The following is a 144,179-nucleotide window of genomic DNA, read 5'->3' on the forward strand; positions in this document are numbered from 1 at the left end:
TATTTAACTTATTGTAATGCATTGTGAAATCAGCAAAAAAATGTAAATCATTCAACCACGTACTTTCGCTTAACTCTGGATATTTTTGATTTTTTTCAGCTAAAAAAAGTTGTAGGCTACTTCTTCCAACAATTCAACAAATCGCTGTAAAACAAGCCATTAAATTTACTGTCACACGCGTTCAATAAATTTGCAAACTGGCGTTTATTAAGATCGTGAGATGCAATATAGTTGACTATTTTTGTTACCACACTTACAACTTTTTGAAGAGATTTGATTGATTTGGCGCAAAGGGCTTCCTGATGTATTATGCAGCGAAATTCAACAAAGCTGCGCTTTAACTCCTGTTTTAGTAATTAAATAAGCACCCAGTAACTTGCCGTGATGCTGATAACGCACTACTACGGCTTTAGTTGTGTCAGATTGCTATATGGCAATTCGGTACGGTACTAGATTAAAATAGGGTGGGGCCTTATTACAAATATTTAGTGAAACATTTATTCTTTGCTGAAATATTTGTTTAAATTTCATTATTTAAAAGAAGACAAGTGGGTCACTGAAAATCTGTGATGGGTCACTTCGTGACTCGCGGGTCAGTGGTTCGCCATCCCTGGCATATGCGGACGACATTTGTCTCGTTTCTTCCGATCGTGAGCAGATGATCTCCCTCTTATCTACTACTGATCCCTTCTCTTCCTGGTCCGGGCTACGGTTCAACCCACGCAAGTGTGGCACCTTATCCTATAGGAAAGCGTCGGCATCCCGTCTGCGGGTCGACCCGGAACCTTTCTCCCTAGCCGGGGAGGAAATCCGAGTCATCCCCAAAGGCGAAACGTACAAATATCTTGGCGCTCGAACCGGTTACGCCTCGGATGTGTCCCTTACCCAACCTTTCATCTCCACCCTTTCCTCTTTAATGAAATCTTTCCTCACTCCAAGCCAGAAACTTCTGGCACTTACCTCTATCATTCTTCCGTCCGCGTCATACCATCTGCGAGTGCGGCGCTTCAGACAGTATGAGCTTCTGAAGCTCGATCGACCGGTATTGCAGTGTTTGAAGGTGGCGTGGCGTCTTCCCAGGTGGGCGTGCAGCGCTTTCTTTTACTGTAAGCCTGCATTGGGGGGCTTTGGTGTGTTAAATCTGTGTCGCGAAAGCGACACGCTTTCGATAGCCCAGGCCTTCAAGATGCTGACGTTTCCTGACGACCGTGTCTCTGCCATCGCTTTCGGGCAGCTTAGGCGTTGTGCCAGTCTGAGGTTCGGCACTCCAGATCCTACCCCGTGCCAGCTAGCCAGTTACTTGAATAAGGACTCCCCCCTGAAGGTGCCCGTTCTCGACCGTGCCCAACAGGCGAAATTAAGCTTGTGGGGCCGCGTCCCGGCGGCTACCCGTCGTCTAAATGTACGTTGGTCCGCACGCCCGGATGACGGTCTCGAGTTGACCGCGGGGAGCTCCAAAATCACCCCTCCCCTACGAAAAAAAGTGGTTCCGACCCTCCACCAACACAATGACTTGTGGTGGAGGAGGCAGTGGGAATCCAAACCTGACCAAGGCAAGACGGTCAGTACCCACTGTCTGTCCAGATTTTCGAATTCTTGGACTCGGCGACCGGAGCTTCTGGATCACGCAAACCGTGCATTTGCTTATAAAGACGTCTAAACCTACTTCCCTTGAAATCAAAACCAAGCCATGGCCGCCCTTATAATCCTGCCATATGTCGCGCGTGTGAGAAAGCGGAAGAGACTCTTCCTCATATATTGAACCACTGCCCTACCGTGATGCCTGTTGTCACGGAACGACACAATTCAGTATTGTGGGAGATCGTGAAGCATGTACCTGCCGAATGGCAACCCTTGCTTACCATAGATAGTACGGTTCCACAACACGTGGAAGCGGACGGTGCTGATCTGCGCCCTGACATTGTCCTGCAACGCCCTGACGGTGTCACGGTTGTATGTGACGTCACTTGCCCGTTCGACTACGGCGCGGATTCCCTTCGAAAAGCCGCCGACAGGAAACACGACAAGTACGGCGAGTTATGTGTAAGCTAAACATATTGGAAGACAGGAAGCGCCCTTGCAGGGACGTCCTGTCACTTCTGTTCGTCGTAGGCTCCCTCGGGAGCTATGCTCCGTTGAGCTCTCGGGCTTTGGCGGCCTTGGGTGTTCCTGCTCGTGGGGTAGCAGAGGTGGCTAGAAAAGTGGCCTCCCTCTCAATCAAAGGTTCCCTCCGTGACTGGAAAGCTTGGAACGCCGGTCTCACTCGTGGAGGGGCTACGGCATAGAAAAGACGATTCCAGCGATCAGAAGCTCAATTCCCCAACAGCAGAAGCTCTGCAGTAAGCATCCGAGCGCGCAAGACAGCAAACCACCTCAAAACCCGCCAGTAATTGTGTGACGTCATAGTATGTTAAATCCATTGTTTCATTATCAATTATCTGTAAACAATTGTCGTTTCATCAGCATGCTGCAGCTCAATGAAGAATACAATCATCATCAATACAATAAAATAGCAATATATGAATTAAGTATATATTGCATATCGTGAATGGACTCATATCATCTATCAATGACGTAATATCATTAACAACACTGGATCTGTATTTTCATATTTCAATATTTTAGAATATCACACACTACCTTCTCCCGATATGCTGCTCTTTCCCGCTCGGATCAACCTCGCGTTGCTTTTAACTCATCGATAAACATGATTTCCCGATCAACTTGATGCAACCTCCAAAGTTTCATCCCACTATTCTATATTTTTCCTGGTAACGTAGCCTAATCATATCTACGCTTCGATCGCTAGTCTCCCCGACCCATCTGGGCGAACCTGCCTCAACGTCTGGCCAGTGCACATCCGTGCTCGTTGGTTCAACGTCAACACTTTTCCAGTAAGTAAAGCATACAATATATTCCCACATACCTTCTTTTTTTTACAGTTACACCAATTAATTGAGCCTTTGCTCCAGATTTTATATAATTTTCGTCTTCCACGAGTATTCAAATCGTCCTTGTAGCTAAGCTTCTCTTTCTCGTGGGAGACCCCAAAGTTTATCCGGTCTGCCTACGGGCAGACCGGGTATAGGAGTCAAACGTACCTCTGTTACGGTCACGTGTTGGAGACGTGGGCGCTGCCTGGCTTTATAAAACTTCTGTCGCCCGGCCCGTCGTGAGCTGACCTTTTTGCGTTTGCAGAAAGCTAAGCTCGTCTCCCTGGCCCGTTCCGCCATTCTAACTTTTGCGGACGAGTCGCACAAAATTCTCGATCCACACTTTCCTTCCACAGGTACCTAGACTCTCCAGCCTGGCCCCCGCGACCTAAGCTGGTGGACTTCCCTTCCGGGTGCATCGCCACCCCATAATCACGCCGCTCCCCGCCTCCACGGGGCGTGGCAGGCCGGTTCTTTAAAGTCTCTGACCTGGCTATGTTTATTGTGTTCTTCTCGCCGTGTCAATTATTTTGTACTCGTGCGTCGTTGATCAAAATAAAACAGTGCATCATCTAGGTAGGCCCAAAGGCGTAGCAGTCAAAGTTAATCAAACTTCTGGGGGGCTTCGCCCCCATAACATTGCTGCATACCTAATACTTCCAATCGTTTATACATTGTGTTTTCATGATTGCCTTTTGTGCCAATCAGCGATAAATTTCCGTTTTTGGGCCCGATTTGGCCAAACAAATTACAAAATTGTTAAATTGCTCTACAGCGCTGTACAAAATATGGCGATTTACACACAAATAAAAAAAAGCAAAAATACACACACAGTTAAAATACCAACCTGGGAGAAATCATCTGCACCATTATACAGTAGGCCTACATGCAATCGTGCATGCACTGCATAATATGTAATGATATCATTGTTTTAACATTAGAGAGCAGTTAGATTGATTTATAGATTACTCCACTAATCACACGCAAGCACGCCCACACGTGCTGCCCATCAATAGTGGGCTCAACAAAAAAGTTTGAAGATTAGATTTCATCATTGAGCTATCAAAGATAACACAGGTAAACAACATTTTTTCTTAAAAAGGCATGGCATGTGAGAGTCCGTTTTGGGTATTTCGAGGCCCCTGATTCCGAAAATGCACTTGTTTTTTCGAATTGGCTCTAGTTTTTGAGATAGCTTAGCCTACAGCAAAAACATTTTTTTTACAATTTTGCAAGGGCGCGGGAAGTAGGAGTGCTCAAGGGGCTGCAGCCCCCCCTAGAGCTAATTCAGCCCCCCCTGGAATTTTCGATAATTGCTTCAGCTCCCCCTAGAAAATTCTGACAATTTAAGGTACATAACGTTGTAAAGGAGGTGAGGCTTGTTGCCGATGCCCACTTCGTTTAAACAGTTGCAGTTGTAATTCGTGAATCGTCTAAACGTAAATATTTATTCATGTCGCTTTTTGGTTCCGATAAAGTTGCCTGCAATTTGCTGGGTTTGTGTCCTACTCGTTGGTGCGTTCGTGCTTCTGCCCTCGCTCGTGTTGTTGAGCGCTACCCTCCCCTGTTGCAATGTCTGACAGACATGACAGAAGATAGTGCAATGAGAGGAGACGCACGTACAAAAATATTCGGCTTGGTAAAACAAGCACGCACGATGCTACCTTATTTTGCGATTACCTGCAGGGGTAAAGTTTTTCAGCCTGCAGAAGCCGTCGCAAGATAGCTCCAAAACAAGAAGATCTCTGCTTCTACAGCTTTAGAATCCATCACCATTCTCCACAAACGGATCAAAAATCTCAGAAAATATGAATCCATTTACAAGCCTATGGAAGCAGCGAACGTCTGTACGTCTGCTAATAACCTAAAGACGCCAAAAGATCCCGGAGTGAGCAAAACTCCAGTAAGATTTCGAAACACAGAGGAATCGGATGCTTAGTCGTCTGCGAGAGAAGGAGCGTGGAAACGGCAATACACTAAAGCCCTTAATTTGGTTCAAGCTGAGCTTGATCGAAGATTCAATCAGGCGGATCTGCTTACAGCAGCCAACAGAGAGAAGGCCCTTCTGAGCTGTGCAAACGGTGAAGAAAGGTCTGATACTGAGATCAGCTTACCCGATGCCATCAGAATAATCTCCTAAAAACGCAACTTACCTTGCTCAGCGATGTTGTAAGTGGAAAAATCGCAAACTCCGTTAAAAAGGTTGCTGAGATACTATCGCAACTAAACCTCCAAGCACTAGATCTTTTCAAACAAACGCGGAAATTCGTGGAGCTCTGTCTTTGCCTCCCGATTTCAGCTGCATCATCAGAACGTTCTTTTTCTGCTCTAAACGCCTGAAAACATGCTTGAGAAGCTCAATGACACAAAAAAGACTTACTCATCTTGCGTTGATGCATGTCCGGCTGCGTAGTCGTCGGCGTTCGTCGGCTGCGTAGCCGAGTGGTGAGAACGTCTGCGCGACGTTCGAAAGGACGTGGGTTCGGCACCGCTCCAGAGCACGCGGCTGTGTCTCGGCGAAAGACACTTAAAGGCAAGCCAAAATAAGGGGAGCAGCTAACTCGAAAACTATATGTCACTTCGCTGCTTCCTGTCGTATCGCATCTGTGATCGCAGTACTGTATGTTATCGCAATGGGCGCAAATAAAAACATGATTATGTCCACCAAAACACTGTCGATGTCAAAGAACTCATGACACAGTTTATAGAAAAAACACTTGAGCGAAAAGCACTCTTCGGAAGCGTATTTCATATTGATTTCCTGAACAGCTGCTTTGTTGTTACCGTTCTTCATTTGTTACAATAACAAAGTGTGTGATTTGGCGTCGTTTTTTGCACAGGAGTGGACCGAATTCTTACAACCCGCTCTTAAAGTTCACCTGCATAAGGGGGGTCTGGGGGGCGAAGCCCCTCAGAAGCTAACAACACTACGGAAGCTTCAGCCCCCCCTAGAGAAAAATAGTTCCCGCGCCACTGATTTTGAGCCCCTATAGATTTAACGTCGTGTCGTTTATTACATAGACAAAACTGAAAGTAATTCCAGGCACATTTCTGAATTGTAAAAACGCTATTTGGAACCAATCACGTTGATTACAACCCAAACGAACGGCTATTTAACGTTTAGCCTACTGGCCTAGTAACAATCAAAATACGACGTGAAGCAAGCCTTAGGATACAAGATGTAGAATATAAACAACTTATGCTTTGCCTTAATAGGCTATATTTGTTGACTTCAACAATATCAGACTTACTAACTAAGCTACTAAGTACAAACAAAATACATACATTGTTTTGCTTAACAAACTAGACGAATAAGCAAAACAAAGCCATCGATGAACAAAGGCAATTCTTTATTATGGTAGGCTTACTATACTGAGCAACACCCATCAAGGTACGAAGGTCCTTTATGTAATTACAGAATACAAAGTTATGTTCTTCAGTAAAGTAGCTGCTTGAAATTTCATCTTTGTTACGGAAGAACGTAATCTTGGTTCAAAATTCAAAAAAACTAAGTGCATTCTTGGAATCAGGGGCCCTGAAATACTCTAAAATGACTCTCACCTTTTGTCCCAAAATTTTTTGTTGGCCTGTGTAATCAAACTAAGGTGTATGGAATGATTGAAGAGTTTTTTTTTGGGAACTCTTTCTCTAATTTGCCGTTTTCGCTACCTTTTCAAAGAAATTTGGCTTTCAAAAGTGGGTGGGCAAGACCCACCCAGAAAATAAAGTAGGTGGGCTCAGGCCCACGTGGTTCCTCCATCTCTGGCCATACCAACCAGTGTACCTACTGCACTGAGTGGACTAGAAGGCCGAAACGGTGTGCACTGTTTGCATTCGCTCTGGTTTTTTGCTTGGCATTGAGCACTTTTTATAGTAGGCTATTAATAAGCTATCGATATGTGCCGGAGAGCTTTGTTATGGGCTTCAGTTACAGTGTCGCTACGTAGCTAAAGAGCACACAGCAACGGTTTCAACAGGATACATTGCGCAATCAACTTACCAACCCAGAGGTTAATTGGCATCAGCTACTTTGAAAGTTATTATGCCAAAAAGTGGCGCTTCTGCTACAAAATCTGTTTGTTTGTTTGTTTGTTTATCTTTATCCTGCATTGCGGGAAAGCGGACTTGAGCGCTATGCATCGGTGTACGCCTTCCGACGTACACCTGACCCACGCTGCAGCCGACGACAATGTCTGTTTCCGGTTGTCTACTCTGCTTATGACTTAAATTTGGAACTACCCATTACTCGAAATCGATCACTGGGTAGAGGCAATTGTCGTAAAGTTTCTTGCCCAGAGAAACAACAGCAGGTGCGGGTGGCTGGAGTCGAACACGCAGGCTCTCGACTGTGAGCCCAACGCGCTAACCACTCGGCCACTGCTGCCGAGTGTTGCCAGTGCTGCCAATCGATGAAAAGTGATGCGCTCTAGGACCAAAATTGCGCGTGCTACTTTTGTCACTGACACTGAAGAGCTCTATTCAAGTAGGCCTACATAGTGAAGCCAAACTCACCTTGAAATCAAATGCTATCATCATTCAGCTCCACATTCGTTTACACTGCCATTTTAACGCCGTTGCGGAAAATACGTGGAAGGTGAAATTTTATTCTTATGTAATAAAGCACGGCCAACTTGAACATGGCCAAATAACCTATATTGCTATTTGGGAAAATTTCTGAGAGTTTTAATTGTTACAATCATAGCCATGACAAACCTGTCATTTTCCTATTTACAGAAGTACCGTTTTATGTAAAATGAGCAATATTTGCATCTAGACATATTTTTGGCAGATTGTAACAATTCAGACTCTTAAAACTTACCTCAAATAGCAACATATTTGCGCGTATTCTAGTAGGTCATGCACCAAGTGTTTCCATCAAAAATCTCTAAAAACGATTCATTTTTTTCACTTTATATTAGAAAGTAGCGGGTTGCGGAAGTACCACTGAAACAAATGTAGCGCCTATTGGCAAATGCTATCTTGCGTTGGCATAAAGGAGCGTCGCTACTGCAACAAAAAAGTAACGCCGCTTCTGCAATCGCTACTAAAAAAGTAGCGTCCTAGAAGCAGCGCTACTGCCCACTTCTGGTTATACCTTTAACCTACATTAATATTCTCCTATTGCAAAGAAAAATGGTCTCTATAAATTGCAAATAGCACAATAAACTGGATAATTTCGCAATATGTCAGGAAAATTATCAAGATGAAGACTAGAGGCTATGCTTATATCTATAACTAGGCGAGCCAGATGTTCAACAGTCATCTGGTAACACCACATTTTATATTGCACCAAATATTTTTCTAACTTAATTAAAATCGCAGATCTAATGAGCCAAAACTACAGCTACGAGCTATACGAAAAACTTTCTTGCAATACTACAAAACCAACTCTTCAAATCAAACGTTGTACTGTATAAAGGCAAGTAAAAATATTATCACATGTAGCCTATTGCTAGTGAATATCCATTTGTTTGCTATTCCAGGTTCGATTGCCCAGAAACTCGAGTATTCGAATCTAAAATAAAAACATTTTTTTATTAAAGTAGCCTATGTAACCTACTTTTAAATCCAATCTTGGAAAAGTAGCTAGGCAAATTCTGATTGGTTAATTCAACGAGTTAGACCAAAATCACAGAAATTCGATTGGCACAAAAATGTCTGGCTGAGAAGCTCTGGGTGCTTCTTTTTTCATTTAACTGTAGTTATAGACGGATATGAAGTTACTTTACGTTTCAAAAGTTCATCCGTCCTTGGCAAGGTCTTTGGTGCGCTAGAGCCGGACTTACGTTTCGGTACCATCTCGTGTGGGAACGACACCCAATCTTTTTAACTGATAAATTGACTGTTTACCATTTAGAAATACCAACAATTCTAGCCACACTAATTACAGAATGCCTTTTCTAACAAGGTTAAGAAACAAGATTGTTCTTCCGTTTGCATCCTCTTTCTACCGATTTTGGTCTTTGATAAAAATATTTTAAGTTCTCAAACTCAGGAAAATGAACATAATATTTTCGACCTACTTATCCGCTTTCTCCGACCTACTTATTCACCATCATGCGACACAACATGAGGCAGTCTGAGCAACGGCTTTGAGTTGAAGGCAAGCCAGACAGTCTATTGTAATGTAACTAAGGCTATAAGCATTTTTGCGACGTGACAGTTATGGGTGAAAGAGTAAGTAAAACACACGGATTATTCATGTTAAGATATTTTTTTCCAAGTAAATGTAAAGATTTTTTGCCCACACTGTAAACTACCACATTTATGTTGTTATTGTTAAAAAGTAAGCAATGTGGCATTTGTATTTTCTTACGTTCTGGGGACGCATGGGGACCAGGAGAATGATCAGGTGGGTGAGGTTGAATATTTCCAGAGGAAGATGGGCGAATGTTAGTTGAGTATGTTTGCGAGCTTATGCGGGCGGAATTCGGACGGGGAGTGGTGCCTGACTGATCCGGCCCATAAGTCGATTCGGCTCCGGCTGGAGGTGGTCGACTCTGCAAGAGCAATTTTATTTTACATGTTTGCTCAAATTGGTCCTAATGTTTATTTATAATTGATGATGTGATGACGTGCATAAAATTGAATTAGGCAATTGTTTGCACAAACCAGCAGACTTTTAAACAATAATCCTTGCTTTGAATTTTACTCATCACCTGAAACTTGCAAAAACTTTTCCATTCTACAGATAGCTTACAACGCAAGAAAAATCTCATATAGAAATATAGGCTACTACTTCATACAGTATAGCCTTGAGTTGTATGCTATAATGGCCAAAAGTTTCCTGATTGTGGGAAAAGTATAATGGAGTTAGGGAATCATAAACTTGGTCAAAAGTTTTGAGCAATCTAGAAGAGCTGGCATTTGCTACATTCAATGTATCAAACAATGTTGTTTGAAGCATCATAAATGTATTGTCAGGCATACTGTTTTTCTTTCATTTGTGTAAGCCATAAGCCTAAAATATCATGCTGTGTAGGCTACTTAGCTTTCTTTTATTTTGTGCTATACACAGGCATATATGTTTGATTCTAAGGGTACAAATACATTTCGGTAAGGCATTGACTGTCACAATAATCACTCCATCAGTTGATTCTTCTGGCTCGAATTAATCAGCTGCTTATTTTCAACTTCATGAAATACCAAAGCATACATTTTACTGTATGTTATTTTTATTTTCAAAATGTCCACTAAATGTGTAATAATATCCTACTGTACTAGTAACCGCAATAAATGTGTAAAAAATGTATTTCCAAGAACTGAAAACATGCCTATGTGTATTTTAGCCTACTTAAAAAGGAAGCATATTCAAAGCCTTGATTTTTAAATAAAAAATTGTGAGAGAAATTTACAATAAAGCCAGAGTTATCACCAGCAGCGTTGCAAGGTGGATTCCAGGGGATTCTTCTAAACCCAGGCCGTGTTTGATTTTAGGGGCCCGTCAAGGGGAGCGAAAACTGGAAAAAGTTATCGCTTATTCTTTGGATATGGTGTATTTTTTCTAGAAGTATCTTAATTTGGGGCCTGAGAATCTTATTGGTACCGGGCCGAAATTATCCTCTCAACCGCTTGGTTATCCCACTATATTGGCTGTTATTGCTAGCTTACCAGTAGGTTAGCTCTACGAGCGGCAATAAATCTTCAAACATTCTTTCCTATATCAATATGGGAAATCAAGATGCAGTTTTACTTTTATGCATGTTTTTATGATGTGTTGTTTTTGATGTGTGTGTTGTTGAGCTACGTTGTTTAACATACTAAGCGAACTTGCACTATCATTCTTTCCTAAACGTTAGCACCAGTTTCTAGAGCATATTGTCTTGATGCCTTGTCAGAGACGTAAAGAATGATGTGCAATAAAAAATCAGAACATCTAGTTGTTTATTTTTACGCTAAAATACTGTATGTTGTTTTATCCATATACCTTGGCTAAAATAAGTCAACGAATATGAACTACTGACCTCAATGTAACAAGCCAAGCTTACACTTAAAAAAGCATCTTGACCACGATGGATCTGTTGGTATTTTAATTTAAGTTGATTCAGCTCAAAACTAGGGCAAGTAAATCTTATGTGTTTAGAAAGTTAAAGAAACTGACGCTTTATCGTTTGAAGCTACTCTAAGTTACGTAAGTTCATTTTGCCAAGATTTCTCTACCTCTTCTTCAGTAGGCTGTGTGTTATACAATAAAGCCCTTTTCAACTAAAACGATTAAACGGATCCAAATCACGTTTATCTATCGAAAAAAAATTGAATTTTTTACTACCTGATGCAGTACTGGAACGGTAGCTAATCTTCCTCTGTATATTTGCCCGTTGTGTCCTTGGAGTTCTACTTCCTCTTTAGTGACATCCATCATAGCTTCTTCCTCTTGCCAGAGTTCACTGAAATAAGTTTAAATAAGCAAAAATTTCCAATTTTCAGTAATTATTATACTGCTAAGCAACGCACAATAAGTACAAAAACGAAGTAGGCTACGGCTAAATACGGTGAGACAAATCCTTTCTATGCCATAAGCAAATAGGCTAAAGCAAAATATAAGATTTAACCATAATAAAACATTTCCAGTGACGCTTACCTGAGATGGGTGAGCCTGGTGTAGCGCCTATGAGGATATGTCAAAGTGTAGTTTCCTCCACACGGCCTTCCTGAAGGCATCACAGTGTCTGTTAACTCACTTTCCTCTCTGAACATAAGAAGCAAAGATATTAACCGAGCAGTTATTCAACGGTTTATTAACCAATATCAATAGTTATTCAGGCAAGAACAATATTTTTAAATTGTACGAACAGCAATTTTTAAAACAAAACAAAGGTGATTATTGAGTATGTTTTAAGTACCGGTATGTTATGTATGTTATATAACCTAGTTGAAGTATATATGTAACCTAGTTGAAGTATGTTATATAACCTACCCCGAGATAACAGGCATATGATGTTGAATCACCTCCTCAGGAGGAGGATAGGTTCCCTGTGGGGGAAAATGCGTTCTAAATGCAAGCTCTTCCAACTTCCGTAATCTTGCCACTTCTCTTTCTTCCAGAGCAGCTTTAAAGTTGGCTGCGTTTTTACCAGGAATTGCTCTATATTTACAAGACAATAGAATGATAGCATTATTAGGCTAACTATAAGCTAGTATAATATCATCAATGTTTGCATTTGCTGTAGCACATTATATTATGTGTTGTTGATAGATCTGCATCAAGCAGAGAGTTTTATCAAGTGGATGCTTCAAAATAACAAGCTTATGCAAGTTTGTAAATTTCAAATAAGCAGTTATAATTTCTTGAAATATCCAAACTCAATGACAAAAAATTCAGTCTGTTTTATGGTAAGCGATGCAAATATAATTATGTGATTAATTTGTACCCGAAACGATACGTTACGAATACGAAAGTAGAATTGCATTTTACAGAATCACTCCATAATTTGTAGAAAAAATCTAAATACATTACACAAAGTATCCCACCCTTTAGTTTGGTGTCGAATTTGATCCAACTCAAATGACGTATAAGGCCGAACCGACTTGGTGTAAGGCAGTGAAGCGTTGGCTGGTATAGAAGGCACTGGTCTGTGGAGAATATGCTGCTCAAAGTTGTTTCCAAATAGGTCAACAATACCTTTAATCAAACAATTAAAACTACCAAACTAAAAGTATACTTATATAGAACATTTGAAATAAACAACTGTAGCCTAACATCTCATATTACACAGATAAGCAAAGGCCATCCATTTATCACACATTCTGCATCATGCTTTCAGAATTTTAATAAGAAGTCCTGAAAGAAGACCTACAGGAAAGGTAGGAAAAATAGTGTTAATAAATTTGACACAGCACACCCAAGCAAAAACATCTACTGCAAATAAACACACGAAATCGTTAAAACAATGCATGTTCCTTCCTTCTCATTAGGCTGTGGAAACTAGAGATAATTATGATAACGCTGTAAAACGTAACTTTTTTGTAAAAGGAAAATAAATATACGTTGTCAAAAGTTAATGAAAAATAATGATACAGTTGTAGCAATGAATTTGTTGGTAAAGGTTTTGATTTTTACCCTAATATTGCTTAGTTATATAGTAAGCTCTGCATTGAAAAAAATAACGAGCATCAGTAAACTTACCCAGCTGGTGCCATGTCCACTGGCCTATCACATGAGATGCAGTTGTACGATTGAATAAGTTGTTTTCGGAATCCAGCAGCGTCATCCTCAGCGAACCCTTCTTTTGATGGACGTTGCTCCAACAACTTTTTGAACGCTTTCAACCTGTAAATTCACAATGTAGTAATAATAACAATCATGTTTTATTTGCACCCAATGAAACAACATACAGTAGGCTACAATGTGATCACAGATGCAGCACAACAAACAACTTGAAAGATCGTAGGAACATGATGCTCCCATTATTTGGGCATGGAATTAAATGTCTTGCTGTGAGATAGCCACGTGTTATGGAAAGGTGTCGAATCAACGGATTCAACGTCCTTTTCGAATGTTGCGCAGGCGTTCTCGGCCACGTAATCGACAATCAGGCAAATGTCTACGTCGAACAGCACAAAAGTGAGATCATTTACTGAAAACTATGGCGCAACAAAGAGCTGTGGATCAAACCGCAATCAATCCAGAAATTAAAAGGATTCAATGTGAACAGCAATCAATTTTTACGCATGACGTATGAATTGCCCCGACAGCTCAGTTGGTTTGCGTGTGACTTCGTGAACGAAGAAGCTTCTAGATCAGGGGTTCCCAAACTGGGGTACATGTACCCCCAGGGGTACATTTCGACTTTTCAAGGAGTAGGCTACATTAGATTAAGTATAAGAATATTCTTTCAATAACTTCTAATCAGCCTTAAAATATTGCGAAGTTGCATATCTTAGGAATCCTTTCACCGCGAACGCTCAGACACTGCAGGCTAGGACAGGGATGCAAGAGGAACTGATTGAACTCCAACATGATGGCTTTGCATGCGATGTGTACTCTGAGAGAAATTTAAGTGACTTTTGGTTTACGATGTGCAAGTCGTACAAAAAGATTGCAGAACCTGCTATTCATGCATTGTTGTTGTTTCCATCAACATGGTTGTGTGAGTCAACATTTTCAGTGCTGCTTGGAATCAAATCAAAAAACAGATCACAGCTCAAAATACCTGAACATGATCTTCGTTGTGCTGTTGCTAATGTTTCACCTCGTATTAATGAGCTTGTTGCTAAAAAGCAGGCGCATCCATCACATTAGCTAGGATTGCTAGGCTTATTCAGCCGATATATGGTTTGTTTGATTGATTGTAGTGTTTGTTTAACCTTGGATTACATTGTTATGAATAACTTTGTGTGCTTTGATTGGTACAAAATATCATGTATGCAGTCTTCTAATGCAGCTCTACTGTTAATTTGTTGCAATATCTAAACTTTCTAAAGCCAAAAATATAAGAAAATTTTGGGGGTACACGAGCAAATCTATAAATTGACCAAAGGGTACCGATGAACAGAAAGGTTGGGAACCCCTGTTCTAGATCAAGCGGCGCTGGTTTGAGTCTCGGGGTATGCGCTTGAGCAACGCATTCCTAGGATTGCTCACATTACACCGGTACCTAATGAATGGAGCAATTCCCCAGCAACAACACTTCAACCATCTGAAAACTTCACTCTGCCAATCTCGGTAACTGACCCTACATAAAAAGTCTTTACAAGTATGCTAAACTACCAGGAATAACCTATCAAGTGTTTGTCAGTCCAAAGATAAAAATTCAAAACCAAACCAACCATTAGATCTATACCTAATAATTATTCAGTTGACATCTCCGCTTGAAGTAGACTGCGCATACATACAGGTCATCTGCCTCATAAGTCAAGATTTTGTACTAGCTCGCCCAGTGTCGCCAAATTGACTTCGGTCCATGCCTCGATGTTGTCATGCCATCGTCTTGGTGGTCTGCCTTGTTTTTTGTTCGTTAACCTTACCTTCCATGCAAATTTTTTATACTCCGTGTTTTGATTTTTTAGTATGGCCGGCAGTTTTAGAACTTTTGAATTAATTGTTGCTTCAAATGGTTGCAGCTTCGTTATTGCCAGTGGGTCTTCTATTTTTATGTGATCAACTAGACTTTTGTTGGTCATGCTTTTCATGATGTGATTTTAGACAGTGTTGAGTTTTTTCATTGTTTTAGACGTCCAATTTAGGCATTCTAGACAGTATAGCACGACTGGTACACCTTAGGGAAGGGCGGGCGAGTTGATACTGATACACTCCCCTTCCTGGGAAAAAGAAAACTTTTCGGAAAATACTATTGCCAGCTAGCGATAATTCAGGTTAAACAAACCACCGTAAAAACATAATTAAATGAATTTGCCCGAGAGAATATGGTGTAATTTGAAAAAAAAACGAAATGTTGTAATTTTTTTTAAATATTTTCTATCGTCGTCTTGCAAAAACCAGAACACATTTCGGATAAAATGCGATAGCGTTGTAACTTAATCAGAATAGAGGTTTAAAGGTAAACTATTTTTTATTTGCTTACGGTACTTGTATAGGTAAGCTACAAAAATGGACATTTTATTAATATTTATAGATAGGGGTCATCGGGTCAGTTGGTAGGCTACTGGTGTACAACTGACATGACGATAGCTTGACAATAGTAAAATGAAAAGAGCGAAAGTAAAGAAGAGCTGTTTGACAAGTTTGTAAATTTATTCGTGTTCTTTGGTATTACTGCTAACAATTCACTAAGTTCGTAATTCACGTAATAATTTAATGCTCACTGAAAAAAAAAAAAATTATGGCGCTCTGGACACGCACCGAATTTTTCAAAATATCCCTAACATACAGTCGCGCACAAAACTTTAAAACCACCTAAATCAAGTAATTAATTAAGTAAAGTAAGCTAAATAAAGTAAGTGACGTGAGTATTACTTGCTTGAATCCAGCCCTACACACAGCAAACCTAAATGAAGATGGTGTCTTCATTATATAGTTGTGTTCATTTTGCTATGTTTTCATTATGCTTGTTTTTATTATATAATTATCCTCAAGGCACATCCTAGTACCGTCTCACAGCACAGCAGCTGCAAGCAAACTGTAGCCTAGAAAAACAAAACTGCAAAGTTTTCGTTGAAACTGACCTGTGATCGAATTGGTTCTTCAAATTCTCCAATTCGATTCTGTCTAACTTGGTTTCTATTTCTGCTGAGAGATGCTTGTTAGAAGCTTGCCAGTCATTTTCCTTTAAAAAGATAATATTAAAAAATTGATTTTCTAAAGAACAAATTTTATTTGATGTGTAATTTGACGCCAACTTAAGATGTTTCAGTTAAAAAGTAAAATATTTCTAATAAGCAAAAAAATTAAGTTAATTCGACAATTTATTGAATTATATCATACTATAGCTACAACGTAAGTTATTGCATAAAACTGCAAGTACTTTTGTTTTCGATTGGGAGTTGTCGACTAAAAAGATTTCTTTGATTTTTTGTTTCCTTTTCATTGAAGATTTTTTACGAAAACCACAAAAGCACTCATTGGTCTAAAAAAGCAATTATACGCCAACAGTTCAACAGCCATAAGCAACCAGAAAATCATAATTATCTCTAGTGAAACTCCATTAAAAACTAAAATTAAAATCTATTTAAAAAAAGACTGTTTTTAAAATCGTGATATTTCTTAAGCAAGATTTCTTCCAGACTTACCATCGTAAGCAATCTAGCTGTTATGTCATCCAAGCTCTTTGTCATCGCATAGACTGTGGAATCAAAGTCGGTGCGATTGACTTTGGTAGCCAGGGCTTTTTTGTCTGCTTTCTGTAACAGGAAGTACACAATGGTCTCATTTTTTTTCTTCTTGCAAATAGTGTTGTAGTCTTGTGACCAAGGGCGTGGGAAGTAGGGGTGCTCAAGGGGCTTCAGCCCCCCCTAGAAAATTCTGATAATTTAAGGTACATAACATATTTTCAGAAAATTATTCGAGCAATAATTGCTACGATGAATCGATCGAGTTCCTATTACGTGTAATCGCGCTCATCATTCGAAATAAAGAGTCGTCAATCACAGGGAACTATACCTCGCAGTAGCGGTTCCAGCCACCCTCCCTACTAACACGGCGTTCCATCGTTTATTGGACATCATTCTGCAATATTCACTTTACACTTACAGCATAGAACAGCAAGAGATCTGGTTGTTATAACGGAGTGCGGGCCAAACTTAAAGCATTATGCCTTGGATCGTTATACATTCACTGCAGTAATCATGCTCTCGATTTGATTTTGCAAGACGTTGTAAAGGAGGTGAGGCTTATTGCCGATGCCTTAAACTTCGTTCAAGGCAGTTGTAATTGGTGAATCGTCTAAACGTAAATCTTTATTCATGTCGTTTTTGGGTTCCGATGAAGTTGCCTGCAATTTTCTGGGTTTGTGTCCTACTCGTTGGTGCGTTCGTGCTTCTGCCCTCGTTCGTGCTGTTAAGTGCTACCCTCCCCTGTTGCAATGTCTAACCGACATGACAGAAGATAGTGCAATGGAAGGAGACGCACGTGCAAAGATAGCCTATTCAGCTTGGTGAAATAAGCACACACGATGCGGCTTTATTTTGCGATTACCTGCAGAGGTGAAGTTTTTCAGCCTGCAGAAGCCGTCGCTAGACAGCTCCAAAACAAGAAGATCTCCGCTTCTTCAGCTTTGGATCCATCACCAGTTTCCGCAAACGGATCAAAAATCTCAGAAAAGATGAATCCGTTTCCAAGCTTGTGGAAGCAGCGAACGTCCCAGCGTCTGCCAATAACCTAAAGACGCTAAAAGATCTCCGAGTGAGCAAAACTTCAGCAAAATTTTGAAACACAGAGGAATCGGATGCTTTGTCGTCTGCGGGAGAAGGAGCGTGGAAACGGCAATACATCAAAGCCCTTGAGTTGTTCAAGCTGGGCTTGATCGAAGATTCGACCAGGTGGATCTGCTTACTGCAGCCACCAGAGAAAAGGCCCTTCTGAGCTGTGCAAACGGCGAGGAAGGATCTGATACTGAGATCAGCTTACCGGATGCCATCAGAAAAGATCGCCTAAAACGGAACTTACCTTGCTCAGCGATGCTGTATAAGTGGAAAAACCGCAAACTCCGTTCAAAAGGTTGCTGAGATACTATCGCAACCAAACCCTCCAACACTGATCTTTTCAAAGAAACGTGAAAATTCGTGGAGCTCTGCCTTTGCCTCCCGGTTTCAGCTGCATCATCAGAAAGTTCTTTTTCTGCTCTAAGACGCCTGAAAACGTGGTTGAGAAGCTCAATGACACAATACAGACTTACCGTACTCATCGTGCGTTGATGTATGTCCACCCAAACATTTTGAACACTGTCGATGTCAAAAAGCTCATGACACAGTTCATATAAGTTAGAGAAAAACCTGAGCAAAAAGCAATCTTCGAAAGAGTGTGAGAACTCATTTCCACAAACTGTCGTTTTCACATCACTTTCTAATTTGTTCGTTTACTTTTTAATTTCCTGAACAGCTGCTTTGTTGTTGCCGTTCTTCGTTTCTTACAACTTACAATGTGTGTGATTTGGCGTCGTTTTACACACAGGAGGGACCTATAAAAGTTGCTACCAGTTTTAAACGTTCTCCTACACAAGGGGGTCTGGGGGGCGAAGCCCCCCAGAAGCTCACAACACTAATGGCAGCTTCAACCCCCCCTAGAGAAAAGTAGTTCCCGCGCCACTGCTTGTGACTGAATGTAGACTGTAGCACACTACTATGTCAAAGTCCACGGATTGGGTATCATAGGTGAAACCCCACTTTTGGAGATTTTATTACCCAATGCTTCGAAATGTTCAGTTTTAGGTTGTATGCAGTGGCCTATATAAACTCTTAGTCTAGTAGTTTTGTGATCTACAGTCTTGTGTTCCTGACTACATCTTTGTTACATCTAATTAGTATGGACTTTTATGCATCCGAACCGTATAGTCTGGTGATTAGTGTCGTAGACATTGCAATCCACCGCAAAATCTGTCGATACAGATTTCACGTGTTCAAGTATAGTTTCGAACTAGGATAATTCGAGTCTACAAAATATAAGTAGGCCTATAGAGTTTAAAGTCTGGCTTCGGCAACAACAAACATTTAAAAAGACAGCAACTATTATTAATAAATCGACGCAACTTTATTGACGAAATTGGGGACACCGTTTCGGTTCTTTAAAGTTTGAAACAAGCTAATAATCGCGAGTTAGTCTGCAAGTAGGTGAAGATATTATGCACTTGATTTACATTAAATATAGATACTATTCTCTAAAACCTCTACAGCCTGTTTCACCCTGAAAAGGGGATCATCAGAGAGTCCTTATTCAAATAGAATCTATTAAAATATGTAAATAGATTCTATTTGAATAAGGACCTTCTGATGATCCCCTTTTTAGGGTGAAACAAGATGTAGAGGTTTTAGAGAATAGTAACTATATTTGATGTAATTCGCTCTGCTTGGCTTTTTGCTTGACATAATAGTATTTATTGTTTAATGCATTTGGTTTAAGTGCTGAAGCGTAATCTAAGTTAAACCACTGAACTCACCAAGTCCATTTCTTTTTTAACAGCTTCCTTGTCAGCCTTTAAATCCTCTAACTTTTCCACATATCCATACAACGCCTAAGAAATAGTTATTAAATTGAAAGCATTTCGACAACTGATAAGAAAATATTTCTAGTTTGTTTTTCACAAATTAACCTGTGAGATTAGACAGTAAAAAAGTCAAGTCACACTTGGAACAGTTCAGTGATTTTGCATTATAAATCAACCTCATATTCCAACAGTTGCAACTTTAACTAGTAAACTGAATTATATCGAATCTTGTTTAAAAGCTTTGCTATCACTCCAAAGCGCTTTATCTTTTGATGTATTATTCAGCTTCAGGAATTGAGCGATTCCTTCAACGCATGGACTCCTGTTTTTCTCTATGACTCCAAAGAATAAAAAGAAAAACTAACATCGATGTGCTTTTGCTTGACTTCATGTTCATCCATGGCTGCAATAACCATCTTGGTCAATTTTTCCAACTCAGCTTCAAGATTAAGGAGGGAATTTTGCATGTTCGTTATTTGTTCAGCATCCTGAAACAACAAAAACATGCAATTTCCTTACAACTCATATTACGTAACACAAACTGACCTTGCTTGAAAATGTGCAGTCCAGCAAGCTACCTTCTTCATACGAAACCAACTATTACAAGGCAGCCAACAGCCTTAACAGTAAAACTCGTTATTTTTACATTGGTTTAGCGTCTGCAGACGATCTCCAGTCTGCAGACGTTAAACCAATGTAAATTTGACGGATTTTGCTGTCAGGGACTGTTTATTTCAATGCCTGGTGACAATTTTGCTAACTTGATGTTAAGCTTATTTTTCTGCTCTTACTTTGTCTAGTTTGTGCAATCCGCCATAAAAACTGCAAATATGCAGAAAGTTAAAGTTAACAACACCTATCTTTTATACCAGGGGTGGCCAACTTCTTATCGATGCGATCGACCAGTCACTAATCAACTTTTTTCCCTATAACACCGTTACTGTAAATAGATTTATATTTATCACACATTTACCATTGTCAACTCTAATCAGTGTATTCAAGTTTCAGTTGATTTACCCCTTGCCCATCGACTGAAATCAAGACACAATTTCCTGCCAGCCGCTCAACTTTTGCTGAAAGAAGCAAAACATCTCTGTGGCTAATTGGGCAGACCTTAAATAAAAAGCTGAATGGAAGTCAAGTACCGCCAGATTCCATTTGTTAATCCCTGACGCCGACACCCGTCCCGGCGGCCTGACGCTACCAAGATAGACGTGGATGTGCCTTGAATGTCTTCGCACAGGCTTCGAGCTTTTCCGCTTAACCGATTAACCATGCACCATGGCCACCTAAAGATACGGCCCGATTTGTCACATTTTGCAGAAATTTCCAAGTTTTTCTAACTTTGGGCAAACGTTTAAATAAATTTTTCTAAAAATTAGATTTTTACGCTTTCTTTATTCTTTTCCCCAGATGACACAATAGGTTTTAACATCCTCACATGTTGAAAAACGAAGAAAATTTGATTTTGTAGATTTTAGTCAGACTGTTAATTTTCAATAACAGTCTGATTTTGCGTTTTTCAACTTACTTTTTCTCATTTGCTGCTGCTTTCCCAAGGCAATAAAAAAGTTTTTGGTCATTAGGAAACTGCAAAAAGTAAAAACATCTCAAAAAATGTCAGTCAAGCACTAAGCAGTAACTGTAATCAAAATCTTCAAAATGTGACAAATCAGGCCGCATCTCCAGGTGGCCATGCATGCACCAATGGGGAATGGCCTCTTCCTCTTCTTGCGAATGTGCTGCTGAGGAACAGACTGCAGACCACATCATCAACGACTGTACCAGCTTCAAGTCACCTAACGGAGTGGAAGATCTGCGCGTCTTGGATGATGCAATCCAAGGCTGGCTACTCTCCAGTAAGCTTCCAATGTAGTTCGGGAACACCGTAAAAACTTTGGAAGTAAAGAGATACATCATCGGTTCCAGAAGTTCACACAAAAAAGAAGTTAGTTTAGTAGTAAGTTATAAATTAGGTTAGGCTAGGAATAGACTGCAATAAACGCACGTAACAACCGAGGTAATTAACGAGCCTCCTCTTTTAACGCAAGCAACAGTCAAACTGAACAGTTAGTGTCATTTCTTTTGCCAAGACACCTACTTTTCGGACAACTTCGATTTTTCAACTTGGATGTTTGTAGCCTACTTGTTACGTAATAAGATGGTTCTATAGACGTGTAAGAAGGGTATTCTGTCTTTATACCTACTAAAAGCGGGATTGGATTTATCCAACCAAGTAACTTGTCTGGGTTGGTCTACAGTTTTTTCTCAGGAATATTGATTGGAAAACGCACTTTTCAGGAATTTTGTCAAATCAAAACAAAATCCGACGCGATCGACCAGTTGAGACTTTGCGGTCTACCGATCGCTATCGACGTGTTGGCCACCTCTGTTTTAGACTATTTCAATTTGGTTAATGCAAGACAATTTAATGCATGAGGAGTGAGACAATTTAATGCACGGTCTCCTCTTCAAACCTAAACAGCACACATAGGTGCATAACAAGTAAACTAATGTGAATACTGAAAAGTTTGGGTGGTCATCAGGACAATTATCGTTTCTAGCACTAGTTGCAACGTTCATCTGATGAAATTGAAAGTAAAATTAACAATAAACAAGATGGTTTATTGCTTCACTGACGTTTTGCGCACCATGACAATGCGCATCTTCAGAGCGAATAACATACAAAATAAAATTTCACCAGATTACTGCAGTATAAAACCTGGTGAAATTTTATTTTGTATGTTATTCGCTCTGAGGATGCGCATTGTCATGGTGCGCGAAACGTCAGTAAAGCAATAAACCATCTTGTTTGTTCTTAATTATTTTACTTTCAATTTCATCAGATGAACGTTGCAACTAGTGCTAGAAACAGTAAACTAATGGTTGCATAGTTTCAAGATGATTAAATTGCCTATAGCAATATAAAGTCAGCGTTTTGTCGCTTCTACCCTTTTCCAGATCACTGGTAAGTTCTGGCATATAGCTTATTGTTTTTCGTTGTGACTTGTGATAGTCAGAAATAAAAACAAACTGAATATCTAAATTTACCTGGAGCTTGTGCATTTTCCTCATAGGAGGCCGCAGAACCGTTGAACCGTCTATTCCATCGCTGCTGGATGGAGGAGATGGTGGGGGATCGGGGGCTTTTGAGACACTAATTAAATCCAAGCTGTCTTTAGGAGTCAATTTCAAGCTTTCATCCGAATATTTGTTTCTTTCCATTTGGGCACTAAGCGATTTTTGTCTGTCCTTCAACATTTGAATCGTGATTCGCATCTCTTTAATCTGCTTGTATATATCTTCGATGGCTCGTTGCAGTTCTTTATTTTCATTACCAAGTTCAGTATCTGCTTCCTGGAGATGTCTGCAATAATAATAATAATGCATTATTTTGCGTACCTTGCGACAATATACAGTAGAATAGATAGAACACAACAAACAACTGGAAGAAGCATCGAAGAGACGTGTAGTTATTACGTCAGCTGCTCTCATTATTTTGAAATTGTATTAAGTATCTTATCAAAATACAGTCACGTCATCTGGAGCGATGTCGAGCCGACAGCCTTTCGAGCGTTGAGCATCAGACGCTTTAACTGCTTCATCACGCGGCCGACAAAGACAGTGAATTACGTCGTTAGCAATCAACACAGTATATCACTTGCCCAGACAGCAAAATCTGTCATTTGGTTGTCTGGGTAAGCGGTCTCAAGGTAGTAGTTGGAAAGCGGTAAAGCATGCGATAATTTGACCTGCAAGTTGAGAGTTCCAGACAAAAACTTCTGAATTCTGCAAATGCAGTTAATTTGCTGCTTTTGTTTGTTTCCCGCTTACTTTATATCGTTTGAAAACTTTTGGCCCATTCGTTGTATGGCAAGTTCAAGCTTTCTTATGTCAACCGTCGATACAGCGCCTGGACCTCCTGCAGATTCGTAGCCGGAGCTTTCTCCACCGTATGTCTGCTTAGGCATTGACAAAAGGGCATCTATGCTTTCTTGCTGTAACTTGACCTGTTCTTCTAGCTGTGATAAAGGAATCTAAGTGATGATTGTGTTCGTGTTTCTCTTGCTGAGTTATGAGTTATGACAGAGGTATTCATTTTTCTAATTCAACATTCAGCTGATTGTGAGCTGAATGTTGAAAAGAATAGAAAATCTGTATCCTTTGCCTCAAACCAGTATACCTCGGGGTGATATTAAACAAATCTCTCTCGTAACGCCACCTCTCTCGTAACGCCACCACTGTTCAAGAAACTGACATCGCGCTGCACTACTCAAGCGCCTGGCAGGCTCCAGCTGGAGAGCAAGGGCTGACACTTTGCATATAGCAGCTCTTGCTCTTTAGCTTATGTCTACTTTTCAGAAGAGTACCGTGCACTTGTTTGGTGCCGCAGTGCTCACTCCCACAAGATCGACACTACCACAAGATCGACACTGCTACCATCAGCAACCTACGCACAGTGACAGGATGCCTGCGTCCCACACAATTGGACAATTTCCCCATTGTTGCTGGCTTGCTATCTGCTGAGCTTCGTTGCGAAGATGCCACTCTGTTTCTTTGTCGACGGGCATAGGAACCCAACCACCTTCTTCACGTCAAACGAGCATCCCCGTCGACCCAAATCAAGACACCCATTCGTGCCAGACACTCAACTTCTGTTTAACGAAACTGACAAGCAAAATATCTCTGAATGATAAAACCAAAGACTGGCTGTTCTCTAGTAGCCTTCCAGTGTAGTTCGGGAACATCGTGAATCTGTGGTGGTAAAAGAATACACCCTTCGCTCCAGAAGCTTACTCGAAGAAGAACATTTTTACAAATCAGGAAATGAAGCAGAGTACAGAAGACATTAAATTAATAGCTACATTATTCATGAAGTTACATTGATTTCGTTAGAGTCAACGTTTAACTACCATAAGCTAGGTTTTTAACACAAAGCAATACTTGTTGGTTTATAACATACTCTATCCTTTTCCTTTTCCAAAATACAAATAGCTCTTTTAAGTTTTTCCAACTGTTCAATTAAATCTTCCGGCAGGCCTTCTGTCTTGGACACTGCATAGACAAAATGGCATTGTGATGGTTTCTACAAGTCTCTTGATAAAAACAATAACTGCCCAGACAGCAAAATCCGTCATTTTTTTTATTGATTCAACGTTTGCAGTTGTTGAATCAATGTAAAAACGATTGATTTGCTGTCTGGCATGTTACCTGTCATGTCGAGAGACCATATGCGAGACAGGCATAGTGGCGCAAGTTTGATAAATTAGAAGATATTGTCTACCTGTTTTAATTTCAATGTATTTCATACTTTATCAAGAACTCAGCTGCAAATCTGACCGTGAAAAGGCAGGAATTAATTATCTTTTATTTAATGCAATACAAGACAAACATTTTGTAATATCCTCTTGTTCAAAATTGTATCTTTATTCGGTGCATGATCCTCAGTGGCTAAAGTTGGCTGGCTTTTTATAATATAACGCAAGTGGTATTAGGCGCAATAATTCTGATACTTTGCATTGAAATTATTGCGATTTTGTTATCTTCAACCAAGTATTATCTCGCGAGTAGGTGTTTTAAAAACAGCTATCGCGCTAATGGTTCAATTGGTCGGTTGGTTGGCTACTGCCAGGGCCTACGAGAGGGGGGTACGGCGTACCCTTGAGGGCCCAGGCCTGTGATTGTGGGGGGCCCGAAATTGTGATTTTATACTTTACGCGCAAAAATGTTGATTTAAAACCATCCTAAACTAGTAAATTCAAGCATAAAAGTTGTTATTCTTTAGTCCTGGGGGGCTCGTAATGTAGCAAAAGGGCTCGGAAAAATAATTGAGTGCATTGCACGCAAATTAGGGGCCCAAAGTGGTTATCTAATGCTTTACGTGCAAAAATGTTCTGTTGAAAACACCCTAAATTAAATGATAGCCTAAAAGTTGATTATTTTTCTGTTCGGGGGGGCATAGGGTAGTAAAAGCAGGGTTCAGAAAAACCCGGGCTTTTTTGAAAAATCCCGGGTGTTTTTGGGCTTTTTTGTGTTTTTTAAAAATTATTTAAAAAGAGTAGTTTCACGCTTATTTCACTTCAAAATGAATTTCAGAGTTGGAGCCGGAGTAAATACTTTCGGAGCAGGAGCGGAGCCGGAGTAAAAAAAAGTGACTTCGCTCACCTCTGCTAGGCATGTGGTGAATGCAAAAGTTAATGAAGAAAGGTTATTGGTCAGATGATTAATTTGATTATGTTTTAACAAGATGTTATGTTTGAGCCTTGGTATAGAGAGCTTGACTTGTTGTTCCAGATACATAGGCTATGCCAAAACCACTCAGTAACGTTAGCGGATTTAAGATTTTTTATTAAACACACACAAAAAAAAACAAGAAAAAACTATTAAATCCAACGTTTTCGACACAACATAGTGTCCTCATTAGGAATAATTATAGGCTACATCTAAGGGAAATAAATAAATGAATTTGGAAATTTTACATTAAAGCTGTACAAGCGACACGTCTCAACAGCACCATCAACAACTGACACACGAATTCAATGCAGGATGGCCTACACAAATTGGCGAGGGACAGATCACATGATATGCACAACACAAAACACTAAATAATGGTTTTATTGCAGCCTAATGCTATTATTGCGCACAGATGTTCAATTCTGCAGTAAAATTTTGTAGGGTGTGCAACACGCCTAAGTAAATATTAGGCGTTTTGCCAAAGACAAAGGGGGCCCGGAGTGAGAGGGGGGCCCGAAATGACTCTTCGTACCCCTAGTGAAAATTTCTCTCAGAGGCCCTGGCTACTGCTGCACTATACTTTGCGCTCCATAGACGTCTTAACAGAACCCCTACTTGTACCTCAATTTTCTCATTGGCTACATATCTAAATTTGGTAAAATCATGGTTTGAAAAAGGAATTCAAAAGCATCAGGATAAAAATAGACTACAGATGAAAATTTTAATGTTTTGAAAAGGAATGTTTGACACCTTGAAAAATATAGATACTAGTATTAGCAGGGCCTCCAAGAGCCCTGCCGGGCCCCGGTGCAGATGTTGCTGCCGGGCCCCCCAGCGCGACATGTCGCGTGATATCTCACAAATCACAAGCAAAATTTGCGGTGCGTGTTAATCCACAAGGCCAATGCATACATGGTGTTCCGCACAGTGTTTTTATTTTAAAACCAGACCTGTTTAAAAAATAATACAAAGAGTACATTAGGTTAAAGTATTAACACTCCACTATTTCACAAAGAATGCAGTATTGTAGTGGTGTTTATGACTTTAAATTCACAGATACACACTAGTTATACACAAAGATAAAAGGCTGTGGCTATAGTTACACTATGTAGTGTAAATATAACCTCAATAGCGTTGCCAGATAAGGAATTCTGCTCTAATTTGAGGAAAAGTTTATAGCTGTTGAAAACAAAAACTTGTATTTTGGAATTTTTTTTTAGTCATTTGCAAAGATCAAAACCCTAACCTTATTCCTAACTCTAACCCTTACCTTACCCCTTCCTAACTTTAATCCTAACTCTGGCAACACCTGATTGTAACAATGGCAAAAAGTGGGTAAAAATAGCCACTTTGAAGATAAAAATGGCAACACTATCCGGCATGGCTGACATACATATGTGTGCAACTGTGCATACTGCATACAGCTTTACATTAACATACCCTACAATATCATTTCTGACCTTAAAATCAGCAGAGACTAGGAGACTAAACTTGCATGAATGCATTGCTATTGTTCATGACATTAAGAAAAACCAACTTTATTTCAGGATCAATAGGCAGCTTCTTATTTTTACTCCTTTGGTTTTCTTTGCTTGTTTGAGTGAAACTGCATTCACGCACGATTGAGGGTCACTTTCTCTTCATTTCTACAGCAAGTGGTCAGTAGAAACCAAAGTTGAATATATTTATATTTTCAAGTCCTATCAATGTAAATGCACCTACCTACATCTATCACTATACTATGTATCGATACCTTTACAAATACCCTGCATAACGACAGAATGGCTGTTTTGAGCCAATATTTACACTGTTCCTGAAATTCAAGAGTAAGATTGGATTGGCCTGGCTGGAGAAGACTGCTAAAAAATAAATAGTGAAAACAAACGCAAACGAAAACTTCAACAAAACAAATATTTGTTTATATACTAAGCATATTTTTGAAAATCAACACCTTTCTGCAGTGCTGAAAAAGGAAGTTGCATTGCAATTAGGACACTTCTGATTCTGTCTGTAGTTCAGTAGTTCTCAAACTGTGCGTCGCGACGCCCTGGTGCGTCGTTTCAATTTTCCAAGGGCGTCGCAGAAGAGTTTTGTTTCGTAGCTGAATTCAGTTTATTTTATAAAGATGAGGTTAATCCTTTGATCAGCAGTTTCAGTTGTCATCAAAGTTGTTAACTTCATTAAAACACGCCCACTGAAGTCAAGAGTTTTCAAAAAACTTTGTGGAGAAATGAATGCAGCGCATCGGAGTGTGCTCTTTTAATTTTCATCCAAGTGGCTTTCGCTTAGAAAATTCTTTGAACGCTTCTACGAATTGGTGGATGAACTTCAGGCTTTTTTGCAGCAGGAAAATAATCCACTTGCAGATTGTTTAGCTCAGAACAATTTCTTATTGAAATTGGCTTACTTTACTTGTGTAATATCTTCGCCAAACTGAACATTTCTATGCAAGGGCCGAATAAAAATGACATTTCAGATAAAATTGCAGCATTCGTTAAAAAGCTGCTATTGTGGAAGGAAGATATATAGCAAACCTGTTTGGAAGCTCTCGATACTTCACTTTTTTGTCCAATTTGCTTGAAAAGAAAAGTATGACGCTGCCTTCAAATTTGTAAAGCATATTTGGGCAACATTTGTCCAAGCTCAAGTCGAAATTTGCAAAATACTTCCCGAAAAATTTATCAAACTACGAATGGATTCGTGATCCTTTCGTCCAACCTACTCCACTGTCTTTTACTGCACAAGAAAAAGAAGCCTACATTCACCTTTCTGGTGACAATTCCCTGAAAAGGATGTTTAATTCAGGAAATCCGGCAAATTTCTGGATTTCAATGAATGGCGATTATCCAGCTTTGGTGAAGAAAGCACTACGAATTATTATCCCATATGTCACGTCATATTTAATTTATGTGAAGCAGGATTTTCTGCCTTGGCGGTGATAAAAAGCAAATTTCGATCACCAATAAACACTGAAAGAAAAATGCGGGTGGCAATTTCAAAAATTCTCCCAAGATTCAATGAACTTTGTAAAAACAAACAAGCCCACACGTCACATTAAATAATATGCATTGCTTTTTGTTGTTGTATCAACAAACAAAACTTTAATAATAAGTTTCCTCATTAACTTTTATTTGCTGGTGCGTCGCAAGTCCAGAAAACTTTTCCAGAGGCGTCGCAACAAAAACAAGTTTGAGAACAACTGCTGTAGTTGAAAGAAACTGTACTTCAACAGAAGTAAAGATCTATGATTTTTACTCAAAAAATCACACTTTCACTAATCTTTTAACTTTTTTTCGAATTTTGTCAGACTGTTATGACATTTGGCCCTGCTACAAGGACAAAATTATTTTCCAGCACTGCTTCCACGAAACTTGCTTGCATTCCAATACAGCAAAATCATTCAACAAGTCCTAAAAACTCAAAAATACTGTAACTGTCTCAGGCTATGTTAGAGAAGTCCCATGATTTCAGTACATGTAATTACTAATTAGTATCATATCCAAAACAAAAAACACTTGAGCATTTTTGTACTGAAAAAGTGACAATAATGACTTCTTGCTAAGCAATTCTAACAATATTTCAATACTTTTTACTATTTTCTGAACTCTTAAAATATCACACTAAACAAGATTAAACCTATACAACTAAAATTGTACCAGTTCAACATGATTACACATAACTGTCACTGCTTGCTTGTGTCATAAATTGACAAGATGTCAGAAAAATGCATGAAATACCTTCTGTGTAATGACTGTAACCTAACCTGATCAATCAATTGTTTATTAAAACATACCGTACACACCCAAATAATCACATTAAAACACCCAGACTAACACTGAAATTAAAACATTGAAATAAACTGAAATATTCATTCACACTGCAATATGTGTTTTCTGTAGTTTTTTAAAAAAGAATGCCCATGGTGGGCCCAATTGAAATACGAAACTAACATAAAAAATAATATTTCATGCAAAATCGACCTTAGCACGCAAATTTAAACATTTTGTCAGGCCCCCCTGAAAGTAAAAAATTGAAAATTCTGTAGTCATAAAAAAGAGCATACCCATGAGGGGGATCAATCAAAATACGAAACTAATATAATGTAGGCCTATATACAGTAAAAACAATAGCCTATATTATCGACCTAAGCACGCAAAATTTAACATTTTGTCGGGCCCCTTGAACTAAAAAAATTGAAAATTCTGTAGTTTTGAAAATGGGCATACCCATGAGGGGGCCCAAAGTCCAATCGAAATATGAAACTACCGGTAATATAAAAAACAATATATTATGCAAAATCGACCTAAGCATGCAAATTTAAACATTTTGTCGAGCCCTTTAAACTAAAAAAATTGAAAATTTTGTAGATTTGAAAAAGGGCATACCCATGAGGGGCCCAATTGAAATATGAAACTACCGGTAATATAAAAAACAATATTTTATGCAAAATCGACCTGAGCACGCAAATTTAAACATTTTGTCGGGCCCTCTGAACTAAGAAAATTGAAAATTCTGTAGTTTTGAAAATGGGCATACCCATGAGGGGGGCCCAATTAAAATATGAAACTACAACCGGTAATATAAAAAACAATAATTTATGCAAAATTGACCTGAGCACGCAAATTTAAACATTTTGTCGGGCCCTGTGAACTCAAAAAAATTGAAAATTCTGTAGTTTTGAAAAAGGGCATACCCATGAGGGGCCCAAACGAAACACAAAACTAATATAAAAAAAACATTATTTTATGCAAAATCGACCTGAGCATGCAAATTTAAACATTTTATCGGGCCCCATGAACTCAAAAAATTGAAAATTTTGTAGTTTTGAAAAAGGACATATGCTACCCATGAGGGGGGCCCAATCGAAATACAAAACTAACATAAAAAACAATCTTTTATGCAAAATCAACCTGAGCATGCAAATTTAAACATTTTATCGGGCCCCTTGAACTAAAAAAATTGAAAATTTTGTAGTTTTGAAAAAGGACATATGCTACCCATGAGGGGGGCCCAATCGAAATACGAAACTAACATAAAAAACAAATATATTATGCAAAATCAACCTGAGCCTGCAAATTTTAACATTTTGTCGGGCCCCCTGAACTCAAAACATTAAGAATTCTGTAGTTTTAAAAAAGGACATACCCATGAGGGGCCCAATCAACATACGGAACTAATATAAAAACAATATTTAATGCAAAATCGTTCAAATCAACTTTAACGCGTGAATTTAGACATTTTGTCGGGCCCCTTTGAACTCACCGGGCCCCGGTGCAATGCACCGGTTGTCCCCCCCTCTTGTGGGCCCTGAGTATTAGTAAGGGTAAGGGATCAGTAAAAAAAAATTAAAGCAGAAACCTTTTTGCCTGTTGGATCATTTTATCGATAAAAAGAACCCAGTTATGGTTAAGCACAAAAAAGAAACACTCACTTCCTTTCATGAAGTCGTCCATATCAATTCTGTCTTGTTTCTTTGGCAATATATCCTAAGAAAAATTAATAGAAAAAACACGTGCAACAATAGGCTCATCATGGAATCATTACTCATGCTGCTTTGACAAGAACATTTCACAGATAAAGCAATAAAACTAGTTAAAATTGTTGGAATTCTGCAGCATAAACACAATAATAGTAACACTGGAAATGAAAGTAGGCTACTGTAGTTTTCGAAACTCTTGCTGTACAAGAGAATTTATTTTTTTGGAATATGAGCTCTATACTTTTCAGTAAAACACTGATTGATTTAGTACATTCATTAAAGATCGAAAAACAATCTAATGGCTTTAGGTACCACCACATTTTTCTTTGTGTTTATCCAATGCTTATTGCTGTTATAAAGCGAAGAAATGGATGTCAAAAATGTATGATCTGACAGGGAGGTGCATACAGTACTTTGGCCCGCGAACACTTTCTATATGCTGGGTTTTCCAGTGCAAAATGCACGTATGTTAAAATAAAATTCCGTTTTACATAAATGCATTGCATTAGCCACAGCCCTAAATAAGGCCCATATCATCAAAGTACAGGTCAAAATGCAACTACTATGGGGTAACAATTTCATACTGTATGTGACGACACAGATTTGCGTTTATTTTTGCTTTTTGTTGCGATGACACAGACTCTCGAATTCAGTTGTAAGCTAACTGCTAACTTATCTGTCTAGTTAGGTGAAAAGAATAAGTTTCTATTTGAATAAGCTTAACTGAAGATGATTAACATGATAAAATCTAGACTAGCTGATCGAAATCGATTTTAGCTGTTTATGATTTAACTGACTCGTGTGAAAATAAATTCGTTTGTAATACAAAGACATGCAACCGAGTCGTTCATATCAAGCATTGTTGTCGGTTTGAAACCTGTCAGAAGATATTTCATTTTCTCGATTCCTATAGAGATGATTACGACACATACTCTTTATCTTTGAACAGAAAATATAATTTTCAGGAAGGAAATAAATGAATAGGATTTTCTTACTACGTATGGTTTTCAGATAGTAATAAATTAGGTGGGCATAGTTGCTGAAGAAAAGGTGGCCGTGAGAAAAGAACTGGCCACCCTACTCTTGTTAGTACCAAAGAGATGTTATAATGAAATCCTTATTTTCTAATTATGGAACGCTTGAATCAAGTTTGGACCACTTTTACTTTTATTGTTTTTAGAAAATTTCTACTGTTATCTACTATCTGACTTACTACACAATGAGCAGATGTAAATATAGGGTGTTTTAACATCCTAATAAATGCAGTAAAATATCAACGGGAGATTTTAAACGAAAAATATTTAATTTTTTGTCAGTTTTGTGACTTTGTGAAAAGAATATAAGCAAGGCTGTACCTCCAAACTGCAGACACGGTGATCCAACTCTGAATGCTTGTCATTGAGAGCTCCAATTTTTTCAAGCATGTCTGTGGCCTGTAAAGAAATGGCCAGTGATCGAATTATTACCAACACGCTTTTAAAAACATTTATGTCAAAAGGAATTTCAATAAAGGAAGACTTTCGTCACAGAAAACACCTGTCAATCGAATTAGCGCGGTACTGACAAAGCCCTCTGAGCATAAAAGGCCAACTGCTGGGTGTTTCTTTGCTCAGTCAACTGTTGATATAGCCTAAGCTACACTACAAAACATTCATTACAAGACAGTGAAGTTAAAATTTTTACTTATAGGTTATATTCCGAAACGCAAAAAAGCCTATCTTCGTGTCCACCTTAAAATATTTCCTGTCTTAAAAGGCGTGTTCTTTTAATGGGTATCAAGCACCTCTTTTTCCTAGCATTATGTGAGCTCTCCTATCTCTGAGTCACGTAGCCGCCGTTAGTTCATATAAGCTATATACAAAGAGATTATTGTACTGAACCTTTCCGGTGATAGGTTACCTGTGGAAACCTCATTTTGGCAGAGTTTAACTTGTCAGAATTCATTTTATCTGAACTCTGTGGTCTGGATGAGTCAGGACTCGATGGAGCATAGGCATCGGATTCAGTTGATCCAGGACCTCCAACATCGGGCAAAGTGTCCGTAGTGAGGCTAGGCCTCATCTGAGTCAAATCAAGTTGATTATTTTAGCGGTTTAATGCAATTATGGGCAAGGGAATTGACGTATAACTATCAAAATTTGGCATGTATTAAAAGTTTTTCTAAAAACTATGTAAGGCCTATAGTGTGGCTTAGTGGTTAGTGCGTCCACTTCTGAATCGGTAGGCATGGGTTCGATACCAAAGATTACGTACTGAAGTTAAGTGGTACTGAATCTAAGTGGTACTAATAAAAGTGGTACTGAATCTAATTCCAGCTTGGCACTGAGCAACGTAATGGATTCGGGTAATAATTTGCTCAGTTGTGCCTCTATACGGCTGTATTAACACTGTTTGCTTTGTATGTTAAAGCGCCGAGGAGCAACGCATTCTGCGATCATAGACTTTGCTGCGATGGATACAGCGCTATATGAAAACAAGCATTATAATTATTAAGTTTAACATTTCTTTCTTTAACATTTATCTTGTAACAATTTGTCAATTGAATCATTTTCTCACACACAATTTCTCATGCAGAAAATCTTGTCTCTTGCTAAGGCAAAATTATAACAGTTCAAGGCAACATGTGCAGATTAAATGAATTCAATACGTCATATATACAATACGTCATATATACAATACGTCATATATACAATACGTCATAATGCGGCTTTTCGAACAAAAAATAAAACAAACCGATGCAATCTGCTTTTGTAGATCTCCCATTTTGACCATGTGTTGACTCAAGGCCTCCTGCAGAACTTGCCAGGTTATAAAGTTCTCAAACTCGCTTGGGTCTGGATATTGCTTCAATTTATCCGCCAATTCGTCCTAATTAACACATGTCGTTTTACTGTTTGATTCTGTACACTATATTTTAACCACAAAAGTAACAGCATATAGGACTATAAATATTTCTTTAAAAGTTGATAAAGTTTATTTGATAGCATTTCAACCGTGTCTATAAATTGTTATGGCTGCAACCTTGGTGAAAAAAACAAACGATGAATGAGCATTGTATTTGATCATCAGTCTGAAACTACCAAAAAAAAAGTTAAGTCAAAATTTCAACAGGCGAATGTATTTTGATTTTATTAATGAGGGTGATCTCAAAATTCTTCTCAGCAAAGTTGACGAGCAATAAATTAATGAAGGAAATAAAATTGCCGAATGGACTGGATTCTTTAGTTCATCAAAGTAATCCTGACAGTTTCGCATTCTTTAGTCTGCGACCTTAAGCCACTGGCGTAAACCAAAATTGACAAAAGGAAGTTTTAAGTATTAGGCTACTGTAGAAATGTTCCCTGTAAACGTTTTAATCGCGTTGAAAGAAAAGCTGTCCGGGAATGTTCGGCTCAAATGCAAACTGCTTTCGACAACAGACTGTCATACAGTAGACGCATAAACAGCAAAAACTTACTTTCTACAGATTTGTCGCTATTTTGAAGATTATGATGAATGTATTTGCATCTAAGAAAAACGTAATTTGTGCTCCGCTCACCTCATTGGTGTAGCTTACAGTTAAAAGTTTGAGAGAGTAATGAGATAATTAACATCAGGATCAGGATATACACAACCAGCTTTAAATAAAATCATACATCTGGTTGATATTTGTAATAACGAGTGGTGAAAAGATATGCCTGAACGTTTGGAACACGATCGTATTTGCCATTTTTCCTTTTCCTATGGAAAATTTAAAGCGAGCACAATAACCTATATAAGTTCAAATTTAATTTATTTTGCGACGATCAGGTTTTAACTCACTGACCAAGTCTGTTCGCAAATCATCAATTTTTTCTTCGAACGTTTCCACGTGTTCTAAACGGCTGCATATGTCATCAAGGTCGGCTGCCTAAAAACACAAAAATTCCATTATATTTTTATCTCAGTTTTAAAACATTAAGAAGTTAAAAATTTTTGATATAGCTATCCCATTAGCAAAAGTTACAAAACGACGTTGAAACGATGCATAAACGGAAAACAGCAAGTTGAAGGGATAAAATTGCATATAAATTAGTGCTCTTGTTTTCGATGCTGGGAGGTTGGATTCTTACTAGCATCAATCACTGTTCCAGATGCTTAGGAGTTGACCGTTTGGCTAAATTTAGAAGAAAAAAAACAAAACAAGCAGTCCCAAGAGTCCGACTAGGAAACAGTCGATGTTTTTAATGGTGGCACACATATTAATACGGCTACTGCTATTGATACGGCTATATTTGTACATGCCGTATGTTAGATAATAACAATGTAGGCTACTTTTCCAGGCAGCTTTTTTATCAGACAAACCTCCTGTGTTCTTGTATTTTCACTTCTCGCCTATCGTCAATTCGTTTCCTAACTTGAACGCATGGCATCAGCTTTTATACTACAGTGTATTGGCCCATACCTTAATGCAGTGGTTCCCAACCGGGGTGCCCTGTAGAATACTCTAGGGAGCCGTGAGCTATTTTTCATAATCACTTTTTATCTGTTTCCAAATGGTTAGCCAGATTCATTGATGCTGCTGAAATTTTCATACACAATTAGGTATATTTTTGTTTCATCAAAAAGCAAAGGCAATTTTTGTTATACTGTGGGCTACTGCAGCCTAAATGTTATTTCGTGTTACACATTACACCATGTAACAAAAAATTAGTTGTGTCAAGTTTTTAGTATTTTTTGAAAAATATTGCTGATTAAAACATGTTTCCAGCAATTTTTTTCCACAAGTGTCGTTTAAAAAATATTTATTTAAGGTTATTGAACTTTTAGTACCCTGTTTCTCAAGCTCTTATTCTAAATTTCTTATAAAGTCGGTAAAGTGTGACGTCATAATGGCTATCATTTTAGCTTCATAATTATAGCTTGTATCATAACAATGATGTATGTTTGTTTGGTCATAGTCGCGGAATAGAGCAAGTATAGAAATTTCAATTTGTTTTTGTTTACTATCAATGTAATCAGAAAATATAGAACTCAAAATGTTTCGATCATTCATTGTTTCTTACCGTGTTCTGTAGAAAGCTCTAGCCTAAATTGCAGATTAGTTGGGGATTGGATCATTACGTGAATGCAAACTTTCTACTGATTGCAAAAATAATGAAAAAGGCAATATAACGCAAGAGAACAACTGCACGCCCAGCAAGCTGATGCAAGAGAGAGGCCCAATTACGGATCCATAGGATGCACTGCCAAATAATTATAAATTCAAGACAAATGTACGACTAGTCCAATTGATGTCAAGTTATCTTGTTGTGTATCGCAATTTCGAATAATAAATTCTCTTCAGCACAACTTTATAACAGGCATAGTAAAATCTTCAGTAGGTCAGTTTAAGAATGCAGCAGTTAAGTTTAGAAAGAAATCAACAATAGTGTTTTTCGGTTGCTAAGAAACAAATAAATTTAGTCTGCGAGCAGTAGTGACAATATTATGTAAATTATGAAGGGAATTAAGTCATACATTAGTAAAACGGAGTGACAACGCCAGGGAGGGATTGTCACTCCTGGTGTTGTCACTCCGTTTTACTAATGTATGACTTAATTCCCTTCATAATTTACATAATATTGTCACTACTGCTCGCAGACTAAATTTATTTGTTTCTTAGCAACCGAAAAACACTATTGTTGATTTCTTTCTAAACTTAACTGCTGCATTCTTAAACTGACCTACTGAAGATTTTACTATGCCTGTTATAAAGTTGTGCTGAAGAGAATTTATTATTCGAAATCGCGATACACAACAAGATAACTTGACATCAATTGGACTAGTCGTACATTTGTCTTGAATTTCTACTGATTGTTTTGAAACTTTTTGCTATGTCTGTGGTCTATCTATCAGTAACCATATCAGACTAACAAGCGAAATGTGCAGTGAAACAAAGCTAGAAGCAAAGCTTTTATACTTATGAAATGTATTTTGGTATGGAAATTACTGACCAAATTGACCAAGTTAAAAGCTGTGCACTAGGGTGGCTCATTTTCCTTGATGTTCTTTAAAATTTTTGTCAGTTTGGAATAATGTTCCATTTTGCTCACTGATATTTGCAAACCAAAAATTTTTGTTGGGTTTTGACCTTTGACCCTGGTTCACCCAAGGAGAAATTCTGAATTTTTCTGAAAAATTAATAAATTTCGAAGTGGTTTAGCAGTATCTGAAGAGGGGATTTCTCAAAATTTGACCACGTGATTTTGACGTCACTTCCTCTGTTAACTTCCACGTGGAACATCTTCACCCTACTCCAAGTCTGAGAGTCACTAATAGTGCATGCTTTTAGTGTCATTTTATTTGATTTTACAGCCTTTTCGCAGTCAGTGAATCTATAACATATAATAGACCAACAAAAATTTTTGGCACAAAAGATGAGAGTCATTTTAGAGTATTTCAGGGCCCCTGATTCCGAAAATGCACTTAGTTTTTTCGAATTAGCTCTAGTTTTCGAGATATTCGACAATGAACATATTTTTGAAATCGTTACTCAAAAGCTTTCAATTAGCAAATTACTTATTTTCAGCCCTGTTTACCATTATGAAGTCATAATTGCACTTGTCTAGTTCAATTGGTTCATATTGCACGAAAGTTCAAAACGCAAGCAAAGGTTGAAATGAACTGTGTTTAACGCAAGGGAGACATAAATATTCAATGAAAACAGTTGTGAATCAGTAGGCCTACATCAGAAGAAAAATATCCCGAAAGTCATGTGTTTATGAATGCAGCTTTATATTGAAAAGGTAGGCCTACTGAAATGGATACTGTACAAATGAAATTTTATTCTAAGCCTTTGCTAAGGCCAAGTCTTTGCTGCAAGAAGTTTTTTTCTGGTCTATAGGCTAAATTAATGGCATACCTATAGGCTAATAAAATACGCCTTTGACAAGTAGGATGCTGTACAAACAACCCAAATATATTTTGCTGCATGAGGCAACGCATTCTGCGATAGATACAGCGTTATATAAAAACAAGCATTATTATTATTATTACTTTGACATGAAGCTGGATGATCAAGATAAGTCCTGGGTTCCTCCTAAAGTATGCAAACATTGCACTGAAACCCGTTTCTGGGCTCAAGGCTAAGAAGTTCAGAGTGCCATGGCATAAAGAGAGCCGTGGAATCACCATGAAAATTGATACTTCTGTTCTGTACGGTGAGCATGTTCGAAGGAAGTTGCAACATCATGTTTACATGGAATGGGCAAGGCAGTCATTGCGTGGACGTTGCTATTTCTGTTTTTTGTTTGCCCTCTCTTGTTTCAAGTGGTGATTTGCTTGAAACAATAGGAAAACGGGCATGACTGAGAGTAACCTCAATACCTTCAGTAATGTTTTGGAGCAAGGTCAAGCTTTTTTCGCAAAACCATTTCTACCACCTACTGTAGTAGTTAAAGATTTAGTTATCAAAAGTGGTAGCTGGAATCTTGGCTAACTCAAAAACTAGAGCCAATTCGATAAAACTTAGTGCATTTTCAGAATCAGGAGCCTCGAAATACCTTAAAATGACTCTCACATGTCCTGCCTTTATAAAAAAATATTTTGTTGGCCTGTGAAAATTGATAAACATCGTCAAATGATTTAAGAAACTGAAAGCAGTAGGTATTTACTACAGTGAACGGTGCACAAAGAAAATCATGTCTGAAATGTGGTAGAATTCGACATTTTGAAAGTAATACACGTGTTAGTGTTCATGGAGTTGCTAATTAAACCACTTTGCTTGCTACAAGTTTGTGTTACTGCCTCTTATTGTGTCCATTAAGATGCTAGAGTGCATTGGAAGATAGCGAGTAAGCAATTTCAGGGATAAGCGAAACTTCGATATTTTGAAAAAATTCAAACCAGGTGAACCAGGGTCAAACGTTAATATTTTTTTGTGAAATTTGGTATAGGAGATACATTTACCAAAAGGAACAATATTACAAACTGACGAAAAATTTAACCCTTTGACGCACATAAGGAATTGGATATAAATTTTTAGTGAACCATTGTATTGTCTGTATTGTCTAAACCATTGACATGTCTGAAGAAATTAGTTCAGAGTTTCCAACTACTAGTTTCAAATTAAATTTTGATGTATAGAGAGGTTGCAGCACAAAAATTATATCAAAATATTACGATTTTGAAATATAAAATCATAAATTATTTTGTGGCACACATGCGTGCCACTGTACTTTTTTTTTCGAGATTTTGCGCCAGCCTACTGTGCACCTTATGTGATCTGTAGAGCACATCGGTCCAATTTAGATGGCTGACTAAGGGAAAACGACGTTTGATCAGTATTTGCTACTTCAAGAGTTTGGAGAGAACCCCGAAACCATACAGAAGACCGTTGTTTCATATATGGTTGACAGTTCACGGTTTAGTAAAAACAAAAAAACCGACATGACATTGCATATTCTTCCGTATTATGTTCCATTGCACCTGTTTCGCATAGCACTCAGTAGCTGAGTTGCCACTTCTCAAACCCTCGAGCAAAAAAGCTGCATAAGACACGGTATAGTGTCTCAAGATATAAGTCTCTAACGACGAATTAAAGATAAAGTAAAAAGACGATATAAAGTCTCTCACGACGAATTCAACATACCTAATACAGACATAAATTCAAAATTTTGGTAATAGGTTAAACGAAGCAATAATTATCAAGTTTTGAAAACAATGTGATGAAAAAATATGAAAAATGGTGTGTTTCATGTCCATAAAAATGCATTTCCTGCACTCCCATCTTGATTGTGTTGATCCCTGTATGAGTGATGGGTGGAAGTGGAAAAGATGGTGAAAGGTTTCATGTTATATGAAAAGAAAATATCAAGGGCTGTGGATTTGCAACATGAAAGGGGGGGGGGGGGGGGCACGTAGGCTATGGTTTGTAATACGAGAAGATTTCTCAGTTTCTGGACACAAGTCACACAAATGTGATCACTTTTGAAGTGTTTTCATCTTTGCATAATGCATATATGGCTTATATTTGCATATTATTTATTTGTGTTTGCATGCTTACACGTTTAATAGAAAATTATGCTGGTTAATACAGAAAATCTTTGAGTAAAACTAACAATCAGAAAAAGTGTTATTTTATCAAAAGTAAGGACACTTCAGATTTTTTTTGCTATTTTGGTGATTAGTTTGAAGTAACTGAACACAATACATAAAAAAATTTCTGCAACTAAAAATTTTGCAAAATTGTGTTACATGGTGATGGGTAAAAGACCCATTTTTATAACCGGACTCTCATCTTGTTTTGAACTTTAGAAGAAGAACTAATAAACATGCGTAAAGACGAAAATATGTAGTATAGGTTATAGCTATTGCACAGAAAGGTGCTTTGAATAAAAATTTAAAATAAATATCCTTGCACTGGAGAAAAGATACTTGTAACTTTACTACAGTTTTCAGCATCTTACATATGCGAGATTTTGACCAACATCAAAACAAAAAAAGGAGAGGCGACTTTTTGTCGAGGAAGAAGTGATGGTAATTTATCGAATGTGCACCCAGATGTAAAGGAGATTTGCACAGAAAACCAAGCACAAATGCCACACTGACTTCGAAATAAGTCAAATTTCTTGTTTATTTGTAGAATTTTATTTCGAAGTTGCTTTCAGTTTCCAAGTAAAATTGCTGTGTTACCATTATTACGTTGATTTTTGAGGGTGTTATTATTATTTTTCTTTCCAAATGGCACTACATGCAAACTTCTCTACTTTTCTCTACACTGCATAAGAGCTGAAAGTCAAGTAAAGAAGCTACACTATATGAACAACATTTTTGAAGTTTTTGGTATAAAACGGTTAAGGTTTGTTCCAACAACCGGTTGTGTCCTGTGTTCGAAGTGAATGTTCGTTGGTCCGCCACGAGGTGCAACAAAATATTTTTCTCTTGGAAAAGGTGCCAAGTTTCTCTTAAAAAGAGAAGCCTGAAAAGGTTGGGAACCGCTGCATTAATGTGTTTAATTGAATCATTGCGTAGGCCTTTTAGCCTATACACACACCCATATTTTACAATATTCCATAATGAAGAATAACAAATTTATATTTTATATAAAGTGCTTAAAATCCGAATTATATTGGAAATGAAGAAACACGATCTTGTTTTATGTAACTTCTAACTTGTTATATGTAGACTACTCACATTTTCACTCTTTTCCTTCAGTTGATCAATCTCCGCTTGCATATCATTATTCTTGTCTTTCATGGCGTTCATTAGTTTCATTAGCTCGTCAAGCAAGGACAGAGCCTGGAAAACAAAGTTTGAAGTGAAATACAATTTAAAAGAGAGGCTCAAATGAGTGAAAGATAAAAAAAACAAAGCAATACAAAATACGTAACAATAACCAAAACATAAATACGACTGAGTTTTAGCGCCTAACCTCGCAATAAAACAAAATTTTGTTTCGTTTATGGCACTTTTCACTTTGTCCATGCTGAAATTTACACTTGTTTCGGTTTTGTTTCGACAGTATACAAAAATAAAATGGTTCGGTTTTGAAAAGAAACCAAGACAAAAATATTATACGTCAGAACACAACAGACGTTAACTTTAAATGGAAAACTATTCAAAATAGTTTTGTTTTGAAACCTCTACATTGTCAAAGATACCTCTTTAAACTGTTTGTCTGCTAAAGAGCAATCCAAAATGTAGGTGAATGAAAATTACGTAAGAGATCACATATTATCCTCTTGAGTGTGAAATCTTGGATATCGATGGAAAAAGCCAATAACATGCTTGGTGATAGCAGGATGATTTTCACTCTTTCACAGAGTGATGTCGAAGACTGTACAAAATTTTTTGACCTATTTTTGTTAAAGATGTCCATCACTTTATCACTAACTTCTGCTTAGTCACTATCTTATCTCATGATCTCATGACAAATGTCGTACAGCTAAAGATAACGCATAAGTTCTTGACCGAAATTTAAAAAAAAAAATTATACCCCATTGGAACTAAGCAGTTAAAGCGTTATCGATTGCATGCATCTATAAAATTGTCAAGCATTGCCTCTTACTCGTGAAACTCCGCTTTCGTTCGTTGCCACTTTTCTTTGCAATTGAAGGTGCTGCCACACGTCTGTAGCGGGGTGCATTGACGAAGTAGACCTGCCACATAAAGTACGCAAAGTGAAATAAAATAAAACATTGAACTTATCCATCCACAAAGGTGATTTCAAAAATATCTGAAGAAAGCCCCACAAAGTAACAATCAATTGTGTCACTTATTCAAACATAAAATCTCATCTGAACCAATGCAGCAATGCAATTTGCAAATGTCCTTGTGTTTAAAGGAACGACTGCTACATGAGATTTCTTCTTAAGCATAATTTAGATTTGAAAATAATTTGAGGTTTGCAAACAACTGTAAACAAATAAACTCACCGAGATTGTGAGATAATATCTTTGGTAGTAGGCATGGTGTTTAGTACCTCCAGCTGATTTTCCATGTTGGAAACTTTGCGTTTCAAATCTTGCACGTTGCTATCAATGCCTGGACGTTCTCCCAACTCAGACTTAAGATATTTTAACTTTTCCTCCATATCTGAAACTTTTTTGTTTAACTTCTCTACTGATGGACTGAACCTCATTTGTGTTGATGGACGAGAGTCGGCCACACTTTGGCCATGATCGGAGTATTCTGAACCACGACCTGCAACAACAGGCACTCAACAAAACCACAATCCCATATCATCAACTTACAATGTCTGTACCGCTTTCCATCCCTGCTTTCTATTCACAAAAATAATAACAAACGTGAAAAAATAGATTCAAAAAAAGAGAAGAGATTGCCAGCTGTAGGCTACCTGAAACGAATTTTATTTTGGTAAAAAAGACATTTGTTAACCGACTTCGTTCCCGAGACGCTCGAAAAGCACAGGATGGGATTAAAAGCCCGCATTGATTAATGGCCAATAACTCAACTGCTGAATAGTGCACATTTGCGAAAACTGACTCGCACATGATCGAATGCAGTACTTACGTTTTTGTAATCTTGTATTTTCAAAACAAATGCGCAGTTTTTGTATTGAATTCTAGTTAAATACGTTACAAAAAAAACAAAAAAAAAACTATAAAAACACAAATTTTGTTAAGATGTGGTCATTTTATGATCGATATTTTTCAATATCTCTGGAAATTTTTTTCTAAAAAATAGTTTTTTAACACTCTAAAACCCAGGCCTTCCCTATCACAAATGCATTGCGTGCACAAACCAACAAATGTGTGGAAGATCTGTATCTCGGCCGGCTAACACTAACTTCATCTGCTATTGTGACAACAATGTCTGTGTCCATGTAAAGCTGGCGTGGGCAACCTTTTTCGCATTACAGACCGGTTTGAGGCTGGTATTATTTTGCAGACCGGCCATCAATAAAACACACATGTTTGGTGCATGCACATTGCACAATTGCACATAGTGTACTGTATATTAAAACTCATTCAGTCACCGCACCGCTGAATGCCCTGCGCTTGTTTTGTTAAATTTCAGTATCACGTTTATGATTGAACTGACTATAGTGTGAAAATAAATTCCTTTGTACTCATGAAAAATAAGCTTTTTATCAAAATTCTTTCTGTGTAGTATTTCAAAACTGGAGTAGGGCGGGCTTTTTTGTCCCGTCCAGTGGCAGATACAGCAGTCAAATCTTTAATTATAAAAAAAAAAACATGGTAAAAGCGCACGGAATTGAAATTTTCTACACTTTCTGTGTTTAAAGAGTATGCTTTGGATCGTGATAGTGCAGCTGTCAAGTTATTTACACAGATGGATGAACGCAGACCACATATGATTGCTATCAGTGGCAGATCCAGAGAACAATTGGGTCAACCGTCCCCTTAAAACAATTAGAAAATTAACAGACAAAAATCCACAGAAAATTAACTTTATTCACAGACTATTGGCAAGGTTGGATTAATGCTTGTTGAAAATGCCCCTTCCAGTCTCCACCTTGTTGCTTGTTGCATCTGCGCCTGGTTGCTATCCTTGACCATTAGTGATCAAGCTTTGGAAAAGAGGATGAAAACGATTGCTTATTGGATTCAATTTGAGAAAAACGGAAAAATTCTTTTTTTTTTTGCATTTTTGCATCGTGGAAAAGAATCAACTTGTGGTTTACTACGCATGTCATTGGCCTTGAGCCAATAAACGTATCAGGTATTTTCAAAGATATCACCAAAACACAATAAACACCTTTCCTACTTGGCATTCAATAGTGAACAAAGAAGTTGAAAAAAAAAGAGTAAAAAAGCTATGGAAAATGATGGTATGACCTTTTCGTGATACCCTTGAAGTTATTCAGTTCTAAACAATAACTTTGGAAACAAAGGTGGCCCACTTTTGGCTGAAGTGCTCCTTCCTTCCTGATCTTTTTCTTCGTCAAAATCTTGAGACGTCCCAATGATCACATTTGAAGGCAGATGATCTAATTTGAAAAAGTAAAATCAAACATTAGAACTCTTTATTTTTTTCAAATACAGTACTGTATATTCACTTTTGCTAAAAAGGGCGGTTTACGTTTGAAACGAAGGGTCAGAGAAGTTATCTTAAGCAAGGGTTGAGGCTTGAGAACAACCCACAAGCAGGTTTAAAATATTGTTAACAAACAGGTATATGACGATACATAGTTTATTTTATACTTGCAACTAGAAGCAATATGTATGATCAAGCAAATATGTCTCTTATTTCCTAAAAACCCTACTAATCTATTTCATCCATGGAGGCCTGGAGGGTCTTTTCAAACTTTTGAATCAAATAGAATAAATAAATTGAATCCGTGAGAATAAATTGAAGCTTACTTGTGTCACAAAACATGTACCGTAGGCTATTAAATTGTAACTGAGCATAGTGGTGGGTTGACGGATATTTGAACATAGCCTATTTTTTTTTTCTTGATTATAGGTACTAATATATATGTTGCAAACCACAGTAAGGCAAATTTAAGTTAATCTGTTGGTGTCAAATCTACAAGCAACCATTCTTGGTTCAGTTTGATGGTCAAAATTCACACTAAATAAAGCAAAGTTTATATAAATGTAACTATTTTTTTCTAAACTTCTATGAACATGTCAAGCTTGCACGTTAAACCTTTCGAATGGATGTTTTGTAGGCTATATAGACTAATTAATTACCTGTTAGAACTTCTGTCGTAGTATTCTGCAATTGCAGCTGCTGCAGCATAGCATGGAGTAACGTGTAGAGTGTGTTGAAGTTTACAGCTCCAACCTACAAATTCAAAAGCAGTGAGTCTGCACCAGGGGTGCATTCCTAAAATTTTTTTTGGGGGGGCTCTAACACTTAGCTGTGTTGTTATAGACAAAGTATGTATAAGTAATCGGTGTAGGTTAGCCAACAATGTTTACCTTTTTTAAAAGGAAACACTGTTCAGTATGTTTTTACTTCTGAACATCATGTCGAAAAACAACCCATGCTAAAACATAGCTTGAAGTACAGAAAAAGGTAGAAGCAACAAAATGTGAAAGCGTGGTTGAATCCGATATAAAATTATAAGTTTGAAATTTGGCTTGGTTGCTACACTGCAATCTCCTTTGCTTTTTTTTACTGAGTAGGCCTACACTTGAAACTCGATTTGCATGAGCTAATTCCAATCTCTTAACTCAATTGTAAACTTATTTGTATGAGCCAATCCTAAGCACACTTGCAAAAACATTGACTGCAATAGGAAAGTAAGGAAATGCAATTCTTGAAATGAGCGCTTGTGGTTGCAGATTTGCTATATAAGAACCAATAAGCTGCCAATGTGACAGTTACACTAAAATCTCATTTAGTTATTAACAAACAGTTTAAAAAACTCCAACTACAGCAAAAGCATATTCCAAGTTGGTGCAAACGAGATTACACAAAACAAACAGCCTGTCTGCCAGGTCTTTGGTTTTATGGGCTAAGTTTAAAGCACCACGACAGTCCTTGATTTTAGCCAGCAAACAGTTTTTGCGAAGATCTGAGTTCATTCAATGGCAGCTTAGAATGCTTAACTTGAACATCCACAGCCGACCGATGAGTCTGCAACCACTTCTGAGTTGCCGCAGTGCCATTCCATAAATGAGGAGGTGGTCCATTGATGCTGATGAACAACAATGCTGAAACAAGTGATATGGTCAGCCGTGATCGTAGCTGTGTGATGACCAAGTTCATTTGTGAAAATCCACGTTCGGCTTCAGCAGAACTTATAGCAATCATGTTTAGTACTATACGTTCTTGAGCAACTTTATCGTATCTGGTATATGACAAGGATTGTCAACATACAATCGAAAATCGGAAATAGGAGTGATGACATGAAATCTCTCCTCTATTTTTCGTAATTTCTGCTCCCCTTCTTGCCATGGAACTTCGACTGCAGCAGGCCATAACTCTGGTACAATAATTCCCAAGCTCTTCACAGAATTTTCATTGTTGGTGTCCACCATCCTGCTTCCAATGTTCTCAACCAAAGCTTGAATAAACTGATTACGATCAAAAGAAGGGTAGGCTAGTCTCTACGTCGAGCTTTGAACTGGTCCAATGTTGTGCCTTTAAAGGAGTAAGTTAGTTTTTTGTACTTCCGGGACTCAAGTTAACAACTTCATCAAACGAATACTTTCCTTCTTGAATAGCTTTTTTTATTTGAAGTAGAGAATTAACAGTCCATTGACATGACGATTAGCTACTACGAAGTTGATATTCCCAGTCTGGAGAGTTTCTGACAAAAGTGATAATTGGCGATTGCTATCAACTTATGTTCGTGTTTTTTTGCAGTTCTGTTGTGAGAAAGCTGTTAAAGTGTTACTTGTTCAGTCGAGAAGTTGTTGTTCAGCCAGAAAAGCTGAAAAATGGAAGCTTGAACGAGCCTCCCCTGAGCCCCCCCTACATCAAGCCTTTTCGTTTTTCGGGGGGCTGGGCCCCCCCGAGCCCCCCCAGGAATGCAACCCTGGTCTGCACTCTGCAACGATACAAAACTTTGCATTTGCAAAAACATTACATTTAATGTATATTGGCAAATTCAATCCACAACACTTTTCATTAGGCTGTCATTCATTACTACACGTGTACTTCTCTGTGTTTTTGTTTTATTTTTTGCTATTTGTTTTTGGGTTTTGTGGCCGTGCTAACTACTGATATATAGCCTACTACATAATTTTTCATTCAGGCACGTTTTAAACCTTTCAAGGTTTTGCCACCTTTTTCCGTTCGTTAACGTGCTGGTAGGTTTATATCGATTTTTGTAGTTAGTATCTGGTCACAGCGGTAAACCATAATTTCTTCGTGGGAAAATTGTAACTTAAAGTTCCCGGATCCTTTCGTCTGCATATAATGACCGAAGAAACACACACTTGAACTTCTTTTCAAACAGTGTATTTCTGTAAAAATTAGCCCACGGCTACCAAAAACGAGGGGGTGCAACGCGTACACCACTGAAAACTGTCACTACAGAACAGATTACTTGGATAAAAGACGGAACCTTTGTCCAGCTAGCAAGCACTAAGCCAACAGTTAAAAGTGCGGCCAACTTTCAAACAATCATTTTACGAATGACCAGAATAGATAGCAATATCTCAAATTCACGTATGCAGTACTGTGACGCAATAATGAAAGACAATTATGAAGTCATTCCAACAGGTGTTTAAAGCTGATGTAATATTTCCTGTTTAAACAGGCCCAAACAAGTCCAAACAAGTTTGACACAAGTCTATGAACGATGGTGCAATTTTGGCACATTTTCTAGCAACTTCCATGACGTAATATTCAGTAGACTTGAACGGTTTTATATGACGTTTGATTTGTACAGAGATTGGCCGTAACATAGCGGCCCCTAGTTATGACAGTCTAACATGGCATAACTAAAAAAGAATTGAAGGACAATCGTGAGCCAATGAATAAAACACACGATACACAAATTTTTTGAATCACTCACGTTTAAGTTAATACGCAAATACAAAGGGCATGCAAAGAATGAACAGCAATAAGAATAAACACGACGATACATGAAATTGGTACCATAGGTACACGCTAAATGACGCTATATACAATAGTTGCGATAATAACCGACTGTTCCGGGCTCAGACAAGTATCGGCCACCGCAGACAAAACCAGGCTCAAACCCTAACACTTAGGTGTTCTTTACGGGGGCGAGGCACGAAATATCCCTCAACACGTAGTCTACTTTCACTTTCCCCGTACTCTCATCATAGTTGCAGACGGCAACTTTGGCTCTACGAACCACAGGCTTCCCTTTCCTAATTTGTGGAACTACCTCATGCACCCTCCCAAGTTGATACTTCCCACGTTTACCAATGTCTTGGAGAGAACCTACCACTACGAGTTGACCAGGCTCCAAATTCTCGGCCATTTTTAGCCATTTTTTCCGGCCCTGAAGACCTGGCAAGTAAAAATCGATCCATTTATTCCAAAACTGCTGAGAAAGTGACAAATTGAACCGATAATCCCTTCTTAATTGGTCACGATCATGTGGTTGCCCAACAGCACAGTATGGGTCTAAGTATGGGGTCAAAAGTGAGGCAGGGGTGATGACAGTAAAATCCCTAGGGTCGTCACTCAAAGGTACCAAAGGGCGTTCGTTCACGATCCGAACGGCACTGCCTGTGTACGTAAGCAGTTCAATAAAATTGGGCTTACGAATTGAAGAGTCCAAAATGTGAAAAAAGTACTTGGTCATATCGGCCACGAGACCAAATCCACCAAGCCGAAATCTTGCCAAGACATCTACAAGAGGGTTTAACAAGTCAGGACCCGAAAACATTACATCATTAACACAAGTTCCTCGAAATTCAGACTTGCCATCGTAAACAATGCGCTTTTTTAATTGTGACGTCACAAAGTATGGTAAATACCATTCAAATCCCTTGACATTTCCTGCTTCACCCGCGCGCTCAATATAGCCATTAGATTTAAGATCTTTCATGGTGTCAGTAAGGAAATCACGAAGTTCAGGTTGTTTTAAAGCTTTCTTTCTTAAAGCAGCAGCTCTATCTGACGCCAACACAAAATTGTTAGGTAGATCAATATCTTCCTTCAACGGAACAGGTATCTCAAATCGACCATCTTTCAACTCAATATTCGGTTCGACAAGTTCTCTAGCCAAAATATCATTGCGAGACAATTCACAGGTTTCATTTTGCAAAGTCAAATCCTGAATGACTTTATTCAGGTCTGCTATTTCCATATCACGAGACTCAATTTTACGCTGAAAGCCAGAGATGACATCCGACTCTGAAGACGTCTGCACTCTGCACACTTTAGCAACGCTTTCAACTAAGGGTGACTTACCACCACAAGCCAACCAACCGAGAGGAGTGAGTAAAGCATGCGGTTCACTGCGATTTTCACCAACACGTTCTTCTTTTGCCCACATCAAATAAGCGTTGTCGTTTCCAATCAGTACATCTACAGTACTACAATGATTCAAATGAAACATATTCACGTCATGAAAATGACGGAAACTACTTAAATCCTGTTTATGGGGTAAAGTTTTAACATCGTCAGCCCAAGCTGGGTTAACCACCGAGGTTATATCACAAAACAGTTCATCAGTCTCTAACGACTGGATGTTGAGTTTAACAAGGTCAGCACAAGTAGGTTTCTGACCAGCCAGAGTATCCATTTTAAACGACGCTTTATCATACGGTTTAAGACCAAGTTCGCACACCAAGTCACTCGAAACAAAAGTCAACTGCGAACCAGGATCATGCTGACAATACACCAACTTCGATTTGCCAGTCATTGGATTCAAAACACGAGCAGCAGTAACGCGGTTAAAGGCTGCTTTAACATTTCCAATCTTAACATTACGCACAGGAACTCTGGCACCAGCCTCATCTTTATCGACCAAATCCAGAGAATCACGTGACGTCACATAAAAATCATGCAGAAGAAAATAGTGTTTCCTATCGTTGTTAGGCCCACACTGACGACAGTTGTTTGCATGATTACAGTCCTTAACCATATGCTGGCGCAAACAGTTCAAGCATTTTCCAGCTTTCACAATGACATCTCTCCGACCTTTAGGTGTCAAGCGCAAAAATTCTTTACAATTAGACAAAAAATGATATTCAACTTGACCACGTGACGAACAACAAAAACATGCCGGTATGTCACTACGTCTGGCCACACTGCCGCGCGGTGCGCCAACAGCAGTCGAGTACTGCGAACTCCCTGAAATCACATTATCATGGGGTTTTACCGACGTCTGCCTAACCGGACATGAAGGCAATTTTCCTTTGCCAAACTTTTTAAATTGCTGCGACTCACCAGAATCGCCCATTAGCATAATGCTAAAATCAGTCGACTTGCGCGTTTCCTCTCGTACTACAAATTCAAACAAACTCTGAAAGGTAGGTTCCTCAGTGCTACCATACTGATCACCTAAAAAGTCAAGATAACGCTGCTTAGCGTCAAACGGGAGTCGCTTAGCCAAATCCAAAACAAAACGTCCTTCTAATTTATCACGCTGACCATAAGCTTTCGCGTAAAGCAAACACTGCGACAATTCATCTTTAAACTCTTTCAAATCACTGGAAGAGATAGAAGTCAATTTGCTACCATAGCGATACTTTCTAATTTCTGGTTCTGCGAAAAGACCTCCACGAACTCCAAAACGTTGGGACAAGCGAGCTAATGACATTTCTATCCTGTCTTCCTCTGACAAGCCAGGAGTGTCGGAAACCAAATTAGCAATCGTTTGTGCAGCTGTTCTAACACAAGCTGCTTGCAACAAAGTCAAACGAGTTCCCTTAAAGGGCGAAGCTGCCATCAAGGCCATAACACGATTTTTAAAGAAGACAAATGGCATATTATTACCATCGTAACCAATCAAGGCCGCCTTATCGAAGAACGTCCTACTATTTTGGTATTCAAAAAAGCAATCCTGCTGTTGAGAACTCGATTTAGCGGGAGAAGACAAGCTATATCCCTTAAGGGGCTGAGTGGGCTCAGTCACATGCACAGCCCGATCACGATCCTCACACACGTTAAAATCAGGAGACGCGATACGCCTCTCACAACCACCCAAATTACGTGTAGCTGGGCGATCAAAAACTAGCGGCGCTGAAAACTGTGAAGGGGGCAAAGCATTACTGCTAATGGCGGCCCCGTGACCTGTACGCTCTGGGGGAGGAGTTCGGTTGTAATTTGCAGACCTTGGCTCTACAGCCTTCGGAAGACCCTTAGCCGTGGCCCCGAGACCTCCTGAAACAGCTGGAAAACATGTGGATTGTACAGGTCCACTTACGGATTGAACAGGCGTGTGGAAAAGGTTAGGTAAATTAAACTGCGATTGATGTTCACTTCTGGAATGCCTAGAAGAGCCTTTCCTAGAGCTACGCCGGGAGCCCAACTCAGTACGATATTCAGCTAAAACTGCCTCTTTACGTTGTTCGGCCCTCAACTGAGCGTCTTTGAGTGCGAACTCAGCAGCTCTAGCTTCGGCTTTCGCGGCGGCCTCAGCAGCTCTCGCTTCGGCCTCAGCTCTCGCGGCAGCCTCAGCTCGTATGGCCTCAGCTCTTGCGATGGCCTCAGCAGCTCTTGCTTCGGCCTCAGCTTGGATCTTTAGCTCCTCTCGTCTTAACTGTAGGTTAATTTGTGCAACTATTCGTGACGAGCTCTCAGACATCCTAGTGCTTACATTTGAGGCGCTATCCTCAGGATGTATGTCAGCATCCAACCTATCTGACAACTCACTTTCTTTTTGTTCGAAGTTATTTTTTAACGAGTTAAATTCGGGATCTACCCTATCACGAAGTTCTGCTAAGATTGCAGAGTTAAAAATTTTACTCAAGAGAGCATGGAAATGCCGTAATTCCTCTTCTAAAGTAGATAAGTTAGATCGAAAAATTAACAGTTCCTGCTTATCACTCAAAGAACCTAGGGCTACAGAAAGTTTCCCAATTTGAGTCAAAATATCCCGTCTAAGATGCCGGGCCTCTCGAACTGACTTAGCCTCATCGTTAATGGGTCCCTCCCCAGAATGGCCTGCCCGACCGCAAAGAACATCATTAGGCTTAAACTCAGTCGAGTCGACGGCGGTCGAGTCCCTGTCACCACCGAGTGTAGACATATTAAATGTTGGGGCTAAATTTAACAATTAAAAAATTAAGTTACACAAACACACAAAATTACAGTAGTTATAAAAAACTTAACTGCAAAGACCGTAAAAATACAAAAAAGAATTTAAATGCACGATACCGTAGCTGTACGAGTATGTGAAGTCCAAACGTCCACAAAACTTGCTTGGATTCTTCCACTTGAATCTTCAAGCACAGATGGATTGCCTTTAATCTTCTTTCTTGCCAATAAATGTCAAAGTTATTTTTCTTCTGTACCAAACTGAGAAGAAATGTCTTTACTTTTTAGCTTAAAGTTCTTCAGTTGCCTACCGAGAAGAAATGTCTTTAATTTTCTTTGCTTTAGACTACCAACCAATAAGATCTTCTTTTATTATTTCTTTGCTTCTAAGTGCTTCTTAGCCTACCAACTACAAACTTCGTCTTTTATTTTTTATGTGCTTCTAGTGCTTCTTGGCCTACCAGCTAACAAGCGACGTCTTTTATTTTTTATGGTCACAGCGGTAAACCATAATTTCTTCGTGGGAAAATTGTAACTTAAAGTTCCCGGATCCTTTCGTCTGCATATAATGACCGAAGAAACACACACTTGAACTTCTTTTCAAACAGTGTATTTCTGTAAAAATTAGCCCACGGCTACCAAAAACGAGGGGGTGCAACGCGTACACCACTGAAAACTGTCACTACAGAACAGATTACTTGGATAAAAGACGGAACCTTTGTCCAGCTAGCAAGCACTAAGCCAACAGTTAAAAGTGCGGCCAACTTTCAAACAATCATTTTACGAATGACCAGAATAGATAGCAATATCTCAAATTCACGTATGCAGTACTGTGACGCAATAATGAAAGACAATTATGAAGTCATTCCAACAGGTGTTTAAAGCTGATGTAATATTTCCTGTTTAAACAGGCCCAAACAAGTCCAAACAAGTTTGACACAAGTCTATGAACGATGGTGCAATTTTGGCACATTTTCTAGCAACTTCCATGACGTAATATTCAGTAGACTTGAACGGTTTTATATGACGTTTGATTTGTACAGAGATTGGCCGTAACAGTATCTTTTTCGTCCCGGACGCGTTAATGACGAAAAATAAAATGATTGATTGATTGATTGATATTGAAATGCGGTGTTCGAAAGAACTACTTCAAACCTTTATTAGTTTATTGTTCCAGACGGTTGTTCGCCTGGTCAAACGTCATGTAGAAACCGTTCGGGTTTACTGAATATTACGTCATGGAAATTCCTAAAACATGAGCCAAAATTGCACCATCGTCCGTAAGACTCGTGTCAATCCTGTTGAAACCGGTTTAAACATGAAATGTTGCGTCGCCTTTGAGTTATCACAAATTTTTCTGATTCATTCTCGAAGTTGTTTGTTGGAAGTCGGTCGCACATTTAACTGGTTTATTTGGTGCTTGCTAGCTGGACAAATTCTCCGTCTTTTATCCAAGTAATCTGTATCGTAGTGACAGTTTTAGAGGTGTAGGCATTGCATACCCATTTCGATAGCCGCGGGCTAATTTTACAGAAATACACTGTTTGAAAAGAAGTTCAAGTGTGTGTTTCTTCGGTCATTATATACAGACGAACGGATTCGGGAACTTTATGTTAAAATTTTCCCACGAAGAGATTATGGTTTACCGCTGTGACCATAAAAAATAAAAGACGATTTTTGTTAGCTGGTGGGCCAAGAAGCACTTGAAGGCATAAAAATAAACGACGTGTTTGTTGTCAGCTAGTGCAGAAGAACTAATTAGAAGTACAAGAAATAATAAAAAGAAGATTTGTTGGTCGGTAGTCTACACTCTTACAGAAGCAAAGAAAAGTAAAGACATTTCTTCTCAGTTTGGTACTGAAGAAAAATAACTTTGACAATCATTTGGCAAGAAAGAAGATTAAAAGACAATCCATCTGTGCTTGTAGATTCAAGTGGAAGAATCCAAGCAAGTTTGTGGACTTTAGGACTTCATACTCGTACAGCTACGGTATCGTGCATTTAAATTCTTTTTTGTATTTTTTACGGTCTTTGCAGTTAAGTTTTTTATAACTACTGTAGCCTAATAAATTTGTGTGTTTGTGTAACTTAATTTTTTTAATTGTTAAATTTAGCCCCAACATTTAATATGTCTACACTCGGTGGCGACAAGGACTCGACCGCCGTAGACTCGACTGAGTTTAAGCCTGATGATGTTCTTTGCGGTCGGGCAGGCCATTCTGGGGAGGGACCCATTAACGATGAGGCTAAGTCAGTTCGAGAGGCCCGGCATCTTAGACGGGATATTTTGACTCAAATTGGGAAACTTTCTGTAGCCCTAGGTTCTTTGAGTGATAAGCAGGAACTGTTAATTTTTAGATCTAAGTTATCTACTTTAGAAGAGGAATTACGGCATTTCCATGCTCTTTTGACTAAAATCTTTAACTCTGCAATCTTGGCAGAACTTCGTGATAGGGTAGATCCCGAATTTAACTCGTTAAAAAATAACTTTGAACAAAAAGAAAGTGAGTTCTCAGATATGTTGGATGCTGACATACATCCTGAGGATAGCGCCTCAAATGTAAGCACTAGGATGTCTAGGACTTCGTCTCGGATAGTGGCACAAATTAACCTGCAGCTAAGACGAGAGGAGCTCCAGATACAAGCTGAGGCCGAAGCGAGAGCTGCTGAGGCTGCCGCGAGAGCTGAGGCCATTCGAGCTGAGGCTGCCGCGAGAGCTGAGGCCATTCGAGCTGAGGCTGCCGCGAGAGCTGAGGCCGAAGCGAGAGCAGCTGAGGCCGCCGCGAGAGCCGAAGCGAGAGCTGCTGAGTTCGCACTCAAAGACGCTCAGTTGAGGGCTGAACAACGTAAAGAGGTAGTTTTAGCTGAATATCGATCAGAGGCGGGCTCCCGGCGTAGCTCTAAGAAGAGCTCTTCTAGGCATTCCAGAAATGAACATCAATCGCAGTTTAATTTACATAACCTTTTCCAAACGCCCGTTCAACCTGTGAGTAGACCAGGGCAATCCACACGTTTTCCAGCTGTTTCAGGAGGTCTCGGGGCCGCGGCTAAGGGTCTTCCGAATGCTGTAGAGCCAAGGTCTGCGAATTACAACCGAACTCCTCCCCCAGAGCGTACAGGTCACGGGGTCGCCATTAGTAGTAATGCTTTGCCCCCTTCACAGTTTTCTGCGCCGCTAGGTTTTGATCGCCCAGCTACACGTAATTTGGGTGGTTGTGAGAGGCGTATTGCGTCTCCTGATTTTAACGTGTGTGAGGATCGTGGTCGGGCTGTGCATGTGACTGAGCCCACTCAGCCCCTTAAGGGATATAGCTTGTCTTCTCCCGCTAAATCGAGTTCTCAACAGCAGGATTGCTTTTTTGAATACCAAAATAGTAGGACGTTTTTCGATAAGGCGGCCTTGATTGGTTACGATGGTAATAATATGCCATTTATCTTCTTTAAAAATCGTGTTACGGCCTTAATGGCAGCTTCGCCCTTTAAGGGGACTCGTTTAACTTTGTTACAAGCAGCTTGTGTTAGAACAGCTGCGCAAACGATTGCTAATTTGGTTTCTGACACCCCTGGCTTGTCAGAGGAAGACAGGATAGAAATGTCGTTAGCTCGCTTGTCCCAGCGTTTTGGGGTTCGTGGAGGTCTTTTTGCAGAACCGGAAATTAGAAAGTATCGCTATGGTAGCAAATTGATTTCGACCTCTTCCAGTGATCTGAAAGAGTTTAAAGATGAATTATCGCAGTGTTTGCTTTACGCGAAAGCTTATGGTCAGCGTGAAAAATTGGAAGGACGTTTTGTTTTGGATTTGGCTAAGCGACTCCCGTTTGACGCTAAGCAGCGTTATCTTGACTTTTTAGGTGATCAGTATGGTGGCACTAATGAGCCTACTTTTCAGAGTTTGTTTGAATTTGTAGTACGGGAGGAAACGCGTAAGTCGACTGATTTTAGCATTATGCTAATGGGCGATTCTGGTGAGTCGCAGCAATTTAAAAAGTTTGGCAAAGGAAAATTGCCTTCATGTCCGGTTAGGCAGACGTCCGTAAAACCCCACGATGATGTGATGTCAGGGAGTTCGCAGTACTCGACTGTTGTTGGCGCACCGCGCGGTGGTGAAGCCAGACGTAAAAACCTACCGGCATGCATTTGTTGTTCGTCACGTGGTCAAGTTGAATATCATTTTTTGTCTAATTGTAAAGAATTTTTGCGCTTGACACCTAAAGATCGGAGAGATGTCATTGTGAAAGCTGGCAAATGCTTGAATTGTTTGCGCCAGCATATGGTTAGGGATTGCGTTCATGCAAATAACTGTCGTAAGTGTGGGCCTAACAACGATAGGAAACACTATTTTCTTCTGCATGATTTTTATGTGACGTCACGTGATTCTCTGGATTCGGTTGGGAAAGATGATGCTCGTGCCAGAGTTCCTGTGCGTAATGTTAAGATTGGAAATGTTAAAGCAGCCTTTAACCGCGTTACTGCTGCTCGTGTTTTGAATCCAATGACTGGCAAATCGAAGTTGGTGTATTGTCAGCATGATCCTGGTTCGCAGTTGACGTTTGTTTCGAGTGACTTGGTGTGTGAACTTGATCTTAAACCGTACGATAAAGCGTCGTTTAAAATGGATACCCTGGCTGGTCAGAAAGCTACTTGTGCTGACCTTGTCAAACTCAACATCCAGTCGTTAGAGACAGATGAACTGTTTTGTGATATAACCTCGGTGGTTAACCCAGCTTGGGCTGATGATGTTAAAACTTTACCGCATAAACAAGATTTAAATGGTTTCCGTCATTTTCATGACGTGAATATGTTTCATTTGAATGATTGTAGTACTGTAGATGTACTGATTGGCAACGACAACGCTTATTTGATGTGGGCAAAAGAAGAACGTGTTGGTGAAAATCGTAGTGAACCGCATGCTTTACTCACTCCTCTCGGTTGGTTGGCTTGTGGTGGTAAGTCACCCTTAGAGGAAAGCGTTGCTAAAGTGTGCAGAGTGCAGACGTCTTCAGAGTCGGATGTCATCTCTGGCTTTCAGCGTAAAATTGAGTCTCGTGATATGGAAATAGCAGACCTGAATAAAGTCATTCAGGATTTGACGTTGCAAAATGAAACCTGTGAATTGTCTCGCAATGATAAGTTGGCTAGAGAACTTGTTGAACCGAATATTGAGTTGTAAGATGGTCGATTTGAGATACCTGTTCCGTTGAAGGAAGATATTGATCTACCTAACAATTTTGTGTTGGCGTCAGATAGAGCTGCTGCTTTAAGAAAGAAAGCTTTAAAACAACCTGAACTTCGTGATTTCCTTACTGACACCATGAAAGATCTTAAATCAAATGGCTATATTGAGCGTACTGGTGAAGCAGGAAATGTCAAGGGATTTGAATGGTATTTACCGTACTTTGTTACGTCACAATTAAAAAAGCGCATTGTTTACGATGGCAAGTCTGAATTTCGAGGAACTTGTGTTAATGATGTAATGTTTTCGGGTCCTGACTTGTTAAACCCTCTGGTAGATGTCTTGGCTAGATTTCGGCTTGGTAGATTTGGTCTCATGGCTGATGTGACTAAATGCTTCTTTCAAATAAAGTTACCTGAGTCGCAAAGGGATTTGTTTCGTATATTGTGGTTTGAAGATGATGACCTTGAAAATGGTAGGATGGCACCATTTCGTTTTTGTGTACACCCTTGGGGAATAAAGAGTAGCCCGTATATCGCTTGCTTGGCTATAAAGAAAATGATCGAGCAGAATCCCAGCAGTGCTGGTGAATTGACTCTCTGCAATATTGCAAATAATATGTACATGGATGATTTTATATTTTCGGCTGATAGCTTAGAGGAAGCTCAGCAAATCACTCATGAATCAATTGCTTTGTTTGATAGCCGTGGGTTTAAACTTGGTAAGTGGAGTGCTAACAAGGAGGCTATGATTGTCTTGTCAAATTTGGATAATGAGATGCTTTCACCTTTGATTCGTGACATTGACTTTCAGACTGAAAATATGACTTTGCCATCAGCGAAGACATTGGGTTGTGTGTGGCAAACCGAGTCTGACGAGATGCGTATCGCATGTTCCTTAAAGCCCTTAGCTAAACACACGCGCCGAAGTATGCTCAGTCAGCTTGGACAAAATTTTGATCCGCTAGGCTTTGGAGCGTCATTTTTTCTAAAAGCACGCCTTATACTTCAGCAATTGGCGATAGACAAGTTTGATTGGGACACCGAGGTCCCTGATAGCTTTGTTAAAGAGTGGGAGTCGTGGCTTCGCTCTTTGGACCTGCTTAAGGATTTTTCGTTACCGAGATGGTATTTTGCAAACTCTGGTGTGTGCAGTCCGGATGATATTGTTTCATATCAATTGCATGGGTTTAGTGATGCTTCGAATCAAGCTTTCTCTTCTGTTGTTTACTTACGTAGACTGGTTAACGGAGTTCCGAGTGTGTCTTTCGTTCTGGGTAAATCTACCATTGTTGTAAAAAATCAGTTTTCTTGGCCGATAGCTAGGAAAGAGCTTGTTGCCGCTTTGAATACAGCAAGACTCGTGAAGCAGGCCTACGAGGCATTGAAGATGCCCGACTGCCTTAAGTATTTTTGGTGTGATTCTCGTACTGTGTTGCAGTGGGTTAAAAACCCTGATTTACGTTTGAATAAGTTTATTACGCGTCGAGTTGAGCATATTTTATTGTTGTCTGGAGCCCAGGATTGGCGTTTTTGCCCTACCGATATGAACCCAGCTGATGTTGGCACGAGGCCAAATCTTATTACAAAGAAAGAATTTCGAGAGTTGTGGTTAAATGGTTCTAGTCTTCTCTACCAGTGTGAGGAAATTCCATCTGTAGAAAATGCCACTCCAGTACCTGTCCATAGCCTATATCTTCGTGACGAAGAGGAGTCGCTTGACGTTGGACAGGGTGGTCTTCACAGATTGATCGAGGCCGCACCTTCTTTGTATGTTATGAAAAAGAGAATCGCTTATTTGGTTGCCTTTGTAGAATTTTTGTGCTGTAAAACGAGAAAGCGTAGCTTTGTGAAGCCAAAACTGGATGCATCTTATCTTAACAGTGCTTCAGAGTTGGCTGTGAAGTTTGTTCAGAAGAGCGTGTATGGCGATGTGGTACATTTAATGACCAAACGATCGCCGGATGCCCTTGAGGAAGTGATAAAGCGAGGTAGTGTTGGCGCTTCGCAACGTGAGAAGGAACGCTTGAAAGAATTACGTTCACTTAAAAAGTACAGACCTTGTGTAGATGACGCTGGTGTAATCCGCATTGAAGGGCGCTTAAGTAATTCTCCCGAGATCTCTCTTGAAGCAAAGCATCCGATTGTTTTGCTTTCGAAGCACCCCTTCAGTAGGCTTGTTGTACTGTCGCATCATAATGGAAATGCGCACTGTGGAGTACAGCACACTTTGTTGTCTACGCGACAGAAGTTTTGGATCGCTAATGGTAATGCCTCCGTGAAGAGGTATCTTAATGACTGTGGTGTATGTGCGATTGAGAAAGCACGGCCTATAAGGCAGCTCATGTCTGATTTACCTTTGTCTCGCACAACTGCGCATAGGAAACCCTTTTTTGATTGCGACTTAGACTATCTTGGACCTTTAACCTTTGTTGAAGGTAGAAGTCACAAAAAAGCTTGGGGACTCTTGTTCACATGTATGGCATCTCGCGCTATTCATGTTGAGCTGGTTACGTCATTGTCGCTGAGTGATTTCTTACTTGCCTTTACAAGGTTTACAGATTTACGTGGCAGGTTAATGCTATCTATTCCGACAATAGAAGTACCTTTCAGGCAGCATCTAAGAAGTTACCCGAGTTGATAGAATCAGCTGAATTTCACAACGCCCTGAGACAGAGAGAGATAAACTGGGAATTTATACCTCCGTATGCTCCGGCGCAAGGTGGCGCCTGGGAGGCAATGGTTAAACAATTTAAAATTGCATTTTTTCACATTTTGGACTCTTCAAGTCGTAAGCCCAATTTTATTGAACTGTTTACGTACACAGGCAGTGCCGTTCGGATCGTGAACGAACGCCCTTTGGTACCTTTGAGTGACGACCCTAGGGATTTTACTGTCATCACCCCTGCCTCACTTTTGACCCCATACTTAGACCCATACTGTGCTGTTGGGCAACCACATGATCGTGACCAATTAAGAAGGGATTATCGGTTCAATTTGTCACTTTCTCATCAGTTTTGGAGTAAATGGATCGATTTTTACTTGCCAGGTCTTCAGGGCCGGAAAAAATGGCTAAAAATGGCAGAGAATTTGGAGCCTGGTCAACTTGTAGTGGTAGGTTCTCTCCAGGACATTGGTAAACGTGGGAAGTATCAACTTGGGGGGGTGCATGAGGTAGTTCCACAAATTAGGAAAGGGAAGCCTGTGGTTCGTAGAGCTAAAGTTGCCGTCTGCAACTATGATGAGAGTACGGGGAAAGTGAAAGTAGACTATGTGTTGAGGGATATTTCGTGCCTCGCCCCCGTAAAGAACACCTAAGTGTTAGGGTTTGAGCCTGGTTTTGTCTGCGGTGGCCGACACTTGTCTGAGCCCAGAACAGTCGGTTATTATCGCAATCATTGTATATAGCATCATTTTTTGCGTGTACCTAATACCTATGGTACCAATTTCATGTATCGTCGTGTTTATTCTTATTGCTGTTCATTCTTTGCATGCCCTTTGTATTTGCGTATTAACTTAAACGTGAGTGATTCAAACAATTTGTGTATCATGTGTTTTTATTCATTGGCTCACAATTGTCGTCAATTCTTTTTTAGTTATGCCATGTCAGACTGTCATAACTAGGGGTCGCTATGTTCCAGACGGTTGTTCGCCTGGTCAAACGTCATGTAGAAACCGTTCGGGTCTACTGAATATTACGTCATGGAAATTCCTAAAACATGAGCCAAAATTGCACCATCGTCCGTAAGACTCGTGTCAATCCTGTTGAAACCGGTTTAAACATGAAATGTTGCGTCGCCTTTGAGTTATCACAAATTTTTCTGATTCATTCTCGAAGTTGTTTGTTGGAAGTCGGTCGCACATTTAACTGGTTTATTTGGTGCTTGCTAGCTGGACAAATTCTCCGTCTTTTATCCAAGTAATCTGTATCGTAGTGACAGTTTTGGAGGTGTAGGCATTGCATACCCATTTCGATAGCCGCGGGCTAATTTTACAGAAATACACTGTTTGAAAAGAAGTTCAAGTGTGTGTTTCTTCGGTCATTATATACAGACGAACGGATTCGGGAACTTTATGTTAAAATTTTCCCACGAAGAGATTATGGTTTACCGCTGTGACCATTTATGATGCAACGTCGTGTAAGTTATAAAGCAAAAACAAAGGTTTTAATAATAATAATTAGATTATATTAGATCAGTGTTTCTTAACCTTTTTAGCGCTCGTACCCTTTGAGCTTTCATGAAATTTTCTCGTACAATGGCCGACGGAAGCAAATAAAATTGTAATAATAGGAATTAAACTCAGTGTAGCCTATTTATAACTTACGTGTTGAATGTATGCATTAAAAACAGTCTTGTAAGTTCAACAAGATTTATCAGTCAATCTACAAATGGCTTTTTTGTTGCTGCTTTTTGTCAATGATTATATGTTGAAACGAGGTACTTTTTTTTAGATAGACACACGCATATTATCTCTTGGATCCAAACGATTGCCCGACTTAGTTTTGATGTTAACAAGAGTTAACCCAGTTTCACATGGGTAGGTTGTCGCAAAAAGCACAAGAATTTCTAAAGCTTTTTTTCTAACTGGGGAAATGTGTTGAGTTGTGCACACCAGAAGGCATCCAACTGCATTGGATCAAACTCCATTTTGCTTTTACTACTAGCTTTCATTTCAATAAGATAGTCTTTCATTGGTCATTATCATCCATAGAATGTAGGATGAAAATAAATGGGTCTTGCATCCATCCTTGAGAAGTAGAAACCTGTTACGCATTCTTCACACATATGCCTAAATAGCGTATAATTCCACACTGCATGTCGTACCCTCTGCTTTGGTGCTTCGTACCCCCAAGGGGTACACGACTACACGTACCCCTGGTTAAGAACCCCTGTATTAGATTATAATTAGATTATATTTTACAACAAGCCAACGTCCGAGGATGTTGAATCAATATGAAAAAAGGACTGATTTGACGGCTGAGTCACACCAATCAAGCCTGCTGAAGGAGTTTACCGGTTCAAGCGTAACTGACCTGGCAAGTTGAATTAATTATTACGATGTTTGTGTATCGGCTTTTTTGTAACTTATTTTTTAAGTAACTGTAAACCACCAGTGAGTTTGTTTGGTACCCTACTTCTGGTGTTCTCAATGATAAGTTCAACAGTTCTAGAAGCGATTTTTCCGTAGATGGACTAGATGAAGGGAACATCTCAGATGGGCTGGAGAATGAGACTGACATCTGGAGAAATAAAACAGGTATGCAAAAGAGATTTTATACAAAATAAAAAGTCACATACTATATATAACTTTGGTAGAGAGATACTTTTTGAAAACCATAGACAGATAATTAATCGATAACAGCTTTATAAGATTGAATTGCATAATTCAAAAATAATACATAAAATAAAATAGCTAGATAACTTCAAACGTTTTCGGCAAACTTTATGCCCTCGTCAGGAAAATACCTTAATTCATCTAAACAAAAACAAATATGGCTGCTACGTCACCTCCCATATTTGTTTTTGTTTAGATGAATTAAGGTATTTTCCTGACGAGGGCATAAAGTTTGCCGAAAACGTTTGAAGTTATCTAGCTATTTTATTTTATGTATTATTTTTTGAATTATGCAAATCAATCTTATAAAGCTGTTATCGATTATCTGTCTATACTATATATAAGCATGTAGATATAAATTAGAATAGATTTGTCAAGTTTAACCCTCTGTCTACCGAAAAAAATATATACAAGTTTTACCGTTGGGGTCCATTGGACCCCAATTTTTCCAAGTACTTGTTTTGGACAAAAAAAATCAGCTCCGATGATGAAATTAAAGCTCAATAGGAAAGGACGTAACAGACTTCAAAAATCATAACTTATAAACACTGTAGAAAAACCAAGAGTACTAGAAATTTAACAAACAATTTATACAGTTGCCGATGCACAAACCAAACTGATACGGAATTGATCTATTCTTGAGCACTGGTCAAAGTATTGAGAGATTTGGCATTTGGATTTGGCTCAAAAACGCATATTAGGCCTACATATTAGGTCACAAGAAATATTGTGAGTTTATATATTATCGCATTCATTGCAAATGAATTGCGAATGTTCTTGGCAAACGTTGAGTTTGCAAGTAGTACAGAATTGTCTGTATTTTTGACTTTGTGTCTTTCCTAAAAATAGCATCATAGCCTTCTTTGATTTTGGCGTCTGATCTTTAACAGCTGTTTCTTTTATTTTGTTGCGGATTTAGATGTCTTGTTGATATTGAAGTCGAAGCTGGCAATCCAGCAAGCTCTTTTCCTAGTTGGATCTAAAATTTTCTTCTCATGCATGCTTCAATGTTGTGCTGCTATTTTCGCCTTGCAATTGATACCATATCACAAAAGCATTGACAGCAGTGACATCGATTATATTGTAAAATAGAGCTATCGGCGATCTTCTCGTCATTCTTTTGGAACTATATTTCCTAAAAATTCTGTCAATAGTGTCGACTACTCTTTTAGTGCTGTTGTGATACAAGATTACTTCGAATGCAGCAGGCTTGGGGTCCGTTGGACCCCACGGTACAAGATGATATTATTTTTTTCTATGATACCAAATTTTGTTTGAGATCAATAATTATTATATCGTCCTAAAGATCAAGCAAAGCTGTGAAAAGTCAAGGTATATCAATATCGCATCTGCTATATGTCCTGAGAAATCGCAGAGCGAAATTTTTTTTGGGGTCCATTGGACCCCATGGTAGACAGAGGGTTAAAATATTAAAAAAAATATAGCAATTAAAAATATCTTTATTCATTTCAATTTATCCTGAGAATTAATGTAGCCTAGCGACGTGGCTTTTGTTGTATCCAGACCATGGCTACTGTAAGACTAATACAGGATGGTTGAAGATTTAGATTAAATGGATGAAATTGAAAACCAAGGAAGTCAATCTTTGCGTCCACCGTCATGATGTTATTGTACTTTAGATAGGTGTCAAACTCACGCGCATCATGCACAGGCTCTCACCGTTTGCCCAGACAACAAATCAGTTGTTATTTTACATTGATTCAACGTTAGACGACAAAGCGACTGATTTGTTGTCTGGGTGGTGACGTAGCAGACACAACGGTATGGTTTCTGATAATACCAGAATTCCTAAATTCTTCCTAATTAATTCTAAGAGTCTTCCTGATTAAAAATAGAAATCTTTAAAATGCTCTGGAAAAAAACTTTACATGGGCAATCTCATGCTAAATCTGTTTTTGAATGTATGGTTGATAAAACAAAAGTATTTTGAAACAAAACTTTGTTTCTTTTTGATCTGCAAGCAACTTTCATGGTTGAGAGGTCGAAGTTGAGAGGTCGAAGCGGCAACTAGCAGCAAACCACAAAAATACTGGAAGCCAGCAAGTGCCGCCAAATCCAGCGGGTATAGACAATAGACAAGACAAAAAGGTGTCTGGTTTTTAAATTATTTTATTCAGGCGACTGGTTAAAACTGAAGAATATTCAAAACAACAATTAGTGCTCACACGGCCTTGCACGTCGGCTTAGCTACAAATCGTTTTCGAGAAGAATTTCGTTGAATACTCGTGTTAAAACTATTCACACAACTTACGATGATTTTTCTTGCACTGAAAATACTTTTAGCTTCTGACCCTGCCGGTAAGTTCACTACAGTCTGTCGCTTGGAAAAAACTCAAGGCTTCAAAATTGACAACCAAACTCGACAACTCGCTGTATTTCCATCGTAGCTAATGACAAGCCCAGGAAAGGACCTTTCAATTTTCTGCTTTCTCAAGCACAAAATCACTGCAATGCTTGTGCTTGATCATTGTAATGCCAGTTTAATCTGTGATGTCATAATGTCACATTACATAAAGTAATTTCCCCTAACAATAATATTTATTGCAACGCAACAATAACATTCGCATTTCAGCGTTCGGTTTCACTACATTAGGGGTTTTCAACCTTTTCTTTACCGCAACCCCCTCAGAGCAGTCAACCTAGCCTCGCGACCCCCCATAAAAATAATTCAACAGAAGCATATTTGATTCAAAACTTAACCAAATTTGATTCATGCTCACATTCAGTTATGTTTAGTTTTGCTGTTTTGCTTTCAATGTGAAGTTCTGAAACCAAAAACGTTTTTTTGCAATGTTAATACGGCATTTATTACATTTCCTCCGATTGTTATTTCTAGTTTCTGTCAAGTTGGGCTAGATAATAAATTGGAGCAAAAATTATGATATTGGCTGAGTTTTTAACCGGCTTTCGTACTTCGGCAGTTCAGCTTGCTAATTGCTCTTTGATAACCCACTTTTGTATCAGAGAGTGGGGGTTATTTTGTATACCTGACATATAAAACAATAATTTTAAGAGTGCATTATCTGTCTTTAAATACCAGTATAACAACAGAGAAATCAGTTTCGAAATCGAAATTATTGGATATTGGGGCTGTAATCCGATTTCAAATCCTTGACCTTTTTATTACATGTTTTGTTTTTTTGTTAAAGAAAACATAAAATAAATAACGTTGTAGGCCTACTGCAGTAGATAGTTATAAGGTGTTTGATTAATCTTTGCACACTTGTACGTACTTCAGCTCATTTGTTATTGAAAAGATTGGTTTAAATTAGTGCCTGATACAAAATCTGTCAGGCAAAACATATTATAATATGGCCTCGAAGATAAAAATAAATACAAAGTCCTTGCTAGGGAAACAAACCAGAGTTCCTGCTCAGTTGGCGGTGATGAAGGACTGATTACAATTGTCATTATTTAGATAAGCAAGCAACTCATAGCTTGAATGCAACATCTAATAACGTCACATCTACGTAAATGAGATATGATTGACCAGTCTGCGTTCAAGGCTACTTACGTCGTTTTTATTTATAGCTTTCACTTTGACATCAAGAACCAAAGTCGAAACCACGTTTCCTACTTTTGCGTTGTCAAAGCGTTTCAGTTGTACTGTACATTGAATAGACATTTGGCTTCTGCTTGGGTTGTATACCTTCAAAACTGATTTGCCCTTCATGGTAATGTCACTATGAGAAAATGAAATAGCTGTGGTGCAAGGTATGCACAATATTAGTTTACCAGTTGAAAACGCTCATTTTTTAATATTAATATAATTTGTGAGTTACCTCTGTGATGACAACTTTGCGTGATTTCGTTTGAAAAAAAAAATGCAAAGCGTAGCCTATAAAATACCTTTCTATTTTTAAGTCTATGTGACAGAAGATGAATTATCTTACTTAACCGCATATGATTGATTAGTAGAAGTTGATGTAAGAAAGAATTAAATAACAATGATACGACAAATCACAGCATGACCATGACAAGTTTGTGAAGACGGAAAATTGCTGATTGGAACTGGTTGTTGCTACAGAGAACACTCTCGAGCCATCTTTATTTAGCAATGATAACTAGTTGTCTAGACTTGAGGCAGAATTTAGAAAGCCAGTTACAGCGGATAGAAATAGTACGAGGGGATGAATAATGTATAATATTGATTTAATTATTACGTGATTGTGTAAGTGCTTAACAAAAGGCAACGTGATAGAGGTCAGCTAAAGGAATCCTTAGAGTATCGGCAGTGATTCCTCTTGTTATAGAAGGACGCGCCATGAGGCATACAGGCAACGATATGTTTGCTTCAAATAGGGTTTCCACTTTCCACACAATCATTGTGGTATTGTAAATAGGCTACGTAGTCTATTTTACGTTACTTAGGTCTTATTAATTAGATAAATTTCTAAATCAGCTTGCAGACATTTTATGATCCATCTGATGCCTCATCCTCCTGACGATGATGCTTTGGTAGTGAATCATTTCACCAGGATCATGAAAACAGATTCTATACCGTAATTGATTGTTTCTCCATTTAAAGCTTGCTAGCCTGTGTGCATATCTTGCAGGTCTGACTTTGCTTAGGCAGCGAAGTAAACAAGAATACCACAAAGAGTGAAGTCTACGTCAATCATAAGCCTAGACTATTTAAGCTCAAACAGAGAGCTTTACTTGTCAGTTCAAGTTATTATCGCCCAAGGTTATCAAGCTTTTTACTGAAAAGTTAGTAACCCGTACGAAAAAAGTCTTTCTATATTAATCTGGGTAACCTTTTGCGCTGAAAAGTTGAAAAATATTTGCCAAATATTATGACAATCAAATTCCATATTACTTTGGTCAGGCATGGCCAAACATTGAACAATTGCCTCCAACTCATACAAGGTCAACAGCTGAATGCACCTCTTAATGCCAAAGGAAAGCTGCAAAGTCTAGCAGTTGCCAGGTAAAGAAAATTTACTCCAATTTTTGATAATAATCTATATTTTAAGAGAAGGGTAATTAGATAGTGATTAACCTTCCTACTTCAAATTACTGTAATCATAGTTTAATTTAGGAAATATTATGTTCTGCTTCGATTTTGAGCCTTTATTCATGACTACTTCATCAAGAACATTCTCATTCAAATGACGTAGGCTACCTACACAATATACATAGTACTAGCTTATTCTAGTAGGCTAAATAACGGATATAAGAGATAATAGATTAACATTTTATTGATTGCCTTGGTACAAACTGTATGAAAAGCAATAACATTCTTGCTACCACTTTTTCTGCTTTAGTTGGTGGGGTGGAGCTCATCAACAATACAAATTTCTGCCCGTGAAATAACTAGAACACATCTTGGAAATCACTCGTTTGGGAAACCTCTTATACGTGAATACTTCGTCAACGAAATCGTCTATCAACGTTTACACGGTGACTACGTATGCAAAAAATATAAATCATAAAAAAATCTTTTAACTTTTTTCTTCTTTTTTTCAGATTTTTGAAAAACGAGATTTTTACTCATATTTATTGCAGTGATATGCGGAGATCCGTAGAAACATGTGATATCATCATCAGAGAAAATGAGCGTTAGTGAATTATAAGACTTTGTTGTGATGTTCTTTTTGATAATTTTACATAAAGTCATACCATGGCAAACGTTTTATCTACTATGTGTTCTATTACTTAGCCTAAGTGACATTCCCTTGCAAGTGACAAATCTAGTGACAAAAATGTACCTACTGTATTCGGCGACAACTCCTCCCAAATGAAAGTTTTTTTTTACTAATTGACTCAGATCTACAGTATAACCTATAAATGTCATAATTTTTGTAGTTTGGTTGATACAGGTAGGCTACATGCTTCCAGTGAGTGTTTTAGTACGTTAAAGGTTAGTGCTTGGAAGTCTCTAAATCGGAAGCAGTTTCAGTTTATTCCCTTTTCAGAAAAAAATTAAAGATGCAACTTTTTACTCTGATTTGGTGTAGGGCTGGTAAGAAATTTATTTTAAAAGGTGTACAACAAGCTTCAAAGATTTTATCAAGCAGGTTATTACATTTTGCTTGCAGATTTAGAAAATGCTCCTTCTATCAGATACGCCACCGATGACCGATTGAGAGAGAGATGTATGGGAATTATGGACGGTAAGCTACAAAAAGAAATGTTGTTTACCAGTTGGTGCGTAAATGTTTAAATTTTTTATAAAGCCACCACAGCTTTCATGTTTCTATATTTTACAAGTTTCACCAAAAGACAAACAATCTAGTCTTTTTCTTCTCTCGTGTTGTCGCTATATATCAGGGCACCCGTCGGTTATCAACTGCCTAGTGTCATCGTCAATGAAGACTAGATCTTCTATACCATGGGGTGGTTTGTACAGCGGAAAATCTTTGATTATGTGGGCTACTGTTTGCATTTCACGTCACTCACAGGCAGCACTTTATGCCAAGCTCCAACGCAACATGTCTGCACCATATATCGTAGAACACCAGTGAGCAAACAGTTTGATAAGAGGCCATCACCCAACTTGTTTTCAGACGGAGATCCTAATACTTGACGAAGTGGAGGTGTGCTGCTTGACCATTGTTTACACCACGCTTTATGACAGAATTTTTCCTTGTTAAAGTGGCTACCCTTTATGGCACCAGTGTTTACTAGGGTGTTCGCCAAAGGCGGCCAGAAGGTGGTGTGCAGTGCGTACAAATGGCTTTCTTGATTTTAACGGTTGCTTGAGAAGTTTTTCCAGCGTGGTTACATGTAGCAGATGGCTGAGGTTTAAGGCTTTACCACTTGGGAAGAGGACAGCACGCTGGCGTCGCAGTGTAGCTGGCTTGATATCTGCAAGGACATGCAAACAATCAGTTGGAGTTGGTCGGAGGCAATCAGTGACAGTTCGCAGGCAGTTGTTGATGTCAAATCGACAAGGTCAGTATGGGCGATTCTGCACCAATAACAGCACAGGATTTAGAAGTGCCGTAGATTAAGGCTAAACCACTTGTTCTCAGTACTGAGGGACTAGCATCCCACCTTGTGGCCACAAGACGCTTCAGGAGTGCGGTGCGAGCTGACACGTTTTCGCGTAAGTGTTCGAGGTGTTTGCGGTATGTGAGAGATCGGTCGATTCGAACCCCAAGCTATGTGGGCGTGGCTTCAAAAGAAAGTGTCCGGCCATTATTTTGAATGTTAATTTTTTTATTTGAGTCTTTATTACATAGGTGGAAAGAAGAACTCACAGAAGTCACAGTCTTCGTGTCACTTAGCTTGCGGTATCATTGGTGCAGATAGGAAGATGAAATGTCCATATCTTCGATCAAGGTGTTCTGTACTAGGTTAATTCCTACTTGTGACGTGAATAAAGGATGGACATGTCATCTGCATATGCGTATTTATTGGAGGAAGTTTTTGGAAGGTCATAGATTTGCAGAGTGGCCCAGCGAAGTGTATACAAATATAAGTTAGTTTTTTTAGTTTTATGAAGGCAAATAAAAACAACTCAGGTGTCAGTTAAAAAAGAGAATTATTTAACATATCCATCTTTCTACTTGATGACCTGGCGGAGAAGAGGTATCATCTAATCACACGAGGCACGCATAGTTTCAGCATCAATTTCCGCCCAAGATTTGGTCAGTTTTTGCTTCAGAATTTCAGCACTCGGGTGAGGTACATCGCAAGGCTTGCGCTCCAAGATAGACCATATTCCAAAGTCTATTGGATATAAATCAGGAGAAGATGGAGTTTCTTGGGCCAAAACCACTTGAAATTGTCTTTGCACCAATCCTTGGCCAATCTAGCTGTGTGAGAGGTTGCTCCATACTGCTGAAGTGTATTTTTTTTTTTTCAATAACTTTCCTCACCCAAGGAACAACTTCATTTTTTAACATCTTCAGATAAACATGTTGGTTGATTTTGACACCATCCTCGATGAAAATTGAATGAGTTTTGAGACCTATGGACGTAACTCCTGCCCTCACCATTACCGAAGCTGGTTTTTGCTTCCTGAATGAAGTTCGACGTTCAACAGACACTAAATCTTTAGATTTAATTTACATCCAGTCATTTTGGCTTTTGTGTATAACTTGAACGGTGAATAATTTCTCATCAGTCCAAAGGACTTGTGGCTGCGTGCCATCAAAAAGTTTACTCAGAAGAAACTTTGATCTTTCAAACCTCTTCTTCTTTGTGGCATCAGAAAGAAGTTGTCGTTTGGTAATTTTTTAGGGCATGACCTAAAGATCTCATGTCATCACCCTCTGGACGGTTAAACGGTTAACATGTGCCTCTTTACCAAGTTTTCTGGTGCTCCTTCCAGGATTCTGTTGCACCTTACCTTTTCTCAAATGTTCTCAACGAGTGTTTGGTTCTTACGAACCTCTCTGGGGTAGTGGGGTACTCTTGACCTTTGATAAGCAGCTATCAGTCTTAAAACCTTAAAAATCTTAGCAGGTGATAGCTTCCTTATGACAGTGCGTTTCAATAACCTTATTTAAAGTCTTTGCCATGGGTGTAACTTTAACTTTCCAGAATATTTATATAGAATATTAGTATCCTAATCTACGAGGATTATACTACAAATCTGTAATAAATACAAATAATTTAGTAGTCGAGATATGTGTTCAAATTTAATATGGAATTTAGTTTACACTTTGCTGGGCCACCCTGTAGTGTAAATGTTAAACAACAATTGGGTGGGAACTGATCCCTGTGGAACTCCATTTCTTAGACGCCTTTATCCGCTTTTTTGAGTCGTTTGTTATAAGAGTGAAGCTGCGGTTGGAGATAAGTTCGACAATACAGTTAAAGTCTATCCAGCTTTATCTGAAATTGCTTCCCTTGCTAATAAAGTGCAGTGTTCTGCTTCATTGCATCAATTCTTTCAGCTACATTTTAAAGTCTGTTGAAAGTAACGTGCAAATTAATATAACAAGACTAGGTTACTGTTTGGTACCGGGGTCTTACTTACAAACTGTTACAGATAATATCGGACAGATAAATGGTTAAAAGACTTCTGGTTTCATCTTATTGGACAATTGCAATTTTTGGATTTACTTTATCAGTTAACGTAGAGCTAATTTTACCACTTCTGCTACCCATACATTTATACAAAGAAAAGAGAAAGTTAAACGTAATAGGCATATATGACATATCTATGCGATTTAGAGAGGTTATAAAACTTTTGAATTTTCATTCACACGTTATTTCTCTATATATGAATTATGGAATTATGAGAATTGGTAAAACGGAAGATGTCATACTCAAGTTTCACCCTTCACCTTTTCAAGGGTGAAACTCTTATACTGTAACAACAAAATTTATTATCAGGCCGCCCCATAGCTGAATTGAAACGGATGGCTTCTTTGCACAATCAACATAGAAGAATATACACACCCGAGGACGGGGAAACTTTGGAGGAACTTTCCAAGAGGGTTGATCAATTTTTCAGGTAAATGCGTTTGCTTATATTTAATGCATACTTACACATAGTAGTTTCTCCTGAACTAACATTTATTATTAAAAATAAAAGATTAGGATGCATTTTGAGGCAAGCTTTTATTTTTTTAATCTTTTTCATATTTTGGTAAGAATTTCTTGTTAGAAACTGTAGAAGGTGTTTGTCGACTATGTAAATAAAAGCATAGCAGTATAAATGGCTTGAGGTTATTCTGAAGCGTAAGCTTATATTTTTTTTAGATCTTTATGCCAGACCATGTGGAACGAAAATCTGTTAACCTCAGAAAGAAGAGAAGAAAACATTTTAATAGTTTCTCATAGCGGAGCCATTCGATGTCTGATATCTGTGTGAGTTGCTTCGTTTGTTGTTTCACCTGTTTGCATTGCAGAACGTGCGTAAAGTCTCTCAAGTAAACGTTCCAGAGAAAGCAACTTTTTAGTAAAACGCCATTGATAAGTATTTCCACAGTATCCTCATAATCTTTGTGGTAAAAGTCCTCATGCTGTATCATATCAGAGACTCGTGTCATATGAAGGTAAAGTGGACTAAAACTGTTTCATTATCGAATACGTAGCATCCTACAGTAGGACACAACTATACGCTTGTACTGGAATAGTTATGATGAAAAAAATACCACAAAAGTCTACAACAAATAATAGAAACAAGATAGCACATTATGTAGGTGGCACTTGCTCTCATATACGTGGAATCATATTCATTTCTTTTAATCGATTGCTGTATTGTGAAGGTATATTTTTAGAGACTTACTCATTATTATGGAAACGGTTAAGGTTTCTCAAAATAGTTTAAAAACATTGTTATGGTAATGCAGTTATAGTGAGATATTTGCCGTTGTGGACTAAAGTTATTGGTCATTTTTACACAAACTCGAAAGTGTTTAAAACTTAGTTTTAGTATATCTAAGAAAATAAGTTGATGTGTGGTGGTATTATACGGTAAAACGGGCTGTGGAGTCAGAGTTGTGAAGTCGGAATCAGAGTCATTAAAAAGGCCGATTTCGATTCCGGTTTAATATAAAATGATCAACAATAAAATTTTGTTTGTAATTATTTTTCAAAATATTGCTTCTTGTTATCCGCTTTGCTCTCTAAAACTTTATCAGAAAATATAAGTGTTTGTTCTCTCTGCAGTCGAGTGAAGCAAAACGATATTCACGGCGATGGACATTGTATTTTGCCCATGAAGTTGGGCTCGTCAGTATCGCACCACAAATTGAACTCACAGAGTTCTCGACCTGTGGCATCAATTTCTGTTCTGTTTTTGTCAGTCAATTGAGTTCTTACCTTTGCACACTCATTATATTGCACACTGATGGTCCTATAACTAGTAGGAGAAAGATTTGTAGCATATCTTTGTCTATGTATTAAAAACAGAGCAATATGCTACGAAAAGGTCTGAAAAAAATTCAAAATTCTATTCCAAAAGGAGTGGTGTGTAAAAACAGGTAACCCGCATGAGCCTGTGTTCTTTTTATATGAAAATCTTACTAGGAAAACATGCTAAACTCCAAGAGCAGCACGCTGGGTAATACTGTATTACTTTTGAGACCATCTTGCATTTAATATTCAAGAGTTTATCTGATCTAAAAACGAATATGAAGCTAAACTTTGATATATCAAAGCGCTACTTTATCACTGTTTTTATTCTGTTTTCTCGGTTTAATTGATGTTTTTTGCAGCTTGGGACAACAGTACGATTGCAACATTCCAGATGATTTATTGGATAGGAAATGTGACAACACTTCCAGAAGTTGCATTGATGTAGAGCTGCAGGCAGCAAATTTAACAATCGATGTCCAGGACGACAATTTTGTCGAGAACCTTCCCTTTGTTATAAAAACAAAATGCAATAAACTTTTTAATAGTGATCATCTAAAGTCCGAAGAAAATCTCCACAGCAGAAGCAGTTGCATACCTCCGTACTGCATCAGTTATTACTAAAAAAGTGCTTAGCTGCTGACGTTGTTTATAGTACGTTGTATAGAACGAAACGAAAGCAATTTGTATTGTACTTTCAGCAAGAATAGCATAGTTCTCGTCATCTATTAACAATAACTAAATGGAGTAAACTGATCAATAGGGTGGATTTTGCTAGAGAAATAAAAAAACAAACAAATGAAATAAAAAATAGATTTCAAACAGATAAATCTGTTGAAAATGCCTGGTATTCCAGCTATCTTTGCATCGCTGGTCATTGACATAAACAGTGAATTTCGTACCTCGGTATATAACTACATTCTATCATTGCTTATTCGCATGCAACATTTCCTTCAGGTTAATCGAATATTGTGTATCGTGAACTTCCATTGTTTTATGAATTTTCTTACGTTGTGATTGATTATAACGTTAAAGTCTTGTTATTTGCAATTTACTTTTAAAGCCTGCAATTTTGAAAAAAAAACTGAGCTGATTGTCTTGATTCCTCCCAAGTTTGGCTTGTTACCAATTGGACTGACCGCATAAAGTTTAAGAGTTAAAGTTAAGTCACTGACAAATTGATAAACTGAACTGCATATTTTATTTTATTCAAACGTAATAAAGTGTAAAATTATTTTAACATCCTACCACACCAGCTCAGTGACGGGCGAGTTTCGCTCTTGGCTCTAATGCTTTGTAGTTATGTTTTGTGACGATGACGAGCAGCTCCTGTCTAAATGCATTTACTATTTTCCTCTATTGAAAGTGATCGAGGATTTCATGTTAAAATTGTAAGCCTACTGTTTACAAACTTCAAACTATCTACTTTACAGTCAAGCAGTGTTGTACGTATCAATGAAATAAATTGACGACGTCAGCGTCAGTGCAAATTGCCTGAAAACGTTACGCCGTAAAGTACTGCGTTAGCTCTTAAAAAAATTGGAGGCGTCAGCGCTAATTTCTAGCGCCAATTTAAACAGGGTCTCACAAAACGGAAGTATTTTAACCAAGTTTAGGCTAACAATAGTTATAAATAAAGAGCAGGTTTTATGTTTTGAGACTGTATTGTAATTAGCTGCTTTAGCGCATTAGTCATCTCTTTGTAGAAACACAAGCATTTCAAAACGTCTGTCTGACGATCTGCTGCGTTTGGGACGCATAATGTCCTTTCCAAGTGAAAACATGGGTTCTACAGCAGTGCTGAATGGTATTGGTGTGTTGTATTTCAAAAACAAGTCTTGAGAATGTTTACTCGGAAAGGTATCACTGTTCCAAGCGTGTTGTGATGGCTTAGCACATATAAATCTTTTAACGTGGTCCACTGCACCAACATCGCTCTTTTCAGGGGCATGGAGGCCTTGAAATAAAATATCTTCAACCTCCAACATTCATTGATTTTTCTTTTTCTCCCTCTGATTCCTCGTTCTCGATACTGCTCACGATATGAGTGATCACGATTTGGCGAACTTCTTCCGCTTGCATTCCAGGTAGCCATTCCAACCAACACGAAAGCCGGTAATTCGGATGAGTCGCTCTGGCCAGAATACATTGTGAAAAGAGATTTTCTATTAAAGCAAAAAATGACGCATAGCGCCTAACGCTTAAAATCGGCAAAATAATTGACGGCGCTATCACTTCCGTCAATTAAAAAATAAACTGACGGCGCTAGCCTCAGCGTCAACAAAAAGTTGACGTCGTCAATGTACAACACTGCAGTTAAGCCAGCCCAAACGATGTGAAATGTAACAATATAAAGGTGAGTCCCATACTTGATCCAAGCATCGGTGGATGAGAAGATAAGGTTCTCATGGTACTAAGCCTTCGGCACTAACGAGAGTAGGGTAGCCAGTTTATTTTTCTCGGCCGCCTTTCCTCCAGCAACTACGCTCACCCAATTTATTACGCCCTGGGTAGAGGTGAGCGGTGTTTTTCAACAACCAGCTAAAGCCGGGAGTCAAAACAGGATTGGTTGATTGGAAAGCGAGCGCCTTATCCACTGCGCCATCCCATCATCTCACCATACGATGTACTGTACGTAGCACAAAAACAACTAAATTAATGCAATTGCAAGTAAATCCCTTTTAGGCTATAACTTATAGTCTGTTCGATGTTTTTATTGATGTTTATCTCAAGCGTTAATTAAAGGTTCGTTGTAGGTCTCCACAACTTAAATTTCTTCCTATATCTTACGTGCATCGGGCGCATATACAGATATTTATCTCTTGAAAATCGTCGGCTCCAGCCCGTGTGTCGAGCATTGGTTTTGTTTTCAAGTCGGATTTGGCTGGAGATGGTGATATCGGATGTGGTTTTGTAGGCCCAGTCTCTGATGGACGTGGACAAAAATCATATTTATGGAGGGTGGGGAACGTCGTCGTTTTAGCTTTTTTTTTGTAATGTTTCTTTTTTCCTGAGCTTTTTTTTCCTGTTTTCTTTAAAAAATTCCGTGCCTTCCTTAATTCTCTTCCTCCAGAGTGACCTCAAATTTCTTCCTATATCTTACGTGCATCTGGGGCGTACATAGATATTTATTTCTTGATAATATAAGGTGTAGGAATGTAGGTGATAAATAAATGAAATATCACCAGATTTATTTAGTGAGGAATGGTTGTTTTAAATCTGTTCAGCATCACAGAAGATTCTTGGATGCAAATCTCGCACACCAGTTGGCATCTCTTTAAAACACAAAGATCTTACAAGGATAAGTCCGTACTACAATCATTCTGTGAATTACTAACATAAAAAATAAATGCAAATTACCTTTCGTGAAATTGTATGACGCACTGAAAGCTTAAACCAGGTTTCATCTAGGCTACTTATGTCACTCTTGCTCTCTCTCTCTCCTGTGATGAGAACATCCATCGATTGGCCACTAACTCTCTAGAGATCAGGCTTTTTATGCTCTGAGGTGTTTTTTTCTGCAAAGCATAATTATGTGACCTTCTCCACACTCTCCAGAAGCGCTCATCATTAAACCCCAAAACAACAGTCGCTATAACCAGAACCATTTCAGAATTTAATTAATTAACGTCGATGTTGTTCAGAAACAAGCTTTCAGCAAAAGCGTAATCAACTCAACAAAATATAATTTATTTTTGTATCTTACGCTATTCAGTGCATAACTTTAACGTTGAAAAACGCCGAAACAACACAAATTTCTGGACTAGTAACTACAAGTAGCTTACAATTGTAACATTGCCACAGAACCCAGTGGAATACTGCACGTCATACAAATGGAACGTGGTTGCTGCTCATGCAATTGCCACCTCATCATGGAACACCAAGGACTTATCGATTTGTTCATTATTATTTTCAATTATTTTGCTGTCAATATCGCGTTTTTCTTCTTCACGTTGGTATATCATAATCCGTTTAGCTTCCGAAGCTTAGGTGCGTAGTACGTACAAGCCGGTATCTCACAGTGGGTTATAGGTGAATTGTTCGTAAACAGTTTTTCGTAAAACAATTGTTCGTAAAAGCAATTCTTCGTAAAGCAATTCTTTGTAAAGCAATTCTTCGTATACATCAATTCTTCGTATAGGTGAATTGTTCGTAAACAGGTGATTGGTCAATTGTTCGTGAACAATTTTTCGCAACAGCAAGGTTTGTCTTGCAATTTCCGATGAAGGTGCATAATGCAAATTTTCCTGAATAACCAAGTTACGAGACATAAACAAATAAGCACAACGAAAAAGCGCATTTTTTGTTATTTATTGGAATACAACAATTGTCTGTGTTTAGCAATTCTTTGCTTACACTACCAATACTACTTTAAGTAACTTCGTACAAATTGTCCACAAGCCAAGTTTAGTATGAAGTATTGTGTGCAATTCCACGCAAGTAGGCTAATCACAAATTTCATCATCTTGAAAGTCTTGACGCCAGGTTCGGACGACTCTAGTTAGTCTTTCTGCACTGTCCTTGTACTTCTTCTTTGGAGGGGGTCCTGCCTGGTCACTGACATACTGTTCAATGCGAACCTCATTTAGGTTTTGCTCTCGCTTGATTGCAGATATGAAGTTCCAAATATCTGGATGATTTGCAGATACCTGGAACATGAACTCTCTGTGCCATCCTTCAATGCTATTATTAGTTTTGGGAAGGCCACTGAGGACGCCATCATAGCAGTTCCACATTTGAATTGCAAACATTGGAGAACGGCGCCCTTGACGACGATCTGGGCGCCCAACCCAAGTGTCTTCAAAGTAGTCAATTACTGGCTGAGCAACATCTGGTAATACATTCCCATCGTTTTTCTCCAAATGCACTGGCACAAATGGAAGAACCAGCCACGGTGAGTTGAAAGTGGGTACTCTCTGCTTACTGCATTGACCATGGCCATCTCAAAGTCAGTCATGATTGTCTCTGGAACAGCAACAGCAGGTAACAACTCCATGAATGTATGTCCCTCTTCTTTTGTCCCCCAGCAGGGCATACACCAGAGGCACTGAAGTGTTTTCCGTCAGTCCGTGTATTGTGTAAAGCTGTTCAAACAGTGAAGGCACTGTATTGAAGGTGCCGTCAGCATACCAGTGCTTTGAACGGGCAAGGAGCTGCAGATTTCTTTCAGTGGCACAATTATGTGTTTAAGCACAATTAGCACATCTCTAGCATATAGGCTACCCTAATTGATTGTTCGTAAACAATTGCAACTGTTTTTTTAAAAAAAAGCTGTAGCCTAACTTTTATGAACATTTGTTTACGAACAATTAGTATTACGGTCAATTGCATGCCCGAAGAATTGCTTTACGAAGAATTGCTTTACGAAGAATTGCTTTTACGAAGAATTGCTTACGAACAATTGTTTTACGAAAAACTGTTTACGAAGAAAACGTCGGACACCCTCACAGTGTACACAGCATAATTATACTTACTGATGCTAAAATGGCAAGAAAAGAAACCCACGGTTTAGAAGTGCTAATTAGAACACTCCTATACGTGCTTATGTAGTTTACTTAACATACTTTTCATGCGACTGTGCTGCCTTCAATAAAGGTTTGTTTGCAGAAATTTTTTCATTAAATTCTAAGCAGCTAAAAGGTATGTTGAAGAATACACACAATTCACTTTTAACAGAATAAACAGCGAAACGGTTTCGCTAGTCTGTTTATATGTTATCCATAACACTGAAAATTCTCTCAACATTGGCATTAGATACAGGGATAGACATTGCATCAGAGGTGGGCAGTAGAGCGCTACTTTGTTGGTAGAAGTTGCGATAGCGGCGCTACTTTTTAGTTGGATTAGCGGCTGCAGTTGCTGCGCTATTTTTTTTTCCAAAGTAGCGGTAGCGGGAGAGGCGCTATTTTTTTTCAGTTGCACTCCCGCTACCCGCTACTTTTTAATTTAAATTGAAAAAAATGCTTGCTTTTTTCGCAATACTGGCGTCGTCAAGCAGCTATATAATCTGTTTGGTTACAAAGTTTCGGTCTTTTCTAGCTAACGTCAACTTCTTCGGCGAATATCTCCGTGTGATGAAGCCTATCTGCCAGGCTTTAGACATTCTCCAGGGCGAGTCCAAGGTGTATTACGGAGTCTTGCTTCCAACCATCACAATTTGCGCGAAGTTGACCAAGATCAGTGATCTTGTGACCTGTGAGGATTTGAAAGTGAAAGTCCTTGAAGGGGTGAAGAAACAATTCAACAAGTGCTTCAACGACATGAAATGCGTTATAGCATCATGTCTTCATCCCTCCTTCAAGACGTCGTGGCTACAATTTCTGCATTACGTTTCCACGGATGATGCTGACGCACTGCGAGAAAAAGTCAAGACAGATGTAATTCGACTGTTGCGGGAGACATCAAGTCAGGTTGATACCGAGAAGAGTGACACCAACACCAGTCATGACTCCGAGGATGTATTTTTGGAGTATTTGCCCCATCCCGTGAAACGTCGGTGCAGAAGAAAGCTGCAATTGTGGACGCCCTTTTTTCGGACAAGAGCAAGTCCTTCAGCTTTTCGAATACGATACCAAGTTAAAACATCTGTTCATTAAATACAACACCCCCATTCCTTCCAGTGCTGCGGTGGAGAGATTTTTCTCTGTTGGAAAATATGTGCTTAAGCGAAAGCCGGCAGGTCTTAGTGACTCTCATTTTGAAATGCTCGTGTTTTTGAAAGATGCGTAACAATAAATATCCCTTAGAATGTGTTTTCTATAATGACGTTAAAATGACAGCGTAAACGAATGATAACATTTGTTGTCAAGGTCATTTTTGCGTCACTAGGGACTTGAGTGTTTGCTAGTGTTATTTTAGACAAAAGTAGCGGTAGCGCGCGCTACTTTGACCCGAGTAGCGGGAGCGGGTAGTGCGCTACTTTTGTAAATTAGTAGCGGGTAGCGGTAGCGCGCGCTATTTTGGCCCAAGTAGCGGTAGCAGGTACTGTGCTACTTTAAAAGTAGCGGGTGCCCACCTCTGCATTGCATACTGGACAGCTTTTAACAAGTTAGGTGCAGTTTCTTTCTGAAAAAAGTTAATTCACTTTACCAGCGATGGTCGTAATTTATTAGCCACATCACACATGCTTGAGTAGCTGTGGCCAAACTTCTAGGCTGTTAGTTGCTCGAGCTAGTGGCTTTCAGTTTGTCAGCTACCTAGGCTGTAGTGTTATAGTGTACACTCCAGTGTTGGACTTCGTGCTGGCCAAGCCTGGCTTTGGCGAAATTACACTGGGGTACTGGGGTAGCATAGTAGGGGTTTTCCCAAAAGCACCAGACTCGTGTGCGTTTAGTCTCTAAGCAGCAGAAGTCTATGGTTACTGGTTAATCCATGGCTATTGGCTAAAATATATTGACAAAATTGTTAAAAATAGCAGAATAGTGAACGTGTTCACTATCACTATTAGCAAAATAGTTTACAGTAAACATTTTCTTAAAATAGTGATTTTATTCACTAAAATAATGAACATCTGGCAACCTTAGTTGCTTGTCAATTGAAAGTCAAATTCCAACACCTTCGTCAATGTTTCTTAATTGATTTCGGTTAACAATTAAAGACTTGAGTTGTAGAGCTACTAAATTTACATTTTGTAGAAATGGAGTTCTCTACGAAAATATGTTATATAATAGTCAATGCTTGTCTCCGGGCAAAATTTGATAAAAATACCTTAATTTTGCCATAACACACAATAGTGTTTTGATAGAAATAGAAGATGAAACAACGTTGAAAGAACTTTAAGTTGCTTTATCTCAAGTCGTATTTTGCACTTAAGTAGTTTTTCAACTCAAGTTAACTTGAAAAGTAGAACGATTTGATTATATTATTTAATTGACGGATTGATGTTTGATATACTGTATATTCCATCAAATTGGGCTATCTATCTTTGCAACATTATTTTTCGTATTAAAACAAGCGGTTATCGTTAGAAGTCGCTGTTAGCATTGTTACCTTTCAAAGTGGTCACTGATATAGTGTAAAGCAGTGGTTCTTAACCAGGGTTCGATCGAACCCCTGGGGATCGACGAAGCTGTTTCAGGGGTTTGGCGCAAACGTTCTCTGAAACATTAACACACGGCCTACTAAATGGTATATTTGCAAATATTTTTGGAAGATATTGTCCAGCCGAAACTTGATTTCGGCTTACGTGATGGTAAATAAACATTTGTGTGTTTGACGGACGCATGATGTAATGATGCCATCAGCAATTCTGCATGTAACACAGAATTGTTGTTGAAAACAAAAATTGTTATTAAACGGTCAATTACGGTTGTTGAAACGGTGGAACGGCTTTGAATCATCGAATTTTTATGCAGCTGTGTGAATAAATAGGTTCACAATTCAATATCCTTCTCTACCGCATTGAAGTACAATGGCTATCGAGGGGGAAAGTGATGAATCGGGGTTTTGGTTTGTGTACAAAATTAATGGAGTTCTTGAAAAGTCACAACCATCGGCATTTGAGGACTCAAGTTTTATCCTTACTTTGGCTTATTTGACTTGACATCTTTGGTGCCCTCAATCAGCTGAATTACCAAAAGCAAGGAAGAAGTAAAAATTTAATAGAAGCTGAAGAGCAAATGAGTGCTTTAAAACTTCAATAATAACAACTTCGCTAACTTTCCATGTCTGGACAAGGTAGTAAGTAGTTCCGATACAGCGATTATGGGCGAAGTTGCAGAAGTTCAGAGGCTTATGCCAGTATTTACTGAGCATTTGCAAAAGTTGCAAAATTCATGTCAAAACTACTTTCCCGAACAAACGCAATATCCAGCATGGATACGTCAACTATATGCTGATGATACTACAACAGCAGATTTAAAGTCCTTATACTCTAATGACATTAACGAGCTTCAAGAAAGCGAGGTGCAAAAAAGAAACTTCAACACAACAAATCTTCAAACGTTTTGGTGCCAACAAATCGAAAGTTATCTTCTTATTATAAAAGTTGCCCTTGAAGTTCTCATGCCATTCGTAACCACTTATTTATGCGAGCAGCCGAGCATGCGTTTTCTATTTTGGTGGGTGTTAAAGCAAAAAAAAAGAACCAACTTGCATGCGAAAATGACATAAGAATTGCTGTTTCCGAGACAAAGCCTCGAATCCCACTATTGGTCTCAGAAAAGCAACAACAGAAGTCTCATTGATGCAGTAATGTAATAATATTAAATGTGGTAGATTTTTGTTTTTGTGACTACGCGAAAATTTGGGGTTCAACGAAAGCTTGCAAATTAGCGTAAGTGTTCGGCAGGTTAGTGAAGGTTAAGAACCACTGCTGTAAAGGAAGATTTTATATAAACAGTAACAAATAATTTAGCTACAAAAAGTTGTGTTTTTACATTCTTTCATCGTCGCGTGACAATAATGCTTCCAGGATGCAACAATATATAATCAATTCAATAAAATGTAATTTTATTGACAACAACGAATAAAGGAAACAAAAATGATACTTAGCAGGAATGATTGTGCAACTAGTACAAAGAAACAGATTCTTTTGGTACCTATGAAAGCAAATATCAATATAAAGCCTAATATCAACGTAACATTACGTGTAAATAATCCTGTCAACTTGATGCTGCTATATTTATACATTGTTTGTTGCATTGAGTAACAAGGTTTATACTGTATTGATATAACAGTATAACTTAAGAAAATGATGTCAAATATGACGTTTTTATTTGTTGCAATTGAACGGATTTTGAAGAAACAATGAACTTGTCTGCAGTCTAACAATCTAAGTTATTTCATAGCAAGATTGCTTTGATGTTTGTCACACTTATATTGATTGCATTAAAAACCTCAAAATATAAATTATGCAAAAACAAACATTATTGCAGCATTTGAGAGAAGAGTCTTAACACTTTGATCCTCAAAGGGAGGCCAGATCTGGCCCCCCCCTCACATTTCTTTTAATTACTTGAAGCACAGTAATGTTATGCACTTGGTTTTTCTTGACTTTTCCCAAAATTGCAAGGCGGATCTGATGATGTAAAGTTTGATAGCAAAAGTTGTGTAGTTTGTTTGTAAATTCAAGATTTTGGTGAATTTTTGCTGTTTTTGGCCAACGTTTGGCAAAGCATGAAATCGATTACTTTCCGCTTACAAGGGATAAGCTCATAATTGCTCCGTGAATCAACATGCGCGAGGAGAGAGACTATCGCGGAGTTTTCCATTGTTTTGTTTGACCTAAATTTGTCCCGAGCGGATGGCTAGAGCAATCCAGTTAGAAAATCACTTCTTTTTTATATTGATTCAACGTCTCAAGACGTGAAACCAAAATAAAACAGAAAAGATTTTCCTATTGAGTGGACAATAGAACATGTTATTCCTTTTTCATAGCATTGCATTGAAAAATCGCACAATGCCCAAACATTTCTTGTGCTATAATATACCAGCCAGTGAGACTGCAGTTGTTCATGAAAAAGAATACGTTCTATCTTGTCTTTTTAGCGACTCGGGAAATAGTTACCCACCACCAAATGCTCACATACAATTTATTGAAAACAGTAGAAGTTCGATCCAACAAATATCCATTGCCGTATACAATACGTCACTGTACGAAAGACATATAAAACCAATACAAATCAAAATTCTATGGAATGAGCAAAAATTGCCGTAAATGTGCTTGATTAGATTTGAAGGCTTGATGTAGCTATAAAAATTACCAGAAACGTGTTCTTTATTCAAGTATTGGTAGATCTATTACGCAGATTGTTGCCATTGATAAAGTTTTTTGTGCTGTCGTTACAGAGAGCCTTGTATCATAATCATATCATTTTATTCGAAATTGCATGCTCATATCAGCAGTGTTGGAAAACTTGTGTTCATGTTTGCGTAAAAAAAGCATTTAGAACATGAGAAAATCCATCATGAAACTTCAATTAGTGTAGCCTAATTAGCGGTATATAGTAAGGGTTTTCAGAAATTCAAGGTTGATGATTTGGACCGTGTTTTTTTAGGTGGTGGACAGATACTAAACTCGATGATCATTTACTTTTTGTCATTGTGACATCACATTTTTACCACTGGATACAGCTATGAATGGATTTTGATATAAAATTATATAAGTTATTTTTGATCAACCTTTGTTTTATGTTTATTTTTTATAGTTTTATGATTTCATGGCATTGATTTTCCTACAGAATTCAATTATTAAAAAATATATATTGCCTAAATGATGTATACACAATGGGATAGCTTTTTTTACTCCACATGTCAGATTGCCAGTAGGCTATTGCCATAAACATTCAACTACGTTTTATTTGTGCAGGATCTATGTTTGAATAATAGAAAACTCGCTCTTTTCGTTTCCATAATCTTGAAATTTTTGTTGATTTGCTAAATCGCGTTAGAGGTTTCAAATTATTACGTGACTTACTGCACAAGTTTCGTTTTCTACATAGCTAATATTATGGACAACGGATCGACAACAAAGTAGGCTATTAGTTTGGACAACTATTAGAGTAGATAGACAACAATATGGGATTGATTAGTGTTTTTCGATCCAATTACTTTGTTGTCTATCAATTGTTTATGGTACAACAAAATAACTTCTCTTCCAAGTAACTAACAAAACGTAATTTTCAGCTTTGTAATAACAGGAGACTACCATAGACAGACATAGATTACACCACACACAGATGATAGACCGAAGGGTAATTGGGTTTCAATAGGGTCATTCAAACCCAATTGATTTGTTTTGCTTCTGTCTAATGTACAGAAAAATTACTTCTTTACAAAATAACTAATAAACGGTGACAATTTTATTTTATCAAAGCCGGATTTATTCCATTCTAAAAAAAATCAGACAACACGTAAGCTTATTAGGTCGATGCAGCAAATGGTGATAATTAATTAGTCGTTCGACTATCCAATGAAAAAAATTCCACATATACGAATCAAAGTAGAAGTAAAAAAGCAACAGAGTCGGAAAGGGTGTGTAGAACAAAGGGTAGCTTAGTACCACAGCAACGTTACTTTAGCTAGCAAATGAATATACGCCATATCTAGCAATCAATATTATTTTGCAATAATGAAAGGAGAATAAAGATCTGATCTACAAAACGGCACCTCATCTAGATAGTGAATAGATTATGCTATTGGTGTATATTACTATGCTGCTACTTATTTAACCAACTGCTACTAATCGGGGTAGCCTACGGTAAAAATGAAAATTTGTTTTGTTTTACGCAGGAGGGGTACGACAAAACAAGAAAAGATTGACGCATAAATTCAATTTGTAATAGAGCTTCGGAAAACTGTTGCATACCGTTAGGATATTTTTTATGTGCTTTATTTAGTTTATTACTGAAAGTGTAGAACGTGTAACATTCATAGAATGGCAAGACAATGCTTCACGGCCGAGGAAGCGATAGAGCAGTTGATTTCTGGCGCAGAAGAAGAAGAATCAATCAACCAATTGTACGCAGACGATGATTTTTCATCAATGGATTCATTGTCAGCATCCGATTTGACTTCTGAAAGTGAAAATGAAGAAGATGGAGTTTCTACAACTCATTGCCCCAGGAAAGCCACATCTCTTCCCTCAAGGCCAGTGCATGACCTTGACTCTGCTCTGAATATTAACAATTATTCTATCCTTCCACTTGCGTCAGAACCGAAATGTTACAGTGCCATTCTGGATAGACCCGCAAGTAAACGTGCTGCACCTACTTTCATAACGTGGAAAAGTGAAAGGCCTCTCAGCAGTGGTCGCCAACCACTGCATAACGTAATCCTTGGCAATCCTGGTCCATCACAAGAATCGCAGCTGAAAACTGATTCCCGTGGTGTATGGGAACTGTTCTTTACTTCGGTAATGCTGGAAATGGTAGTAACCGCAACAAACAATCGTATACGAAATGCTCGTAAGTCTTTCGATGCTTCCACAAGTCGCAGTACATTCACCTTCACGAACGATACTGACAACACTGAAACATCCGCATTTTTGGGGCTAATGTACGTGAGGGGGCTTACAGGAATGAATGATAAAAACGTGCAGGTACTTTATGATCCCATAGTTGGTCCACCAGTGTTTGGTGCCACTATGAGTAAGAACCGGTTTCAATTTCTTAATTCTTGCATTTCTTTTGATAATCAGGAAACAAGAAACGAAAGATGGAAGTCAGATAGGTTTGCTGCAATACGGGAACTCTTTGAAAAGTTCAACTATAATTGCTCCAAGCATGTTGTGCCTGACGATTACCTATCAATTGATGAGACTCTCTATCCGATGCGCACCAAAATAGGATTTAAACAGTTCAACCCGAGCAAGCCGGCGAAATATGGACTTTTATTCAAATCGGTAAATGCTGTTAGATACAGCTATACCTTCATTGCAGCACCTTATTGCGGAAAACCAGTTGAAGATCCAATGCCTTACTATGTTTCAGGCACAGAAAATATTGTGAAATACCTCATCGAAAAGTTGCAAGGCCAAGTCGATCTCCAAGGAAGAAATATTTCTTTTGATAGACTCTACACCAGCATTTCTCTTGCAAACTGGTTGCTATCCCACAACATCACGTGCGTGGGAACTTTGCAAGCTAACAGGAGAGGGTTACCTGTTGAACTGAAAACCTGTGGAAATCGGGAAGTTTACTCCTACGAATGTTTTTGGGAAGAACAAGAAAAAAAAATTGTTTTGCATTCTTACATTGTAAAAACAAAAAGCAAAGGTATGAGAAACGTCCTGCTTCTGTCAACGGTCCAGCCACTGCTAGGAGTCACAAAAGACGATAAGAAAAAACCCGCCATTTACAAGCTTTATGACTTTACGAAAGGTGGTACAGACGTGATGGACCAACGAATGGGAAACAACACAGTAAAAACCAAATCAAAGCGATGGACAATCCCGGCCTTTTCATATATTTTAGATACTTGCCGCATAAATGCATCCACTGTGTTTGCAATGAACAATGGCAAAGATCCTCGAAAACAAAATTCTTTTGAGTTTGGCATGGATTTAGCTATGAGCCTAATTAAGCCCCAGATACAACGGCGGTCACTCAATGGCTTACAAATGGCCGTACGACACAAGATCAACCTGGTTATGGGCATTACATGCGGCATTCAAGCAGATAGTAGTGCCTCCAACGATACACTACTGAAACGATTTCCACTAAAGGCTGAGTCGCGAAAGCGATGTGGAATGTGCTGCACAGAAGCTGCAGGTCCAGGGCAGAAGAAGCGGAAAAACAGCATGTCAAAAATAAAAACTTCATGTGAAAACTGCGGAAAACCGTCTTGTAATAGACATGCCATAAATGCGTGTATTGCATGCTGCTCCAAGCTGGCCGAAAATCAACAGGATAGACAATAAAGGTAATTTGCAACTCGATAATTGCATGATAACCATTATAATTGTGTAGATCAGATAGTGTTCTTTTGCAGATGCTTCATGTCTTGTGATGAATTTGCTGCAACAAATCTTAGAGGAAGAATTATAAAACACGTGTTTTGTTGAATCATTCACCATCATCATTTTTTACGTTTCAGATGCAACTAAACATAGTCAGAACTTATCCCAAGAAGATTTCTTTCATATTTCAAGGTTTCAAACTGTATTTATTTGTATAATAGCAGCCAAATTGTTTCAACAACGCTGTGTTGTTTAGACAATGTGAGGTCATAAAGAAGATTCTCAATCCTGTGGGGTATCTATAGGTTTGGAAAAGTTGAAAAAGTGTTGGAGCAATCGGGTAGCCTACAAATTAACTGTTTTTTATTGTAGCTCTATGTCAACTTTTATCATAAACTTTGAAACTACGTTGAAATCACATCTGTTGTTGAAACCATATGGTAATATTTTTGTTCTTGTTAAAAACTATTCCTAGAAAGAAAATTCTGTCATTTTTACATTGCTTTAACGTCTGAAGACGTTACATCAATGTAGAGAAAGGACAGATTTTGCTGTCTGGGATAATCTCTGCTTAGCTTGTACTCATTGTTTGACCACCTCTTTCACGTATAAATTTCTGTCCAACCATATTTTCTTTTTGTTTTGTCTTTGTTGCTTACCACGACGGCGCAAGTAAACTGTCTGATAAAAATCTACAATAAAAGAGGTACTCAAACCTAGCGTGATTTGTATTTGTGTTTAGTGAGTATCCTACATGATTAGTAATAAACGTGCTAAAGTGAAAATGGAATGGCTTTTGGTTGTTTGTTAGACGCTGTCGTGAAAATCAATAATTTAAAAATCAACAAGTTTACAAGTTAGAAATTTCAGATAATTTCAACAGTAGGTCTATTGCAAGCTGCTCTTCTCAAATCGAAATGTCTACATGCGATTGTTAGCCAAAACCACACAAACAAAAAATTCAATATTTTAGGTACTATTGCTGAGGGATGCTTGGTTCCATAAAAACTAAACATTATGTGTTTCGGAAAGCAATGGCTTATGAAAAACTAATGGAATTTTTGTTTCAATTTGATATCGAAAACGATATAAACCATTGATATTAGGCGGATATAATTAGTCATTCTTGCATTGCACAACAATGCAAACCGTCATTATTTACTAAAAATTTCAGTCATTGTTTACATTGTAACAAAATGTAAACTATGCCAGATTTTCCAACTAGTAAAATATCTATGGGCTTCTTGCATCAAAGATTTCTGAAGTAAAGCACGATGTAAGATTCGCTCGCAAAGCTATCTAATATAATACACTGGCACACACACTCCGCATTGCGTTGGAGCGAGCTCATTGTTTTGCAGCGCTTTGCGTAAAATTGGATTAGCACAGTAATTATAAGGCGGCAAGATGAAGTAAAATAAGCGTTTTTGGGTATCTTTGCAAAAACTGAGATATCAAGTTAAGCATACAAAATGTCAGAATATTAATATTTCAAACTTATAGACAAGTGATTTTGCTATACATCAGTACAAATTCTGTTCAAAAAGAACCAGCAGATCAGACGTAACAGCTGGTTGAAATTGGTCCAACAACGGCCCCCCCTTGAGCAGTCAACTTGCGAAAAAAGGTTGAAAAGCAAAGGGTTAAGCTTGACGCAGAGATATTACAGAAACGCGACGTAAACTGATGTTGATTTCTCGCAACTTTGATAGATTTATACTGTATTTCTTGGTATGTCCTATCAAAGGTTGTGCCAGAGGGTATTTTGCTTGATGATCACAAAGCTGATCCTCGGGCAGTTATTGCTTGAGGCATGTTAATTTTTGGAGGGTAGGATGTGGAGGTTCTGTGATAGTAATAAGCCGAGGGAGCATTCATCCGAGGACTGTATGACTTGAGGTCGCGAAAGATGGTGGTGAAAAAGTGTGCATCACTGTTAATTTGAAGCATCTTGCCGGAGAGATTGTTTATAATTTTACAGCATCGACTCCAGAACTCGTACCGCTCCGGTTCAATGAGAAAGGGGCGAAGTGGGTAAGATATTTCATTTCCAATGTACGAATAACTCATATATAAACAAGTTAATAAAATACATTGCACTTCAAATACAGTGACTGCACTTTCTGGCACCATCTCACAGCAAAGCATATAAACAAAACAAATACTCGACGGCATGATAAACGTAATGTCCTGCCAACCTTGTAAGAGCAGTGCACGATCAACGCCTCTTACCCAGGTTGTGACGTCGATAGGCTCTAACCCTTGAACTTTATGACACCTTTGGCAAATGAAACTCCCCAAACATTCAAGTAACTCACTAGTAGAAGCTTGAATTACATATTTACGATGGGGCGTAGGCCTAGTGTCTTGTGCAGTATTTGAAACGCATTTAACGGAAGATATCGTTGCATCTTTATGAGAGTTTGTATGAGTGGTTTGACTTGAATTTTGACAGAAAAAAGATGATTTAATGGCTGGGTTGGTGTTTGACCGCGTTCTGCTGTTTAAATGTTGTTCTCTCAATCGATCTTTCTGGCCGGTTGAAAGACTGTGGTAAAGCCCTTGCATTGTAGATTTGACTTGGTCGCCTGAGCAGGTATTGACTGAGATTGACTTAGGTTGTTGTAGTACAGGTTTTGTAGCAATGACTCCATTGAATAGATCTGATGGAGTCTTGGAGTTTATGACATACAAAGATTGGGACTTTTTATCATCACACTCAGCATGTATATTGCTGATTGGGAGAAGATGATCTTGATGATGGTCTTGCATTGAATAACCATTGTCTGGGATCACCTGAAAATATTTCCAAAGTTACTGAAAGCGTCTTTGAAGTATATACCGTTATTGTTTATCAGTAGGCTATGTGTTTTGTATTTATGTTTATTTTACCACTTGATAGCTCCCTATACAAAATGGGTAAACAAAACAAAGTTTCAAAAGTTGTTTGCTGACGGTTTCAGATCTATGTTGATGAGCACGTGTTTCTGCCTAAATTGTGACGCAACCAAAGCTAGAATAAGGCCAGGCTTTTTTAAATAAGAATCATCAGCATCTTAGCTGCAAAACAGGTTACGGAATGTAGCAATGAGCAAAGTGTTATGTTCTCATTTGCAGTTTGTGCAAAAGTTAAGATGTACGGGAGCCTGTGTTACGTAAAGCCTGGTAGCAGCTACCAACGCACTTTAGTGATTTAAACGAAACAAACCGGCTTCCGCTGTGATCTAGTTCTACATTTTACACCATTGTAAGCTGCCATGCAGCAGTTTGGCAAGACAAATTTCTCAATCGACGTTAAATTCAGCATCGCATCTTAGTTTTGCATTTTCAGCATTACTGTAGGAGTTTAACAACAGTTTAACGCAACAGTTTAACACGCTTTGACTCCACTGCGATGAACTAATACAAATTTTCAAGTGAACGTATAGCATGCTCTCTAATAAATATGGCCTACTGAGAACTAACTTTAGATCCTTTGGTTCCTTTTCGTTTTGTGGCTTCCATCAATCTCTTCCAGGCAACTGTCGTAAAAATAAGCGAGCGCTTTTTCTTCGGCTGCTGGTTTTCGATTGGAAGCTAGAACAAAAAAAAAAAAATGATTGTTAAGATGACAAGTTTATAATAAATCATTTTGATGGTAACTTCTTCGCAAGTGTGCACAAATTAATCAGTAGGACTGTAGGACTACTGAGCATAAATATGCAACAAATAAAATTGACATGGGATAATTGGGATATGGACAATGAAGAGAAAAAATACAAGACACCGATACGGCAATAGCATATTTGGATTATTTAACCGGAACCTCGTATTGAAGTTTTGTGTTTATTTATCCAGGTCTTGGGAACACTAAAAACAATCCGGAGCTTAAAAAGCATTCCAAGCCGGGTCCAAAAGTGCCTCGCAGACTCCCCTGTCAACGAGAGTTAAACTGAGTGGTAAAAGCGGTGGACGATAGTCCGTGGCAGAATTAGTGGTGCGATACTGACGAGACCAGCCTTATGGGCGAAACACGGTATCTATCGCTGTCAATTCTTGCTACAATCGGCTGCTCAGGAATATATAGGCCTAGTTGATTGGATACTCTAAACTGCTAGCTTGAAAGCTACACCGTTATGATTAGCGAATCGCCATTGCTCGTTCTACTAGTGAGTGCTCAGCCTAGTGCTGATACCAGGAAGAAAGACCCATTCTTCACAAATATGATGCAGTTGTAAAATTAGCGCTGCAGAAAACTCAACAAAACTTTAAAAAATGCAAGAAGTAGACAATTGTTCAAACTGTAGCCTACTTGAAAAAGTGTGCAAGTTTTTGACAGCTGCGCTATGATTTCGTCATTTTGAAGTAAAATATTAATGAAGACGATAATGATTGTGTTCACTGTAATTTTTTGTCTAGAATTATGAAAAGAATACACAACATGGTTGATTCAGTTGCTATATGCCCTTTGTACATTACAATGTAAAGCGAACGTCACCACTTTGAACAGGCAACGCTTGAAACGCACTTTGAGTCAAGCACAATTTAGAAATAGAAAAGAGCAGTTCTTTGTTATAGCTTCTGCAATCTGCATTGTGCGTGTAAATGCAGCGCAAGTGCTATACATGCAACCAGGGTCATACTCAATACATATGGCCTCACACAGTCATGTCACATGTCTATTCAAAATCTATACACTAAAACGAACATCACACACCCACTACTGTGCGTGTGAGCAGCAGCTAAGTTATTTTGTAGAGGGCATTTCTCACTGCAAGTTATTGCCTTGTCACATCAAGTCGTATGTTGAAACGACATAACAACGTAAAAAAGCATTGAATAGGCAACAAAAATAAGAAAATCACCGAAATAACACGAATGACGTCAAATCGATCGATAATTTTTTCTCAGACAGGTTTTTGTTACTTCCATCTTAGATTGTGAATTATTCATGAACTCCAGACAATAAGGGAGCCACAGGATTGATTGAAAGAGACCAATCAAATTTTTCCAAATTGGCGCAAATACATGCTTGCTATACTTTACCCCTAAACGTTATTTTTGCTAGTGGTAGCATGTTTGTGACATTAACATAGTCATAGACTATGGAGTATTTGCACTGCATGCATCATTAAGTGCTTCCTGATAATTCCATACGCTATTGTCTAAACCAGCGGTTCGTTACAAGATTTCAAAACAAAGTTTATTTTCAAGTTTCCATCACACATCAATTAAACATTAAGTGGATCACAAAGTAATTTTTCTCTCATTAGTAGATGCTTGTTTAGATCCGGCAGTTTAGTTTGTCGCTCAGTTGAACACAATGCACTTCGCATGTCAGGTTCACAGTCAAATTTGTTGCAAGTTTGTGTCTTCACACTTGCAAATTTTATCGTTTCTACTTTTTCTAGACCTCTGCTATGTTTGACAAATATGGTTTTTCGTTGTAATGGTCAGAAATAAGCTGAACTGAACTAAAGTGCAGAAAAGTCACTTTCGCACAAAATAACGTCACAAGCAGACATTGTTACCGAACAAAGGACCAAACAACAACCGCAAGAATACGCGCTAGGGACTAAAGTAAAAACAAGGTCTTGTAATCGTGACACATAGTAACGTGTTACCAACATTTCTGTTCACGTCTTGTATAGTACAGTATCATACTAGTAGAACAGACTACCACGTTCGCGCCCCTTTGAAAAATATTCACGCCCCCCCAAGAGGGCGCTCCCCCAGTTTGAGAACCACTGGTCGAAATGTATCAATAAATAAGCAAAAAATGGAAGTAGCCTACGGTGAGTGCAGCTGGGCAAACATTTTCAAAGCCTACTTTCCAAAGAGAATTCTGGTAGCGGAAATAGTTAAACAAAGATTCTAACTTCAAATAAAAACGAAAAACCTTCATCGCTCACAGCTTTGATAAATTACTTTTTGTCAGTGAGTGATCGATGCAAGTAGGCTATGTAAATCTGTCGGTTGAAGCTTCAGCAACAACCCTTTTTGCTAGATCGATAAACAATATTATCAGATTTTAAATTCACTTGCAATTTAATATGCATAATTGCATAACCATATAATCAAAATTGAAAAACGGAGCCAATTGATTTACCTGTTTATTGTCGACAGCGTACATACGGTAACCATGGTGATGGATATCTTGTGAAATGATGTTTCCCATTCTCAAATGGAGTTGTGATACTTTCTTTGCAAAAATCTTTATCTCGGGCACATCAATATTTTGTAACATTTATCCTTAAAAAACCTAAATGGAAAACAAATACTACCTTAACAAATACGCAAAGTCAATGAATGAATATAACTCACTCGAAAAACTTATCTTTTAAAAACAACTGTTGTTCGGTGTCTCCACTGATATAAACGATCAACTTCATCTCAATTTTGGAACTGTAAAAGTAAATCGTTTTGCTTTGTGAATGCCTTCTAAAGCTTTGCACACATCTCTTGGGAAAAAATTCAATAATGAAAATCGATATTAGACCTGCGTTAGTCTACGTGGAATACAACAAGAAATATTCGGTGTTCAACGGGGTTTTATTTTTGATCGATAACTGACTATAATGTTACCGTTCATCTGCGCTGGAACAAGTGTGCAAATCCCAAAAGTGCGAGAAATTAAAGATCGATAAGTTTCACAACGTGAAATAACACAAATGAAATGTATTTCCGATATACGTTCAGGAAACAACTCGGTCGAGTGCGAAAGTGCGAAGTTTTCACATGATCTTAAAACAGCTGCTGGCAGTCGCATGACACTATTTCTTACAGTACCTATGTGAAAGTTATTGCGACGGATACATGTAATGTTATCCCGCCCAACAAATCAGTCCTTTTTACACTGTAGCAAATTTAAATGTACCGGTAATGCAAAATGTGAAGTAATGTTCAATGTAAACGCAAAAAAGGACTGAGTTACTATTTGAAATAGACCGACTGCATATTCCACGCACATGGGTTGCGTGCACTTGAATGTTGAAGCATCGAAACATCCATGTCACACGGTAATAGGAACGAAAAGGGAGTCATCCAATCACATCTTTCGTTTTATGCTTACAAATCATGTTCTTCGGCTGTCAGCGAGAAAAAACGCTTAGTTGCTCAACTTACTTTCAGGGTCAGAAATCAACTGAGCACTCAAACATATTTTTTTACCCTTGTCAGGCAAAATATAAATCTTGCGCGGTGCTTATGGTAGCTAACTATCATGTAAAGTGATAGGCCTGTAGGAGATCTACAGCTCTTCACCCGCACAACTGATTTATCTTGAAAGAATTCGATTCATGAATCAGACTCGGATCTTGGCAATTTTGCATCTTGTAGGCCCTGTAGGGAGTGGTTTGCATTATCGTTTCCAAAAGATACAATTAAACAGGCCTCTAGTGAAAACAAATTGGACTTACCATAACGCACTGTATCACTACAACACAGAAAACTTGAATATGCACAGCGAGGTAGGTATGCTTGCATGGGTTTTATCCTGTTTTACTATTTACTTCTGTATTGAAAGCATTGAACATGATCTGCTTGGTTATTTTTTAGTTATAATTGACCATAAGTCGTGTGCACGTAAGCTTGCAAAAACGAGTAATCTGCATAGAAAATCGAAAGTGAATGCCAAAGTGGATGCATTAAACGTTCTTTTTTTCATAATGAGGGATAAAATGAAAGCTGTTTAAAGCAGTTGGGACAAAACACGTATTTGTAAATGTCTCAACGAATGCTCACAAAAAAAAGATGTTGTGAGTAAACTCCAATGTCGGATCCTAAGACTCTCTATTGCAGCCTACTTTGCACGGTTTCACCTAACAGAACTTACCTCCAATCAGCAATGTGCAGTGCTTAGGCTTCTTGTTTCAACTATCTTGGTTTCATTGCAAAATAATCACAACTGTCTTTGTTATTCTAATCGCTTTATTTCATAACTGCGCAACTATAACTGGTATTGAAGACCACTATGATGCAATGCATCTATGACGCACTTTTTGTACTTTCGGTACAAAATTAAATCACTTGAAAGACCAAGTTCAACGTTTTTCTTGCCAGGAGAGGGAATCTTTTACTCATCCCCTTGTTGACTAATCGGCTGTCCTTCTGCGTGTTGTCTTCGTTCTCTACGCAATTTAGTTCAAATTCCCCTTTTAACAAGCTTCAAATTGTGATGCATGTATCTTTGCGATTTGTTTTTTTAGATCAAAGTTCTCTGGTCTCATCGTTATTTTTTAGGCTTTCTAAAAGAATGCGGTTTTGAATAACAGAACCAAAGCTGATACATAGTCACCTGTTAAAAGAATCCATTTTTTGCGTTGATGTTAGAATCAGGCTACGCTTTCTTTGTATTTTATGCCTCATATCACCACCGTACCTCATATTTAGTTTGACTTTATTAATAAACACCCCTTTTATTATGTTTCTGATTTACAGTAGAAAACATCTTTCCACGGCATTCGTAACAGACCTGGGAGGCCGCCTAGAAATAAATAAAAACATCTGGACCTCTTTTGTTTATATTTTGCGTTAAAAAATCCCAGGTGATTAAAATATGTAATCAGTCGGTTTGTTTCAGCAATGTTGCTTTTTAACATAAACCTGGTTACACAAATGCTTTTAACTTTCATTTGTACAGTAGTCTCACACTGAAATCACGCTTTAATTAGAAACTTCAACTACTATACCCACAGTAGAAATCGTTTGGTTATTTTATTCTGTGACAATGCTTACTTCTAAACTTGGTCCTCCTAATTACGTTGCCTATTTCTTTTATTGCATTTGCTTAGTCAAAAGTTTCTCACGGAGAATAACTGTTATCCAAGGAGAATAACTGTTACCCAACTACATGAGGTAGGTTTTTGCGTGCTGGAAAGCCACCGAGCAACACTATCTGCTGCCATTGTGAAACGCAGAAGCGACATGAGTAGCAGTTAGAAAAAGGCAAAACCTATTTCCTCAAAGTAGCCAGGCTGCCTGCATTGTTGATGCAGCGAACGCATGCAGTGCTACTGCACATCCGCCAAATTGTAAATTCATCAAGTAATTTGGACAGGCGCCATTTTGCAGCCTGATTGCATGTTTAAGACAAGATTATTGCAATCACTGTCAATGTACTGATATAACCTTTGCAATACACTGATTCATATCTCAAGGGAGTCCAAGAACATAATATGAGTTAGATAAAAAGTACGTTTATTTTGTGTCGCACTTTTGTTATATTGCAGCATGCCTCAAAGTTAGATTTGAAGATGTACTATAGTCACACCATCAAGGTTTGTGCTAAGAACCACTTGACTTTTGGTTGATCGTTTGATTTAGCCTACATTGTAATGCTATGAGTGATATAAAAGTCCACCACATTTTTTTGTAAAAGATATGGGCCAAAGAAGAGCAACTGAATGCGATGTGAATGGGGATTTGGTAGAACAAACGGAAACACAAACAGAAGCAACGATAAGATGGCAATTGACACGTCTTACTGCTATAGGTTCACAAGGGCATTCACAGTTGTTTGTCAGACTTGTCGCAGAGTTTGTATGCTTTGTTTGTTTGTTTTCGATAATTAACAGTTTTAGTCAATACTTGGTTATGTAAAGATTTGACATTGGAGGAAGCGAAACCCGTTTTGATTTCTCCGCGAAACCAGCAGGGTCGTTTCGAATAACTTCTCTGACCAGATTTGGAATAAAAATGTTGTAGTATCACTCCCATAGACTCTATCGGACTTGCAAAGTTATTTTTGAAACATTGCATAGTGTTTGGTTGAACTCAAAGGAATAATAAAGTTTAAAAACGTAGTCAGCTTAAGTATTCACATTTCTAATATAAATAGATGAGCGGAGTCCCTTGTCCGGTGATGCAGTGTCCCTTCACATCATGCATTTACTTTGGCTCTTCTGGAGGAGCTTGGTGGGAAACATGATTTACAAGATGAATCCGGTCATCCAGGGGCGGATCTACCGGGTGGGCCTGATTGGTACAGGCCCACCCAGATTGACAGTGGGCCCATCCAAAATCAGATTCATGAAAAAATAATATTGTTGTTTAACACTGGAACAACCAAGTGCCACTGAATTGCCTGTGGCATCACTATTTCACAGCATGACAACACTTTAACCGCCCATAAACAATTTACACAAAGCTACACATGCAACTTTCCGCGAGAATTCGAAGGGTGACTTTGGTGACGTGCTCAAACTGACAGAAGAACTGATGGTAAAACATGATATAACTAACTTGGACATGGTTGCTTCTCGTGAACGCAAGCTGCCTTCGAAGTTTCACGCAAATCTGTTTGTCACCACAACGCTGGCCGCTGGGAAAAACGTTGGCTGTCAAGAGTAATGAGGATTTAAGGGCGCTGTGAAACTGTATTATTGACACAAGGAGATAAATAACGGGGACTGCCGCTTTATGGACGATACGTATGGATTAATAAGAGCAGCGGCCTCTTTCGCATTTGGATCTGCCACTTTTGGCAAAAAAAAACATTTTAAATGGTCCGTGTGCACTGTAAGGCATTGAGATCGCTGATGCTGAACATGCTGTATTTATTTAACACATCAGACGGAAAATGCTATACCCTGCTGACATTTTCCCGAACATGAACAGTGTTTTAAGGACCATCATAACACTGCCTTCCACGTCCGGCAGCGTTTGGGGACTTTTCTCCGCAACAAACAGGATCCAAAGAACTTTTGTGTTTCGAAAGACAACTCATTGACAGTTCGGATTATGTTGACATAATCAACTTTTTTAACTCGAAACCTAGGAGACTCCGCCTTGTGTAGAAGCTACGGTAACACTAAGTTTTTGTATGCTGGCCCGCCGTGGCATTATTGGTGAAGGCCTACCAAGATATTTCCTAGGCCCACCCATAAATTACGTTCTGAATCCGCCACTGGTCACACCATCAAGGTTTGTGCTAAGAACCATTTGACTTTTGGTTGATCGTTTGATTTAGCCTACATTGTAATGCTATGAGTGATATAAAAGTCCACCACATTTTTTTGTAAAAGATATGGGCCAAAGAAGAGCAACTGAATGCGATGTGAATGGGGATTTTGGTAGAACAAACGAAAACACAAACAGAAGCAACGATAAGACGGCAATTGACACGTCTTACTGCTATAGGTTCACAAGGGCATTCACAGTTGTTTGTCAGACTTGTCGCAGAGTTTGTATGCTTTGTTTGTTTGTTTTCGATAATTAACAGTTTTAGTCAATACTTGGTTATGTAAAGATTTGACATTGGAGGAAGCGAAACCCGTTTTGATTTCTCCGCGAAACCAGCAGGGTCGCTTCGAATAACTTCTCTGACCAGATTTGGAAAAAAAATGTTGTAGTATCACTCCCATGGCCATAGACTCTATCGGACTTGCAAAGTTATTTTTGAAACATTGCATAGTGTCTGGTTGAACTCAAAGTAATAATAAAGTTTAAAAACGTAGTCAGCTTAAGTATTCACATTTCTAATATAAATAGATGAGCGGAGTCCCTTGTCCGGTGATGCAGTGTCCCTTCACATCACAGCACAACCCGTCGTTGTTAATATGAAAATATCTGCACCAATTTACAGGAATTTAATAAATTCAACTTCATGAAGTGCACTATTACAAACAAATTTTGGTAGGCTAGGCTACTTCGAAAGTGATTTAAAGCTAATTCGTTATTAATTGTAAAAAACAATAAGTTCTTTAATATTCATAGACCTATTGTATTTCTAAGTGAAAATTGCATGCGCTTGTTTTTTGCATTGAATAGTTTTTGTCATATTTTTAAATCTTGTCCAGACCAGTGGAGTACTGTACTTTTAAGATAAATTTAGCTTCAGAGCTTTTCTATCGTTGTGATGTTAATTTGTAGGACTAGGATAAACCCATAATTGGTATCAATAGATAACCATTTCTCTATTTGCAAATGTGTCAAAGTTAAAACTTCTTTAATTTCTTTATGGTCGACTGAAACAAATCGATTTCTATTCATTTGGTTTACTTTGAACGAAATTTTCAATTTTATTTTGTAAAAATAAAAAAGACTGAAAAAGACCTTTATTGAGAACATAGATAGCTTACACTACTGGACGTACTGGTATGTCTTCTGTTTCAATTCCGACTTTTTTCCAACAAGTATTTGATGCCGAATTCCTAGACAAGTAGGTTTTGAAAATGTGATAACAGCTTGCTCTTGTCACGCTGAAACAATGGAATTTTTTGTCGTAAACATGTTGAAGATTTTTATGGCAGAAAATAACATAAACTAACCTTTCTCCATAGATTGAATAAATGTTTTTTTGAGTACCATATGTTAGGCCTACCATATTTTCATCGCCTAAAAAGAGGACACGTTTCGCCAGCAAGTAGAACTTTACGCTTGAAGAATTTTTTTACATGTTTTTAGATCATTACAGTAGAGTAGGCTATAGGCCTACGCAGCAAAAGTTACCAAAAAAAACAAAAACAGATTGACTGAACGTTTAACTTATTTTTCTCACGCTTCCTTAAGACAACAAATGATTTTATATCTTTAACCCTCTGTCTACCGAAAAAAAATATGCAAGTTTTACCGTCGGGGTCCATTGGACCCCAAGTTTCAATGTACTTGTTTTAGACAAAAAAATCAGCTCCGATGATGAAATTAAAGCTCAATAGGAAAGGACGTAACAGACTACAAAAATCTTAACTTATAAACACTGTAGAAAAACCAAAAATACACGAAATTTAACAAACGAGTCATACAGTAACCCATGCACAAACCAAACTCGTACGGAATTGGTCTATTTTTGAGCAATGGTCAAACTATTAAGGGGTTTGGCTAAAAAACGCATATTAGGCCTACATATTAGTTCACAAGAAATATTGTGAGTTTATATATTATCGTATTTATTGCAAATGATTTGCAATGAATATTCGCGGCAAACGTTGAATTTGCAAGTAGCACAGAATTGTCTGCATTTTTGGTGTTTGTGTCTTTCGCAAAGATAGCATCGAGTCTTCTTTGATTTTGGCGCCTGATCTTCTACAGCTGTTTCTTTTATTTTGTTGCAAATTTAGATGTCTTGTTGATATTGAAGTCGAAGCTGGTAATCCAGCAAGCTCTTTTCCTAGTTGGATCTAAAGTTTTATTCTCTTTCATGCTGAATGTTGTGCTACTATTTTCGACTTGTAATTGATGCCATATCACAAAAGCATTGACAGCAGTGACATCGATCATATTCTAAAATAGAGCTATCGGCCATCTTCTCGTCATTCTTTTGAAAGTGTATTTTCTAACCATTGTGTCAATAGTGTCGACTCCCCTTTTAGTGCTGTTGTAATACAAGATTACTGCGAATACAGCAGGCTTGGGGTCCATTGGACCCCACGGTACAAGATGCTATAATTTTTTTTTTTTTATACTAACTTTTGTTTGAGATCAATGATTACTATATTGTCTATAAAGCTCAAGCAAAGATGTGAAAAGTCAAGGTATATCAATATCGCATCTGCTATATGTCCTGAGAAATCGCAGAGCAAAATTTGTTTTGGGGTCCATTGGACCCCACGGTAGACAGACTAAGAGTCAGCAAAAGTGAGAAAAGACCTAATTTTTAGACAGTTTCAGTCAGACAGCAATGATCGCAAAAATCTGCAAAATGTGACAAATCAGGCACGACCTCCAGGTCAAGCCTTAACTTTTTTCAAAAAGGAATGGTCAGCTTTAACGAAATTGTTAAATTATTTGCAAGAAATATGACTAAAACAGTAGGCTGCACAGTGCACATTACCGTTAAGATTGTAAAAACAGCGTGAACGAAAAAGCTGTTCCTTTGCTTGCAAAGCTGTAGGCCTATCCATGCCAAGATTTCTTTTGCTGGAGGTAAGGAGTTATACACATTGCACTTATAGATATTCATTTCGATTTGTTCAAGTAGCCTACCAAACGAACCAAACTGAGTTGGTAATCAACAACGTCTACCAGCGTTGTATTAATATAAAACGTATGTAGGTAAAAGAATAATTTTTTGTGAAAGTATGAGCATGGCCGTTGAAATGTCATTTAATATCTTACAGTGAACCAGGCAATGAACGTTCAACAATAGTTACATAAAATGCGCCAATTTCTTGTACAATTCATAAATCAGCATGTTACATTGGTATACAAAATGTTTAGAAAAGGAATAGCCTACAAGCCGTCGCTGAAACGTCATCAAGCAATATAATCCCGCTGAAAATATAGGCATGAAAACCCAAACTGTCAAAAACGAGGACATTTGAGCATTTTTTAGTGTCCTCGGAGGACAATTCATTTTTCTTGAAAAAAGAGGACAAATCCTCTTAAAAGAGGACATATGGTAGCCCTACCATATGTAGGCCTAGTCTATTTTTACTTGATGACATAAAGGTGAAAACATTATCTCAAATGGTCGATCAAGTGGAAAATGCTTATTTGATTGACAAACACAATTTAGATAATGCCGGGACAAAATGAGATCATCGATAATTTGTATTAAAAGTAGTTTTTTTATTTGTCATTTTGCATTGATTAAACATGCTTGATACTCCGGGTAACTTTAATTCCTGGCCGCCGATTTGACGATGACGTATGACATGCAAACGCAACATCATTGATTGATTTCCAATCTTCAATTGATTTCGAATCAAGTTTAATTTCAAAATGTTTGATGTTCATCAATTGCACGGACAACGATCTGGAATGAAAATTAAAAACACAAATTCTTTTTTTTTTTCTAAACTGAATTGAACTTTTATGCAACGAAATTGATTATAATTATTTTGACTTCCAACAAGAATGACTTTTCGTTTTTAAAGTGATTTGACCTTGCTTGTGCTTACATCCATTCTTTAATTGTGAGATCCAAATGCAAAAGCAATTAAACTTCAGCAAGCATCATGGACATTTTCGATTACATCACTTCTGTCCAAATGTGCTTGCCTGTTCAATTTTGTGGCAGATGTCGTCAAACTGCTATCGATATTTTTGCTAACAAATCTGTTGACGCTTGCAGTATATTTTTTGTCTTAATTTATTTGAATTTAGCCTAAGCAACAATATTGTTTGCTGTTTTTCTTTTTTGTTAGAATCACATTTCGTTCATACACAAGATCTTCGTGCTGATAAAAACAAGGCTAGATAAACGTATAAAGTAAGTGTGCAGGTATCAACAAGCAAACATGATATTGTTTCGCTCAAGTGCAAAATCGATATCAATTTATTGAACTGGCATAATGAAAACGAACCGTTGTGACAACAGTAACAAGAACGCGATTAAACTATGAACAAAACGGAGAAAACATTTCCCTGTTGCTGTCGAAACGCTAAAGATGTCATTCGAAAACGTGGTGTAGGCTATGTGAATTGAGTAAGATACCGATCGAGGAATATACTGAGACGACCCTAGGCGCAATTTGAATCAGTTCCTTAAATATCAAAATCTTTTGGAGCTTGTTTCAACGTAGTCTAGGCCAAAAGCAAGCGATTGCATTTTCCTGAAGTCTATTAATGTTGATTCAACGTGCATCTCAAACTCCTCACTCATATTAGCTAACGTCATGTTTTTTGAGTCAAGTCATTTATCCATTCAACGTTTCTGTGTCTAAATATGATCACAAACGTGGAAAACAGTAAGAGAAAAATGTCTCCACTCAACGAATTACTGTGTAGGTTTCTATCGAAGGTGGTTGCTATACAAAGTTAAAAGTAAGGTGGCGTCATAGCTTCCTGAGGTCGTTTTGGAAAAACTATTTTTTATCAGTGTTTTTTGCTTTAGACGTGCAACCACTTCTTTTCAGAGACCGTTCTGTCTTTTATGAACAGCGTGTATATGAATTGTGCTTCAATCATGAATAGGCCCATAGAAAATAAGATTCTATGCACTATTTATCATTCCAATCTATTTATATTTCAGTAAAGACCATATTGGAGTAGCCTCTGAATGAAGCAACAGCAGCGCACACACGAATGGGAACCGTTTGCTTATGCTTGTCCTGTATTTTCTTTCATGCAGTGCCCACGCAGTACTCTTACCACAATTTTGCACTGGGTTTAGGAGTGTACAAATAACCTAATTTTGCGTGGATCACACGCACAGTAGACTAGTCATTGCGACTATTTTGAAAGTTTTGGCCAGTAGGCCTAGTCACGAAGGTTCTCTTAGTTACAAAATCCGTCGTCTTCAATTACATTGATTCAAAGTCTTCGATGCAGTTCGGAAACATTGTGAACAGGTGGTTGAAGATTCAAAGTAAACGGAAAAGTAAGGAAGCCAATCTTCATGTCCACCTTCAGGCAAAATGAAAAATTGAACAGTATACAGTGTAGGCTACAAAAAAACACTGCGAGGGCTACTTATGAAAGAAAACAGCGCAAACTGATTGTATTGTTGCTAAAGTACTGCATAGCAAGAGATGACAATAATGCAAACACACCAGCTTCAGCTACAATAAATTTAAGCTAAGTTGAATTTATTAATCTCGCGTTTCAGTTAAAAACTTTTTTAAATTTATGTAGGGTACAGCACAGTAGTTGAGAAGGAAATATGTCAGACTAGTTCTTTCGTGCAATGGTTTTCTATCCAACAATTTCACTTTTCAGAAAGACGGCTGTTGTTAAAAGCATTGCTTTTTGTATTTTTCTATCTTCATATTGCATGCTGTATACGATTATATGTCGGATAAAACAACTGTTGTTTAGAATTGTGTACGTAGTGTATAAACACTATATCTATTGAGAAATATTTATGTATATTCTATTTTAATTGTAAAAACATTCAATTTTGTTTATTTCGAGATGATTACGTTGTCTTTCCATAACCAGCAATTGTTTTGACCAGTCAAAAATAAAAATGCTGTAATGCGTTGGTAGAGCGCAGACGATCTTTAAAAGGATTTTTGAGTCGAAAACAAATAAAAGCATCATTTTATCAGTTCAGTTTTAAAACATTATTTCAACATTTAAAGATGAAATTTAAAAAGTAAGCTAAGCAAATGTAGCCAATAGAAAAAATGACATTCAAAGGCGTAAAAAAATAAAACGTGAAAGCAACACAATGCACCGAAAGTATGACATTGAAAAATGGTTGGCTTTAAATTACATATCGACAGCCCATCATTTGTTTCTTAAATTAAATATTGTAAGTAAATCTGTCATACTTTCAAGTTGCAGAAAACTTTCTGTAAGTTGATAACGACTTGTGTGTTTCCCTGCACTTTTTAACTTACTCTTGTAGTTTGAGCCTTTTGGTCAAAGTGTTCACTGCGCCAAGAATGAAGTCATTACTTGCAAGAGATTGATCAAGAGGAATTGAGCCATTCCTCCCTTAAACATCAGAAAATAACTTTATCCACCGCAGTACACATGCTCTAGTGCGGCAGTACATGCACTAAACCTTTTTATTAAACATGGAAATGGCGTTATGTATATCATGATGCTATGCCTGCGTCCAATCTCAACGGGATATCTAGAGCCCACCGATCCTTGTAGCCATCTAAGCCAGCTTTATCGAAAAGGAGCTTTAATATACCGTGCAATCAGGATGCACTTTGGATAGAACAAGGCCCATGTGAAAAGCGCGTTGGAGCTACAGTGACAGTGCTCTTCATGACTTCACATACCAAATATACACCACCTGCAACATGACACCCTACAGGTCAGATACTTCAACTCAGTTCAGTTAAGCTCAACTGAAGTTGCTTGTTTTAATTTTATCATAGACAAATACGGATCGGTGCCTCAATGATCTACAATTGCTGAAGACATAGTTTACTAAGCGGCTTACCAGTAAAAAATAAGCGGTTAACTGCAAAGTGTGATACATTCACATCTTAGGTGTTATTCAACTGGCATTTCAGGTGTTTTTGAAGTTCTTCTAATAGTATGAATTGTATAAAAACTGCAAACTGTTAGACACACATTTATCAACAGCTGATGCTAAATATGATGTTTGTTGGAAAGAAGAGCTTTCATAGGTTTATAGGATTCACGGGTGTACGATACGGTATGCAGTTGTACGTTTAATAACGTTGCCCTGCATATAAGTAAAGAATGATGATCGTCTTCGGCTCTAGTGATGGTAGATCTGGATTCGATTCCACTGTAGGTTTGGTCTTAGAAGACCAACGGTGCTGATTGTGTTGTAAGAATAATTCGGTTAGTTATGTTATGTTAGCCCGGATAGCTCGATTGGTTAAATGCCGACTTATATGCACGAAGAAATCGCAAGGTCTAACACTAGTTTAACTTTCGGGTTGTGCACTTGAGCTGGGCCTGATTAAGGCTCACGGGGGCCCGAGGCACAGCTAATTTTAGCGGCCCCTATTGGCAATTGCTTTCAATGCAGAGTAGCAGTGTTCAACTTTTGCCTAGAATTGCCAGTAACTTCGCCAAAGCGTGACGATTCGGAATTGTTATTCCATTTAGCAATCGTTACAAAATTTGAAATCGTTTCTCAAAAATAACAACTGGTTTGGTTTGGTTTTGAATCTTTATCCTCGGACTGACAAAGCCTTGATAGGTTATTCCTGGTAGTTTCGCATACGTGTCGACTCACTGTAGAGGCTTTTGACGCAGGGCCGGTTACCGAGATTGGCAGAGTGAAATTTTCTGATTGTTGAAGTGTTGTTGGCGAAGAATTATTCCATTCACTAGGTGCCGCTGAATGGAGAGCATTCCTGAAATGCGTTGCTCAAGCGCACACCCCGAGAGTCGCACCAGGCACAACAACTTTGCTCACTGCAACAACAACTGTGCTCACACTGACACAACAACTTTCACTACCTACGCCTACGGTACTACTGTAAAGTAAAAAAAATTGGGAGCCCCCAAAACCAGAGGGCCTGAGACCTGTGCCTCGTGTACCTCATGGTTAATCGGGCCCTGCACTGGAGCAATACATTTAAGGGCATTTATCCATCCAGCGGCACTTAGTGAATGAAATAATTTACCGACAACAACATTTCAACAAGCAGAAGCTTTACTCTGACAGCATCGGAAACTCGGAGTCCTTCTTCAATGAAGTAATTCAAAGCCTCTACAAGTATTCGAGCCTACCAAGATCAAGCTTTCAAAGAAGCTTTTTCACTCAAAGAATAAAGACTCTAACAATCAATCATTTCCTATTATTTCAAACTGGCATGCACTGGGTTTTAAAAAGCGTCACTTGAGACGTCAGGTCTTTCGATCACGTGACCAATAAAATCGACTGCTTTACCAGTGTGCCTATAGCAGGCTACGTCGCAGATTCACGTTCAATGCTGACTTTGTTGCAGAAAGATGTACTTTTTGGAGTCAAGTTCTCTATTAGAACTCTGTAACGAAATAAAACATTCAAGTTCTTATTGCAACGTAGATTTCCATTCATTATGCTTGTGCTGTCCACCATCTTTAAGTTGCTGTAGGACTAACTGCCACTGCCCACTGAGGCAATCTAAGTTGCTGCGGTAATCAAATATTGTTTTATCAAAGAAGCAAAAGCCAGTGACGGATTTATTTGGGACTTAAATAGATTAAAATCTTGCCAAAAGTGTGAAAATCCAGAGAAAAAGTGTAAAAGATTCCATCTCCAGTAAATCGATAATTCTTCTCCACAATAAAATCTTTTATTCAATTGTCATAGCTACAAAGATTATAGCTTAGTTGTTAAAAACGTTGAGACAATACGTTTATAAAGTTTTAGTGTTCTATTCCCACCAAACAATGCCATTTGTAAAGACCGTGCAATTAAAAAGTAGGCAGTAGTTTTATCAGGGATTTCAAGAGCGTGGCGGGAAGCACAATTTTTGCCATGTTTGTTCTGAGATAAGGAAGCGTTATATTGATTGATTGAATCTTTATCCTCGGACTGGGAAAGCTTCTTGCAGAGCTTAATCCTGGCAGTTTCGCATACTTGTAGAGGCTTTGAATCACTGACGCAGGCCCGGTCACCGAGATTGACAGAGTGAAGTTTCCGATTGTTGAAGTGTTGTTGCCTGGGAATTATTCCATCCATTAGATGCCGCTGAATGGAGAGCAGTCCTTAACGTGCGTTGCTCAAGCGCACACCCCGAGAGTCGAACCAGCGCCGCTTGATCTTGAAGCTTCTTCGTTCCAGAAGTGACGCGCTAAACGTGTTGCTAGATTTTTGGAATTTTAGAAGTTATTTGGAGTTTTTTTGTTGTTTGAAAATTTTGGAAATTACTCAATATACAAGTATTAATTGACTTTTGAGCAAGTCAAGAATAGCATTTTGGCTGAAAAAAAAGCACCTAACAACACAATTATTCAACTCACTCTACTCTGATAAGGTAATTTCGCATCCGCACTTCTATGAATCCATAGGTTTTCCACACTTTGACATTTGATAAAATCAATTTTCATAAGTGAATAAAAGCTTAAAATAAACTATCACTTCTTGCAAATAAAAATCATTTTGCTGATTCTACTTTTAAGCATTAGTTCAAAAATTGTGGTTTTTAAGCGTTTATTATGGAAACAAAGTGTAATGAAGGCAGGCTATTGTCTTTGAAAGACGGGTAATTGAACAAAAGAAAATAAAACAAAAACAATATATTCGTTTAATTTAAAGCTGTCTAAATTGCTGACATTTTTTTTCGCAATGAAGTCATTTTACTTCTAATTTCAATCTAATTAATCTTTTGCAGTGTTTTCCTTTTTTTTGAGTTCTAACTTTGTGTGCTTGTAATATTAGTTTCTAAATGTTTCTGCCAGCAACGCAAATAATACTATAGCGCAATAAAATAAAAATGCTTTCAACTATTGTACATTGTTTAGAGTCAATCCTGTGACAATGACGAAGGTGTAAGGATGTTGGGTTATTGCTGGAAAGAGGTAGGCTACATAACGCAGCAACCAAAAAAAAAAAAAAAATTAGTGCTAGATTTGTGACCTGATTCAAATTTATCTTCTTAGGTAGGTTGCATATTGTGCAACATGCAGACGTCACTACCGTCTCAGTGATGACATTATCTCAACGCAAAGTCAAACGCATTAGCATCGTGTAACAATTTTGCTCGCGAATCGCGCCATTGTTCAGTAGCATATTGACATGGAGTTGCGTCATTCTTTGTTTTTGCAACGTAGAGACAAACATGCTATGGCTCATTTTGTTTACCAAAAATTGTCTCTGCTCTCTATTTTTGTAAGAAAGTCATGTCGTGAGTTAGCGCATGAGGCATTTGGGATCAACCATTTCATGAACAAGCTACGAGTGAGTGTTAGGATGTGTCATAGTCAGAGCCGTGTTAATCGCTCCCCGTACCCCCCGGCCGGGGGGCACGGCTGATTAGGAGTCCATTTATTTTAGTCCGTGTAATGCTTTTGACTGTTTAAAAAATAGAAAAGCTGTTACAAAAGCTAAATATTCAACAGGATATTTACTGCTTCGCAAACCCCCGGCTGCCTAAAGGCGCTCGTCTGCCTAAAGGCCTACTCATGTTTAGTTCCTGCAGCGGTTTTTGGGTTGCAATTTTACATGTACCGGTAACATTTAATATGTAATTCTTTTTTCATTTTTGTAAAACTTTCTCGTTCGCTTCGCTCCCTCAACTACATTTTATTCATCTAGCCGGCAAAATTAGGCATGCACAGTTTCAACAATGGATTAAGCGAGTAAAACGTTTTTGTGTCCTACAAAGGCTAACAAAATGATGTAATATTCCAAAGTAAACTCGGCGTACTCAAATAGCCCAGTTAATTAACAATTAAATTGATCAACTTCAGTGTTAATCGAAATAGGTTGGGAAACGAAGTTCAGGACACCTCAGATAGCATTTCGAAGTTATAGACTGCTGAAAGGTTACAGCACACTGGGCTATAATAGCCTATAAACTTTTAGGGAATAAATTATTAAAATCCTTTTCTGATCCTGAATGAACTTTTATGAAATGGTAAGTTAATTTAAATTTTAAACCAAACCTTCTACCCCAATCCAATTTTTATTTGCTCAATTTGGTTACACACCAAGGGTGCGCTTTGTCACTACCCCCTTTAATTTTTTTTCAACATCCGCTACTGCATTGTTGGCATTAGCCTGTTAGGCCTACCTAATTTATTTCTAGAAAATTGTAAGAGTTGTTTACTATTTGCTAAAATGATGAATGTAAATTTTTCCCCACATTGAAAGAGTTTATGACTCCCTGGTTTATGACTCTAAATGCTTTCTTCCTACTCTTAAGCGCCATCACTAAACATAGGGGCCCACTAGTGGATTTCGATGGGTACCCGAGATGGTGCTCTCACAGCCCTGGTCATAGTTAACGTACATTATGAAACCACAAGCACTCAACTTGGGTGCAGGTAAATGAAGCTCTGATACACTACTGTCAGTCCTCCTGCTGACAAATTCTTTTTTGAAGCTTAACGCAGGTATGCCAGACGCATGTAGATTTTGTCGACAAAACAACACCGTTTGCTCTTGAAACTTCGAACTAATCTTTGCTGTTTCTAAAAATCACTCTCATTCGCTGCGTTGTCTAAACATAATAAATATCTTTTGGTCAAAATGTGGATCTTTTGGTTAAAACAGAAGTTCCAAGAAGGCTGTGTGAGCACCATCTCGCCCTTTCCCCCCCAGAATCCGCTAGTGGATCACTATGTTTAGTGATTGCTCTTTAAAGTAGAACCGACCAGAAAGCGTTTAGCCCCGAAAACTTTTTCAATGTGGGTGAAAATTTTACATTCATCATTTTAGCAAAGAGTACTATAGACTATTATAACTTTTAAGATTTTATAGAAAAAATAGTTAATAGGCTATGCCGACAATGCAGAAAGGAATCTAGAAAAAAGTTGGGAAAGGATCAGAGTTTTAAGAAAGCAAAATTTATAACATCAATGCAATGCAAAATTTAATATCCAACTAAACTAAACGGAAAGGGTGTGGGAGGCTTGCCCCAAGAAAATTTTGACAAACATAATCTTGTTTTGGTTACTTTTTCAACATTTTTAAGAGCAGTATTTTTTTGTCAAGATGCACACTTTGTATGTAACCAAATTCATCAAATTAAAATTAGACTGGAGTAGAAGTTTTGTTTTAAGTTTAAGTTAGCCTACCGTTTCAAAGTTTTCTTATTTACAACCACAAAAGGATTTCAATAATTTATTTCTTGAAAGTTTGTAGGCTATAGCCTACAGCAATACAGCATGTGGTAAACTTTTCTACAGGCTAGAACTTCGAAATTTTTCCTGAGGTGTTCCCACCTTCACAGATAACACTTTCACTTCATAACCTATCGCGATTTACATTAAAATTTACCTATTTGATTTATTGTTAATTGACTAGGTTGTTGGAGTGAGCAGTGTTCACTTCGAAATATTGCATCATTTTGTTAGTTTTTTTAGACACAAAAACTTTTCACTTCCTTAATTTCCAACTGCCTACTTGCCTAATATCGCCGTGATGAACGAAATGTAGTTGAGCTAGAGCAGCAAGCAAAAAGAAGTTACAAAAATTGAAAAAAAAAATTGTAAAATTACAAGCCGAAATACGCTGCACGAACTAAACATGAGTGGGCCTCTAGTTAGAGGTAGGTGCCCAGTCGGGGGTTTGGAAAGCAGTAAATATGGCCTTGCATGATTTATTTAGCTATGTATTATCGAGCTTTTGTAATATTATTTTTTTTTTTAAACAGTCAAAAGACAATAAACAGACTGAAATGAGTGAGCCCCTAATCAGCCGTGGACCTCCTCCGGCCGAGAGGTACAAAGGGCGGTTAACACGGCCTTGGTTCCACGCATCATCTCGACTCACAAGGCTGGACTCACATACTTGAGTTGTAAAGCAGTGGTTCTCAAGATTTTTTAATTGGGTAATACTTTAGTTTAAGATGTCATAAGATTAGTGCTTATTATTTCATTGCATAAATACTCTTTCGATGAGAAATCAGGTCTACAAATTGGTGGTAGTTTTTTACAACTGACAAACTGTATTTACTTCTCTCATGAAGAAATGATCAGCTAGAAATCGCATGATAGGCTATAAGGTGGACATGAAAAGCTGCAAGGAGGAAATGCAAAGTCAAAAGTTTATTGTAGCACTATCGTTGTCAGCTATTGCGTATTCTATTATATCTTTGCCATCTGGCCATGGTTAATATTATATGAAAGCTCGATCCTTATGCTGCCCAGTCTGAACAGACAGGTTGGCAGGATTGATAAGGAATGAATTTAAAATATAGCCCATAAGGCCACAAACGTATTCCATTCAAAAACTAATGCATCAACTCAGAATTGAGATATAATGAATGATTTCATGATAGAGTTTGAAAATTCCGTAGTGATTAATTCCCGTGATCGTCATCCAATTGATGCAATGCCGCTACAAAACAATGTTGTAAGACCTTGTAATGCCTTCGTTTATAAGCAGGGTATTTACCCGCTATACGTTTTGCTCAGTTACGATTTCTCTGAACAACTGTAGCATAATTGATTGTGGACTTTCTGTCTGAAATCGATGTTAACAGCTGAGCGACATTGAATAAAACTAACTGGTGCCTTGTGGAACCATTACTCTTGGAGGCGAATAGTGATTGACTTGCTTTGGCTACTTGTCTGCTTGACAGAAACACGTATCAAACATGTGTGCATATTCCCAGCCATCAACTATCGGACGTGCTTATTAAGCAGTTAAGAACCCCAAATGAAATTGAAGTTACTTGCTTTGTATTTTATGACATCATATCATTTATTTGAGAACTGAAAAAGAAGTTGCAGTTTTACCATACGAATTTATGTAGTTGTGAGTAATTTGAAGCAGTTTTTATCAAGTTAATTAAAAAGATATGTCGATAACTTGAATTCAATCACAACAAAAACGTTTGAGAATTTTTCTTACATTTAATAAATTCGTAGTTTCTTCAAATTTTTCCAACTCGCAACTTTTTTAAGAATCTTTTACAAACTTCAAACAAGATTAAAATGGTTGTAAAAACTGAAAAAATTTCTCCGTTTAAGACTAAAATGTGATGATGAAAAACATTTAAACGTTGCTAAAACTAACCCCTTTTGGTTAAATGATATTATCACTTCCCATAATAAAAAACATAAAAATAAAATTATGAGCTATTGAAAGGTTTTAGAAACCAGTAGCCTAATTAATCAAACATTGGTAGCCTTAATCACACAAAAATCAAAAACTGAGAAATACAAAGCAAAGGAAATCTAAACAATATTATGCGTTGCATATAAGCTGGGTTTACGCCACATGGATCATCTAACTACACTATTATTGCTGCCCACTGCACTGCCCACGCACTGCCCACGCACTGCCCACGCACTGCCCACGTACATAATTGATTTTGTTGTGATCCATCAAATGAGTTTGAAAAGTATTTCAGCACTATTTTAGTGCCGTACCGAAAGAAGGCCGTGACTAGCCTACATATGGTAGATGCAAACGTCTGTACAATTGGGGTGTTCTTATTTGCATGTATACTTTTATTTTATGCTTTATTTACGTTTTTGTCTATTGTTTGTGATATTTCTTTTGGACACTCCATTTAACAAATCATAAGCAAGCCTATATGCCTAGTGAAAATAAATTCGTTCAATCACCTTTTTTTGTAACAATCATTAATAGTTTACCTTTTGACAATAAATATAGGAAAAGGATAGGCCAGAAAATCGATTAAACATTTACTTTATATTTTATCTGCAAACAACTTTCACAATTCGCTGAAAGCTTCTCCGTCACCTTTGCAAGCAACAACGAACATAGCAAGGTGAGAAAGATCTATCACATAAAGTCCGTGACCTCGAAGAATTAAAGCCTGATGAACCAGATTGCTGACAACAGACGCGAGAGAGCTCATGTCAACACCTCAATTATTATCTCAATTCCAAGCGACAGAGTTTAAATTGAAACAGTTTAATGCTGCTACATTTGTCAAAGAGCTGGTTATCACACCGTCAAGTAAGAAAAAAATTGAGAAAAGCGATTTCGAAGCGATATTGGAAAATTAACAAAATTTTGACTTGTTCTGGTTGTTTGTTTGTTAAGCAATTTGGGCTCATTCCCAGGATGAACGTAAAGGGTTTTGAATTGCAATCATAGTTTTTTTTGAAGCAGTCCTCTTTGTTGTCCAAACGCAACGCGTTCAGCGGAATGGGCCGTTTCCCTAAAACCTTGAGCAGACTGCTCAGCTCAGCTGTTGCAAATGACATCGGGGAATTACCTAAACCCACTTCTTTGCTGAGTGCCAAGCAGGAATGAAGTTTAGTACCATTTGTAAAAGGTCTTTGGTATGCCCCAATGAGGACATCTACCGACGCAGTGGTGAGCACTCAAGCCATTAGGCCATTGTGCCGGTTGTTGAGCAATTTTGGCTCTTCCCCTCAAGGCTCTTACGTTGAGAGCTTTTGAATTGCAATTAATTTTTTTTTAGGAGTCCTCTTTGTTGTTCGAACGCAATTCGCTCAACCCGTAGGGTGATTGGCTTATCCCCCGATATCGAGAGTGCTCAGCGGCTGCCAACGATGTCGGGGAAGTATTTAAACCCACCCCGCTGTTGAGTGCCAAGCAGGAATGAAGTTTGGTACCATTTTTAAAATGTCTTTACTATGACTCAATGGGGAATCAAACCCATATCTAATAAGAACCGGCAACCACTCAAACCATTAGGCAGGGGTCGGCAACCTACGGTCTGTGGGCTGGATCTGGCCCGCCAAGGAAAATCATCCGGCCCTTAACCACTTTACAAATTATAGTAGGCCTACTATATGGCCGCCTATAGTGATATCATTTTATAATCGAACCCTTAATTTTTGATTAATGTGATTGTGACATAGGCTATGCCTCATTTTCTCCGCTTCTTTGGTGACTTTTATATCGTTCATGATGTGAATCGTCACAACACCTGACAAACCTTTGAACATTCCTTTTGACTCAATCGTCCGCTGGCTCAGTCGAGACGATATGCTAAAAAAAGTGTAGGCCTACACGTTGAAGGAAGAAATAGCAACCTTCCTTGAAAATAAAACCATCATTGCTGTAGAATTTCGTGAACAAGAATGGGTTCTAGGCCTACTTTGGTATTTCTGGTTTAACATCACATCTGAACAGCTTGAATGCGCAGTTTCAGGAAAAGCTCCAATTGCTACACAAGATGTGGATTGTGGATGTATGTAGACCTAGTCTTACGAGCATTCGAAACAAAAATACAGCTCTGAGAAGGTCAGCAAAAAAATGCAAATTATGCTCACTTTGCTACACTGCATAAGAACAAACCTATTACGAGCAATATGTCATTTGTTTCTATGATACAACACTTAAGAAATCAATTTTCATCCCGCCTTGGTGACATTCGTTTTCTCGAAAACGACATCAAATTATTCAGTCCTACTCCATTTGATGCACAGGTGGATACAGTGCAAGAGGTAGGCTATCAAATGGAATTGAGCTACAGTCCAGTAACGAGCTGAAATTAAAATTTCACGCCGAAAGTGTATCACTCGTTGTCGTCGTCGTCGTGTGAGCCTTTGGGGTCTATCCTTTCACCACCCTTAATTCACGTTGTTCCCGTACTACACTGGAAGGCTACTAGAGAGCAGCCAGTCTTTGATTTCATCATCTATGACGCGCAGACTTGCCACTCCGTCAGGTGGCTTCTAATCTTTGTTTAAGTCGGTAAAAATGCAACTTTAAAAGTTCATCCTTCAACTGAATGATGACACGGAGCTAACCTATTTAATCTCTCCTTCACCCCGTTAGACAAAACACACATCTGTGTATTCAAAGCAACTACAAACAACTTACAACCGAATAAGCTTTTGATCCGAAGTGTAGACAGAGTTTACAATTTTGATAACTGGGTTTGAACAGAATTTGTTATTACCACAGTTTGTTGACTAACCTGGGAAGCAGCCTATTTATTTAGTTACCACTTGAAAGATCTTTTATTGTACCAGTAGTGGTAGACTTTGGTGCTTGCACCACATTTTGAGAATGAGTGGGGTTCGCTACAGTCACAGTCACAGAAAAGATTACACCACTGAGTAACTTTTTCATCCGCGAGAAAAGAATAACAATGCGGCTTAAACCTGGCGTTGACCATTATTTTGCAATGCAAACTTACAAAGATAACTCTATGCTCGACGTAGACCATTGCCTACTGCAGGGGTTCCAACCACCAGATCGCAACCCAGTACCGAGTCGCTAAAAGGTTGTTACCTGGTCGCAAGAACACACGTCCAAAATGGCTGTCAAGAGTGCAAGTTGTTTGAAAGTACACCATTGATTACAATGAAAACAATCGCAGTCATAGCCTACACTAAATACGTAAGCTACAAATGAATATCGCGTATTAGCCTACCTATCGTATATGATTATAGGCTATCTATCAAAGCAGTAACGGATCCAGGGGAGGCACTTAGTCACGTATCTCCCCACAAAAACAAAAGAAATACGTAATTTTTTTACATTGGTGTAATAATTTTTTTGCTGGCTCAATCCCAAGTCATTAACTTGACGGGTGGCATTGGGAACTTATGGTTTTAGCATCAGTGGACTTAAAAATATCCCCTGTGGAGTTGTAATGATCCCTCCAAAACCAAAATACTAATGAAATATTTCAAAGTAAACACCTGGTTCACTGACTACCTAAGAATTAAATTGATCAATTTCAGAGATGAGTTGAAATCCGCCCTCCATAAGATATAGGGTAGACCTACACGAAAAGTGGGTGCACCTAAGATGGATTTCAGAAATTTCACTTTCAGTACGCACAATGCTGTGCAAACCTTCAGAAGATCAATTACTGAAATCCTTCTACATAGTCAAAAAAGAAAATATGTTTAAACAATAACATTAATTTTAAATCAAAACTTGTCACTGAAACGTTTAAAGAAATCCAATTTTATCTTTATGATTTTGGTCCAATGCTAGGCGTGCGTCTTGATCAAAAAATCATTTCTGAGTCTAAAAGTGCACAAAAAGCGGTCAAACCAAAGTTGAAATAGTCATTTACTGGAGAGCAATCATACCAGACCCCTTCCTGCCAAAATATTTCCCTTTCTGACCTCAACTTTTACATTGTCTTTTTTTATTTTACGAACCTTGCTTAAAGTGTGTTCAAACTAGTATAGAAAATTAGAGCGGTAAGTAGCGTTGATGCCAAACTTCTTTTTTTCGTCGCACGCTGGAGAAAAATGGTTGGATACCGCTGGCCTAGGCTGCTGTATATAAGCTACAGTACTTTACCGTGCACTAAAAATACCTTTTCTCAAAGTAAACAGAGAGCGACATCAAAGTATATGTCTCCTTCCAATTCTTTACGGTACATAGTTCATGCTTTACAAACTCAACAAATTCATACGTTAAGGCATACAAGATATTATATGTGTAAAATAACAAATCCAAAACGACGGTGTCCGGAAAGCGCTGTTATTAAGCAATAATGCTTTGTTACTTTATTAATGTGAAAACATTTCAGCAATGTGTAAAGAATAATCTTTTATAGACATTACTGAAATACTGTAGGTTTCAAGTTGTCACAATCAATAGGTATAGCCCACTTTATTATTTTATTATAGCTTACTATAATTTTTCAGCGTTCTACAAGTAATTAATCTAAAACTTTGAAATTATTGGAGTTCAATCACTTTTTTTATATCGATCCATCAAGGATATTTTACTTTATTTTTCACTTCATTTTCACCTATCAGTTTTGATGTAGTTGCATGTTTTTTAGTACATTTTGATTAAACGATTCCAAAACGCAATTCAGACAAGTTTTACTTTGCATGTCTTCGTCCGCAATGAAACAAAAATATTAACTTAATTACATTGTTTATAACTATATTTGCAACAATTACAACAAACAGCAACAATTATGAATATCACTATACGCAACAACTACAAAACATCGAAAAAGTGACATATTTTCAGTTTAATTGTGCATTTGTTTGTGATAATAACAAGCTACGTTTACGACTTTGAAAGTACAAACTTTTAAAATTCGAAAATTTTGAAAGTACAAACTTACAAAAATTCAACAAGAAGAATTATGACAAGCAAAACGAAGGCATTTAGTCCTACAAAACGGTACAAAGCCTAGTTATTGTTGGTTATGAGTGTAAGTTACTCTTCTTTGAGTTTGTTGATGGTAAAATATTTACAATTAATGAATGCACCAGTTTTGTTAGACATGTTTAACAGAACTTCTTGATTTAGAATCCACATACAGTAAGCGCAAACACCGTGCACCATTGTGTTTTGAAATAAATACGCTAGTATAGCAATGGGTTCCACACCATCAGGCTACAGAAATCTAAGCATGTAGATCAGGGTTACTCAACTAATGTTAACAAAGGTCCAGTTTGACAAGTTGAATATTTTAAGCGGTCCGGTGAATAAGTTATTTCACACGCAACCCGAAAGTTAAACTATCTGTACTAAACCACTTTCTTAGGTAAAATGTAACTCGACTTGGATTTTTGAGAAAGTATTAGGGAGTCTGGGGGGCGAATCCCCCTCAGCAATTAGAATAATCACAATGAAAATTGCTTCCTCCCAGTATAAATCTGTTTAAAGAAGCCCTGAAACGTGGCAATGAGGTTATTCTTCCAAAAGCTCAAGGTCCACCATCAACACCAAGAAGGTCCGGATTCGGACTGCGGCACATTTAGAAGTCACATTTAAAACATTTAGACTATAAATAAAACGCAGACAGAAACGTTACTTTTTGTTTGAAAGAGTTTATATATTGTCTTACTACAAAAACGAAATATTCAAAAACGGCGTCATGTATTTCAACTTAAATATACGACCAGTCTTCCAACATGGACTACGTTTACTGCATATCGTTCAATGACTTCGTTTACTTCTCAAGACTTTGGCTTGTTGATGAAAGCATCAACTATGTAAAGAATTGACGTCACAAAGCCAAATATGACTCCCGCTAATCTTTCGTTGCAAGGGTAGTAGTCAAATGCATCGGGATAACCGCATTGCATGTAACCAGCAAAGCAGCTCGATGCTGTTAGGAAGAGAACAGCAGAGAGTGCTGACCAGCCAAAATGAAACATTGAATAAGGTTTTGACTCCGACCTGCAAAAGAACAATGCGTATCAGTTGCAGCAACAAATTTAAAATTGTTTTTAAAATCCACATTTTTTTGGTAAAACTAACAGCTAATTAGATACTACTGTAGTTTGTCTAGTTACGTGTAATTAGATATCACGCATTATGAACTTACAAAACCATATTTTAAATGAAATCATTTCAAGGACATGTATTGAACAAGTTCAGGTTTTAGCCAATTGTTTTTAATACCCTTTTGTTCAAAACCTTGCCAGAGTGATAGCGTTTCCTTGTAGCTTAGTCAACCATAACCAATGACGATAAGTATGTAGCCTATAGCAGACTGAGTTTGTACAAATTTATTTGAAAATGCAGTGAATGCTCTCATGAATTACTAGGTTACTTGTCAATTTAACCAGAATTATTAGACGTCACACTAATAATTGCAAAAGTACAACTTTTTCTTGGATTTGTGTACACTTTCTGCTGAGTGCTTTAACTTTATTTCCATGAACAAATTATTATTAATAGTTGAGAATTCCTTTCAAAAGTTCATAAATAATGAGTTATTTCCAGAACCGATGAAACAAAATGCAAATGAAAGGCAATTTATCATTACAGTTCTATCTGTGACGAAATCAGAATATTTCTTTCCTGAAAAGGACCAACAATGTCATAAATAATACGGTGTAACATGAAGAACTGTGCCATCCTTGGCCTACTACCTGGAGTAAGCCACCTCTCTCGGATAAATAGACTAACAAGTGATTGTTTCTCGTGGTGCAGTGCAGTTCCAGTTAATTATCGACAATTCAAAAGTTAAAAGAAAGGACTTTAATGTTCTCAGTCTGACGCTCAAGGTTTATCACCAGCTTTCAAATATTAAGAATGATGAACAAATAAAAATGTTAATTTCTATTTTTGGGCTTTTGCATCTGGTGACTCAAAGAAACAACAAAAATAAAGCGTTTGTTGCCCATGTAATTCAGGGATGAATAGTCTACAATCAGGGGTCACCAACTGGCGGCCCGCGGGCCGCATCACGCTGTTATGTGCAGGCCGCGGAAGGTATCAGCGTACAAATATAACCAAAAATACTTTTCTTGAGGAAATAATGAGCATGAAGGATAAAAATACTTTCTGGGAAGCATATTTTCGCTTTGTATACGATTCCACAGACCTACCAATCAAATTGTAGTTCTAGGTGGGCGTCGCTTAAAGGGCGGGGAAACCCAAATTAACTTTGAGAGTTTTTTGTTTCAGCGTGATGTCATTGTGTACAATATGCGTTTTAGCAATAAAAAAATCCAAATTTTGTTGCCCTCGTCTCGCTAAGGCCGCTTTTGTTTGATACCCGTTTGCGAGGTCTCGTTGCGCATCAAGCTGTGATTCTGTTCGCTGTGACGTCACAAGGTACATATAGTTGCGGCCAAAAGTTTAAGACCAGACTTGATTTATGACAATTTTTGCATTACTTCAAAATACTGTATCAGATATAAGATGATGCATAAAGATGATGCAACTGAAACAATATATGATGCAGTATTTTAAAGTAATGCAAAAATCGTCATAAATCAAGTCTGGTCTTAAACTTTTGGCCGCAACTATATGTACCTTGTGACGTCACAGCGAACAGAATCACAGCTTGATGCGCAACGAGACCTCGCAAACGGGTATGAAACAAAAGCGGCCTTAGCGAGACGAGGGCACCAAAATTTGGATTTTTTTATTGCTAAAACGCATATTGTACACAATGACATCACGCTGAAACAAAAAACTCGCAAAAAGTTAATTTGGGTTTCCCCGCCCTTTAAAGTTGTAGGGTTTTGCCTTATTCAAATCCAACCACATTACCTTGGTGGATTGGTTAAAAAGTTACAAAAGTAAAAGTTTGCTTCCGGGCAGTTGCAAAGCATGGAAGAAAACTTCTTGTTCTTGTACAAAACGATTAAGACAAACTGCTTGTTTATCATTTGTTTTGCAGTTTTTTTGAAATTTTGAGCACAAAGTAGAGCAGGTGTAGTTAAGTTGAATACGTAGTTAGCCTACTGTTGCCGTTGGGCGTAGGTCCTCAGCAAAATATTGTTTTACAAGTCTAACAGTAGTAACTAGTAAGTGTAAAATAACCGAAGAAAAGGCAGATGCTTTAATTAAAGATGTACTGGTTCTTTTCTCCCTGTTATTGGACCCTAAGTTTTGGTGAAATGTTTGCAGGTTAATATTGTTGTTTGTATTACGATGGGTCAAAAATGTCTTTGTTTACTGAAATTATTAATCGCAAGATATCATTTGTGGGTTCTTTTTCAACAGATGGGCCCCTGGATCGATAAAATTTCTGTAAACAAGATTTCGAGGAAAACGACACAAAATGAGATACAAGGAAAATGAATAAAAAAAATATGATTATTGATTAAGGCCAAAAGGACTCGGGTGAGGGAGAGAGATAGAAAAAAAAACTTTTATTTTGTCTGTTGCAAGAATAGCACGGTACACAAAACAAATAAAATAGCACCATAGCAATCTAGATATCACAACGGACAGGAAGCAGCGAAATACTATATCAGTCATCGAGTCAGCTAGTGGGGTTGATTCGTTGAGCCTGTCAGTAAGCTTTTAATTAGATAGAATTATGTTTCAGGGAAAACAGTCAAATTAGGCCACATACCCGATAGCTCATCAGCAGTTGGTTAGCGCGTGACGTATGGAACGAAGAAGCTTCAAGATCAAGCGGCGTTGGTTCGACTCTCGGGCTGTGCGCTTGAGCAACGCACGTTAAAGTCTGCTCTCCATTCAGCAGCATCTAGTGGGTAGAATAATTCCTCTGCAACAACACTTCAATAATCGGAAACTTCACTCTGCCATTCTCGGTGATCGGGCTTGTGTCAGTGATTCAAAGCCTCTACAAGTATGCAAAACTGTCAGGATTAAGCTCTGCAAGAAGCTTTCCCAGTCCGAGGATAAAAATTCAATCAATCAATAAAAGCAAATGTTTATATTTAAGTAATTTGACTTGTCAAGAAAAGATCTTATTGTTCCATCTTTCAATTTCTTCAGCTGTCGTGTTTACAAATTAAAAAAGAGAAAAGCTTGCACTGGACCGTCTACTTAAAAAGTACCCATTTGTGAAGCAAAGAGAACACTACTTTTGCTTGGCAATGAATATTCTAATATAATCGCTCTTCCTACTATAAACGAATTAAACGAGTCCCCTCATTTATTATCATTGTCAAGATGTCAAAAGTGTTGCTAAAGAAGGTTGACCTGGCAGTAGCGTTGTTCGATGTTGTTACGGTATTATAATATACATTTTAACAACATGTAGCGCTTGGATACTGGGTACGAAATGCGTTCTTTTCTAGCATAAAAGTCAACCTATCCAACAGTTTATTTGTGCGGCCCACCACAGCTTTCCTTAGTGCCAAAGTGGCACGTATGCAAAAAAGTTGACCATCCATGCTCTAAGTCTAAAGGAAGATGAAAAATGAACTGACACATACATTTGATGAACAATCAGTTATTTGCTGATGTGCATCAAGCAAAGAAAGAAAAGGTGATTTATTAGTATTATAAAAAGAGACATATAGGCAGACGAACGTGAGTGTCTGTCATTGTTTATGGTGCATTACAATCCAACGTCGAAAGCAAGAAATGTAGCGCAAAGAAAAGACGAAAAAATATGTTATTTATCTCTGCTTAGCATTTTTTCAAACAAACTCATTACGTCTTTATTTGTTTTAGAGCATGTCATTTTAATCAAGATATCAGTTTTTTTATAAAACAAAATTTGTGATGTTTACTGGCATTAGTTTTTCGGCAACCGATTGTAGCAATAATTGACAACGATAGACACCATGTAAATTCTCGCTACAATCGGCGGCCGAGAAACATACTGTAGACTACTGTACACTGTACAGTTGATTGAATGGTCTATTGTTTAATTTAAGAATTTGAAAGAAAGTGTTGATATTTGCAAACCTCTTGTGAACTTAACTTAAGTTCCGACATGAAATTTTATAAATTTATTGACAGCGTTTTTTGCTGTATCCACGATTTCAACAAAAATGCACGTGTTTTGTTTTCTCATTAAATGTCTGCAAACTTATCACCCAGCGATTAATTTTGCTTTTTAACATGAACCGTTCTTGGCGTGAGGCTTACGAATCATTGTTAACTTTTTTTGTAAACATTTTCTTGTTGCAACAACTGAACTACATTTGGTAAAGTAAGTGCAATTTAACAAACTGAATTTCTTGTTTACAAATGTTCTTGAAGCATTGCAAAAAATTCTACTGTAGTTGTCCAAACCTGGCAACAGTGTGAACTTGCATATCCAAGCACTCAATGTCACTGGACGTTGAAATGATGCAAAAGAGCAACATTTTATACGTTAGATATGATGATATAGGACTATACAGTAAGTTGACGTTGCGCAAGTGCATGACACACATTTAGGAAACAATCTAATATTAAACAAGAATTAAACATGAGGTGGTTTTCCAGAATCTAGAGATTTTAGACTACAACAAAGAATGATTTATAAAAACGAAATAAAGTTCCAAATTTATAGCAATGGTTGTATTACTCACTTATCTTTTGGCAGAAACATGTTTCCAAAAAAGATGAGTACGGTGACACTCCACGCAATACAATAAACCACCAAAGCATAAAGCATTCCACTTTCACAACTTCTGCAAATGTATGGAAGTCAACAAATGTAGGCTATTGACAATTCACCTTTTCAACTGATGAAATAAGAGCGTTTTGAGGTTGTAGATGGGAAAATTTGTATTTTTTTAGAAATAGAAATTTCGAGCTTTTAACTGCTGCTTGATTTTAATACAAACTGTTCAAACCCACTTTTCAAACTTGAAAGCTCGATTCCCCATAAACATTGGCTCGTAAAACCACGAGAAATATACGTGTACTACACGAGTTTCCTCAGAATTTCACGTGTTTTTGACGTGTTTTTCACGACCAATGTTTATGGGGTTACGATCGTGTCGAAACGATGTGACGTAATGTTGCACCAAGGTAAGCAACACAATTTTTAACAAATCTATTCAAATATTGATTTTGGTGTAACATACGTGCTCGATTAATTATTATCTCAAGTTGGAACTGGAAGTGTTTAGGTTTTTTCAACAAAAAACAACTATTAATCAACGCACGAGAAAGAGAAACAAGTAAAATGTCAAAACGTACTCTAAAACGTTGTGATAAAGTACTGTACGCACACCACTGAAAGGCAATGTTTGCTAAAACGGTCTTTATACAAAATAGAATGCGCATACAAGAAACTTATACAAAACAGCATATACTGTATTCAATCGTATAAGTTCAACCATATTTAACTTTTGTTTTAAAAATATCGAGTAACTAAATTTTTGTTAATCTTTGATGATTGTGTATCATACGAAGGTGGTATGCAATATTTTATCAAGTGGCAAAAACACTAAAACAAAACAAAGCCATAAACAATAAATTTAATAAGTTTGCCCAGGATTGTAAAGTTACGTCAAAATAGTTTCCACCTGCTTTCACTACAGGTTACTAAACAGGTACAAAATATATTTTCTCAAAACCAGTCTTACCTGTTTCTACACCAATCATAGCCTGAATCCACCAAGAGACCGAACGATGCCGCTCCTCCAACCAATATTGACGTCTTCAGCCATCCACGGAGAGAAGCGATGTAGCCTAATTTGCAAAAATTATTAAATCCACCAACTAAGGTTTAAGCGTGGTAAACGAACGAAAAAACGACAAGATCAGGCAACGATGGTTTGATTTCCGGCAGTTGAGGGACTTCAAATAGTCCATGGCATAGAGAATAGATGTGGTACCGCAATCTTAGTAAGTGTACTCTTCCAATTTCTATCTGATGTGTCATACAGTGCCATCTATATTGACAGTAAAGTGCTGCCTGTTGCATGATGTAAGAATCTAAATTTGAAATTGGTAGATTTTATTTTACAAGAATGGTGTTTTTGTGGTCTCCAAACTATTGCTATGTGGGTGAAAATTTAGAATAAGTGGAATGCAAGATAAAAAAAAGCCAATTTTTATGTCTATAACGTTTTTTCTAAGACTTAGATTTACATGTATGCTCTCGAGAGATGTCAAACAGATGTACTTGCAAATATCGTAGCCTACCAGCGTTTTCACTTCTCGGCGGTGCATCAGCAACACTGGGAGTAGCCAAATGTTTATAAAGCGATTATTTAATATTGTAAAGCTTACCAGCATTAGACGGCGCATAGGATCTCAAAAAATAAGCTTCCACACCATACAGAAGGCAGGTAGCAAATCCAAGTGCTATGCTGCCTGCTTGTTCACTGCAATACTTTCTGAAATCAAAAACGATAACCAGATAATTACTTTTCAAAAAAGTCAGATATTTACTTAAATGCACTTCCGCAGTATCAATTACGCATTTTTTCGTGATAATAATTGCGTTTCTTTATCATGAGCTAAGGCTAGTTAAAGATGCAGTTCCATAAGCTACATTGTGTATACTGTACAATACATCATACCAGCGTACGTTTGCGGTAAATAGTTTGGTAAAAACAACTAATTGCCAGTTTTGTTTAATAACACTAGAATTACCAAGGTGTCCTATAGGACACCAGGTCTTCTTTAATGTAATTGCCGCTTCGAATTAAGAGATTTTGTTCTGAAATACCTTGACTTTTAACAAACTTCACTTGATATAATGTTACCGTATTGCCAAAATTCCAAGGATATTTGTTTAAGAAATTATATCGCATTTTTGATTGTACACCCTAGAATTACCACGGTGTCCTATAGGACACCAGAAAGCATTTTACGCTGTACTGGCTTAAAAACCATATTTTAAATCTAAATCTCTTTTGCTATCACTAGCTGCCTGTCGAAACTAGGGATGGTAGAAGTCGAAACTCACTCATTATGACGCAGCAGCAAGTCTTTGATTTGCAACACAGCAACAGCAAGGTTTTTACGTTTACATTTCACACACTATAGTACCTATGTAAAGTACCAACCAAAAGTTAAAAAACAGTCTGTCTGTTATTCTACCCCAGATGCGGACACCTCCACGGCTGCCAAAAAGCCGCGGCAATCAACGTATGTGCCCTTTTTATAAAGTCGACTGGTAGCCATATATCACAAAGAGACTTTATTCTCGAGCTCATTGAATGTTTGCACCACCAACTAAAAAACAACACAACTGTTGTCATGACATCTGGGTCAAGAAAATGTAGGATATGCTATAGAAGAGGCTGTAACAACGCAACGACATTTACGTGTTCCAAGTGTCAGAACCCTACCTGTGGAAAGTATTCGCAGAATGATTCAAAAGTTGTTTTTGTGAAATTCAGCGGGTGTTGCAAGTGATACTGTGATGCATTATATATATGGCTGGTCACAAGTGCACTCATTTATGTTTCTTTTACATCTGCAGGCTAGTCTAAGATTGCTAAACCGGGTCCCATGAAGTGCTTATTTTTTTTTTGCTTTTTTGTTCGAAATAGGTTTTCAACATTACAAGTTGCATGCAAATGTGTTTCTTAGGAAACTGCTTTCATTTAGCATGCAAAATAATAGTTAAAACACTAGCAGTTAGACGGAAAAACGCTGCATTACTGAAGGTGTCCTATAGGACACCGTAGTAATTCTAGGGTGTAAAAAATCCTGGTAATTCTAGTGTTAAAGTGTTTGGCATTGTTTTTACTACTTAAATGGCCTAAAACGAAGAACCATATCCGTAGTAGCCTACTTTAAATACACGATGACAATTAGGGGAGCAGCTGACTCGAAGACGATATGTCACTTGGCTGCTTTCTATAGTCTGTTGTATCGCATCTGTGGTCGCAGTGTACTGTATGTTATCGCAATGGGCATAAATAAAAACACGATTATTATTATTATTAGGCCTATGTTTTAACTAGATGAGATTTAGAAAAATATCCTTTTTTAAAGCACATTCAGACCAAAACATATTTTTGTCAACTTTAAAAAATCCATAGTTTGTATTTATCAAATGTAGTCAATTCATTTACATCGGTTGTCTCAAGACCACTTTTCTTATTTCTGCATCTATATTTCTGTTCCTGCCTAAATGGGTACATAGAATGCAATCAAACAAATGGAGGCAAGAAGAGTGGCTTTAATGCCAAAATTCTTTTGTGGGCAAATGTTTTTCAGAATTAGCTTAAAAATACGATTCAAGCTCTTGAAAATATTGAGCTTACGTGTTTTGGGATACGTCGCAGTTTATATGGGTAGCAAAGGTTATGGAAGCAGCAAGGAGATGAATGGTTGATATCCACGACCAGAGAAAATCAAAGCCAGTGAAAGAGCAAGAGGCCCCGCAACTCATCGAGCGGGCTAAACCTAAAAAGCAACAAAATTATTAAGAAAATATCAGTGTTGATCCAGCCTAGATTACACTTTAACCATATTAAAATGAAAATAAGAAATTATCGTCATAGCCTACATATTTCAGTAAAAGTTGGCTACTACGTTGGCTACTACGTTTTGGTTCATATTGTGAATGATTTTGCCAAAAAAGCAACAACAGGGCAGGGATTTGACTCTGTATTTTATGTTTTACCAATTTTCTTCGGATGAGCTTTTATAAATCATTGCTATAGGATAGGAGTTCCACAAAATTTTGAAGTACAGAATTAAAAAATGTGGCCTATATTGTATTGTGTGAATGTTTAAAAGCAATGTGGAGAAAGGGATGTTCACGGAAAGTTTATTTATTTTCAGAGGTTTTGTTTTCATGTACAAAAGTGATGAAGAGTGATCAAATCATTCAAGACAGCAAGCATAAGATGTCTAGTGCGTATTATGGTCAGGAAGTTTGTTTGATTTATGTCAACGGTGCCGCTAAAACGACGTTTTCTTTTTGCAAAATCGAAAATTTACCTTCTACCATCCCAGAATATTAATTTTTTTCGGACAATACTTACCAGTATAATTGTAAATGTAACTGCTGTATGAAAGAAAATAAAAAATCTAAAAGCTTTTTAAATATTAAAATCCCTGCAGAGCTGTTGTGCATGCGATCAGTAACAGCAGAGCATATTAGGACAAGAAATTGAGAACATTGGCCACAACACTTTTACCACCACAGCTGCACTGCAGTTAAGCATCTCTTCTGGGAATGCTCATAAAGTGGGCTAATTATTGAAAAGAAGCACAAAGACCGGCACAATTTATATTACGTTACTTTTTCAGTAAGTTACGTCTCAATTCCATTGCTCAGGGGGTTGAATCAAATATTAGCCTACCAACATAAATCATACCCAGATAGTCACTTTATCTGGTCCCGATCTTTACCAGATCGGGTACACGGTTCTGTCCAGATTTTTACCAGGTCTGGGCCAGACAAAGCGACTGACTGAAATATTTGTCTTACTATACGCAAAAGAACCGAGCACTTGCCTAAAATTTGCTGAAATAAGTAGGTAGCCTTCGTTTAAATCACTATCAGGAATCGCAGCTTATGTGGGATGACTAACTTTAGAATAAATGGCTTAGAAAGACCTCTGAGCACTCACATAGATAGCCTATAAAATGTAGTAATAAGCAAGTATAGCTTACCACGTACTTGCACTAAATTTCCTGTGCTCAAGTAGTCGTTTCGATCTATTGTAGCTTAGCAGTCTACACACACTTAATAAACGTTGCTTGTTTTTTCTTTCCATTAAATATTATGCTCAGGCTCTTTCAAACTGAGCTGGGTGCTTGAATGAACTACAAGTAACTTACAAAAAACATAGGCCATAGAGTTAATGTTGACGGCCTTAGGTGCTTACAAAATTTTGAATCAATTACTTGCACAGTTGGCCCAGTTAGTTTATATTGTTTTTGTACAGCGTTATTTATTAAAACTTACCTGTCACATGAAAGAAATAGAGCAACAACGAAATACTCCAATTTATGATGTAAGCTGCAAAAACCCACGTTTTTACATCTGAAAACTGATAGCCATTGCTATCAGCAAACAATGCCCAAGTAGTGCATCCAAATAAAAGTACAACAAACTTCAACAAGCCTTCCTTACTGATGGCATATTTAGGGCCCTCTTCCATTTTTGCAAAGATAAATTCTACTGGTATAAAACAATTTTATACAATAACATCAAAACTGAAACCTCTTGTGACTTATCTGCAGTACTATCTTACGATGTATAGACAGAGGAAATGTCAAACCAATCTCACCGAGAAAAATTTTAGCTTTAGTCTATACACACAAGCCAACAACTGGTGTATAAATTCATCAAGACAACCTTATTTGACGTCGGGTGAGAGCAAACAAATTATAATATGATTGCAAGAGAAATCTCCCAGAGACCGTTTTGTCAATGACGTCATATTGTACCATGGTCAATTATTGACAACGTAATAGTTAGAGAACAGTTTTTCCAAACGATTTGGTAGCATATTTAGGCTATATGGTAATGTGTGTAAAGGAAGTACAGCGACAATGTTTTGTCATCAAATAATAATTGAAGTTTGTTAAAAAACCAAAGCATGATGTCATTTCTTGACACCGATGCAGGCCTGTAGCCAGCCAGGGGCCAGGAAGGGCCTCGCCCCCCTGGCAAATTCCCAATATTCTCGAGAAACGGCTACAATTATAATGATTCAACTTTTTCGCCCCCCCCCTAAAAAAAAGTTGGCCCCCTCTTGCTCTGCAGTCTGGCTACGGCTCTGCACCAATGAGTGGATAATAAACATTTCAACATTCTAATCTAATAACAATGGCATTGAGCAAGGCCTAATTGTTTTATAAATTACGCCTGTGGAAGTTACTACGGTTGCAGAATTTTTGAGATCGTTGTTACTGTTTCAAGATTTGCAATAATCGCTCTTTTCTTGACATTTGCAAGTTTACAATCTGCTTGGATGACCAGGTCAACTAGAAGTTATAATAACAATTTATATTTTTTGTGTCCAAAGATTCCCAATTATTGAGCTCGAATTCTACAAAATTTCTACAAGTCAAGGTGAATCTCAGAAAAATTTATTTTTCAATTTACTTTCGGCGAAATGACCGAGTTCTGCAAGTTTTTAGACAGGCTACTGGCGCTAAGGAATTTTTTGAATGTAGAAAGTTTTTGTTTGTTTTTAACCAAGAAGTAGAAAACTAAAATGTATGAAGATATAAAAATCCACGGATGAATGGTGGTACATTACCGTGCTCTAAAATCCACACGTTTTAATACGCTTAGGTAAAACTTGAAAGAATGCCATCGTTATCTAGAAATAGCTTTTATGGCCAACATTTTGCAAAAAAATTATCTTAAAAAAATATGCACTCAATGTAAAGGGTTAAGGCAGGGATGTCCAACCTTTTATTATAGTGGGCGGCATTGTTACTTGAAATAATTCAATAGGCCGCAGAACCTATTAAATTTCAAGAAATATGGGTACATAAAGGAACAATTAAAAACCATTAACTTTATCTTTGAAAATTGGAACAAATAACACACATATAGAAAGAAACAACAATTTATTTCTACAATATTTTTGACATTGTTTTCCAGCTAAGATGTTATCAACAGTTGCATTAAAGGACGTTGTCTTCATTCTTAGAATGTTTGCTATGTGTTTGTCGGTCAGTCTATTTCTTTCTGCAGTTTTTTATGGATGAAAATAACTGCTCGCAACAATATGTGCTGCTTACTGCTGCCCTACATGCACAATAATTTTCTAGACAAACTAACTAATTTATTAAATTTATTACATGAATGTAATTCTTTATAAAATAAAGGAAGAGTGTGTTCTCTGTGGAAAGTTTTCAAACTTTCTCTACTTGCAGTTCAAGTTGGAATTCGGGTGGCGTTTTATCACACTGAAATGAAACTGGGTCACTGAATCATTTTAATGCAATTTCAGTCTTTTTGAAGTCAGAAAATCTGACTGTAAATTCTTCAAGCAAATCTTCAATTCTGCAAGAAAACCAGTAACTCACATAACTTAGCATACTTTTCATAGTTTACAAAACAGTCTTTGAGCTCTTTCAGGTAGACTACAAAAATATACAATTGCGCCAGCTTTCAATTGTGCTATGAAAAGTTTTAATTTCCTGGTAAAGTACTTATTCGCTCGAACATTGAACTACTTTCCCTTGTAAATGCAAATTGAGCTCAGCTAGCATTTCTGTTATGTCAACTAAGAAAAACAAATCATTCAACCATGCTTCCTTTTCCATCAGGTCCACATTTTGTTTCTTTTTCTCCATAAACTGTTTTATTTCGGGTAGGCCTACCGGGCAACAATAATTAAAATCTTTTTAAGGTGGCCATTCTATTGAACCATTGGACTTTAGATATAATCGGACATAGTTCTGTTGCTCCCATACTATACTATAACTATGCTCTTAAAAACTGAATGGAACATTTTAATTAGGCTAAGATTCAAAGTTTAAAATACTACTTGGAGTGAAAATGATTAGCGGACCCCACAAAAATTGCAGGCGGGCCGCAACGCGGCCCGCGTGCGCTGGTTGGACATCCCTGGGTTAAGGTGTGGGTCTACAATGCCTATAATCCGACACTATAGGTGTTACTTTTTGCACGAGTGCGTCTGCATTTCAACATCAGAAAAACCATCGGATTCTCCTCGTTTAACGTCAGTATAGCCTTTGCCACCTCTCAGTGGCTTCTCTCAATCATTTTTCCATATCAAATCAACATGAAGTAGCCTGCTTTTGATTTAGGAGAAATGATATTGTGGCAGGTAGGGTAACATAGCCTAAGCTATATTCCTTAATTTGTAAAGTTTTGTTTTCCTTCTGGCAGTGGTAAATTTTGTAGCCTATAGCCTACAAAGTTTGGCTTTTCTTCCACAAAGCTATGTGTTGAAAAACACTGTTTCAACAACTTCCCCAAAATTAGAACCTGGTTCATTAAGCTACTGCCAATCATTTCCCTATTCATCGAAAAGTGCCACATTGAAATATCACAAAGAAAAGTACCGGTCGTCGTGGAACAGCACGGATAGCCTTCATTAGTTTGAATGGCATCTGACGTATAGACTGTTTGGCCTAGTCGATTTGTGATTATCCTGTCAAGAACGATAAGACATGTGGTATGCTTCGCAGTGCGTGCAGCCTAATCACCATCCTCATCTCAATACGTCTTGCGCACTTCCACTCTAGCACTGTGAAATTCAGTAGCGAAACACTGTGCTCATGTGTGGAAACGATGTGCACACACTGAAAAAGTTGACATTCAATTACGAGAGTCAATGCACATAATCACCGAAGCGCTTAAATTGACCCTAACGCAATGGCTACCCACGATGATCGGAATTTCCCACCACGTCTGAGAAGAGGAGAAATCACAGCCTAAAGAGAAGAAAACTAAACCAAAGACTTCAAGAAGCTGGCAATACTGGGAATAATTCATCAATAGAAAACTTAATCCAACAAAAAACAAACACCCACCGACTAACATCATATCATCTCTTTTACAACCAAACAACAAAGAACTATGATCGAAACCATGAATGGAAAGAATATTCGACAAAAAATCGACCATATGGTGGAGACGTTATCAACGATCCAACGTTACCTTTCTCAGGCTTCTCGACATGCAACAGAAAGAAATAGATCAGTTATAATAGTAGTTTATCCTGTCATGTCCGAACTGCTACCACTCTTCATCGATGGGGCTCCCAAAACCTACCAAGCACCAATCTGTCCTAATTGCGAAAAAAGCAAACTGTTGATCAAGTGAATAAAAATATATCAGTAACCTTTTAAGTGCATGTAGCTTCACACAAAGTCAAAATTACATGACTTATTGGCTCTTTTTATTTTTATATTAAAAGATCATGTCTAAAAATATATTTTAATCGCAGACATTTGATTGATTATTAGATTTTAGACTGTCCATGGACTGGCGTACTGCACTACCTGGTGGTTTCAATACAGTTTACCGATGCGGAAACATATTTAAGAGCTGGCTAAAAGACAACGAACTCTAAGCGCGAAAACGCCAAACGAAACTATTTGCATTGAATAAACTGTCTCAGATTTTCTATAAAATAACAGTTGATAGGCTATGCTGGCAAATGGTAATGCATTAGTATGCATGAGAGTTTGTCAAACATACAGTGGGCAGTGGGCTAACTCGTTTTATTCGTCGTAGCCAAAGCCTTGTCAACGAGATTAAAAAAGCGAAGTTTCCGATTCTTATAGCCTGTGAATTGCTCCATCCACTATGGTTCCGTTGAAGTGGGGAGGGGGGTCCAGGGGTACTTTTGGACTGGGACCAGGGCTCATTTTAGGAGCTTGAAGTTTTTCAATACAGAGCGTGCCGAATATTTAACATTTAACTGTGACAATAGGACGCTATAATTTTAGTCTTGTAAGTATATTTAGATGCAATTCATGTTACTTTTAGTACTAAATTACCATGTTATGTAGTTAGTCTAATTACCATGTATGTAAGCTTACGAAATGTTTAACTTAAAACAAATTAATTTTATGAGACCCAAAATTTTCTAAACATTGCTTTCCAAATATGTAAAATTACACTGTCACAAAAAGCAAGAACTTCAGTCTTGTAACAATTATATTTAGATGCAGTAGCCTACATATTACGCATACATTCCAGTTATAAAATTATCAGATTACTCCAGTTATAGGCCTATGCAGTTTTTGAAAAATGACATGTAAGTGGGCCGAATTTTTTCAAATCACCAAATGTCAAAATGCTTGACATTGACAATTTATGTTTGTCAGCAAAAAAACAAACAAAGTCCATTTTTGTTGCAACTATGTTTTTCTTGAGATACAGTCAATGTCACCACACTTCCCAGAGTAGGTTACTCAATTTTAGTATTAAACCAAATTAAAGTTCCAAAAAATACCAATTAAGGGTCTAGATTTTTTAAATGCTTATCTTTACTCTGTGGATAGCACAAAACTCCATTCTTATGACAACTTTATTTAGATAGATTGATGTAATTTCCAGTTCCAACTATTATTATTATTATTGATATTTCACATATGGTTCTACAAATAATGTTAGAAGCTTGAGGTTTTCAAAACGCAGTGCATTAAATACCGTTAGGCCTACTTAGCATTAACAACAAAAAACTAATTGTCTCCTTTGGCCGTCTTTAAATTTTGCAAACCTTGTGACAACTGTATTAAATACTTTAGTACTCCAAGCAACATGTATTGTATCATTATTATTCCATAATTTAATGAATAAAACTCTTCAAGGACCTGAATCTTGTCAAATTGTTGCATTAGGCTACTTTAAAGGCATAGCCTACTACTCAACAATAACATTTTTTGGTAATAACTATAAAGTGGGTTAAGTTTATGCAGTATGGCCTACTACATTTTGCACTTCTTCAGTGTTTGCAATTTTGTTTGATTGATGATTGGTAAGCTAATAACTGACAGATTATTGTGTTTGTTAATTTTTGTATCAGTGAAGATTGTATTGCTTAACAGTTATAGAGTAGGTTTATCAACCAGTGGCGTACGGTGACCATCTTCTCAGGGTGTTTACGTTTTTTAGGACACTTCAAAGACATGCTTGATTTTTACAGGGACTCGTTGTATCATATCACATTAGTTTATTTTGATATGATCTGAACAGCTATCGAAAAAACATCAAACCCAGTGTGCACGTGTTTAAAGCCGGCTGATAAAATAATAAAAGTTTTTTTGCTGTAGGCCTAACCACACATTCTTAGCCAATAAAGTATTTTTTGTTTCTCGGCAGTTGAGTGTAGCAAGAACTCAGCGATAGACACGTGTTTCGCCCATGAGGCTGAGCTCATCAGTACCGCACCACCAGTTCTTGCCACATATCCTAGTTCACAACCCGTTACTTGCTACTCTCGACTACCGAGAAACACATGTTTTTAGGAAAAGTCTTGATGGCTAGTGTGGAGGCTACACCGGTATGGTTAGCGAAACACAATGCTCGTTGTTCTATAGTGAGTAGCCAGGTAGTGCTGACGCAAGGAAGATCGCTCCTTCTCAACAAAATTTTTTTAGTAGTATAGGCCTATGTGGAAAGTGTGAAGCTGAAATGGAGTATTGAATGTGGAGTATTGCTAATCAGCCTCCCGAAAAAGGTAGGCTACTTAGCAGTATTTCACCAAGTTTTTCTTTATACAGCTATCATATTTTAAGTGTATTCGTTTACTCTTACGGTTAACCAAGATATTGAAAACATGTTTAGAAAGTTAAAATTGTACTTAAATGATTGATTGTGTCATTTCTTAAAAAGTTTCATTCATCAAAAACGAAGAACAGAAGAATGAATGGGAAAGTTTAGTTGTGTGATGTTGAACAAACAAAGTTGACTAAGCGAACATCTACACTTATCAATGGTAACATACACCTGTCAATACATTTATCAATCCATCTACCAATACACCTATCAATGGGAAAGTTTAGTTGTGCGATGTTGTTGAACAAAAGAAATTGAGTATGCAAACTTTTACACCGATCAATGGTAATGGACCACTTTTTCTGCCTTATAATTTGTTTAAGCAGGAAGGCATGTAAATCGTTTTTAAATTTTGTTTTTGCTAGACAGTTTAAAAAATCTGCCAAAAATTTTACAAGCTTCAACAAGAACTATCATATCATATGTTAAAGGAGCTATTTAAGTGAAAAGTTCAACTGCACAAACTTATTTTGGAAAAAGCATTCACCGCCTTTAACCTCAGTGGCATTTTGAAGATGTAGCCAACTATATTGAGAGCAAATAAACCTTTGTTGACTGTACCAAAATTAGTGTCTATATATTAGTTGGGTACAACTGCAGCTAAACGTAACATGTTTTCTTATCTTGTAATTTACCTCAATCATATCATTTTTTAATGTGTGTGTATTTTAGATATGTATCAAACAATTGCATCTATGTTGTGGTTGTAGGGTGCACCAGTATTTTAGTTGTACCGGCAGAGAAAAGCTAAAAATGTTTACTTATATCTAAGTTTTTAAAATTTGCTTTATACCAATGCGAAAAATGGCAGGGGAGATGTGGGACCTATGGATACAGTGGGACCAATGGAACATCGGATTATTTAGTCCCTTGTAAGATGTACTTTTTTTCCACTGGAAAGCACCAGTTCTATGACTATTTCAAATCAAAACCAGAATAGTGGAGATCTTTTTTGACAGTAAATAGCGTTTGTGTGATTTCATTGGTGTAAACAAGCTTTTTCGCTCCCTTTATGTAAGGAATATTCTTTAGTCTGAGTAAACCAACACTCATAAGTTGTGGCGCATTGACAAGTAAAAGTATTAAGCTTAAAGGTGATTATAGGTTTATCCATGGCTACCTAAAGGTACTGCCTGATTTGTCACATTTTGCAGAAATTTTCAGATTTTGCTAACTTTTGGCTAAACTTACTTAATAAATTTTTCTAAAAATCATATTTTTACGCTTTCTTTACTGTTTTTCCCAGATTACACAATAGGTTTTAACATCCTCAGATGTTGAAAAACAAAGAAAATTTAATTTCGAAGATTTTAGTCAGACTGTTAATTGTTCAATAATAGTCTGATTTAGCGTTTTTCAACCTACCTTTTCTCATTTGCTATTGCTTCCCCAAGGCAACAAAAAGTTGTTATATCATTATAGGAGACAGCAAAAAGTAAAAAAATCTCAGAAAATGTCAAACACTAGCAGTAGCTGTAATCAAAATCTGCAAAAATGTGACAAACCAGGCCGCATCTCCAGGTGGCCATGGTTTATCCTACCTAAGCTAAGCTTACACAGGTTAAAATGTCGTTTTTTATTTATTGACTGTGTGGGATCAATCGAACAGACTATTGCAAAGCGTTTCATCGGACCCTGGTTCTTTAGGTTATGCCAAATAACCTTTTAAGCCAAATAAATCACAAAAAGGCTATTTTCTGAACAACATCTGCTGATTTCTTTATTTATTTTGTATTTCTTTTATATTTATTTCAAAAACTTAAGCATAGGACTTAGTATGTTGCTCTCCTGTTTTGTTTTCCTTGCTAAACATGTTTTGCTAATGATACAAAAAATTTAAATGTCAGATTGCGAATTTTGCAGGAGTGTTTAAATACTGTTCAAAAGGCCCCATTGGGTTTTCCATTGCTGACGTATGAATAGGACCTTTGTAAGAATTGACAACTGTCTTAAATTATCTTGTCATACACTATTAAAATAAAATAAAATAATTATTTGTTGTAGAGGTAGGTTCAGGGCCTGATTAAGGCTCATGGAGGCTCGAGGCACAACTAAGTTTAAGGGCCCCTATTGGCAATCGCCTTCGATGCAATGCCATGTAGTCTCTGCAAATGATGAAATATGGGCTAACAAATAGTTCAAGCAAAACTATAACTTCATAAATATTTAACCAGTTTACCTACAACTTTCTAACAGTATGAACACTCTTATAGGCTACTTGTTACGTATATGAATATATCCAACCTACGGTATGCAGACGATACTGTTTTGTTGGCTGAATCAGCAGAAGCTTTCCAAACAATAATAGAAAAAGTGAACAGTAGGCTACTGGAAAGGAATATAACATGAAAATCAACACAAACGAGACGAGAACGATGATTATTACAAGAAAAGAAACTGTACCAAGTTTAAATATTATTGACGGAATGCTGGTCGAACAAGTTAAAAGCTTTATCTATCTAGAACACACAATAACTGAAAATGGCAGATGCGACACGGAAATATTGAGACGAATAGAAATAGCAAGAAACGACTTCGTAAAAATGATAAAGACATTAACAACACGCAAAATTAATATCAACACTCGAAAACGAATTATAAAATCCTTTATCTGGACTAGCTTACGTTACTTTACAATGCAGAAACATGGACACTATCATCACAAATGGACGACTTGAGGCATTTGAAATGTGGATTTATAGAAGAATGCTTAAAATTTCATGGAAGGATAAAATCACAAAGATGTACGATCTAGAATACAAACCAACATGGAAATTTTACAAACAATTTAATCAAGAAAATTAAAATATTTTAGCCACATGATTCGCAATAATTGTATTCAAAGACAACTATTAGAAGCAAAAATGAACGGCAAGCGAAATAGGGGCAGACCACCAAGAGTTTGGACTAATGATATCGAAGACTGGAGAGAACTAGCCTACACTAGCAAAATATACACTTGAATTTGAACTAGCAGAGTTTATTAATGGTTTCTTGAAACCTATGAAAGTATTGACTTTTTCACATACGATGGAAGATTGGCATAAAATGCTGTAGCAAGTAGCTTATATATTAATTATGGTTATCGGGCTTGGTATTAAACAATACTTAAATTACTAACACCAGTAATATCTAATAGTAATATAAACAGGCTAACAAATTAAAAAGTAAAAGCGGTAGTTATTAGAGAAATAAAAAACAATTGGTTTCACAGAATAATTGTGCCAGGCCCTAGGCTATTATGTAAACTGTTCAGTCATCATAACTCTTGTTGACTTTATTACAATTTACTGTTTTTGAAATGTGAGCTGGTTGACAGAAGGATTCCAGGATAGTACAAGAAAAAATACAAAGTAGCCTATTCATAAAAATATTATGGCAGGCTATTCCAGAAATTGTTAATAGCCTATGTAACTAAAACTAGTTCCATTTCATTGTGGTATCAGTAATAGAATGTTAAAACAAACCCACCTCTCTACAACGTTTTACATGTTTTGCTGGCACGACAACTTTTACTAGCTACGCCTACGGTACTAATGTAAAAAAGATGGGGACCCCCAAAACCAGGGGGCCTGAGGCCTGTGCTTCGTGTGCCTCATGGTTAATCGGGCCCTGGGTAGGTTAGTCCCACCTACAACAATGTAGAAAAAAAGTTCGGAAATTTTAACTTAATTTGTAAACATGGTGACCAACTAACAAAAGCCGTTCTATGGTTCCCACTCTTTCTTTAGTTAACACTGTTAATGAAGCATATTAAAAAATCTGTAAAAAGACATTTCAGGTGTCAGTGACAGTCATGCAAGGTCGTTTTACGAGTTGCTTTGCCTTTTGAAGCTTTGTGACCCGGGTTTTTGTTTGGTACCGATTTGTTTTCTCAACGGCCCTGTCGATACATGATTACAATATATGTTTAAATCATAACATTACAAGCTGAGTTCTATTTTGAGTCGCCATTTTACTTAGAAATTGAGTTTGGTGTAAAAAAATTGATGCACTATTGGTAGCTTACTCTAGCACTAACATCTAACATGAATCCACCTCACAAATCAATAGCCTATTATTAGCTACTTTGTACAATGTTGTAGGCTTAGATCAGGTCAGCTTACAGAAAATCTTCTGTTTTCTGATGTAAACTCGCCTTTATTAATAACTTCCTTTTTAGCATCTAATCGTTTTGCAGAAATATGTTCTGACAACACGTAGCTTTGGCTTGCAGTGATAACCCAGCCTGCAAATCATTTTTTTTACATTGATTTAACGTCTCAGGCGTTGAAAAGACTAATCCCTTAGTGTGATGGCGGAAAAGGACTTAGATTCTTAACGAAGAGAATTCAGTGAGATACTAAGCTGTTTAAGCTTTAAGTTGATGTTTGACTAAAAATATGCTCTCCTTAAGTTACGGTGGAATGACCTGCGTCAGCGGTTCAAATTTTCTTTTAAGTGGCCTAAGCAAAACCGCCAGAATTAAGTGCTTGAAGAAGCTCTCTCAGTTTGATAATATAGATTCAATCGATCACTGATGTTCGAAACGAATTTTCTGTTGTTGCTAAAAGATCTAAAATGAAACGACATCTACTGGCAATCTATATAGGCTACTGTGCATCCTGCAAGTAGGCTACGAAAGAACTTAAATTGTGCTGTTGATTTAAAAATACGCGACTCGATGCATTGTGGTGTGGTGCAGCAATGTGACGAATGCGCCACCAGCGACTAAAACGGATTTTGTCGATGTAGGCTAGCTACAAAGAAGGCTTAGCCCCTTAAAAGTTTTCTTTAGTCGCTGGGTGAGACTGAGCAGTTGCGTACGAGGCGACGTCAATCACACACAGTTCGATGTTGACAAAACATCATCGCATATGCTGATTTGAGTCAAAGCAACGAGCAAGTTTACCAAGAACCGTTTGTGTCAATCGACGCACACTGTTGTAAGCTATGCAGTCTCGAACGCAAGATTTTCTGAAAAGGGGGTAGCCTATTTGAACTTTTTTTCAAATCAAAAACAAATTAATTAACCGCTCATTTGGTAATAGCACCCAGTAAATCATTTTGTGTGAGAGTAACCTATCATATACACAGAGATGGGCGTGATCTTGATTTTGAAGATCACTTTTTTTTGGTGATCTTGATCTAAGATCACATTTTTGTGTGATTTTGATCTTGAAGAACAATAAGATCAAGATCACTTTAAAATTGAAGTTTGCTTACTAGATAGAGGCATATTTTTAGAACTCGTAGGCTACTGTACAAAGTAGTCGTCGTCGTGTGAGCGTCTGGGGCCGAGGGTCTATCCTTTTACCACCCCAGATTCGCGATGTTCCCGGACTACATTGGTAGTTAGTGGCAACTATTAACATTAAGCCACTGTTAATATGATATGTGTCGAACAAAAGACGATTTAAAGTCTCCGTCTAATCCGGTTAGTGTTGCCATTTCAAAATTGAAAAAGTTTTCTGTGTTGGTCATAATAAAGAAGTCAACTTCCGTGTACTTTATGTTGACGTATAATAAAAAATGATTTAACTTTGTTCACAATTTCCATGTGTGAATTTTAAAGAAATGTTTGCTTTCTTTGACCCAATTTTAGATGTTTCAGAAGTCTAGAATGGCGGTGTTAAAAAATCTGGACTCTAGCCGACTTTGGTCATGTAAAGTGGTTTATTGCAGCAAATCAACCAGACCAAGTCTTGTTTAGGGTCTGAGTATGGAGCGGTTTGTCTGAGCGCAAACCTCTGAACTTTTTTGATAGCAGACAACAGTATCAATGTTGCTAGATGGGTAAATGGTGCAATACACATTGACATAATACAGTAAAAGTTAAAAATACTTAGTAACACAAGTAAAAACTCTCACATGAACCAAACAAAAATTTGATAAAAAATAATGCAGTCCAAAGTTTATTTTTATTTATTTATTATAAATAAAAAGTATAAAACTAATTGCAAATTTTGCGACTTTTTCAGTATTACTGTAATTAACCTCGGCCGTTGGTGTGACGTTGCGATTCTACGCAACTATACGTGAACAATTGATAGGCCAAATAGCAACAGTCACTAACTTATTACAATTCTTAGGCCAGCGATCGAGTAGTTAAAAGTAAAAGTTAGCAATACCAATTATATACCTTTACCCAGGTTGCTTATAGTAATTATTTTTTGCAACATCGTTGATCAAAAACTTTATTTTTTTTTTCAAGTACACAAAAAGTGATCTTGAAAGTGATCTTGATCTTCAAGATCACCTATTCTTCATCTTTAAGATCACCAATACTGGTGATCTTGCCCATCTCTGCATATACAGCTTGCGTTGATATTCTTTTTAGGTCGCAGTAACTAACTTATAGTTAGCTCGTTTGGATAGATTGTGTATTGAAAACAAAAAGTGACATAACAATTGACCAAGGCCGTGCAAGCACCATGTTGCTCCCCCTTCTTCCCGAAATCCGCTAGTGAGCCTCTATGTTCAATGATGGCCTTTACAAATAAGACAAAAAAGCGTTAGGTTATGCCCACACACTTTTTCAATGTAGCCAAGGGAAAAAATTCACTTTTATTATTTCAGCAAAGAGCAGTAGGCTAAACAATTCTACTGTAAGCTTTGTAGTAGCTTAAATATGCCGACAAGGCAAATGTATAAGAATAATAAAAATACAAAACTTAATGTTCAAAAAGTGAAATTGGATAGGGGGTGTGGGGGGTTTACTCCCTTGAAAATAATGACAAATATAAAATTGTTTTGATTACTTTTTAGGAACTTTTGGCCCAAGTAGGCTACGTTTTTTTTTATTAAAATGCAGACTTTGTATATGGTAGGCCTAATCATATCTGAAACAAAAGGTTACTTTGTAAGCTATATGCAACCAAGTTCATCAAATTAAAATAGAACTTTGGTAGAAGGTTTGGTATAAAATTTAGACTAAGTTAGCAGCCTACCATTTCAAAAAACTTCATTCACGAATCAGGATTTCAACTACTAACTCAAATTACTGAATATTAACATTTCTGTGCAAGTTATTAGGTACTGTAACTGCATTGAGAGTCACGCACTCAGTACGCGTATGTTCGCAAATTGATGTGGTAAAACGGAATCAGAATTTAAAGCCCTTTTATTGCGATGTGAAGTAAGATGGCTTTTAAAATTTGAAGCTAAAAATATTATTATTAGTGTTGGAAATTGAAGTAGTGATTTTTGTAACGAAAAAAAATACAGACTTTGCCCACCATTTTCACAATGACATCTGGTTCATGAAATTATGCTATTTATCAGATTTGTTTGAAAAACTGAACGAACTTAACTTGTCCCTCCATAGAGAAAACATCTATGTTTTTACATTAAACATCTGGAAACAAAAAGTTGAAAATGATTCATTTGAAATGGTTCACACTTTTTGGCTAAACGTTAAATAGTCCTGTAGAATTTGGTCTAATTTGGTCATTTGCAATCCTAACGACAACTTTGATTTGTGTGAAACTCTAAGTCAAGATGGCACACTTAATCCTGAATGTAGAATCGATTTAAGCGCATCGCTTGCTTCCTCTGGCAATACGTCAAACGAATTCGGGCAATTCGATGCTTTTTTCAATGACAGCAAGTACTGGGACACCAACTTATTAAACAATAACCTTGTTCTAAAAAAATTCGATGCTTTATTTTTATTACACATCAATATTAGAAGTCTACAAAAAAATATTGATAAACTGGTTAACTATTTATCTGAATTCAAACAACGACCTGATATCATTGCTATCACCGAAACGAAACTAACTAAAGATCAAATTTGCACCAATATTGGAATCAGCGGTTACGCTTTTATCCACTCTGATAGTTCAACCAAAGCTGGTGGAGTGGGTTTGTACATTAAGGACACTCTTGAATTTTCAATTTGGAAACAATTTGATCCAAACTTACCAAACTCTGAAAGTTTGTGGGTAAACGTAGAAACGGGAAATTACCACGTAACGATTGGTGTAACTTATCGTCACCCTGTGTACACTGTGCAAGATGTAGACAACTTTTGCGAAGCTCTATCAGATATTTTTCAAACTTTAACTTGTAAGAAAAGCCCATTTTATGTATTAGGTGATCTTAATATTGATTTGTGTCAAATATTAACAAACGATTCGTATCGCAGGTATGCAAATATGCTTTTAAGTTTCTCTTGCAAGTGCCTTATTAATCAACCTACTAGATTAACGCCGAACTCTAAAACATTACTTGATCATATTTATACGTCGGACATAAACAACCAGATGTTAAGTGGCATCCTTGTGAGTGATCTCTCTGATCATTTTCCTGTATTTACCCTGATACAGACTCCAATAAAAACAATGAATAATGACTATGTATACTAGGGTGTTTTTAGCGCAATACGCAAAATTCTAACCATTGTTAATATTAATGTACAGAGTGGTGTTCATTTCCTTTCAGTAAAAAAATCCTTTTGGCAAATTTTTGTTGAAATCCGTCGACATTTACTACTTGCGCAAGGAAGCTAAAGTTTAGGTTGTTTAGCCTATAATCTAGCAGCGGAATATAAGCAATTACCGGTACTTGTAGGCTACGTTACTTCACAGAACAAATAAAGCATTGTTACGTCACAATTGCAACACCTCGTAAAACTACAAAAATTACACTGTCATGTCTGTTGTGCTGTTGCATTTATTTCAGTTTACTAACAATTTGCTGTTGTACAATGGCTGTGACAAGGTCTAAAGATAAAATTTGCCTGGTAAGTAGCAGTTCAGGTCATTTCCTTGAAAATTTCCTTGGAGATTGTCCTTGAAAAAGTTTTCTCTCTGGTAGATGCTGTTTCTAAGTCCCCAGTCATCGACTTATTCGCTCGGTAACCGCGACTTCTGGCCAAATATAGATCAAGCAAACTTCAGCACATCTCTAGACGATCCTGCTGTTTCTGATCAGTTACAACCTGTCCGCGCAGAAATCCTGAAGTTAGCGGCGACAAGCTAGATCTCAATCATCCTCGGGACGATTACGCTG

General features: G+C 37.8%; 4 protein-coding genes across 5 annotated transcripts; 1 reads left to right on the forward strand and 3 right to left on the reverse strand.

Annotated features, from left to right (window-relative positions):
• Positions 1 to 8,324: 8,324 nt before the first annotated feature.
• Positions 8,325 to 65,267, reverse strand: LOC145774255 (uncharacterized). 2 transcript variants are annotated; one of them, XM_082585445.1, is made up of 26 exons: positions 65,092 to 65,267; positions 62,620 to 62,724; positions 45,365 to 45,458; positions 44,572 to 44,658; positions 42,620 to 42,887; positions 42,253 to 42,343; positions 41,379 to 41,483; positions 35,050 to 35,133; positions 33,978 to 34,112; positions 33,144 to 33,305; positions 32,600 to 32,677; positions 31,197 to 31,251; positions 24,495 to 24,586; positions 23,366 to 23,553; positions 22,583 to 22,898; positions 19,897 to 20,019; positions 19,484 to 19,558; positions 16,623 to 16,733; positions 16,059 to 16,159; positions 13,060 to 13,203; positions 12,405 to 12,506; positions 11,851 to 12,018; positions 11,515 to 11,622; positions 11,203 to 11,320; positions 9,250 to 9,433; positions 8,325 to 8,448 (listed from the first exon to the last, which is right to left on the reverse strand). In XM_082585445.1, exons 2-26 carry the CDS (start codon positions 62,722 to 62,724, stop codon positions 8,408 to 8,410), a joined length of 3,135 nt encoding a protein of 1,044 aa, XP_082441571.1. In that variant the 5' UTR covers positions 65,092 to 65,267; the 3' UTR covers positions 8,325 to 8,407. The 2 variants fall into 2 exon arrangements, with proteins under 2 accessions (XP_082441571.1, XP_082441572.1); XM_082585446.1 differs by lacking the exon at positions 62,620 to 62,724.
• Positions 65,268 to 67,632: 2,365 nt separating this feature from the next.
• On the forward strand, positions 67,633 to 75,025 carry LOC145774814 (fructose-2,6-bisphosphatase TIGAR B-like). The gene is made up of 6 exons (XM_082586128.1): positions 67,633 to 67,770; positions 68,310 to 68,401; positions 68,882 to 68,956; positions 72,132 to 72,252; positions 72,501 to 72,608; positions 73,961 to 75,025. Exons 1-6 carry the CDS (start codon positions 67,637 to 67,639, stop codon positions 74,220 to 74,222), a joined length of 792 nt encoding a protein of 263 aa, XP_082442254.1. The 5' UTR covers positions 67,633 to 67,636; the 3' UTR covers positions 74,223 to 75,025.
• A 13,641-nt stretch (positions 75,026 to 88,666) lies between these two features.
• LOC145774182 (uncharacterized) lies at positions 88,667 to 94,232 on the reverse strand. The gene is made up of 3 exons (XM_082585353.1): positions 94,085 to 94,232; positions 91,462 to 91,572; positions 88,667 to 90,792 (listed from the first exon to the last, which is right to left on the reverse strand). The coding sequence occupies exons 1-3, from the start codon at positions 94,220 to 94,222 to the stop codon at positions 89,773 to 89,775; spliced, it is 1,269 nt and encodes a 422-aa protein (XP_082441479.1). The 5' UTR covers positions 94,223 to 94,232; the 3' UTR covers positions 88,667 to 89,772.
• A 22,978-nt stretch (positions 94,233 to 117,210) lies between these two features.
• Positions 117,211 to 129,176, reverse strand: LOC145774275 (myeloid-associated differentiation marker-like protein 2). Its single transcript, XM_082585475.1, has 6 exons — positions 128,874 to 129,176; positions 127,219 to 127,360; positions 125,228 to 125,334; positions 124,579 to 124,684; positions 123,574 to 123,675; positions 117,211 to 119,014 (listed from the first exon to the last, which is right to left on the reverse strand). The coding sequence occupies exons 1-6, from the start codon at positions 129,067 to 129,069 to the stop codon at positions 118,792 to 118,794; spliced, it is 876 nt and encodes a 291-aa protein (XP_082441601.1). The 5' UTR covers positions 129,070 to 129,176; the 3' UTR covers positions 117,211 to 118,791.
• Between the last annotated feature and the right edge of the window lie 15,003 nt (positions 129,177 to 144,179).

The sequence above is a fragment of the Aplidium turbinatum genome, chromosome 7 (genome assembly GCF_918807975.1).
Source record: "Aplidium turbinatum chromosome 7, kaAplTurb1.1, whole genome shotgun sequence".
In the NCBI taxonomy this organism is placed as follows: domain Eukaryota; kingdom Metazoa; phylum Chordata; class Ascidiacea; order Aplousobranchia; family Polyclinidae; genus Aplidium; species Aplidium turbinatum.

What these genes read in the sequence shown, in the direction of transcription:
- LOC145774255 (XM_082585445.1), bottom strand. Translation starts at nt 62,724, where the DNA reads ATGTCAGTCTCATTCTCCAGCCCATCTGAGATGTTCCCTTCATCTAGT. An exon ending in TACGACAGAAGTTCTAACAG is followed by an intron (nt 44,659 to 45,364) that starts GTAATTAATTAG and finishes TTTTCAAATTAG; the next exon opens with ATCATCTGCCTTCAAATGTG. An exon ending in TGGAAAAGGAAAAGGATAGA is followed by an intron (nt 23,554 to 24,494) that starts GTATGTTATAAA and finishes CCTTTATCACAG; the next exon opens with CTAGAAGAACAGGTCAAGTT.
- LOC145774814 (XM_082586128.1), top strand. Translation starts at nt 67,637, where the DNA reads ATGACAATCAAATTCCATATTACTTTGGTCAGGCATGGCCAAACATTG. An exon ending in CATCATCAGAGAAAATGAGC is followed by an intron (nt 68,402 to 68,881) that starts GTTAGTGAATTA and finishes TTTTGCTTGCAG; the next exon opens with ATTTAGAAAATGCTCCTTCT. An exon ending in ATGTATGGGAATTATGGACG is followed by an intron (nt 68,957 to 72,131) that starts GTAAGCTACAAA and finishes ATTTATTATCAG; the next exon opens with GCCGCCCCATAGCTGAATTG.
- LOC145774182 (XM_082585353.1), bottom strand. Translation starts at nt 94,222, where the DNA reads ATGTTACAAAATATTGATGTGCCCGAGATAAAGATTTTTGCAAAGAAA. An exon ending in ACGCTGTCGACAATAAACAG is followed by an intron (nt 91,573 to 94,084) that starts GTAAATCAATTG and finishes TTTTTGTTCTAG; the next exon opens with CTTCCAATCGAAAACCAGCA. An exon ending in AAGGAACCAAAGGATCTAAA is followed by an intron (nt 90,793 to 91,461) that starts GTTAGTTCTCAG and finishes AAATATTTTCAG; the next exon opens with GTGATCCCAGACAATGGTTA.
- LOC145774275 (XM_082585475.1), bottom strand. Translation starts at nt 129,069, where the DNA reads ATGGAAGAGGGCCCTAAATATGCCATCAGTAAGGAAGGCTTGTTGAAG. An exon ending in CTATTTCTTTCATGTGACAG is followed by an intron (nt 127,361 to 128,873) that starts GTAAGTTTTAAT and finishes GTTGCTTTTTAG; the next exon opens with GTTTAGCCCGCTCGATGAGT. An exon ending in CTATGCGCCGTCTAATGCTG is followed by an intron (nt 124,685 to 125,227) that starts GTAAGCTTTACA and finishes TTTGCAAATTAG; the next exon opens with GCTACATCGCTTCTCTCCGT.